This window comes from Zootoca vivipara, chromosome 10 (assembly GCF_965207765.1).
Source record: "Zootoca vivipara chromosome 10, rZooViv2.hap1.1, whole genome shotgun sequence".
Classification (NCBI taxonomy): Eukaryota; Metazoa; Chordata; class Lepidosauria; order Squamata; family Lacertidae; genus Zootoca; species Zootoca vivipara.
The window spans coordinates 43,336,903-43,481,081 of record NC_142593.1 but is presented as its reverse complement, the minus strand read 5'-3'; the positions used below and the strand labels follow the sequence as shown (position 1 = coordinate 43,481,081).

The window sequence follows — 144,179 nt, the reverse complement described above, 5'->3', positions numbered from 1 at the left end:
TTCAAGATGTCTCCCTGAGGTTAAAATGTTGCTCAGTCGCACGGTATCGATGGGGTTAATTGGTGCTCTTGCCCTGTTCAACTGAGCGATTGGCCATGACTTTTGTCAAATTGCTGGTTGGTTCTTTCTGGGTTTAAATCACACTCAATCATTTAATGCCACAGACTGGGTTAAATTAAAAACTTTGTATCAGTAAATGGCTTTAACGGGTCATCAGCTTGCCCAGAAAAATCTAACATTAAAGCCAGAAATTATTTTCAAGTTTCCAAGACACAAATATCTGGTATTTAAGGTTTAATTTAATAAGAAACTATTAGCATACATGAAAGCCGAAACTCATCACATCTATGGTCCCACTCCAGCCTTTGTGGGAGATTGGGGGGTTTTTTTGCACCAAAAAACATCATTAGTTATAATCTCTAATTAAGGATTTGCCTCTATTACTGTGCTTCCTATCTCCCAGAAAACAGTGAACCACAGACAGAAAATGGGGAACCAATTTGAAAAATGCCAAAAAAAAGACATCTAACTTTGCCCACAGGAATGATGGAAACATTGTGGAGGGTAAACAAAGTAAGGTAACCATTATTCCATCTAGAGGCAGGCGCTATTCAGTGACCACTGAAAAGTCCTAATGTTTGAGAAAAGTCTTCATGGTGAAGGCAAATATTTAGCACAGTTTGCTGAAACTTTACAAAACTATGATGGTTTCAGTTGGATGGATGCTGGAATAAGGGTGGGGCAGACACAACAAACAAACTGAAACTGAGCTAGCCTTCAAAGTTCACACTTTTTTGAATTTTGCAATACAGTTTTCCAACCAAAAATAAAGTCCATAAAGATGCCCATAAAAACATCATTTGAAACAATAACAAAACTGATTGGATTTCTTTTTCTAAATTCATATGACAAATGAATTTTCATATGACAAAGGCCTGTCTTAAACAAAAAAAAGTTTTCAAAAGGTGTCTGAAAGAGAGAAGCATAACAAAATTGAAGATGTATATTATTCTAGTTTCCCCTTCATGGATCAATGCCTTGTCGTGGCGAAGGGGCTTGAATAACTCAGAGAAGCTATGAGCTATGCCATGCAGGGCCACCCAAGATGGACAGGTCATAGTGGAGAGTTTTGACTAAACGTGATCCACCTGGAGAAGGAACTGGCAAGCCACTCCAGTATCCCTGCCAAGAAAACTCCATGGACAAAGACAACAGGCATATAAAAGTTATGACGCTGGAAGATGAGCCCCTCAGGTCGGAAGGCGTCCAACATGCTACTGAGGAAGAGCGGAGGACAAGTACAAGTAGATTCAGAGCTGATGAAGCGGCTGGGCCAAAGCCGAAAGGACGCTCAGTTGCGGATATGCCTGGAAGCGAAAGGAAAGTCCGATGCTGTAAAGAAAAATATTGCATAGGAACCTGGAATGTAAGAACCATGAGTGGAGGTAAGCTGGATGTGGTCAAAAATGAGATGACAAGAATAAATATCGACATCCTGGGCATCAGTGAACTAAAATGGAAGGGAATGGGCGAATTCCGTTCGGGTGACTATCATATCTACTACTGTGGGCAAAAATCCTGTAGTAGAAATGGAGTGGCCCTCATAGTCAACAAAAGAGTGGCAAAAGCTGTAATGGGATGCAATCTCAAAAATGACAGAATGATCTCGATACGAATCCAAGGCAGACCTTTTAACATCACAGTAATCCAAGTTTATGCACCAACTACTGGAGCTGAAGAAAGTGAAATTGACCAATTCTATGAAGACCTACAACACCTTCTAGAAATGACACCAAAGAAGGATGTTCTTCTCATTACAGGGGATTGGAATGCTAAAGTAGGGAATCAAGAGATAAAAGGAACAACTGGCAAGTTTGGCCTTGGAGTTCAAAATGAAGCAGGGCAAAGGCTAATAGAGTTCTGTCAAGAGAACAAGCTGGTCATCACAAACACTCTCTTCCAACAACACAAGAGACGACTCTACACATGGATATCACCAAATGGGCAGCATCGAAATCAGATTGATTATATTCTCTGCAGCCAAAGATGGAGAAGCTCTATACAATCAGCAAAAACAAGACCTGGAGCTGACTGTAACTCAGATCATCAGCTTCTTATAGCAAAATTCCAGCTTAAACTGAAGAAAGTAGGAAAAACCACTGGGCCAGTAAGATACAATCTGAATCAAATCCCTTATGAATACACAGTGGAAGTGAGGAACAGGTTTAAGGATTTAGATTTGGTGGACAGAGTGCCTGAAGAACTATGGATGGAGGCTCGTAACATTATACAGGAGGCAGCAACGAAAACCATCCCAAGGAAAAGGAAATGCAAGAAAGCAAAATGGCTGTCCAACGAGGCCTTACAAATAGCGGAGGAGAGGAGGCAAGCAAAATGCAAGGGAGATAGGGAAAGATACAGGAAACTGAATGCAGATTTCCAAAAAACAGCAAGGAGAGACAAGAGGGTCTTCTTAAATGAGCAATGCAAAGAAATAGAGGAAAACAATAGAATGGGGAAAACCAGAGATCTGTTCAAGAAAATTGGAGATATGAAAGGAACATTTCGTACAAAGATTACCATAATCAAGGACAAAACTGGTAAGGACCTAACAGAAGCAGAAGACATCAAGAAGAGGTGGCAAGAATACACAGAGGAATTATACCAGAAAGACATGGAGGTTTCGTACACCCCAGGTAGTGTGGTTGCTGACCTTGAGCCAGACATCTTGGAGCGTGAAGTCAAATGGGCCTTAGAAAGCACTGCTAATAACAAGGCCAGTGGAAGTGATGATATTCCAGCTGAACTATTTAAAATTTTAAAAGATGATGCTGTTAAGGTGCTACACCCAATATGCCAGCAAGTTTGGAAAACTCAGCAATGGCCAGAGGATTGGAGAAGATCAGTCTACATCCCAATTCTAAAGAAGGGCAGTGCCAAAGAATGCTCCAACTACCGCACTATTGCGCTCATTTCACACGCTAGCAAGGTTATGCTTAAAATTCTACAAGGCAGGCTTAGGCAGTATGTGGACCGAGAACTCCCAGAAGTGCAAGCTGGATTTCGAAAGGGCAGAGGAACCAGAGACCAAATAGCAAACATGCGCTGGATTATGGAGAAAGCTAGAGAGTTCCAGAAAAACATCTACTTCTGCTTCATTGACTATGCAAAAGCCTTTGACTGTGTCGACCACAGCAAACTATGGCAAGTTCTTAAAGAAATGGGAGTGCCTGATCACCTCATCTGTCTCCTGAGAAATCTCTATGTGGGACAAGAAGCTACAGTTAGAACTGGATATGGAACAACTGATTGGTTCAAAATTGGGAAAGGAGTACGACAAGGTTGTATATTGTCTCCCTGCTTATTTAACTTATATGCAGAATTCATCATGCGAAAGGCTGGACTAGATGAATCCCAAGCCGGAATTAAGATTGCCGGAAGAAATATCAACAACCTCAGATATGCAGATGACACAACCTTGATGGCAGAAAGCGAGGAGGAATTAAAGAACCTTTTAATGAGGGTGAAAGAGGAGAGCGCAAAATATGGTCTGAAGCTCAACATCAAAAAAACCAAGATCATGGCCACTGGTCCCATCACCTCCTGGCAAATAGAAGGGGAAGAAATGGAGGCAGTGAGAGATTTTACTTTCTTGGGCTCCTTGATTACTGCAGATGGTGACAGCAGTCACGAAATTAAAAGACGCCTGCTTCTTGGGAGAAAAGCAATGACAAACCTAGACAGCATCTTAAAAAGCAGAGACATCACCTTGCCGACAAAGGTCCGTATAGTTAAAGCTATGGTTTTCCCAGTAGTGATGTATGGAAGTGAGAGCTGGACCATAAAGAAGGCTGATCGCCGAAGAATTGATGCTTTTGAATTATGGTGCTGGAGGAGACTCTTGAGAGTCCCATGGACTGCAAGAAGATCAAACCTATCCATTCTTAAGGAAATCAGCCCTGAGTGCTCCCTGGAAGGACAGATCGTGAAGCTGAGGCTCCAATACTTTGGCCACCTCATGAGAAGAGAAGAATCCTTGGAAAAGACCCTGATGTTGGGAAAGATGGAGGGCACTAGGAGAAGGGGACGTCAGAGGACAAGATGGTTGGACAGTGTTCTCGAAGCTACGAACATGAGTTTGACCAAACTGCGGGAGGCAGTGCAAGACAGGAGTGCCTGGCGTGCTATGGTCCATGGGGTCACGAAGAGTCGGACACGACTAAACGACTAAACAACAACAAATTATTCTAGTTACAGGTAGGTAGCAGTGTTGGTCTGACGTAGTCGAAACAAAATAAAAAAAAATTCCTTCCAGCAGCACCTTAAAGACCAACTAAGTTTTTTATTTTGTATGAGCTTTTGTGTGCATGCACACTTCTTCAGATACACTGAACTAGAAGTCTCCAGATGCTTATATGTAGAGAAAGGGTGGGCATAGCTGCCAAGTTTTCCCTTTTCTCGCGAGGAAGCCTATTCAGCATAAGGGAATTTCCCTTTAAAAAAGGGAGAACTTGGCAGCTATGAGGGTGGGGAGGGGTATGGGTGATTGACTGACTGATAGCTGTTGATAGTCATTTACAGTCATCAACAGCTATCAGTCAGTCAATCACCCATACCCCTCCCCACCCTTTCTCTACATATAAGCGTCTGGGGACTTCTATTTCAGTGTATATTATCCTGTTTATTTTCATATTTCTCTTTTCCTCTCTCTGTTGCCTTCACTGTGCAGAAGGTACTAGATTGTAAGATCCTTCTGTCTGCAAAGTACCACATATAATAAAGACACTATATTCATCATCACCACCATCATCAAAAATTGTCCCTGACTCCAGTCTGTGTAGAATGCCATGTACAGTGGTACCTCTGGTTAAGAACTCAATTCGTTCCGGAGGTCCGTTCTTAACTTGAAACTGTTCTTAACCTGAGGCACCACTTTAGCTAATGGGGCCTCCCGCTGCCGCCACGCCACTGCCGCACGATTTCTGTTCTTATCCTGAAGCAAAGTTCTTAACCTGAGGTACAATTTCTGGGTTAGAAGAGTCTGTAACCTGAAGCGTCTGTAACCCGAGGTACCACTGTAACTGAAAAATTTACAGGAATGAATTCCACAGTCCCAAATATTCCGAAGGAAATTAGTGAAATGTGTTACGAAATGAAGTTTCAACTAAACTCTAGTGAATTCTAGGTACTCAGTGTCTCTGGTTAGTCATGAACACACTTACTGGATTCAAAATCCCATAGAAATCAGGAGAATTTATTCCCGAGTAAGGATTTTGTTGCATGGCCTCAAGGTGCTAATGTGCAGTAGTTATACTGAAGCCTGCTGGGTTACTTTGGAATAAATCATTTGAGTATCAGAGCCACGCTCTCTGGTAGCATAACTGAAACCAAAATGGAAGCCAATCCCATAATGGCTGCAGTCTAAGCTTTCAGTGGGGGGGGGGAAACATCCACAAAAAGTGACTTGTTGACTTGTTTGTGGATATACACTAACCTAGACAGCATCTTAAAAAGCAGAGACACCACCTTGCCGACAAAGGTCCGTATAGTTAAAGCAATGGTTTTCCCAGTAGTGATGTATGGAAGTGAGAGCTGGACCATAAAGAAGGCTGATCGCCGAAGAATTGATGCTTTTGAATTATGGTGCTGGAGGAGACTCTTGAGAGTCCCATGGACTGCAAGAAGATCAAACCTATCCATTCTTAAGGAAATCAGCCCTGAGTGCTCCCTGGAAGGACAGATCATGAAGCTGAGGCTCCAATACTTTGGCCACCTCATGAGAAGAGAAGAATCCTTGGAAAAGACCCTGATGTTGGGAAAGATTGAGGGCACTAGATGAAGGGGACGTCAGAGGACAAGATGGTTGGACAGTGTTCTCGAAGCTACGAACATGAGTTTGACCAAACTGCGGGAGGCAGTGCAAGACAGGAGTGCCTGGCGTGCTCTGGTCCATGGGGTCACGAAGAGTCGGACACGACTAAACGACTAAACAACAACAACAACATACACTAACAATAAAATCACGCTTTAATGTATTTTGGAACATGTTGTAAAAAGGTGGTTTTTCTATGATGGAGTAGAGAGTGATCCTTCTGCAATTACAGTGGAACCTCGGTTTATGAACACCTCGGTTTATGAATTTTCAGTTTATGAACACCGCGGACCCATCTGGAACGGATTAATTCTCTTTCCATTACTTTTAATGGGAAAGTTCACTTCAGTTTATGAACGCTTCAGTTTATGAACAGACTTCCGGAACCAATTACACCCATGTTTCAGTTTATGAACGCTTCAGTTTAAGTACTTCGCGGACCCGTCTGGAACGGATTAATCCACTTTCCATTACTTTCAATGGAAAAGTTCGCTTCAGTTTATGAACGGTTACTCCGCGGACCGTCTGGAACGGATTAATCCACTTTCCATTAATTTCAATGGGAAAGTTCGCTTCAGTTTATGAACGCTTCAGTTTATGAACAGACTTCCGGAACCAATTGTGTTCATAAACCGAGGTACCACTGTATACAAAATTGTGTGCCAAAAGAAAAAGATGCTGTTGGGTGAGATGGTATGAAAGTATTTCTTCCTGTTTCACCAGACCTAGATATATTTAGTCTGGACCTTTAAAGTTAGATCTCCCTTGACATGTTTTCCCTTAAGCTGAATCCTCCCTCATATGCCTTCCTTTGCCATATCTGACCCAAGGCTCTTATTTGGGTTACCTATGCATCAAGAATAAAATGTGTTCCTTATTTTTGGAGCTGGACTAGCCAGTACGGAATTGTTGTTGCTACAACAACTGTCGACTCGTGGGGAGTGAACTGGATGACGCACTTGTAAAAATGCAGTCAAGAGGCTGACGTTATGAACAGAAGCATTTACCCCGACAGTATATTTATTTTCATAAAAGTTTGAGAAGAGGAACCCATTTCGTCAAATGTGTGTGTCTATTTTTAAATTATAGGCGTGTAAGAAAGCAAACAAAATTGATAGGGGGTGGGGGGTAGAGGAAGTTACTACTTGCAGATGTCCCTCCACACTTCCATAACTCAAACATTGCTTTGTTTGCTCACGCTGAAATCTTGCAGACACCCTTTTTCATAACATGGAACTTGTAGACTGGTACTTTTGAGAAATAAACATCTACCATAGCTGAGCATATTTGTGGGGAACAGCCATGAAGTGACCCGTTTTTGCACTTGGTTGCTTTGCTGATGATCAGTGGATGTTTCTTCCCTAGGCATCTGGAAGATGGTTATTTAGATGGCCCATTAAAGTTGGAGGTTACTCCCAACAAGGGCAGACTTCCCAGCCCGGGTAGGATGGAGAATGATCAATGTTCTGAAGGTTTGTATGCGTGTGTGCAAAGAATGAAAAATAAAAAGATTGGTTTTGGAGATGCAATTTCACCAAAAAGACACACAGATTTGAGATTTGCAGCTGGCTAGAAGACACAGTCTTGGGTGAAGCAACAGGGGTGATATCAGGTGGATGCTGTTTGCAATTGAGGGAAGGGAGGTTTTTGTTTTTTAACAGACTAGTGTATCCTGTCTGCTCCCCCTTGCTCAACTGGTGTATTGTACACACACACCTCATAAAAAGGAGACAGATTTTGGGACTAAAATAGCTACACATTTTTTTACACTTAAAAGATCTGCCAGCAGGTAACAACTTCTATGTGAACTGAATCCAAACATATCTGAAGAAGTGTGCATGCACACGAAAGCTCATACCAATGACAAACTTAGTTGGTCTCTAAGGTGCTACTGGAAGGAATTTTTTTATTTTGTTTCGACTACGGCAGACCAACACGGCTACCTACCTGTAACTGAATCCAAACAGTGCTGGATCTTATAAATCCGAAACATGCAAACATTTTACCCATGCTTCAAGTTTTTGGGTGAACACCCTTGGCTCAGAGTGCCCAGGTAATTTCTGCTCCCTACTTTCCCCTGAAAGAGGCCTAACTGACTGACTGAAACATTGGACCAGAGCACTCCATGCTGCAAATTTTTGTTGCTACTCCCATTTTTGTCTATTGGATTAAACCATTATTTTAAACCAGAAACCAGCAGAGTTGAATTGATGTCAGAAAGTAGTAAATTGATGTGGTTAGAAAAAAATAGCCACGGCAGTCAAAATGGTATCAAAGTGATACATGTCTGTAGTATAGGAATGTTCTAAGGGCTGTGTTATTCTTCCGAATGTAAGGGCATCACTTAAGAAAGGAATGTAATTTGTATTATCAATATAGTTTAATATAATAAAATACATAGCCACTATGTCCATGACTCAGAAGGTACAATTCCATGCTCTGTTCTAATGAAAGGCCCACATAAGAAGATCTATTATTTCTTGGATATATAAAGCTCTTGTTAATTGCTTTCAATTTCCCCTCTTTGTTGAAAAGTTTTATTCTGCTGAGAAAGTATTAGTCTCTCTAGAAAAAGCTGGAAAATATGTATGCCTTTAAAATTCTTTTAAAAACCCACAGAGCCAAGTAATGGAAGATTCGTCTCAACCACAAATTATAGTTAGATTCCTTACTCAGCATATTCTGATTGTTTCATGGGGTCAGTGAATATTTGGAGACTGCGATTCATTGTTAGAACACGTGCATACACAAACAGATCTTAGGCCACTTGGCCTGAGGGAATAATTGTACAACCGCTTTAGGATGTATTGGTCTAGACACACTCTGAGTACAGCGGCATCTCAGTTTATGAACTTAATCCATTCCGGAAGTCCGTTCTTAAACCAAATCCATTCTTAAACTGAGGTGCGCATTCCCTAATGAGGCCTCCTGCCGCCAGTGCCCTTCCACCGTTCATTTTCCATTCGTAGACTGAGGTAAAGTTCACAAACCGGAGCACTACTTCCAGTTTTGCGGAGTTCGTAAACTGAATAGTTTGTAAGCAGGACTGTTCGTAAACCGGGGTACCACTGTATAGGCGGTCATGTAATTGTGCTGAAATCCAATACTGTATCACATTCTATTGATCGGAGAAGCAATACAGTGTTGTGTAGTGGTTAGAATGTTGGACTAGGACCTGGGAGACCAGGGTTCAAATCCTGTGACCTTGGGCCTGTTGCTGCGTCTCAGACTAACTCGTCTCACAGGGTTGCTGTGGGGATTAAACGAGGGGGGAGGTAACCATCGCATTGGACTCCTCGAAAAGAAGGTAAGGTAGAAAAATAATGTAGGTTATGTAAATGCATATGAAGTGTTGAAAATATAAGGGGGCAAGGTTTCCTAATACCACAGAAGCAGCTGAACAGATAATTTCAGTTTAGTCCCCAAAATGGGACCTGGAACAAAAAAAGTTGCAGTGCATCCTCCCTCCAGCAGGAGTGCTGTTCTAGTTTGCCATTCCATCCATCCCCACCCACCCCAACTGATGCTCAACATTCTATGGCTACTTAGCATGCTCCGTGCTCATTGGGTTGTTTGCCTTCAGTTCCATCAGAACTCGCCACCTGAGTTTGCTCTTGGAAGGAGTGACTAATGGTCAAACAACCTGTTACATTAAAATATACCGCCATGCTTCACCCACCATCACTCTGCAGACCCACTGCCACCAGTCACATGAATGAAGCTCACGAAGCACTGATTTTTAGCATTTCTAGCCTTGCTCTTCAGCTGAAAAGGCTACCGATAACAGGTTAAATGGTGGCACTTCTTTGCAAGTTTGTTTGCATTTCAGTTGGCTAAATATATTTTTGTTAAAGCTCAAAGTACTTTAAAATTTAAACCAGGGTTGCCAGAGGTAAGTCCCACTCAGTTCAATGGTGCTTACTTCCAGGAAACTATGAAAAGAGTTTTTCAGTCATGCTGACACCAGTAAAATAGATGTTGTGCTATGTACTTGCTGCTCTTTGATGTGAGATGGATCAACACAGTAGTTTGCATGTTGGGTTTCTACTTATGGGTGTGGCCACGGGGACTCTCATGAGCTCCGGCCGCACTAGGGAGTGGAGGAACCAAGAACAGCTAATCTCCCAACATGGCAGATGGATTTCCCTTCTTCCAATCTCTCCTTCTTCTGCAGCCGGATGGAATGGCTCCTTCCCTCCCCTTTAAATCATACTTACCAGGCCCTACTCCACCTCCTGTGATCATAACCGCTCACAGTATTGCTCCATAAATCACCTTAAAGCCAACTATCTGAACTCAGCTGGCTTGTGGATTGAAGTGGCAGTTTATATTGGCAATGAATCTGGGTTATTTCCCCCAGTTCCATTTATATAGCTGTTCAAAATAAAGCAGAGTTATTGTAAGAGATTGCATTGTATTGAGAAAATAAACTAGCTAAAAATGTCAGGAGTTGTGGTCTTTCAACACTGCAAATTTTGAACTATTTTTTAACCTTGGGGGCAAACCCAAATCACTGTCAACTGAATAATGTTCACTGAAACTTTGTTGTAAGGATCTGAAAAGTGTCTGGTAATTATGATGATGATGTCCAATGCTTCATCTTATCCCCCCAAGCCTAAATGCTGAATGGAATAATATTGTTATCCACAAATGCTGTTAAGTGTGTCAGTTTGTTATACAGTATATGGTTCCAGAATAATATCAATATTTCAGCACTGTATTTTACAGATTAATAAATTAATGTGTCTGCGTCATTGTCCATTCCCAATAGTCCCTTTGTCACCTTGACTAAGGCTGTTGTCCTACATGCAGTTACTGGATGCAAGCCCCAATGAACTCAGTAGGGCTTACCTCTGAGTAGAAATGCATAGGATTATGGTGTTGGGCTACACAACCATGGGAGTAAGCCTCACTGAATTCAATGGGACTTATTTTTGTGCAAATGTTGATAGGATTTGCCTGTACAAAGTAGAATCCCGACAGGTCTCTGAAGGTAGGCGTGACCTTGGTTGTTTGTTGCCTCTTATGGAGTTCTACGGTATATGACAAAATAAGCTGAGCGCAATTGGCAACATAGTTGGGGGAGGGCCTAAATGTTCCCTCCTCAAATTGGGGGCGATAGGGACAGGAAGTTGGTAACATCAGGAGGGATGGATGAATCGTGTCAACTGCAGTTTCTGTCTCTATTCTTTCATTTTTAATAAGTTCAGTTCTCCACGTTTCGACACCAGTTTGCAATACTGATCTGGCCCACTGAACCACCCCCCCCCTCAAGCAAATGTTTCTGCTCATCCTTCAAGACTCCAACAATTTAGACAGGGATGGCAAAAAGAAAATAAAGAAGACACAGTGCTGGGGTGAGCACTTCTCTATTCAACCCAGCACCCTGACTGGGGGAAGCAAATTGCCGCATCTCTGATAATCAGATCAATGATTCAATGAGCTGTGAGGAGACAATAATATTAGCATGGATCAGCTGAGGGTGGAGGGAGGTGTGTGGGGGACTTAAGAGTGAGCTTTCATGGGAAGGTGGGCTTCCATGCCCACTCCTGGCACACACACACCCCAAGGATTATCCAAGCAATTATCCCGAAGGCTAATAAAATTAACCACTCCTGGTTCTGGATAGTATGATAGTTCTGCAGTATTCTCAGCGATGTTTCACTCAAGCCATTCTGCCACTAGATGAAACGCCGTCTTGTCAACATCCCTGCCATTTCACTTCCACACTTCCATGGCTCCTTCCCAGCCCTGTTTTGGTTTTCAGATCTAGATGTTCTGCTGTCCAGCAGGAAATTCTCCAACTATGGTGTTGTTTAAAACTCACAAGCCCAAAATCAACATGGTAAATAAACTGGAATTACATCTGTCTGGAATTATAGTTCTTTTTTTTTCCTTTTTCCTTTTGTAATGTGTCTCACATGAAACTACTTTTCAATCCAATTAATAATTGAGAAGGATTTAACATAAACGGAGAAGATAAACAAAGACGGATAATTCTATTAGTGATCGCAAAATACAAACCTGATAGGAGAACTTGGGATCTTCTTGGGGAAGAGGGAGGTAGCTTGTCCCCTGATTCCAGAACTAGCATGACCCTGGTCCCAGCCCTAGTAAGACGTTGCCCAGAACACATCAGCCGTTATGGCTGTGATGGAGAACTTGTAACACTCCAGATGTTTTTGGGCTCCAACTTTGATCAGTCCCAGCCAACCTGGCCAAACATCAGGGATAATGGTAGTTGTAGTCCAACAACATCTGGGGAGGAGTGCAAGTTTCCCTCCCCATCTCTACTGTAAATGGCAAGGAGAGTATACTGTAAGCGGCATGTTTTGCATGCAGAAGATTCCAGGTTCAGTCCTCAGCATTTCCAGGAAGGAATCGGAAATACTTCTGTCTGAAAGCTTGGGTACTTGCTACCAGTCAGAGTAGACCAGGCATGTCCAAAGTCTGTTTCGGGGGCCTAATCCGGTCGGTTTATTTCCTGGAGTAAAATCCTTAAAAAACCCTCAACCAATCCTAAAAAAAGCTCAACAACTTCAGATCTGGCCCTCTTTGAAAAAAGTTTGGACACCACTGGAGTAGACAACAGCAGTGGCCTGGCTTCTATATGGCAGCTTCATCTGTTCACAGCGAATCTGCATATTTGTGGAAGCTGCCTAATGCTACATTATACCAATGGTCCCATCCAGCTTAGTATTGTCTAAGCCAGGGTTTCCCAAACTTGGGTCTCCAGCTGTTTTTGGAATATAACTCCCACCATCCCTATCTAGCAGGACCAGTGGTTGGGGATGATGGGAATTGTAGTCCAAAAACGGCTGGAGATCCAAGTTTGGGAAACCCCGGTCTAAGCTGGTCTTTCTGGGGAAAGTTTGCTTCTCTTTAAAAAAAGGGGCACACTCTCCCTGAAAATCAGCTTGAGAGTGGAGTACCTCCACTTGTGTTCTGTCACCAGCTATCCACAGATCACATCTTCCAGAGACACACTTACATAACAGAGAATATATATATATCACTGCATCCAGACTTAACAGAGCACCATCTACTTGAGTCATTGGATAAAAAGGGGAACATTGGTCCTTTACATTTAGTAATTGTGTCAAAGAAGTCATTTCAACAGCTGCAGTTTTCCATGTGCCTCTTTGCCAAATTTGTGCACGCCAAATACTCCTCCATTACAGAAGCCTCTGTCTAAGGAGGATGAATTTGTCCATCACAGTTTTTCCTTAGTTTCTCATTTCCCCCCATTCTGAAGCTGAATTCTCCACATTTCCATATGAGTTAGTGATTTTTTTTAAAAAAAATGCGGCAGTTTACCAGCATTTTATTGTCTATTTCTTCTAATATATACATTTTTGAAAAGCATTCCCCCCTTATATAATGAATTTCTACACCATTTTCATCCACACTTTACACCAGTATATACATTTTTGCACCCACTACTTGGCTGGGGAACCGTATTGAAAAATTCAGAGAAGTGCGAATTTTGAAACAGGACTGTGTTTCAGTTCATATATTGTAGAGCCTGCCTGCCCATGAAGCTGGGTGAGGGAGCTGCCGCAAGTGGCATCCCCCCCCCACAAGGGATGTCACCTTTGTCCCACTGGGCATTTCACCTCAGGTGCCAAAATGCCTCAGACTGCTCTTAACGTATTGCTTCAGAAAATTTGAATGGGATAAAGGTAAAGGTAAAGGGACCCCTATCCATTAGGTCCAGTCGCAGGTGACTCTGGGGTTGTGGCACTCATCTGGCGTTATTGGCCGAGGGAGCCGACGTACAGCTTGCAGGTCATGTGGCCAGCATGACAAAGCCGCTTCTGGCAAACCAGAGCAGCACACGGAAACGCTGTTTACCTTCCCGCTGTAGCGGTACCTATTTATCTACTTGCACTTTGACATGCTTTCGAACTCCTAGGTTGGCAGGAGCTGGGACCGAGCAACGGGAGTTCACCCCGCCGCGGGGATTCGAACCGCTGACCTTCTGATCAGCAAGCCCTAGGCTCAGTGGTTTAACCCACAGCGCCACCCACATTCCGCATCGTGAACTGGATAGAGTCTCCTTTAAATGCAAACTACCGAATTCCTCTCCCGGTCCTACCCCTGTGCTCTTTACACCATCTTCCACAGGTTCCCTTTGCAGCTAGTGTGCAGTTCTTTCCTCACATCCCCTGCCTTTGTGCTGCTCCTCAGGGATTGGTGCTCTTCCAGAAGGGTGTTTAATATGGAATCAGTGTGCCTTGCGTTTCTGATAGGGTCCATGCAACATCATTGCTGTCAATTTTTCCCTTTTTAAAAGGGGAATTCTCTTAATCCAAATAGGGTTCCATGCGAGAAAAGGGAAAAGTTGACAGCTATGTGCAACATTGTTGACATCAAAATGCCAGTAGATACCCCCAGGGCCGGATTTAGGTTTGGTGAGGCCCTAAGCTACTGAAGGTAATGGGGCCCTTTATATGTCCAGCTGTCCTTTGTCAACAACAAATTGTTGCTGTTTTTTGTGTTGAATATATGTTATATGGTAATTGATGGACTTAATAGGTATCTAAAGCCATTTGCACATAACAAAGTATGTATTTTATCAAAGTAATTGTTACAACCAGTCCATGCAGAATGTAGGCACCCTATATATAGAAACGAGGAAACCAGTGATATTTTAGGGAGCAGGCTAGCAGACGGGGCCCATTACTTACATCATAGGAGCCTACACAACACAAAACACTGTTGCTGTGTGTAGGTTTTATCTTATTTGTTTTTTATCTTATATTTTGGAAATATACATCAAGTTGTTGCTTTTTCCTTTAATTTTTTTGGGGCCCCCCAAGAGAGTGGGGCCATAGGCTTATATGTAAATCCGGCACTGGCTATCTCCTTTGTTCCAAATGTAATTAAGATCTACCCTTTTGGATAAGTTAAAAACACACACACACAAAAACACCCATTTATGATAGTGTCCTGTTTGCAAATTAAGCTCTTTCCATCTTGAAGCAACCAGGACTGATCAGCTTTGAGCAAAGCTGAGCCGAGAAGCAATGCCTTGAAACTTTGACATCCCGCTTCTAAAAGAACCTCAAGAAATAAGCCATGACTCAATTTGTCTTCTTGAAAATGTGGTTGAAAAACCAAGGGTGCCATAATTAAGTGCTACTTGCCAATGTTTTCCAGTTTGGGGTAGTTAAATGCACATATAAAACATATTGTCCCCTGTTGTTGGCTTTTTACTTTTTATGATCCTCCATCTATAGTAAACCCTAGACTTCAGGATGTAATTTTGTTCAGGAAACCACAATAAGGTCTTGGAATAATTGAAACGAAACACAAAGATTGAAAGTTAGATTTTGGGGTGGGTGAAGGATGAAAATTCTATGTAAAAATAACTTGTTAAGGGCAGTCATCGTAATGACCCATTTCTTTATGAAGACAAATTCTAGCAAGCAAATGGGCATTTATGGTACACACACACACACACACACACACACACACACACACACACACACACACGACTGCATACAATTTGACTTAGGCATGGATTCTCCCCACAGCAGGCTTAATTCTCAACCAGAAAAAGAAAACATTTTGCTATGATAGTTTACAATCTCTTGCAGCGGCAAACAGTCCAACTTGAAAAGAAGATTGAGTTTAGTTCCCTCTTCCACCTCCTATGTTAAAGCACCCCCTAAACAAAACAGCCAGCTCAAAGACAATATTGGACACTGCTGAAAATATTAAATACTAAATATATTAAGTATATTAAATACTTAGAATTAGAGTTGATTTTGTTCTGATACATAAAGGCAAGGGAATGCTGGAGGAGAACAGAGGCAGTTTGCTCAGTGGGCTTTATGGCTAGGATTTGGAATGTTATGCAGAATCTTGTACTTTGGTGCTTTCCATGATATTTCATTATAAAGACCTCCCTTAATTTGAGTGTTTATTTTTGCTGGACTGTTCCAGATGACCTGTTTACTGAACATGTGTCCTGATTTGCTTGCACAAATCTCACACAGAGGTTAAATCATGTCTGGTCTTCATTGAGCATTTGTTCCAATTTGTTTTCAGGGAGGTTACACAGCAATGAAGATTTGTGCTAATTTGCTCGTGGGGTGTTTACACATCTTCTCATTAGTCATTCACCCCACATCTTTAAATGCCAATTTAAAACCCTGTCACTTTCAAAACCTCAAAATATCTGGGCTTTTTAAAAAGTGGATTTGTTGGACAAGTGTGACACAGAGCAGGAGAGGCTGTGCATGATGTGGACTGTTGTCTGGGTGCAATGGTGGAGTAGATAAAGGCCAAGAACCTGAGCTGTAACCCTGGAGGAACTGTGGGTTGGTGATCCTCATATCAGGAAGGAAGGTTGGTTAGTTGCCTGTTCAGGATGGGGTTGCCCTGCCTCTGAAGGAACAGGTTCAGAGTTTGGGGGTGCTCCTGGATCCATCTTGTTGCTATAGGCTCAGGTGACCTCAATGGCTATGCATCTTGGGTAAACTGGTCAAAGTTTTCTACAGTCAATATTGAGATAGAAGAAGAAGAAGAAGAAGAAGAAGAAGAAGAAGAAGAAGAAGAAGAAGAAGAAGAAGAAGAAGAAGAGACTTCTGTTGTTTCAGTGTATCTGAAGAAGTGGGCATGCACACGAAAGCTCATACCAATGAAAAACTTAGTTGGTCTCTAAGGTGCTACTCTGGGGACCCAGGTGACACTGTGGGTTAAACCACAGAGTCTAGGGCTTGCTGATCAGAAGGTCGGCCATTCGAATCCCTGCAACGGGGTGAGCTCCCGTTGCTCGGTCCCAGCTCCTGCCCACCTAGCAGTTCGAAAGCATATCAAAGTGCAAGTAGATAAATAGGGACCGCTCCAGCGGGAAGGTAAACGGCGTTTCTGTGCGCTTCTCTGGTTTGCCAGAAGCAGCTTTGTCATGCTGGCCACATGACCTGGAAGCTGTCTGCGGACAAACACTGGCTGCCTCGGCCTATAGAGCGAGATGAGCGCTGCAACCCCAGAGTCAGACACGACTGGACCTGATGGTCAGGGGCCCCTTTACCTTTACCTTTAAGGTGCTACTGGAAGGAATTCCCCCCCCCCCCCGACTACGTCAGACCAACACGGCTACCTATCTGTAAGAAGAGGAAGAGTTTGGATTTGATATCCTGCTTTATCACTACCCAAAGGTGTCTCAAAGCTGCTAACATTCTCCTTTCCCTCAAACCATGGCACCTATTAGCTCTTTTATTTTGATTTAGTGCAATACACACCTATCTGTCACTCCTTAAGTTGGGGAAGGGCCATATCACACCTGCTTTGCATGCAGAAGGTCCCTGGTCCAATCCCTGGCATGTCAAGGTAGGGCTGAAAGAGAACTTGTGCTGGAGAACTGCTGCCAGTCAGTGTAGACAGCACTGTGCTAGATGGACCAAGGATCTGACTGCATATAAACCAGCTTCCTGTGTTACACCCCATTCACCACCCCTTCTGGCCACACTGAGTTTGTTTTCGCAGACCAGGTTAGGGTTCAACTAAGGTTGGAAAACTCTTGGGTGCCATTTCCCCCTCTAGAAACATAGCTGAGTTCAAAGCAGCAGCAGCTTAGCAGTACAAACATTATGACAGATTATGCAAAATATGTCAATTATTGGAAAAATAATTGACTTGATGATAATAATCCCGGTTTGGGAATGGAGCAAACCGAATACTCTGAGGTTGTCCTTTCCAGTTAGAAGAGGTTTCTATGACTGAGCTAGATCCAATGGATGCTAAAATATTCTCTGTGCTTGAATGTTGAAAGAAGGAATCTTCTATATTGTGGGGAGCTTTTCAGATCCTATTTGTTCATGATAGTAACATGGTGAGGTGTAAGAGCTGCCTAGGGCTGAAAACTATGAGCCTTGCAGTATCTGGTTCAAATCTCACCTGACTAAGCCACCATTTCCCTTGCCTCAGTCTGCCATCTGTAGTATGGGCTTAATAAAGCTAGCTTCCCCTACAGGGATCTTACTAAGGCCTGATTTGAATATAAGTTTTATCATACCACAGGGGTGTGGAGCCTTTTTCTGTATGAACCCCATAACACCCTGTGGGCAAATGTCTGGGGGCTGTTATGCCATGTGGTGGGCAGGGCCAAACCAAATATTTCTGCAGTCAAATAATAATAATGATAAGAATTTTATTATTTGTATCATGCCCATTTGACTTGGTTGTCCCAGACACTCTGGATGGCTTCCAACAAATATAAAAACAAGACAATGCATCAAACATTTTAAACTTCCCTATACAGAGTTGCCTTCAGATGTCTTCTAAATGCTGTTGTTTAGTCGTTTAGTCATGTCCGACTCTTCGTGACCCCATGGACCAGAGCACGCCAGGCACTCCTGTCTTCCACTGCCTCCCGCAGCTTGGTCAAACTCATGTTGGTAGCTTCGAGAACACTGTCCAACCATCTCGTCCTCTGTCATCCCCTTCTCCTTGTGCCCTCAATCTTTCCCAACATCAGGTGCTATATGGTCCTGGCTGCTGTTCCCAGTCACCAGTGTAGCTGCTGCATTCTGGATTAGTTGTAGTTTCCGAGTCACCTTCAAAGGTAGCCCCATGTAGAGCACATTGCAGTAGTCCAAGATTTCTACATGCTATAGTTTTGCAAGGAAGGCAATTCAGTCCTATGAATCCCCACCTAAAGTCTAAAATGGTACAGATGAGACATATGTTTAGCACCTCATTGAGGGCTAGGCCTGATAACACCATGTAGAGAGGCAACTGCTCCTGGAAAACAAAAGTAAGGATGGCTTACAAAGTGCTACAAAGCCATGTCCCAAGAGCCTCTAACATTATGCAACGTGTGAGCGCTGGTTCTGAGTCTATGGGAACAATGAGATACAGAAGCATCCAAGAAATGATGTCATTGATGGTGACCTTTCAACAGACACAAGGCATTTCATAAGTGTTGATACATGCCATATGCACCAGTACACAGAGAGTGAGTGTTTGGAGGGGGGGCTCCTATTATTGTTTTCCTAATTGGAATTAAGCCTGAAATCCCAAGCACAGTTACAAGAGAGAAAGTCCCACTGAACTATGTAGGGCTTACATCTGAGTAAACACGCTTTGGACCATTCTCTAAACTAAATACACAGCCGTTCTAGAGTTTCCCATGCAGCTTCAATTCCTACAAGTAAAACAAGGCCTCCTTTTGAAATCTTTTGTTTAATTAAGAAAACAACTAAGGCATCACGGAGCAGTGGAAATGCAATGACTTCACCGAGTTAAAAAAAGAGGAAGAAGCAACCGTTGCTAATATATTATAACTTCTTGGGGCTGCCCCTGCCCTGTTCGGTTCCCATAAAACATGTACCAATACGTGTAACTACAAAGGGTTTTGCTCAAAGTACAGATGTGATCCATCCGGCACAGCACAGGTGCAGGGAACTACTGGGAAGCAAAACAGAGAACTTGATCCTCCACTCATGGAGGAGGCTGGGGAGGGGGATGAGACGACCCAACAACAAACTGCTGTTCAGCCACCGACTTTCTCATAATTACTCAGACAAAGGCAGAACAAAGGAAGAGAACGCATTTGTAGTGGGTAAGACTCATCTGTGGCTGTTCAGAAATTGATGGCCGAGCTGCCAGAGTTAGTGTCCACAAAGAGGGGTTTTTCAGTTTCTTCTGTGTTTGGGAGCATAGCAACCCATTTTGCCCCTCCGCAGGACCCGTGCAAATAAAAATCTAGATATGAAGATCATCCTGCATAATCTAAAAACTGATAGACTCTACAGCCCAACAATTAGGGGTGGGGGAGAAATTTGATTCAGTTCGGATCTAAAGATGAACCTACTTAATTCACACTTTTTAATATATATATATATAAAACAATATCCAATTCCAAACACAACTATTCTTCAAAATTTGTACTTTTCTGAATTTTTCAGTGCATTCATCCAGCCAAGTTATGGGTAGCACATTTTAAAGGCAAATCATCACTTTTCGGTGAAGTGTAAGGACAATTTTGCACTCATACTGCAGCCAATGAGGCCCACTTGAAACGGCTCAACCAACAAATCATAAGACAATTTGTATCTTTGGCCATTTTTTTTCTTCGTTGGCCAAATATGTTGTGTTCATGGGCTATGTCTCTCCAAACCCCAACATAGCTACTTATCCAGATAGTGTGAGAAGAAATAAATAAAACAAACATTTGGGCTACCACTATTCTGGAAGTACTACCACAGCCACTGTAAGATTAAACATTGCATTAAAGAAATGGAGAGTGTTGTAGTTTCTTTACTAGCACACCTGCTTCAAAAGCCAACACGGGACAGGTTATTGCAGGGTAAATGAATGCAGGCGGTAGAGGGGGGCATTTAGCATTGTGGAGAGAGATTAGGCAGTGGTTCTTGGTGTGAGGCTTGAGGTATTACAAATACACCATCCTGTCACATTGTTCACATGTAAAACATTGGACAATGGTGGTGGATTGTATTATTGCCTCATATATGAGAAGAAGGCAGAGTGCTAGAATGTACGGAGGTACCATTGATCAACGGTAGAGCCCATACTTTGAACTGATGAGGTCTCCAGTTCAGACCTCTTTATCTCCAGTTAAAGGGTCCCATATGTGATATGAATGGCACATGTAGGATTGCTCACCTCCTCTCTGCCGACCATAGCTGAATTAAATTTCAAAATAATTTTGAAAGACACTTTATGTTTGGATTCCACATAATGGGGGTCGAAAATATGCTAATGATCCTTAGTGATGCCACCAGGGCAGGACTTGGGGGGGGGCTGAAGTCCAGGGCCTCATCTAGCAGAATGAACAAGAGGACACCCCCAAAAAACACACACACCAAGGTTGGCTCACCATATTTTAAAGTAAGTGTGGTAATGCACATGAACTATTTAAATAGCCCCTCCCCACTTATGACCATTAAGTCCTCCCTGCACCTCTGATGACCCTGCTGTTTTGTGACATCCTGCAGAGGTTGCTTAGTAGAGCTGGGCATTTACATTTTGCTACATAAAAGCACAAGTGACAATAGTGTCCAATACATGGAAATTCCAGCAGGATGGAATTATTTGCGGCCCTTGATCTGAATTTATCACCCGCCATCTTTATTAGATGAAAGTGATTTCCTGGGAGCTCCTGCATATCAAGCAACACTTCTGTATAAAATGTGAGAACAGCTGCATTTAAGTTATCCTTTTCCTAAGGCACTGGGGGTGGGGGTGGGGGTGGGGAGAACAATAATTTACAAGCTCTCCTGGTTCTGAATTATGTTAACCAGCTGCATAACTTTTATGGACGTTACAGCCTCCCCCTACTTCAGCTCATGTAATATTTGTGGGTAATTATCAGGAAAAAGGCCATTACTGAAGACATCTAAGGCAGTTATTTCCAGCCCCAAACAATATAACTTTTGGTTCATGGGATCCTACTTAATTGCTAGAGCAATAGGGAGCTGCTTGTTTGGATTGTTGCAATGCTTTGTGTGTGTGTGATTGCCTTAGAAAATGGCCTGGGAACTTTGGTTGGTCCTGAATAGACTTAAGTGCAGAACTGTTAGATTGGAGCAGGCAGTTCAACCATATTATGCCAGGACTTCGCTGGATGTCTTTAAAAGAGCATTAGACACATCAATGGCCATCAATGGCTACTAGCCACAATGGCTTTATGCCCCCTCCAGTACTGGCTTCAAGTCTGTTTCCAGAGCTGTGTGGTTCATTTGGCTTCCCATGTGCTCCCTAAGCTATCCTGCCACCCTTTGGTGCAGGATGCTGTCCCATTGCCAGTGTTGAAGTAAGACTCAACTGCCAACCTGGTTGACTTCTGGATGGGGGGTACCATCTTTTCCTTTGCCTCTTAGAAGCCTTTGAAGAGGGATTGTGCAAATTCATGGAGGACAGAGCCATGAATGGATTTGAGCCATGGAGCTCACATCTCAAGAGGCTATATATACCCTTGAATACCGAACGCTGGGGGCAAAGGAGGAGTGTTTGTGGACCTTCTAGAAACATCTCCTGGCCTCTGTAGAAAACAGAATGCTGGATTAGATTGGGACCCCCCCCCCCCGCAACCTTCCCTTGATCCAGTATGGCTCATCTTCATAGTCTTAAACGCATTGTAGTTTGCAAATCTACATCTTCAGCATGTGATTTTTTGGAATTACAGTAGCTTTCCCTGGTGTCATATCTTTCCCTGGTGACACATCTCAGAGGCAAGACATAATCTGCTTTTCTTCTCTTTCGTCTTGCCTCTGAGATGTGTCACTAAGGAAAGAGATGACACCAGGGAAAGCTACTGTAATACAAAAATCACATGCAGAAGATGTCTCTGCAGTTAGTTTCATGGGGAAGCTTCTGAGAAATGTGTCAGACTGACCTATCATCCTGGGACAAAAGACACCAATTGTTTAGTCAGAATTTAAATCATTTGTGGAGTCTGCAACCACGAGTGTATCAAAATCTGGCACCCGTGTTCATCCAGCAAAGCAGGAAAAAAAAATGAAGAGTGAAATAAATCTTGAAAGCTCACTCTGAAGGGACACCTATGTTACACATCTTAAAACTTTTGAGACATAGCATATGGTAGACAGTATTCCCTTGCTTCTCCCATCATTGTTGCTGCACCATGAATGAGCTAACTGTTCAGTGGAACATCCATGATGTCACAGCCATGGAAAGCAGCATAAGAAGCTGCCTTACACTGACAGAACATTGGTCCTTCTGGTTCAGTTTTGTCTACACTGCCTAGGTTTCGGAAAGGTAATCTCTCCTATCCCCACCTGGAGATGCCAGGGATTCAGTCTGAGTAGTTTAGTCATCAGTTGCTCTTCACAGGGAACTCTGAGAACTGTAGCTCTGTGAGGGGATTAGTGGCCTCCTAATACCTCTGAGCACCTTTCACATACTGCAATTCCCATAATTCTTTGGGCAAAGCCATAGAATCATAGAATCATAGAGTGAAGAGACCACAAGGGCCATCCAGTCCAACCCCCTGCCAAGCAGGAAACACCATCAAAGCATTCCTGACATATGCCTGTCAAGCCTCTGCTTAAAGACCTCCAAAGAAGGAGACTCCACCACACTCCTTGGTAGCAAATTCCACTGCCGAACAGCTCTTACTGTCAGGAAGTTCTTCCTAATGTTTAGGTGGAATCTTCTTTCTTGTAGTTTGAATCCGTTGCTCCGTGTCCGCTTCTCTGGAGCAGCAGAAAACAACCTTTCTCCCTCCTTTATATGACATCCTTTTATATATTTGAACATGGTTATCATATCACCCCTTAACCTTCTCTTCTCCAGGCTAAACATACCCAGCTCCCTAAGCCGTTCCTCATAAGGCATCGTTTCCAGGCCTTTGACCATTTTGGTTGCCCTCTTCTGGACACGTTCCAGCTTATCAGTATCCTTCTTGAACTGTGGTGCCCAGAACTGGACACAATACTCCAGGTGAGGTCTGACCAGAGCAGAATACAGTGGTACTATTACTTCCCTTGATCTAGATGCTATACTCCTATTGATGCAGCCCAGAATTGCATTGGCTTTTTTAGCTGCTGCATCACACTGCTGACTCATGTCAAGTTTGTGGTCAACCAAAACTCCTAGATCCTTTTCACATGTACTGCTCTCAAGCCAGGTGTCTCCCATCCTGTATTTGTGCCTTTCATTTTTTTTGCCCAAGTGTAGTACTTTACATTTCTCCTTGTTAAAATTCATCTTGTTTGCTTTGGCCCAGTTGTCTAATCTGTTAAGGTCATTCTGAAGTGTGATCCTGTCCTCTGGGGTGTTAGCCACCCCTCCCAATTTGGTGTCATCTGCAAACTTGCTCAGGATTCCCTCAAGCCATGGCTCTTTAAAATGGTGACCATAGCACTTTAAGTGTATGGTGTGAATGTGGCCCTCTACTTAAAAGCAGGCCTCCACAACCGCTCTAGAGCAGCTTCTCTCTTCCCGTGCCAGCCTAGATTGCTGGAAAGTTAATAAAATATTGATTCGTTGAGGAATCTGACAACACTTACTAGCAAAAAATAAATATTTCACCACCATATTGACTTCACTATTAAGACCCCATATTAACTCCATCAGAAAATACCCTTAACCACTCCTAAAACAATTAACTTCCTTTTGTTGTCTTAAAAAGGACCTCTAGTTGATGCTTTGATCTCAGGTAAAGGTAAAGGGAACCCTGACCATTAGGCCCAGTCGTGACCGACTCTGGGGTTGTGGTTCTCATCTCGCGTTATTGGTCGAGGGAGCCAGCGTGCAGCTTCCAGGTCATGTGTCCAGCATGACAAAGCTGCTTCTGGCGAACCAGAGCAGCACACGGAAACGTGTTGATCTCAGGACATACCTGCAACAGTGGACATATAAATTAGCAAAATTCCCAACACCCGAACAGCTGCTTCTCTTTTTTGGGGTCAGCCTGGATTTCTGGAATCTTCTCAATGTAGTCAATCACTTCTCCAAATGCTACTTACTGAGCATGTTCAAACAGGTCTAGTAAGAGAAGTGGGGTGGGGAGGACAATTCTGCTATACTGCATGTATGGATTCCTTGTGAAGGGGCCCCAATGGGCATTGTTTCCAAAGAGTGGAGGAGATGCTCTGTCTTACAACCTTTGCCCCGCCTAATACCTTGATTTTTCTATTTCTTTGCTCACTGCTCTCAAAGAACTTGGACTTTTCAAGTGTTTGCTCCAAAAGCCTTGAAAGCGCAATTTTTAAATTTATTTTTGCTCAGCGGGTTTCCAAAAGACTCTACAAACGTGAAAGGGAAGAAGGAAGTTGTATCTCGTTCAATTCTACCTAGGTGGCAAGAAATCTGTTATGTATTTCATGCTCAATAAAAAAAGAGCAAACCTCACAAGATTTCTGTGTATTATATGAGGACCGCCATCTGTCCTCTATTTAATTAGGGCTGCACTAGTTATACGGTGAAGTATTAAAGGCGATCTGGCTCGACTTAAGAAAATTCTTTGTATTTACATGAGGCACAGCAATGTTACTGGAGAAATGTTAACAACACAGAGAAACTGGGAAGGCCTCAAACAAACAAAGACAACATCAATAATTAAAACCAAAAAGTGGCTGCATGTTGCAGACAGGAGAAGCCGTTGGGATAAAATGTAGTTTGGGTCCATTCTGAAACTTTGCTGAACCTTAAAAAGGTATGGCATGGGATATTTAAGCAACGAGAAAGTTTACTCTTAAACACTCCCCCAGTACTGAGTCTCAGCCAAGAGTTTGGGGAGGGGGAGGAAGGAAGCAACCTACTACTTGTGATGGTCTGTAAACTCCAATTATCACTATTTACTCCAGGCCATTTTTTATTTTTATTTTGTCAAAGTCCCTGGTAAATCGCTGTCCCTAATTTGTCTCCACTTTTGCCTTTCGAGAATGCCTTGTTAAAGTTTTATTAGTTGCGAGTTATAACTTGGTCAGACTTTCCTCCAAAGATTCTCTAGAATAAAATCTCAGAATGAGGAGTGATCTTGTCTCCTGTGTAAACAGCATGCTTTCCCCTACCTTTGGGGCAAATTGAATCCTTCCCAAACACAGAATATAAGGGTTCATCTTGACAGCCTGTCAGAATGGAGAAGAGGACCCCAGTTAATGCTGCCATATGAACTTAGGAGCAAATGGATCTTCTGTTGCTCCAGAACAGGCTCTCTTAACTTAGTGCCCTCCAGATGTTTTAAGACCATAACACCCATCAGCTTAGCATGGCCAATGGTCAGCAGTGTTTCAAAATATCTGGAAGGAACCAAGTTGGGGAAGGCAGCTCCAGAGGGCAAAAGTCATAACACCAGGTTCAAATGCGAGGAAAGTGGATTTTGAAGAAACGTTAGGAAGAACCTAAATGTTGTGTGACAGTGGAACAGACTGCCTTGGAAGGTAATAAACTCTCCTTCATCAGAGTTTTGTTTTGTTTTCTTTTGTTTTGTTTCTTTAAAGCAGAGGCTGGATAGTCACCTTGCAGGCTGGCAGGCTGCATGGACAAGGGTTGGACATGATGGCCTTTGAGGGACCTTTCAACTCCATGATTCTATGGAGGCAGGTCCCAAACACTGCAAAGCACTCCCATTCTTGCTTGAATTGTCCCACCCTTTCACATGCACAGCCCTATCTTAGGTTCTGTTTCTTGGGCACACTTCCTATTTTCATGTTTCATGTCCAATAACATCTGGGTGGCACTACATTGGCCACCCCAATTCAGGAACTATGGAGTCCTCTCTGTGACCCCTCTCACTTCTAGGCTTCCTGTTCCTTGATCAGCCATCTCATGGACAAGTCATCTCATGATTGTCAGCAATAATCAAGAGAGATCTGGACAAAAAGCACTGGTGGGCCAGATATAGCTGCCTTGCATACTTTACCTACCATAACGTGGTTGGTCTTGTTGTTCTCAAATTGTACCAGACATACATTTCACCACTTAGTCAGCAAAACAAAGAAACAAACACAAAACTGCCCCCAGAGTTGGGTTGGCTTCCATATCTTTTAAGTTGCTAAGGCTTTAGCTGCTTAGGTTTCCCAGTCTGTTCAACACTCTAAGCACACTTGTTCACTTAATTCTGGGAGACTGGATGGCTCAGGGGATTTGTAATAGGATATGGCGCACTTCCTTTCTAAGTTGCTGCCTTGCATTTGACCTCAGGTTGTTAATGATGGAAAACTATTACCAGTAATGGCTGTGTAGTGTTTTTACATAGGAGCACATGCCTGGTGGTCTAAGTCTTGTTCCCTGTGGACAGGTAAATGCACATTACATCACATAACAGCCACAACCACTGAAATTAACTAGCAGTCTTAACAGGCACTGAAGGCTAAATGAGAATTTGAAACACCTGCTCATCTATCCATCTGATGGCCAACTATGTCCCCAAAACTTGTATAGATCAAGGAGCAAAAAAGAAATGCAGACAACTTCACAAATGATAAAGCCACAAATACCTCCGGAATACTGGTTTGCCCTCCATTTGCATGTATAATAAGCTTCTGGAAGCAGTGGTCACAACAGAGTCTCAATGTAATGTAATGTAATGTAATGTAAATTAATGTAGATAACAACTCTCCAGAGGGCTGCAAGGTACACGGTATAGAAAATATATTGCTATCTCCATAGGTAAATATGGAAACCCATATTTTCCTGCATTCGGGTAAGCCCTTGGACCACCTTATTAAAAAGGTAAAGGTAAAGGACCCCTGACAGTTAAGTCCAGCCGCAGACGACTCTGGGGTTGCAGCGCTCATCTCCCTTTACAAGCCGAGGGAGCCGGCGTTTGTCTGCAGACAGTTTTTCCAGAACATGTGGCCAGCATGACTAAGCCACTTCTGGCGAAGCCAGAGCAGCGCACGGAAACTCCATTTACCTTCCCGCCGCAGCGGTACCTTATTTATCTACTTGCACTTCGTGCTTTCGAACTGCTAGGTTGGCAGGAGCAGGGACCGAGCAACGGGAGCTCACCCCGTCGCGGGGATTCGAACCGCCGACCTTCTGATCGGCAAGCCCAAGAGGCTCAGTGGTTTAGACCACAGCACCACCCACACCCTGGACCATCTCATTAACAACTTCTAAAAAGTGTTTTGAAAGTGTGCAGTTTTTTTTAATGTATTGGGATGGAATGAAGTTGCTGATCTACTAATGTATAAAGGACATATGCCAGATCAATACTGTTTTGTTCACTGCTATGTGCCATACTCCTGAAAATAGGTGCAACCATCCTGTCACTTTCATAGTAATAGTCAAACAGGAAGAAGTACATATGCTCACTCCATACCCTAGGAACCAATAGCAAAAACAGCAACCAATGCCGCTCCGATGGAACTGGACAGCCCTCTGCCTCCATAGAATTAACACATCACTTACCATCCCTCTACTGGAGAGGGGGCCTGAAATTGGCACTACCCTTCATATGTGGTGGACCTGTACAAAGATGACCAGCCTCTGGAGGGATATATTTGCCACCCAGTTCTCCATCTCTGGACACGATACACCGCTCAGCCCAGTCACAGCCCTCCTGTCAAGAAGAGTAGTAGAAGAAGAGTTTGGATTTGATATCCCGCTTTATCACTACCCAAAGGAGTCTCAAAGTGGCTATCCCACACAACAGACACCCTGTGAGGTAGGTGGGGCTGAGAGACTTCAGAGAAGTGTGACTAGCCCAAGGTCACCCAGCAGCTGCATGTGGAGGAGCGGAGACGCGAACCCGGTTCCCCAGATTAGGAGTCTACCGCTCTTAACCACTACACCACACTGGCTCTCAATCACTGAAATAGACAATATACCCACCCATATTAAAATGCTCCTCTCTGAGCAATTGGTGGCAGCCAGATCAGAATGAGCATCACATTGAAAGGATGCAGCAGGCCTCCCATATGGCAAGTAGCTAAATAGAGTCTGGCAGGCAGCCCTGATAGAAAAACTAACTCACTATGCCTGGCTTGGAAGGGGCACCACAAAAAAAAAACCTTGGTCCCATGCTGTATGCAGGGCTGTAGCTAGGGGGTGGTGAGGTGGGCCCCCGCCAGGGGCGCAGGTGATGAAGGGGCATAAAATCAGCTAAAAATATATCCATAAATATAAATATTGATTATTGCGTCATAAGAAATGTTTTTAAATAGAGGGCGGATTGAATGGGTGGAAGGGCGGGGGGTTGGAGGAGATGCAGAAAGAAGAGCTAATTTGTTTGTGGCTAGGGGGCGCAATCTGGATGGTTCTGCCAGGGGCGCAAGATCACCTAGCTCTGGCTATATGGCAGCCATTTATTGATTTTATCAATCACCAACAAGACTTAGGCCCCACCCCCACCCCATGCAACTTTTTGGCGAGGTCTCATCCTCGGAAGAGGGCTGAAAAAGGCTACATGACAAGCTCACTGCAAATGTTATGTAACTATTTTTATGCTAAAAGTTTATTAACAATATTTTAACCCACCCACAACAAGAGCAACCAATTACAATAAAGATTGCAATGCACTTTGCAGATTAAAAAGCTTTGTCTAAAAAATGGCCAGTACCTTTATTTTTTTTTTGCAAGTCTGAAGGCTGTGGCATGTGGTGTAAAGTAAAACAAGAAAGGGTGATGAGATTCATTTTGGAAGTGGCAGGGAAGCCAGCAAAGAGAACTGAGAGACTGTAATGGCAAAGACTCTGTACTTTTATTTTCAATCCAATATGCTGATCTCAAGGCAAAGGATGCCAAAGGAGTCCTAAGAGCCTGGGAGGAAGAAAAAAAAAAAAGCCAAATCAGCAAGAAGAGCTGAAAGAAATGTATGACAAAAATCACAGAAAATTGGCAGCGTTCAGAAACAATAAATTGGTTTGTGTGTTAGTGATTGTATTTGCCTTGAGTCTTTAAAAGGAGCTGTCAGATATGAGTCATACTCCGTAGGCATGCCAAAGTCCTCCTCTCAGTCGGGAGACAGCTGAGCAAATGATTTAACAGCCTATCTTCCACTGCATTAGTTCCTCTCCCCCCCCCTGCTAACATCTGGTTGCATTAATAGGTCGTAGCATCCAACCCCATTGCATGACATTTTCACATGCAACAATGGGCTCCTTTACTACCTGTGGGATTCAAAGTTAAGAGATTCAACAAGAGTCCATTTCCAATGCAATAATAAAGGTATGAGCTAGATAATGGCATCTGACTGAACGTAAAGCCAAGATACTCTTGGAAATAGGTTTGCAAAGGAGAAGGGGTAACCTATGAAAAAGGCATCCCTGTTTCCTCATGAGTAACATCAACTTGTACATGGAACAAAGTACAATATCAAAAGACATCAAAAATAAAATACATGTAGACACCACATAAAGTGTACAATTTATATATCCATATACAAGTATACAATCCATATATCAGTATACAATTTTGCATTTGCTTTTGCTAAATCAACTAGAATTTAAAACATTAAAAGTGAAATAGGGGAGGTGCATGCCCAATAGAATCTATATCCTTAGAACAAGATTCTCTCTCACAATGGTCTAAAATGGATTCCAACTGGTTTTTCCTATAACTGGAGATCCTTTACCACAAAAGATAGCACCTTTGGGCTAAGATCAAGGGTACCAGCAGCCTTTACATGCATGCATGGGTACATAAGGCGATCTATAGGGTGCTTGTACGTTTGCCACCCTGGGCTCCTTCAGGAAGATATAAATTCTATAAATAGTAAAAAATAAGAAGTTGTCGCAGCAGTATGGGACAAGGTCACCTAGAAGAACACCCCTCTCTGCTTGTCCTGAACACCTGGCCTACTTGGCAGCAAGGCAGTATGCCCAGTCCAAAGTCCAAAGTCCAGGGGTCAATCCACACAAGCAAAGTCCAAAGGTCAAGAGACGCAGTACAGCAGGCACCCCCAAATTTGGCCCTCCAGATGTTTTGGGACTAGAATTCCCATCCTCCCTGACCACTGGTCCTGCTAGCTAGTAGGGTTGCCAGACTCAATAGAGGACAGGACTTCTGTGCCTTCAATTGCCCTGCTCTCTTTTGAGTCTGGAAACCTTAAAGAGAAACCAGCAGAGCCTTTGTTTAATTTCCAAGCAAAGGGTCTGCTGGTTTCTCTTTAAGGTTTCCAGACTCAAAAGAGAGCAGGGCAATTGAAGGCACAGAAGTCCTGTCCTCTATTGAGTCTGGCAACCCTACTAGCTAGGGATGATAGGAGTTGTAGTCCCCAAACATCTGGAGGGCCGAGTTTGGGGATGTCTGCAGTACAGGGTCAACCCAAGAAGCCAAGTTTGAAGTCCAGCAGTCAGGATACAGTCCAGAGTCAAACACAAAGCACAATCCCATAGAGGTCCAGGAGCATCCAAGCCAAGATCCATCAACGTGGGCAGTTGAGCAGAAACAGCATCTCATCGCTGCTTCCCTTTTTCTACTTTGCATGCTGATTGCAGCTTCTGGACTTGATGAGGCATGCGTGCCCCACCTGTCGTGAGCCTACACCAGCTGAGGAATCACACACCTCCTCCCAGAGCTAGCAAGCCTCACCTGGCCAGCTAGGGAGCTGGGCTGTGGGTCCTTACTTGCCTCAGCCTCCTTGCTCCCTCAGAGTCTGCTGTGTTTGTGGAAACAGCGACCCCTCTGGCTCTGGTGATGGGTCCTGCTGCTCTGGTTCTTGTGCAGTGACCCCGCATCCCCTTGCCATCCTCCGTCACCCTGTGAGTACTTCCTTCCCCATCCCCTGCTTGCCCCAGTGTGTCCCAGTCCCGTCTATACCCTTCGCCGGGATCCTCTTCCTCCTTCCCGCTATCCTGCCAGTTCACAACATCACTCCAGTAATGTACAAAATGGGCTTCTATCTGTTGGCTTTCCCACATCCTAAAAACCCATGGAAGGATGTTCCTTCTTTGCTTTGGTGCAGCACTGGTGCAAATTCTGGCAAAGCGGAACTGACTTTGATCCTGCTTCAAACCATCTCTTTGTGGGACTGGTGGGGACACTTTAGCAGAGAGAGAGAAATAAGTTGGTTCGTGCTCCAGGATGAGAGTCTGCTGTTGTGGATATTGTTCCTCCCACCCCCTGGCTTGTAGGATTTCCTCCCTCTTTTTTACCTCCAGGCTCTGGTTATTACAATGTGGGGTTAATTGAGCGTGTTGTTTTCTGGCTGGTAGGTTGTGGTGGGAGAGAGGAGGAGTTTCTGCCGCAGGGAGAGAACCTGTTGGTGGAACAGAAGGGCAGTTTGTACCTGCTGGCTTGTTGGGTGGTTTCTCTGTTTCTTGCCAGAGGGTTAAGTGGCATTCCTAAGGTATATTCAGTGTGCTTGATGGGTTGTTTGGGGCTTTGCTATTGTTTCGATTGGTTGGTTGTGCTTTTATTGCATATTTTTCTTGCATTAATATGCTGTTGACCATGGGGGTGAGACTTTGGTATATAAATAAACCCTTGAAGTTGATGGTTCTTGCACATTTGGGATCGTATTACTAGTGTTACCTGGAGGAGCACTCTTGTGCTATAGTACAGCAAAAGTGGACACCCCAACCACGCCAGGAACATTAGTGGTATAAAAAGTTACAGGAATTCAGCGGGTAGTTGTGGGACATGTGGTAGATGGAAATGAAGCCAAATGTCCACCCCGGAACTTTTGCAGGCACTACCGGTAGCAATAAACCCTGATACTGCCATGAACAAAAATCATACTGATTACATAATAAAAAGGACCCTTGGAGGACCCCTACTGCAGTTCATCTTCCATGAAAAGTGATGTTTTTCATCCCACCGTCCACTGTGGTGAAATTACAGCATTACATTGTTAAAGGTAAAGGTAAAGGGACCCCTGACCATTAGGTCCAGTCGTGACCGACTCTGGGGTTGCACGCTCACCTCGCATTATTGGCCGAGGGAGCAGGCGTACAGCTTCCAGGTCATGTGGCCAGCATGATAAAGCCGCTTCTGGCGAACCAGAGCAGCGCACGGAAACGCCGTTTACCTTCCCGCTGTAGCGGTACCTATTTATCTACTTGCACTTTGACGTGCTTTCGAACTGCTAGGTGGGCAGGAGCTGGGACCGAGCAACGGGCGCTCACCTTGTCGCAGGGATTCGAACCGCCGACCTTCTGATCAGCAAGCCCTAGGCTCTGTGGTTTAACCCACAGCGCCACCTGCGTTACCACCCCATTAATTTCAATGGAAAGAAAACACAATGCAAAAGGGGGAGAAACGTAATCAGTTACAGTGGTGCCTCGACTTACAAATTTAATCCGTTCCGAAGGCACCTTCGTAAGTTGAAAAATTCACAAGTCGAAAAACGCCGTTGGAAACGCGATTTTCCATAGGAATGCATTGGAAACGGAAAAATTTGTAAGTCGAAGCAACCCTATCTAAAAATTCGTAAGTCAAAAAATCCCTATCTAAAACCGCTGTGGTTTTTCCCCAGTTGTCGAGACATTCGTAAGCGCGCGGCCATTATCCCCATTCGCAAGTCGAAAAATTCGGTTGTCGAGTCGTTCGTAAGTCGAGGTACCACTGTACCTATCATCTATGGACTGAAAGCAGCAACAGCAAATACCGACTGTATTCCTTGGTAATTTCTACTCCCGTTTCAATTTTTATCAAAATTCTCTGTACCCATCAGTGGCCATGGACTATGGCACTTCTTCCATGAAATCCAGCTACTTATTATTATTATTTTGAGTGTAAAGAAATCAGTCAAGGTGACTGTTCCAACCTGTATTAAATGAGTATGTTTTTTATTTGATTTTCCCCTTACCCAGTGTTCGTATGGAGGCTCTCAGACCCCACCCTTCATTGCACAATGCCCCTTTCTTCCTTTGCATTTATCGGTTACAGTTCATGCTGCTTCAAAGCAGTAAAACAAAAACACACACAAACAAAAACATCCTCTATTCCCAGAATTTTATTAATTTTTTTATTATTTAAATATACTATACATGTTCAATCTTTTTTTTAATAAAAAAACACCATACAATAACCTTCTTTTCATCTTGTCTCATATTTATGACGGAGACAGAAAAATACTTAGAGCACGTCTACCTGGGAACTTTTCCGGCACAAGCCTCTTTGAAATGAATGAGAATCCCACCGGTGCTCAGATTCATTTCAATGAGGTTTGTGCACAAGAAGTTCCTTTGCGGATCATGCCGGTGTTCTGGTGGAATGGTATTACTCTGGGAAACCCAGCTGCAGCAGAGTCCTGCAACAGAGGGCACCAAAGCACGTCAGCTGAACAAAGGCTTTCGGCAGCTTTGGGGGCGGGGGAGAAAAAATTCCCCAGGAACCAGCAAAAGTGGTTAAAAGCTTCCACTGAAAGAGGTATTCCCAAAATTTTGCTTAAAGCAAAATGCGAAGTGCATTTGGTGGGTCTTCCTCAAGTGAACGCTACCCGGAGGATTTCAAAGAAAACCCCAGAGGAATTTCAATAAGAATAAGCAGAATTTATCAGGGAGTGAATTTTACTTTCAGCGCACCCCAGGATTCTCTGAAAGCAAACTAAAAATCAAATATGGATGTTTGCTCCTCAGGTGAAACACCAGCGGGATTTCGAGGTGGGAGGGGTAGAACAAATAAATTTCTATAAGGCTATGAAAACAACAACAACAACCAGCTACTCCCACCCCAAATAATACACATATCCATACTCTTGTCTTTCTGCGTGGTGGGGTGGGGACTATTGCTCCCAAGCTTCTGCAAGCAGCAGTATATCTTTTTTCTTTCCGAAATGCTATAATTATGAATGTTTACACATACCCCTCCCCCCCAGACCCCAAAGCAACGTTAATGGTTCTGTGACATGAGAACCTTGTTTGTACCCTAGATGCTGTTCAGAAGAGTGGTCATTCAATCCTTTATTTGCCAAACAAACATTTAATTTTTGTTGTGGGTGGTCCACGGTGCCTTGTCAGATGCAATTATCACTTTGAAAACAAAACAAAAGCAAATGTAACGCAAGGGAAGTGCTCTCCTGATATGACAGCGAGCATTTCGTTATTCACTCTGAGGTTACCAGATATTTACCTCCAGCATCTCAAAAACCCCACTGCCGGTAGCTTCACATATTTTTAAATTTTCCATCCACAAACGAAATTAAGGGTGTGCATTAGCCCCCAGGGTAGTCAATGTGGTGCCCTGCATAAGTTGGTGGACCTCAGCATCAGCAAGGCCCAGTGGCGATGTGAGCTGTAGTCCAGCAAGATATGGAGCACACCATGTTAGCCGCATGTCCAAAGGCTGCATCGTTGGCTCAGGCCACATCAGACTGGGATTGCCATGTGTTTCACTGGGGGGGGGTTGTGTAGAAGAACTCCCTAGTGCAGGCATCCCCAAACTGCGGCCCTACAGATGTTTTGGCCTACAGCTCCCATGATCCCTAGCTAACAGGACCGGTGTTTGGGGAAGATGGGAATTGTAGTCCAAAACACCTGGAGGGCCGAAGTTTGGGGATGCCTGCCCTAGTGTATCCCATGTATAAGGGAAGTGCTTTTTAAAAGGGGGACTTCAGGAAATACAGCCTGAACATTTCATACTTCGAGGAGAACGCTGTAGGCACATTCCATGCTAGCACACGTCTACGGTCCAAAAAGGAAGGAACTGGCATTGGGCTCAATTGAATGTTCTGGGCCTTTTGGCCAAAGGATTCTGAGTAACTCGCAACCAGGTGCAAGGGAAAGCCGGATGAGGATACGTTTGATGCACTCTCCTTCCATGGCCCATATTGCATGGCTCAAGTGACGCATTGCACATATGCCAAAAATGGGGTGAAGGGCAGCCAGGCAGTGTTTTCCCTATACCAATCCCTTCCACACTATAATGGATTGTGCATATAGGTTTCCCCCTCATGGCGGTTTAACAGGGACTCGGGTAAGTAGCTAATAGATAACAACAGATTGCAAAATCATCAGCCTTTGTAGAGGTTATACATTAGTTTGTTTGTTTTTTTAAAAGGGACACAATTAACAAATCTCTGTATCAAAATCTATTTCCAAACAAAATGAGAAACCAAACTGACTTCTTTCGTGACAAGAAATATCAAAGTCACAGCATCGACATAGTCCCTTAAAGCATTTTGAACAAAATCAAAGTATTAACAAAACTACTTCTGTTTCCCGCTACAGACACTGCAAAGAAGACATACGCATTTATTCATTTATTTAGTGGAATACAATGTGAAGAGAGTGGTACATGTTGGCTTGATGTACAGTATTCTACTTAACTTGCTCTAACAAAATGAATCTCTTTATGGTTATAGTGATGAACTATCCACAGCTTTCTAACGTTAAAGGAAAAAAAAAAGTAAAACAAAAAAAATCATATAGGTGTTTTTTCCCCAGATTGAACAAAGTTGATAATTATGTTTAACTGAAGATCGCATTTACTCAGTGTAAGCTGTGAAAATAGGAGCACTTCATTTTAAAAATGTGCCCAATATTGCATTTCAGAGCCATTGTATATAATGCGATAAATGAAGAACATTTAAGATGTTGCTTTTAGACTGGCTCTTCAGAAGTTATATACACATATGAATAATAGTGGCTGCAATCCTCAAGTCACTTACTTCAGAGTAGATCTGTTCACTTTAGTGTAATTATTCTAGTCAGTGTTAAAGTGGGCGAGAATGGCAGTGAGGGGTTATGAAACGTCTACCACAAGAGGGCAAACAGCTTTATTCAGAATCATAGAGTTGGAAGGGAACTTGTAGGCCACACAGCCCATTCCCTGCTAAATGCAGGAAATCCTGGGCTCTAGAGTTAGAATCATAGAGTTGGAGGGGACCTTGTATGCCATGTTGCCCAATCCGGAGCTGAAGCATCCCCAACAGCTTAAAGACCTCCAGTCTCACGTCTAGTCTACACAAACAGCAGATCACATGGTCAAACTGTTTCCAGGCTATACTGCCTCAGCCCACTCTTTGAATGGAAAAGTCCCTACACATTTAAACAAAAAAACCATCGGGAAGAATGCTAGAAAGGAATCTGGTATCTCCCTGGTATCTTCATTTCTCTACACTGAGTATATACAGTATATGTTGATGCCCTCCCTAAGGGCAAAGTCCAGGAATAGTTTTATCACATGGTCTGCTCTTTGTATAAGCTATCAGTGAGTCAGAGGCACTTTGCAGGGAGGGGGTTCCAGATATCACTATTTCTCCAAGTTGGTTTGAGAAAGGACTATGCAGTTCTTCTGTGTTAGGTTCCAGTCAGATAAAAGACACAAGGGCCTGTCACCGGCTCTCGGCACATTGCCATGTGCATGGTGAGCAAAGCAAAGCTGGCTTGGGGTGCCTTATATGTTATTGGTTCTTTTCAGTGAAACAAAGAAAGGGATAAAATTAAAATGGCATAAAGCTGACAGAATGCTCTCGCCCGCTCCTATCTCAGAGGTACAGCTAACTCTCCAAACTATCACAGTGTTGACACGAGAGAGGCAAGGGGCAACTACTCGGTCTTGCTGATCAGTCCCTGGTGTTTCTAGGGCCCGCTGCTGCCCGTTTTGCACAAAAAGTTGACCGCCCCACTTACATGTTCCGTCATTTTGCACTCAGCCATTGTTCCTCAGGTTTTCAAAAGCAAGGGGATGAGATCACAAGAGTTGATGCACAATGCTCTCATCAGATAGCAAATGAACATCCAACCCAACCCCATATATCTCCAGCTAAGGACATATTCCCTGTTGTTTCCAAATGACTGTAATAGGGGCTACCACTAACTTTTGCTATTTCACACCAGTGGTATGTATGCTGTATCCAAAGCCAGTATGAGGATGAAGAGCTGTAGGCCAGCTTCCAAATGTTACATAGGAGCAGTATGGGCCCACTCCTTGTTGGAATGTTAGTATCTTTCCCACAGAGAGAGATATGAAGCACCTGCATCTCTCCAGAGGACCACAGGCAAGTTTTCATTACACTAGCAGAGCCATTCACTCTTACATCATCTCCCTCAGGTCCTATGTAACATCTGAAGCTGCCCTATGTTAAAAAAGGGAAGATTATTCAGATTGAGGCTGCATTTTTTTCAACACCACTTCCACCCGGGCTTTTCTGAAATGGTTTGACTGCAGTCAAAAGATTTGGCTCTTTTCTGTCTTACTTTTTTTTCCAGGGGGAGGAGGAGAAGGCAAATTTGTTCTGTCAGATGTTAGCAGCTCCATAGACTTAATTCAGCTTTAGTCTGAAAACATATGATCACACCAATATATGATGCAGTTGGATGCATTTACGGTCTGTTCCGCAAAACCTGCTGAAGAGCTCTGCTTAAATTTCAGCATCTTTGGGAGCAGGCATTTAACTGAAATAAGTTGGAGAGAAATGCACACCTGGGTACCAGTTCAACTCAGCCCATTTCAAAACAGCAGCAAGACACATCAGATGATGCAGGATGAGAACCTTTGTTCCTGTGGCAGGGAAAGACTCAGTGATGCTGACAAAAACCACACACACAAACACACAGGTCACGTTGCAGTTCCTATGCATATCTGATCCTATTGATTTTAAGTGCAAAATTAAAAAAAGAAAAAAAGAAACCCAGTTTCAAGAGGAAAAACAAACAAACAAACAAACAAACAAACAAGATCAAACAAAAACCACAGCCCTAGCCTTATCTATTCTCTGCTATTGGACACTTGTGTGAGCTTTTTGACATCTGACTTGGTCAATCTTGTACAAAACACAGGGAAGGAAAAAGGACAACGCAACTGAGAAAATCCTTCAAACGAACAAACAAAAAAGAGAGAAGAAAGATATTTAACATCCTATTAAATAAATAACTTAGGGAGAAGTACAAAAGCATGGCATAAGCATACAAGGCGGGGGAACCATACTATTTATTTTGTTAGAACAGTTTTACTCTAATGTGCTTATATTTCTTAATCCTATTCATTTCTTTCACAAGACCATTCCAGAATCTTCTTTATCACTGCATATGAGGATCCACGAATTTCCAGTAAATGCTTCTGTGCCTAACTGTCCATGGGATCATTAGGCCTGAATGAGCAATGAAGGTCTTTGATATGAGTTAGTATTCCATAAATAACTTTCCCCCAACATCATTCCATACATTGTCTCATGTCCTTCAAGTTCTATCGCGGAGAAAAATAATAATATTAATAATAATAATAATTTTGTTCACACTGGAAAGAGCTCCCATCCCATTTGATTCAGCTTGTGTCTTGATTATAAGATATGACACAGAACTAATTAGAAGTACTTCACGTGCCAGCAGAGAGCACAAAACCTTCAAAGGCTTCCCCCCTCTTTTCAATCAAGCAGACGTCTGCACTGTTTCTGCCTTTCCTCTTCAAGAGGATTACCAAGTATTCCTGACAAATGATCTTTGGTTCAACTGCTATCAATAGAACAGGCCCTTCATCTGTTGCTCGACAACCATGGGGAGAAAATGAGCGGTTGTATTTTTCCTCCTGGTTCTCTGTCCTTTCCTCGTGGCTCCCTTTCCGTTCAAGGCCACAAACATTTGCCTTCCGTTGTTTCTCCAAAACAGAGATGCGTACGTATTGTATCCGTTTTCTTCTATTCTCTCCTTTAGTTTGCAGTCATTGTTAAACTCCCTCTGTTTCACACGGAAGAAAGAAACACATGTACAGAGAGAAGGTTAGAATGCAAAGTGATGCAAGAAAGAAAGAATTGGTAAACTTTGGGCACATCTGCACTGTACATTCAAAGCACTATTATACCACTTTAACAATCATAGAAAATCATGTAAACTGTAGATTGTGCAGGGCAGGCTTCCTCAACCTCGGCTCTCCAGATGTTTTTGGCCTACAACTCCCATGATCCCTAGCTAGCAGGACCAGTGGTCAGGGATGATGGGAATTGTAGTCTCAAAACGTCTGGAGGGCCGAGGTTGAGGAAGCCTGGTGTAGGGTCAAAGAGCTGCAGTTCCTAGCACTCTTGCCAAACTGCAATTCCCAGGTTTCTCCATAACTGTTAATGCTTTAAATGCTTGATGTGGATATGAACTTGCATATACTTTTTGGGGTGTGTGTGTGTGTGTTAATTTTTACACGACTTCTTTCACAGGGTTGTGCCCCACACTGCAGCATTCATGCCTAGAAGGGAAAAAACTTCAGATTGCAGCTGGGCTCATGTGGGAAGCAATTGCACCATTCATTCACCCAGCCACCTACCCAGTTGATTTCTTCCCATGTCAAATATTAGAGGAGTGTGGCATGGGATCTGATCACGCTGAAGCAGTACCCAACCCATCAAAGAGAGTGTGATGAGCACAAACTCTTAGGATAGTAGAGAAGATTCAGGCCACATTTGCATTGGGCACATTCAGGCATCTATCAGAACAGCCAAATTCCACAAGCCACACCACACTTGGTGTCTAGCTCGACTCACACGTTCTTAGCTCCACTGCTGTTCTTAAAGGAGAGGGGCTGTAGCTCTGGGGTATAGCACTGGCTTTGCTTACAGGTCCCAGGTCCAATCCCAGCATTTCCAGGTAGGGCTGAGGGAGCCTCCTCTCTGAAATCCCGGAAAGCCACAGCCAGTCAGAGCAGACAATACTGAGCTAATGATCTGAATACGGACCAATGATATGACTCTGTATAAGGCAGTCAGTATGAGGTAGTTTCCTGTGTGGTGGGTATTTCTTTCTTTCTTTTTTTGAAAAAGAAAGAAGCATAGGAAAGTAAATTTAATCTAATTCATTTAAAATGCCTTCCTCCTGCTTTCCAAGGAAACTAAAATAATAATAATAATAATAATAATAATAATAATAATAATAATAATAATAATTGTAATGGTGCTGTTGCGCCTTGAGTAAAGACGCCTGAGTCTGCTCTGTCTTTAAGAGTTTTACAGTGCAGAGATAGCAGAAAATATGACCTCTCAGTCACTCGCAGAATCCGGGAGTGGACGTTTCCTGTTGCGTGCCTTGCATAAGAGTTTGGGCACCCCGAAACGCCTCCTCCCGACCTTATGTTTGGTGGCATGCCTTAATTCGGGCGCCGGAAGGGGCGGCCTGTTCCCCTCCACCTGTGGGTCAGGGCGTTGCAATGGCTCTCTAGCATAGCTGGGCCCCGATGCCTCCAACTCACTAACTTCCTGATTTCCCCCACCTGACCCGCTGCTGCTGCTCTCACTGGGCGAAGTGCTAGTCAACAGGAGAGGCGGAGGCTCCCTGTACAGAGCTCCCCTGATGATGATGATGATGATAATAATAATAATAATAATAATAATAATATATTATTATTATTATTATTATTATTATTATTATTATTATTATTATTATTATTATTATTATTTATACCCCACCCATCTGACTGGGTTTCCCCAGCCACTCTGGGTGGCTTCCAACAGAAAAATAAAATAAAATAATCGATTAAACATTAAAAGCCTCCCTAAACAGGGCTGCCTTCAGATGTCTTCTAAAAATCTGCTAGCTGTTTTTCTCTCTGACCTCTGATGGGAGGGCATTCCACAGGGCGGGCGCCACTACCGAGAAGGCCCTCTGCCTGGTTCCCTGTAACTTGGCTTCTCACATGAGGGAACCACCAGAAGGCCCTCGGTATTGGACCTCAGTGTCCGGGCAGAATGATGGGGGTGGAGACGCTCTTTCAGGTGTACTGGACCGAGGCTGTTTAGGGCTTTTAGGGCCTAATCAGTGATACATACTGTGGTACCTCAGTTTACGAACTTAATCCATTCCTGAAGTCCGTTCTTAAACCAAATCCGTTCTTAAACTGAGGTGTGCTTTCCCTCCCGCCACCAGTGCCCTTCCACCATTCGGATTTCATTCGTAGACAGAGGTAAAGTTCGCAAACCGGAACACTACTTCTAGTTTTGCGGAGTTTGTACACACCAAACTTTGTAAACAGGACTTCGTAAGCAGGACTGTTCGTAAACCGAGGTAACACTGTATGTGACTCAAACAAGAGGATAGGGATTGGCAAATTAGAGAATTTTGGTTTCTCTTTGTTTTCATTTTCCCACTCTTAAATTCTCCACATCAGTTTGTGATTTTGTTTTTTAAAAAGTTCTCGTAACAGTTCATCAGATTTATAGTGTGAATTTCTCCTAATATGCACACATTTGTATGCATTTTTTGCCTAATACACATTTTTTGAATATTATTTCCCCCTTATAGAATGCATTTTTGCATGCTATTTGCACTAATATGTGCACTTTTATGCAAGCTTTACCCAAGTGTGTGTATATTTTCATAGATGCTACTTGCCAAGAGAACTGCATTGCAAAATTCAGGGAAATGCAAATTTCAAAGTGTGGCTGTATATGTGTGAAGTGAATAGTCTCTCTTCCCCATCCCTGCATGAGCATAGCTCCATGGAGTTTCTGTTGAGCATCAAGTCTATGAACTGATTTCGCCTTTGCTCTGCACTAGCACATGTTCTGCACATGCCTCATATCTTATTGGAAAAACTAGGCTGGAAATTTTTGAGAGCTTTTAGGAAAAATTTATTGAGGCTATTTTTCATATCCATCTGCTTATAAAAGCAAAACTTCTATGCCAGTCTGAATCCAGGCATAGGAGGTCTTGTTGGGAATAAAAGTTCTAACTAGAACGTTTTGGAAAAGTTATAAAATAACCTGTTAATCATGGGTTTGGTGCAAAGGTACAAAACGTTCTGCGTACCAGAGCCAATAGGGAACTTTCACTCTCTACCCACTGGTATTTTGATCTCAATTCCAGACAACCAAATCTGGATCATGAGCATGTGGGTCCCATTGTTCTGATTATATGGCGGCCTCTGGAAAAATATGCAATTTTAAAATACCTATTTTGCAGGCAGGCATTCCTTCTTTGACTTAACGGGAGGAGGAAAGATCAATCTCGAACAACTTAATTTTAAAAAAATTAACATTGAATATTTTGTGAATTTTAGATGTTTGGAGTTGAGACTGCAATCCTAATCACATTTACCTGGGAGTAAGCCTCCATGAACTGAGTAAGATTTACTTCTGATGAGACATTGTCAGGATTGCGCTGTGACATAGGAAGTCAACAGGTGGGCATGAATATGTTATGGATCAACGTCTAGCTTGGAGAACTGCGGCTTGATTAAACCAATCCATTAAATCATTTTTAACAAGCCGAAAAGGCACACCTGATTTGTTGGGCAACAATAGAAATTATTTTTAAAATAGAAGTATTTTTAGAAATTGCAAGCAGCAGGCATTGTCTCCCCCCCCTTTTTTTTGCAAACTGAGCGAGCTGATCTCAAATCCCACTTCTCTAATTAACTGCTGCAGTTCTGCTTTCACATTACGCGATGTTACAACACTGTTGCGAGAGACATATCATGGCAAGTTTGTTTGGCAAAAATGGTGAAAAGAAAACGGAACACACACCTGAAAATTACTTAAAAGCTTTTGATTTTTTTATTTAAAAAAATAATGCAGCTGGGCTTCAGTTTTATTCAAGATTTCATAACATGGCTTTCAAACTGTGTAGCTACTGAATGGCAGGTGTTTATTTTCATAGGCAGCAATGAAGTTTAAATAGCATGATATTTCAGGGGCTATTTAATCCAGGAAGCAAATATAAGCATTTCTTGAAATAATTAACACCCAGCTTCCTAGGCGAAACGAGCTGATGAGAGAATTCTCTAGCTGCTTGTTTGAGTCATGAGTGGAGCATTGCCGACCCAAGACTGAAGAGGTAGTTTTACCTTGAAAGGAGGGACAATAGCTCAGTGGTAGAACACATGATTGGCAGGCAGACGTTTCCAGGTTCTATCCCTGGCATCACCAGTTAAAGGGATCAAATAATAATAATAATAATAATAATAATAATAATAATAATAATAATTTATACCCCACGCATATGGCTGGGTTGCCCCAGCCACCATGGGTGGCTTCCGACATACATAATAACATAACAAAACTTCCTGACACAGGGCTGCCTTCAGATGTCTTCTAAAAGGTATATAGTTATTTATCTCCTTGACATCTGATGGGGGGATATTCCACAGGGAGGGCGCCACTGCTGAGAAGAAAAATAGTTTGACCTGGTAGGAGGTGGCTTCATAATTAGGGAAAGAGCCATAGCTCAGTAGAAGGGCCCATGTTTTGGATGCCAAAGGGCCCCTTTCCACTCCCTGCCATCAACAAAGACTTAATGCATTTTCCATTAGTTCCCTGGGAAGAAGGATTGACGGTTAAGCCCTTAGCTGCCAAGTATCCCGTTTTTCGCGGGAAACCCCCGGATTTTAATCCGTTTCCCGCTGTTCTCCCAAATGGAGAAAAATCCCAGAAATCCCCCGGATTTCCTACCTGCCAGGGAGCCTCCATTTTGGGTGCCGTTCTTCCCATGTGTGGGCACCGGAAATTGGGCAGAGCGGCACCGGAAGTTGCTTCTACACATACCCTGCTCAATTTCTGGTGCCCACACATGGGAAGAGCGGCCCCAGAAGTTGCTTCTACGCAACTTCCGGTGCTGCACCACTGCTGATCTGGGAGGGGAGCAGGATTCTCCTATCAACTCTCAGCACCCTTAACAAATCACAGCTTCCATAAGTCTTTTGGGTAAGCCATGATGGTTTAAAGCGGTTTCAAAGAGCTTTAGAATGTATGGTGTGAAGTGATAAAGCAGCTTCCTATAGTTCAGGAATTAGGCAGAGTGAATATGGAATATCAAAAACTGCCTTAAACCATTGCTCTATGTAGCTCAGTAATGTCTACACTGACTGGCAGTGGCCCTCTAGGGTTTCAGGCAGGGGAAATCTCCCGGTCTTACATTGAGATTGAACCTGGGACCTTCTTCATGCAAAGCAGTTGCTCTACCATTGAGCTATGGTCCTGTATCATTTAGCATCTGGCACAACCTAGCAATGTTCGTTGCATTAAAGCATTAAAGAGGCAATATGGTTAAAACAGTTGGGCATGAGAGAAAAGTGGAAGAAACCAGATGGGGATTCCAACAAATTATGGGGCTTGGCCAGAAAGCCACAAATATCTATTTATGACATCTTCTTGGGCTGAGTTGTAGATCATCAGAAAATGATAGATCTAATGATCCTGGAAAAGGGGAGGAACTCTCAAACCACTCACTATGTTTGAAACTATTTCAATGGTGGCTAAAAATAGAGCAAAAGGGTTGCTTTCAAAACTATACAGAGGATTAATAGATGGGGGGAATTTAATAGGACTGCAAAAGGTTTGGGAAGAAGATTGAGGTGAGATGCTAAGAGGATCAAGGCTGGATATTTATATTTTTTAAAACCAATATTCTTCAACCTTGAGTGTCCAGATGTTTTGTGACCACAACTTCCAACTTCCCTGACCATTGGTACATTGGCTTAGGTTGATGGGAATTGTAGTCCAATAATATCTGGAGACCAAAGGTTGAAGAACAGTGCTCTAAACCTTCAGTTAACATGGCCTCGAATCAAATGCCATAATCTATGCTAAAACTTGTTCATAGATGATATATTACTCCTGTATATATATATATATCTAGAAGTAAAAATCAACTGCTTCTGAGAACTAGTTAGCAGACTCTCTTTCAGCCCAATTCCAAAAACATGCGTGTTCAACAGTCCTGCTCAGCACAATGGGACCAGCGTAGGAACAGTATACAACAGATTAAATAAATAAAGGCAGAGAAAACATACTTACCGAACCATAGACTTTTCCATTCTTGTTCATGGCTAGATAATAGTTGCTGCTAATGGATTTAACTGCTACAACTCCAATTTCTACTGATGTTATCTCCAATATGCCTACAATCCAAGGAGAAAAGGAAAACGAGAATGGTTCAGGTCTAGGATTTGGAATCTCATCATTAAAGCAGGGAGAGAGAGGTTGGGGGGGGAGGGCGGATGTTTTGGATAACTATGATAAAGAGCTAGAATTAAAATGGATCTTTTCAAACCTCACTCAAATCCTGTTAATATCCAGAGCGACTGACAAACCCGCTTCAGAAACTTTCACGGCAAGAATATACACAAATGTTGTTTCAATTACCGTGTTTCCTTTCCTATTCCTCTATTTGAAACTCCATAAATATTGAAATAGCTCAACCCTTCTTAGTGTAGATTTTCACTGAAATTTATCAAAAGAGACATAGGAACCACAGCATTAAATTAAATCTATAGCATATGGCAATAGAACGGCAGAGTCATCCCAAAACACAGAAACAGTGGTAAGCACTTTATTCCTTTTAGGACATTAAGATAAAACTAAATCTCCCAGCCATATAAAGCTGATCCATCCACTCTTGGCAAGCGTGTTTGACATTCTGGGGTATAGTTAGGCTAACTCTGATGCCACACATTGTCTTGCTCAGTCAGATAACAGAAAAACCACTCCAGTCTGTTCATAATAAAATATGTTTAGCTTCCCTCACTCGCCCCAAACCACTATGGGCAGAGCTTCACAGGGATGGGCTGTATGTACATGTCCAGCGCTTCCAAATACACACTTTAAAAAGCAGATTAGCTTTATTGGCCATATACACACATACACAAAACATATCAACACTAATCTACATACCTCTTTGGTCTTATAGTAGCTGTCTGAAATCTTGCATATTCATTTATTTTTAAAACGTTTATACTACTTGATATAACCAAAATCTCTAAATGCTGGCGGCATTTTTAAAAAGAGATGCATGGGTACAGATTTCAGAGACCTTTGTGCTGTCCTAGACACTGTGTGTGAATTAGGACAAGCACAGTGGCATGTCATATACGAGACCCTTCCTAAATCAGATTGTGCCCTTGCATCAATTTCAAAGCCAAGTTCCCTATATAGTCAAGTCTTTTGTTAAGGGTGGAGGAAGGGCGGAGTGCGAATGCGAGGGTGAAAATAAATCCGATCAGTGCTGACTTCTCCAGTTAGAATCAAATGGAACTCAATCTTCAGACATGGACTCCAGAGCCACCATTTGTTGGAAACGCTACAGTTATGTGGTTCAATGGTCATGGGGTGTGGAGCCCATCACATGTTAAACGCCGTACAGACAGACTGGTGCCGCCTGGTAGCTGACTCATGGAGATCACAGATGGCATGGCAGTCTCAAAAAGAAAGGGGCAAAAAAATTTCTGTCCATCTTAATCTATTTTTGTTAAATAGGAAGGAGAAAATGGTCAGCCTGATTATGTGCACTCTGCTGCAATCCGCCGTTGGCAAATGGTAGGGACGGCCTAGCTGTTTCCCACTGTCGCTTCAGCTGGCATCTTTTCCCTGTCGTGATTGATATGCTTTTGGTCCTTCGCTTGTTAGACAGAAATGGGGAAGAACACAAGCTATTATTTCATAAGGACATATTTGTTTGTTGTGGGTTCTGTTGCAATGCTAGGTTGGATTAATTCCTCACAGCATTAGCATTTTCAAGGAATTTTATTAGTTTATGCTCAAATGGTTTCAAATTGAATTATATATTTTTATCATATTATAGTTGTAAGGATTGCAACACATTAAAACAAACTGCAGTTGGATCGACTAATAAAGTATCATTTTTCAAATGTTTGTGAAACTTCTGGGTGCCGTAGAGTGGGAAAGCAGATTGTTTAAATCTGAAACTGGCAAGTGTTGAGGATTGGAATGGTCCAGCCATGTATTTTGCTTTGATACAGCCGCTTGGCCCATGCAGTGCATTTTAGTACAATATATCATAATGCAACACTTTTCTAGAAACACTTGGTCACATCTTCACATTTATCCTTTCTACCCATATTTAGGTAACCTAGAAGAATCTCATCAGAAGTGAAGTTATCACATTTACACTGTAAGCCACAGGAATGGAATTTGAATGTGTTCCACTATGCTTGTTTAAAGCAAACCAGTAATGATGCTGTCATAGTCTTGGTGCACCAGCAACACTGCAAACCCTTTATGGCCTGAGTTCACAATTCCCCAGAGTAAACAAAACAAAACAAAAGGTAAAGGGACCCCTGACCATTCGGTCCAGTCGCGGACGACCCTGGGGTTGCGGTGCTCATCTCGCTTTACTGGCCGAGGGAGCCAGCGTACAGCTTCCAGGTCATGTATGCCGAACCAGAGCAGCGCACGGAAACGCCGTTTACCTTCCCACCAAAGCGGTACCTATTTATCTACTTGCACTTCGTGCTTTCGAACTGCTAGGTTGGCAGGAGTAGGGACTGAGCAACGGGAGCTCACCCCATCGCGGGGATTCGAACTGCCGACCTTCTGATCGGCAAGCCCTAGGCTCTGTGGTTTAACCCACAGCGCCACCCGCGTCCCTTTAGAGTAAATAAAAGGCAGAGTTTTAATGAGCTATGAAAACAAATCCACAGTAAACTGAAATCTTGGGTGAATGCAATTAGGACTAGCAATCTACTAAACCAGGAATGGAGAACCTGAAGGCCAGCGGGTGTTGTTGGACTACAACTCAAACCATTGACCAGGTTGACTGGGGCTAATAGGAGCTGAAATCCAACAACACCCAGAAGACCACAGGTCTAAACTCACCTGCACCCAGCTAGTCCCCTCTACCTGCCACTGTCTTCCTTTTCCAACTGTCCATTGACAAACTCCCTCCACACTCCCTTCAAATTTCTCCTCCTGCTTACCTTAACACTCCAAGTTATCTCCACCCTGTTCTACTCCAAACACAAGCCCCGACCTTGGGGGTTTCATTGCATTAACTGTGTTGGTTTGTGGTCTAGACCTGCAAGGTGCACACTATTTACTGTTCAGCTACACTGCATTTCTAGCTTAATTGGCAAAAAGTGAGATGGATCAGGATTGTGGGCACTGTGGCTTCTGAGGCCAACTCTCAAGGAGTGGTAAAATTCAAAGGTTAGGTATTAGCATGGGAGAGCTGGACTCAAATCCCTGCCTATAACCCCGTAGGTTGCATTAGCCCGGTCAATATTCTTGGGAGTAACTGGAAAAGGTTGTTGCGAAGGTAGCAGAGATAAAAGTAGAGTGAACAGAAGCGTGGCTCCATTTCCCTTTTGTAATGCCATACCTTCAACAAACAGGCATAACAAAGGCTTACAGAATGTGGCAAACACTTTCTAACTGAAGAGCCATGCTTCGAAGCTCTTCACTTACCGTGGTACCTCGACTTACGAATGACTCGACGTACGAATGTTTCGAGTTACGAACAAAGTTCCGTCCGCCATTTTGGATGCAGTTTGGATGCATTTTGGATGCAGATTTTTTTCGACTTACGATTTTTTTAAATTCTCCCCCCCCCATTGGCTTCGACTTACGAATTTTTCGACTTACGAAGGTCCGTTTGGAACGGATTAAATTAGTAAGTCGAGGTACCACTGTACTCTCCTGAAGAGTGCGCACTCTCAGTCTTACAGTCTTCACTGGTTCTTAGAACCTTCACTAGAATTTCTGGGCTTACGTGAGTGACATCTATATGGCTCAACCTGACAACCGTTGATATTTTCTGTTCAGTTTTACAATACCGCAACATACATGAAATCCTAAAGCCTCTAGAATCTGTTAGTCAAATCACTCTTCCCGGAGAACTTGTAATTCTTCGCTAAGGCAGACCATACCTTAAACAGAACATCAATATTCTTTCAAGAGGTTATAAAACTTGCTTTCCTATTTAGGATGCTAGTTGGATCTGTAAAGGAACCATCAGTCTATCTAGCATAATGCAGATACGACTCAAGAAAGAAAGAAAGATTCCAAGCAACAGTTGCCCTGGGACTGCAAAACCAAAGAAAGGAAAGCTGTATTCATCAGCCAGAGATGTAAGGCCTGCTGCCCTGTGTATGTATGTGCAAATCTTGGCTGTTGATTTTTTGTACTATTGCAACTTGTTGCAAGCCACCATAAAAAGGCATTAGAATGAAAGACAGGATATAAATCATGAAAAGCAGCAAACAACTACATGCCTGTCATGCCTGAGTGTTTGAGCCATTTGCCTGCATGTTAAAGGAAAGTCAGGATCTGGGCCTTATCTTGTCAGTTTCCAAGCCTGGAGGGCTGGGTTGAAGAAGCATGTCTAAAAAAAGCACAAACTATAACAGAAAGCATGTGAGGACACTGTTCTGTAAAAATGGAACATAAAAGCACATCATTAGACTGCAACAATGTTGTATAAGCTGTGGGCTTGGAAGACAGCTCTTAAATAGTTTCACAATTTCCCACAAAGTTCCTTATTGATTTTTTAAGTTGCCAGATTACTATTTCTCTAATAGCGCTGGAGATATTGATGCCTGAAGTAACGATATCCACTTAAAACTTTCTCTCTCTTAGTAATAAGGCTGCAAAAGCAGGTGTGGGGAACTTCAGGGCTCCCAAATGATGTTGAACTACAACATCTATCAGCCTCAGCAATCACAGCCAATGGGTAGGGATTATGGGAGTTGTAGTTCAGCAACATCTAGTTTCCCCAAACCCACAATAAAAGCTCCTTTTATTACATTTGTCCTTCAGTTTTTCTTTCACAAGATCAGAACCCTGATGTGGGTGATAGGGGGCATTAACCCTTTGTAGCCTCCTCCCGACCCCGTCAATTCAAATGGCAGATGCAGGAGTGAACCTACCTCCTAAGTCATGGCCCTGATCCAGATTGCCATTTTCCGAAGGAAAAAGCTTGCACTCAAGAGAAAACCACGCAATTAATGTCACATATAGTTTGGTCCCAAATAGCTCTCTGAAAATAGCACAAAATATCAGATGTACAAGGCATTTCTGCTTCTTGCCTCTCGGCAGATCCAGAGCTCAGCTGTTCTACATATTGTGCAGAATAAAGTACTTGCCAGAGGTGATGAAATTCTGGGATCTACCATTTTAGGTTGCATGTGTGTCTGTCTGTCTTATTCTTTTCATAAAAACACACTTCCTGCACACAATAAACTCGCAGATTGGGCAGAGCGCTATGCTGTCAGTCTGGTTTGTTAGCTGGCTACATATGGATAATTTTGTTGTTGGAGAATAATAATTAGGGTCATAATTGAAAAGTGTGTGATGTAGTGGTATACCCAAACATTCTCCTACCATAGGATCTCCCATCTCATTCTGTGTAATTTATAAACTGGCTCTCAATGGGAATAATAGGACCCAATGCAAAATATTAAAAATACTGGCTGGAATTCAATGTAGCACAAAGTGTGGTATGCACACAGGGAACAAGGTCTCCGTGTGCAACAAGGCTGCCTCCTTGCATGCACCCTGTGACCCCCTAAACCTTTTCTGTTCTGCCTTTAAGGGGGTTGGAAGTGCCGCTGTGTGAATGGACCTCGTTCTGCACATGCAACAACTGAGTTGAATCCCATGCATAGTTGTTCAAAACAACACTGTGCTTGCTTAACCCAAACAACAAAACATTTGAAAAGTTTCACTTCTGGAAAATATTCAAGCCAAGTGAAAGTAACAGTGCAGAGTACAAATCCAGGGGCACTTGGGTTCAAACCCCCTTTCAGCCATGAATCTTAGTCACTAGATCTCTGTCCAGCTATTTGCCAGAATTCTTGCTTGCTGGGAGGTTTCTCAGAGCATTCCATTGGACTTGCCTTAAAAAAACAACACCTTTGTGAAAGGGCCTTCCCGCACTTATCATTTATAGTGGTATAGCTGCTGGGCTTTTAAAAAGAGCCTCATGATTTTCTGGCATGCTGCCGCACGACGTCACCATTATTCAACTAATATTTAGGAATGACATACCGTATATTCCGGCGTACAAGACGACTGGGCGTATAAGACGACCCCCAACTTTTCCAGTTAAAATATAGAGTTTGGGATATACTCACTGTATAAGAAATACGACCCAGCGTATAAGATGACCCCCGACTTTTGAGAAGATTTTCCTGGGTTAAAAAGTAGTATTATACACAGGAATATACTGTACTACTCCCACCTCCACTTTTTCTTTATTTGTAAAATTTTTTTACAGCTTTTGTGAAAGATCAGTAAGGTCTGCCTAATATTTTCATTCGTGTGGCATGTGTGCAAGCATCATCCCAGCTTCTGAGTGAAGGGGCTGAGGCTGGTGGGTGTGTCATGGGAGACACCATTTCCCTCTGACCGGTGCAAGCTGACACTTTGTGAGCTCAGTTCAGAGGAGAGATTTGGTAGATAAGAGACAGTGGTACTGGGCCAAAGTGCTTCCCCGTGACAGCAGTCATTAGCTACAGACAAAATGTCATCACAATAAGGTAGTTCACCATAGCTGAGGTGTACACAGAGTTTCCCTTCTAATCTACAGGATTAGAATTTGAGAATGCTAGGCATCATTCACACACACACACACACACACACACACACCACAAATGCCCTCTTGCATGTTCTCATTCTCTGACATTTGCTGGCTGGAGGAATACGAGGGTAAATTGGCTCCCAGTACGTTTCCGAGCACAATTCAAAGTGTTGGTGCGGAGCTTTAAAGCCCTAAACGGCCTCGGTCCAGTATACCTGAAGGAGCATCTCCTCCCCCATCGTGCTGCTCGGACACTGAGGTCCAGCGCTGAGGGCCTTCTGACGGTTCCCTCGCTACGAGAAGCCAAGTTACAGGGAACCAGGCAGAGGGCCTTCTCGGTAGTGGCACCCACCCTGTGGAATGCCCTCCCACCAGAGGTCAAAGAGAACAACAATTACCAGACCTTTAGAAGGTATCTCAAGGCAGCCCTGTTTAGGGAAGCTTTTAATGTTTGATGGATTTCTGTATTTTAATATTTTGTTTGAAGCTGCCCAGAGTGGCTGGGGGAACCCGGCCAGATGGGCGGGGTATAAATAAATTATTATTATTATTATTATTATTATTATTATTATTATTATTATTATTATTATTATTAAATAAGGGGTGTGACTACAGCCTATTCACTTTCCTCGGTTTAGGAACAACTTGCTTCTAGTATGGAAATGAAAGCCCTTTACTCACTCTGTAATCACAGTGACATGTGACCAAAGGAACAGACCATCAGCTACAATCCGGGTTCAACAGCAACTGTATATGGTAAGTGCAGAAAGGTCCCTAGTTGCGTGAAGATCTGATACACAACCCAGCGTCAGATTTGGGGCCTTGCATGTGTACCCCTGCCCTGAATTTAACCTTTCAACTCTTACCTTAACATATCATCATAATTATTATTATTATCATTATTTACTGGGGTGTATGGGGTGTTAGGGGAGGGGTAGTGGGGGCCGCATCATGCTCCTTCTGAGGTGGTTTGCTTAACTTTGGTCCTACCCTGCGCTCAGTTTTCACCCGTGGTTCCTAGAAACTGCCAGCATGCAACAGCGGCCACATCCTGGGAAATGGCTTCGACTGGCTGCCTAAATGAAGCAAGAGTCGCCAATTGTTCTCAAATCCTCAGTGACTTAGCAACTTCCCCTGTAGGCTCTGGTGGATTGAGCAGGCTAATAGGGGTTGCTCCACCTTCTTAGTTTTCCTACATCTGTGAAGCTGCAACCAAGGAAGAAGGAGGGGGGTTATCTTGCCATTTGACCCGTGCAAGTGTGGTTGCATTAAGCTGGTGTTCCTGATTGATTTTAGTGATTGTGAAGGCTCACAGTCTCTAAGGCTCTGAGGTTCCCCAGGAAGGTTCAGATAATGAAAGCTGGAAACAACCGTTTTAATGATAAAAAGCATTTACCTCTGCTAGATGTGTAAAACAGAAGACGACATCGGCAACAAGCAAAAAAGCCATAAAACAATGTTACCGATTCTCGTCAGTAGTTGCTCAATTCGTGTTTGCTCCCTCTGGAATTTTGGGAACACACACTTGTGGTCTCTCTATAATTGTTTTAAGACAGATAGCACACTGATGGTTTTTCTTTTGCAGTCGGAACTCTGTAAACTGCAACAATTATGGTAAATCTCACTTGACCACATCCACTGTAAAAGCATGGTTCTCAGTGCCCGAATCATTCCCAACTCATTATAATTAGAAACATTCCAAATATCAACATGAGATATGCCCTGTGGACATTGCATGTGCTCGCTTTATAGGTCCCTGAAGTCTGGAGCATGTTCCCCAGAGGAGCCAAATATACTTACCTTAAAATCAACTGCCCTTTTATAGTTAAAGCAAGTACTCATTACACAAAATGACAAGGGAGAAAAAGAATGGCTGGTCATCTTGCCCCACAAGGGGGGATCATTAGCAAGAGCCCTATGTGGTTGTGAACATTGTTTCCTAACTTCTTTGCACTCACATTCTTTTAAAAAATAGTGACAAGCAAACTGAATGCATTCAAAGAAAATCACAGGCAACTGTGGAAAGAGTCAAAGGTTGGTGATGAAACAGCAATTTGCTATAACAGGAAATTACTACATAGGCTAGGACTACTGGTCTATCAACTGAATGTTCAGGAAATCTACATATTATAGCATTCAAGGAAGATCAGTTCCCAGATCCAGGAACAATTTGTTCATGGGTGGTACCAGGACCCTGGGAGCCCTTTGGTAAGAGTCCCTCAACTGGGAGTGGGGGGTTCAAAAAGAGCTTTACAGGTCCTTGGTGGGTCCACATACCCCGGTCTACCTAGGTCCTTCTCCTAATACATCCTCTTCTTAAAGGGTAAAGGGACCCCTGACCATTAGGTCCAGTCGTGACCGACTCTGGGATTGCGGCACTCATCTCGCGTTATTGGCCAAGGGAACCAGCGTACAGCTTCCAGGTCATGTGGCCAGCATGACAAAGCCGCTTTTGATGAACCAGAGCAGCACAAGGAAACACCGTTTACCTTCCCGCTGTTTATCCACTTGCATTTTGACGTGCTTTTGAACTGCTAGGTTGGCAGGAGCTGGGACCGAACAACGGGAGCTCACCCCGTCACGGGGATTCGAACCGCTGACCTTCTGAGTGACATTAAAAAAGAACCACAGTTCCAGAACCTCTCCAGTCCTGCTTAGAATCCAGGTTCTTAATCCCAGACTGATTATGTGATTGGCCATGCTATCTGGGGCTTCAACTTCTGGAAAGTACCCCGTTGATGAATCCTGATCTCTATAAAACAATGTGTCACACTGCATTTTAATAATTTTGTCTGACAGGCAGAAGTAATTAAAATACATTTGCTATTTTTCTCCTTACTAATACCGGTTGGACAGGATGCCCTTCCAAAATCACGAGTGCTTGGAGGATGTTATTCAGCAGATCCTAGATTTATCCATGACAAGAACGGGAACCAAGTTCACATAAAAAAATCCAGTTTTGTGTGGTGACATATTCCCCCCCCCCCCGCTAAACAGATTTTCCTATAAAAAAAGAAAACAAACAACTATCAAACAACTATCGATTGTGGATAGAATAAATGTTCTCTTGGAATATTTTGAAAGCATGAACAATTTCTCAACTTTTTAGTAGATCACATTATTAACAGTTTGTTTTCATAGGTGATCCCACTTCCTAATTTAAACCAATATTTGAAAATGTTACAGAGCCCAAGGGAAAATGGTTATGCATTCATAATTCGAATACTGGTGAAACTTGCAAATAACTGGTTTCATTTTTAGCTCAGTTCCCATTTCAGATATTTGCAAAATTGGGAATGCATTAGATATTATGGAACAGGCTTTCTACTCTGCAGCATCAATTGAATACCATCAGGTTATGAAATGAGCTTGGAAACTTGTCCTAAAATGAACCAAGAATTGTCCTTTGTGCCCCACTTTGGCACTGCTAACACAGCAGTTCAACTTCACCCCTGAAGGAACACTCCATTGTCTCTTGAGACAGATGGATGCAAACAACATTAAAGGAAATTCAGAACTTACCCAAAGAAGAGAGGATGATTGATCAGAGTGCTTGTTTAGGTTTATATTGGAAAGAAAACACAGTGTTGTCTGGCATGTAGCAAAAGATACACTTGTTTCCAACAGGATCGTGCACAGTAGTTATGCCAGTAAGTGACTTTTGACTTCTAAAGAGTCATAATTACGCCCACTAGTCTGCCCACTGAGGATTGCAAGAGTGTGGAGAAATTTATCCACAGCTATCCTTAATGCTCTGCTAGATCAGGGATAGTAGCCCTCCAGAAGTTGTTAGACTCCAAATCCCATCAGCCATAGTCAGCAAAGCCAATGGTCAGGGATGATGTGAGCTGCAGTCTAGGAACATCTGGAGGACCAGAGGTTAGAGGCCGCCCATCCTTGCTCTAGAGACTTCAGACCAAAGTTTGCATGTCAGGATAGCCTGAAAGCACTGTGTTCTTCTGTTTGTTGGCTTTTGGTAGCTGAGGTTAAGCTAGTATTCAATATATGTGTTAAGTATTACTCTCTCCCTTGCAAGTGGCTTGCTTTGTAGTTTTTAAATGCATCGTTAGCTTTTGGGTATGAAGCAAAAGGGAGCTTCAAAAGCAAATAAGAAACAGAACCAAAGATACTTGACGGATATATTTGTTTTGTTCGCCTTCACAGCAGGAAAGTAGCAGGAGCATATTCTGGGCCCAAAATTAGATGCACCCTTTTCTCAATAGTGTTGCTGCATACTCTTCACAGTCACTCTCATGGGTGGGCTCGTTTGAGTAAGCAAGTGAATATTTCTTAAGTGACTCGGTCCAGTAGCGTTAGTCATTCCAGCATGGAATGACTGTCGGATGAAGAAGAATGAGCACTGCTTCCAGCTGAAACAAATCGACAAATCTGCATCGGTTTACTTTTCAACTAATTCTCCATGCCATGTTTGGTACTTCTTGTTTGCTTTCTTCAGCAATAAATACTAAGACCTGCCACTGCACTTTAGGGCAAGTAAGATCAGACCATGTTAAATTAGGCAGCCAGTAGCTTTGCCACCTCATGAGTTTATGGGTCATGAATACACAACGGCACATCTGCACTACAACTGGTATATATTGTCATAGCCTCCCCACGGTGCAATAAGCTTAGGAATTATAGTCTGACGAGGATGCGGGGAATTCTCTCTTGAAGGTCCCCAACTCCTTCACAGAACTACTTTCCTTGGTTTAGCAGTAGACAGCCCTTTTTTGGTGTATGCTGGGAGGTGTCCCATTAAGTCTAGTCAAAAGCACAAGAATGTGCCATCTAGTCTGACCTGCTGGGAGCCCGAGGGCCCCGTTCCTGCCTCTCTCCACCTGGCTCAGGGTGGGGCCTGACAGGCTTCATAAGAATTGCTACTGCTGCTGCTGTCACCGAGCAAGGACTGGGGTATTTTGGGGGGAAATTTGTCGGGAGTTTTTGCCGTTATTGAAATTACTTTTTCCTATCTTTATTTTTATGTGGAAATTGTTCAGTTTGGTTATGTAGTTTTTTATGTGTTTTATTTATTTTTATGAGTACTTTGCTATGTTTATAACTAGGTAAATCTTTTCATATTGTAAGCCGCCTTGAGCATTGTTTTAACTGTGGAAAGGTGGCATACAAATAAAATGATGATGATGATGATGATGATGATGATGATGATCTAGTGTACAGGACTGCATGTATGCAGTCCCAAATTGCCTGGGTATGCTCCAAGTCTTCTGAGCCAGGAATCAGCACAGAATGGGACAGCCAGTTCCCAGGTGTGTGGTTCTTATCCAGATGTGACGCATACTCCTGCCATGTATGCTGCACTCATACTACATGTATGCTGCTTTGTTCCTTATCGGCAGCTCTGAGTTTGAGAGTTCAATAAGATGGAAAGTGATTTACATCTATAGACATGTCCCCCGCAATCTACTTATGGATTTTTGAATTTTTCCCTATGGAGCAACATTCACAAATTGTTCCAACTTTCAATGGTTCTCCTTCCTTTTTTATCAGCTCACTTAAAACCCCTAGGGATTGCAAACATAAACATGCCTAACCCCAATGTATATTTTATTTGCATCACTGGCTGTAAAATTCCTGAAGCCCCTTCTATGAACCATTTGGTCGGTGAGCTAGGCCAACTTAATGGTAATCCAAATAGGAGTCTGACTAGAAACCCACTTCCCCTCCCTTCCCTTTGGAGCAACTGGGTGACAAGCACCACTGATAAAGCAGCTGTTGTGTTAAGAAGTCAAAAGACAGGCACAGGTTTGAGAGGGTGCAGGTTCCCTGTAGCAGAGCTAATTCAGGGAGGGCTTCTTATCAGTTCTCTTAGATCGCTACATACTTAGTCAAAACTATGTTATCTTACCAGATGGTCACCTACCAGTTAAATATTTCAGGAGCTCAAGGCAACGCTAAAAACTGAGGTCTTTGGGTTATTGGAACTTGCATTATTAATCCTCCGGCTGCGCCCCACTTAAAAGTTAACGATGCAAAATCATTCCAGTCCTCTGAATCACTTTTAGTGTATCCTTTGTCTATTGCTGCCTGTTGCTGCAAGACAGCCCTCTTTGCTGCCTTCTTTCCCTTGACCCACACAAGGCGCAGATCTCTCCCACCACTTATATTAGATTGTGTTCTAGCATTTACAAGGCCTGGATTATCACTCAGTATTGCCCAATTTGCTATCACTTTCTCAAAATGATGCCAAGTGTCCGGTTATGAAGTCAGTCCACTACTCTCTTTTGCCTCTCTCTGTCCAAATTCATCTGCTTGACTGACTGGTCATCCAAAAAATGGTGATCAGACATGAAACCATTTAGAAATGACTGAACTGAAACACTCCATTTTTGTTGAGATGGGGTTTCATCCCCTGGTGCACTATTGATACCTTCTTGAAACTGCTAGGAAGTGTGGCTGTATGAGAATGACTTTAGCTCAGAGGTACAGCACCTGCTTTTCACACAAAAGGCCCCATATTCAATCCTTAGGATCTCCAGCTAGAGCTGGAAATGCTTTCTGTCTGAAACCCTGGCAAACCACTGTCAGTTAGTGAGATAATACGAAGCAAGATGGAGTGTAAGGCAGGTAGCTTCCTAGGGTCTTATGTCTTGGGGGAAGGGCTGCAGTTCAATGGCTGTCAGGCTTCAGGAAATCAGCTCCCCCCCCCCCCCGGCAGTAGATAAGCAGAACAAAGGGAAAGGAGTATTCTTACCAGTTAGAAACTTTAATGATCACAGCAAGAGAACAAAGAATCTATTCATAGGAATGAAGGTGCTCCCAGTTAAGGGTTTCACACACTTCCTCCCTAGTCACCCAGGTCACTACTGCGTCTTGTAACCTGATCTCATAACCACTCTGCTTTCTGTGCTGCGACCTTATCTGCTCTTTTACCTTGGGCTGAGCAGATGAACACTTTCCAGAGACAGTGAGCCTGTTAACCCTCTCTCTTCTAGTGTTTCTTCTCCTAGCTGTTCCCCATCCAGTACTTCCCAGCTTCTGCCTTCTGAACTATGTCCCTCTGCAAACCACTGTTCCAAATCTATACTGTCCTCCTCCTCCTGGGAAGATTCAGGATCCCTCAACACGGTCCCCGATAGTGGCAGAGCATCTGCTTTGCTGGTCCAACGTCCCAGTATCTCCAGGTAGGCCTGCAAGAGAACCATTTCTGAAATCCTGGAAAGTCTCTGCCTGTCACTGCAGACAACACTAAATTAGATGCACCAAGGCTGTGGCTCAGTAGAAGGCAGCTTCCTTTATTTGGATAGGACACACCTTCCAATAAAGTAAATATCCTTTATCTCAGTCAGAATAAGAGCGTAATGATTTTCTACATGTCATGGAGACATAGTGGACTTGGTTGTAGTTTTTATTGACTTCCTCTTCACCTTTGATGAGAACTCTGCACCCCAATGGCAACTTGCTGTGGTTCAAAAAAAAAACTGCTCGTTGCTACGCTTTGGTTAACAAGGTGCCTTTCCGAGCTCCCTATGCAATTGTAATAAAAACAACCCAAGACCGCTGACTCTTGGACACATATGTAAACAATTGTGCACTATACTGCATGCACCTGACATATGTCTTTCTCAGTATTTTCATCTTTTATACCCGACCGCTTGCCTGGATCATGTGGCTTGTCTCCCCGGAGCAAATGCTTTAACATTCACTCTGATGTAATAACAATAAGTACCATTCCCCTAAACATTCTTTCAACACATTATTAAAAAAAAAACACACCAAAAAAACCAGAACCGAAAACAGGACGGCAAAGTTTCAAGTCTTGTTGGGAAATCTGGAAGGCCTGTCTGAAGAGCACAATTGTTTTGTGCCCCCTTCAGATCTTATTATGCACTAGTCTACTTTACCAGCTTGCTTTCCAATAGCCTCATATGATAGGCAGTCATTGCGTTCTCATGATCTGATTGCGCAAGCCTGTTGCCGCATGTCTTTTATTATTATTATTATTAAATTTTTATTCAATTTTCTTTTTCTATCATTACATACATCTCATATCCATAACATTTATATTACATTCCCTCTCCCCTCCCCTCCTGGGCTTCCCCCAACTTCCACTTCTGATTTGTTTTCCCCTTATTACACACTGCTGTTTCTTAAAAGATGCACTATATTATTTCACTATATAGTAAAATGCGGGCTAGACAATGCTACCATTCAGTGGATTTGTAACTGGCTTACTGACCGAACCCAAAGGGTGTTCATCAATGGCTCCTCTTCATCCTGGAGAGAAGTGACTAGTGGGGTGCCACAGGGTTCTGTCTTGGGCCCAGTCTTATTCAACATCTTTATAATCGACTTGGATGATGGGCTTGAGGGCATCCGGAGCAAGTTTGCAGATGACACCAAATTGGGAGGGGTGGCTAATACCCCAGAGGACAGGATCACACTTCAAAATGACCTTAAACAGATTGGAGAACTGGGCCAAGTCAAACAAGATGAATTTTAACAAAAAAAAATGAAAGGCACAAATACAGGATGGGTGACACCTGGCTTGAGAGCAGTACATGTGAAAAGGATCTAGGAGTCTTGGTAGACCACAAACTTGACATGAGTCAGCAGTGTGATGCAGCAGCTAAAAAAGCCAATGCAATTCTGGGCTGCATCAATAGGAGTATAGCATCTAGATCAAGGGAAGTAATAGTACCACTGTATTCTGCTCTGGTCAGACCTCACCTGGAGTACTGTGTCCAGTTCTGGGCACCACAGTTCAAGAGGGAAACTGACAAGCTGGAATGTGTCCAGAAGAGGGCAACCAAAATGGTCAAAGGCCTGGAAACGATGCCTTATGAGGAATGGCTTAGGGAGCTGGGCATGTTTAGCCTGGAGAAGAGAAGGTTAAGGGGTGATATGATAGCCATGTTCAAATATATAAAAGTAATGTCATATAGAGGAGGGAGAAATGTTGTTTTCTGCTGCTCCAGAGAAGCGGACACGGAGCAATGGATTCAAACTACAAGAAAGAAGATTTCACCTAAACATTAGGAAGAACTTCCTGACAGTAATAGCTGTTTGACAGTGGAATTTGCTGCCAAGGAGTGTGGTGGAGTCTCCTTCTTTGGACGTCTTTAAGCAGAGGCTTGATGGCCATATGTAAGGAATGCTTTGATGGTGTTTCCTGCTTGGCAGGGGGTTGGACTGGATGGCCCTTGTGGTCTCTTCCAACTCTATGATTTTGTGATTCTGTGATTCTTTATCTTCTACATATTTTTTGTTAGTAAAGGTTTGAACGTTTATTTAAATCCTGCCATCAAGTCAATAGTCTTCCTTTGTTTCTGCAAGCATACTATAAATGGTTCCCATTCTCTTTCCAAGTCACTGCTGTCTTTTTGCCAATTCTGCACAGTTCATCAGTATTTCTTGCCATTGCTCTTTAGTTGGCATTTCTCCAGTCTTCCAATTTTGTGTTATCAAAATTTTCGCCGCTGTAGTAGCTTACAGGAATAGGGTCCTCTTCTCTTTCGGTAGATCTTGGCCTAAAATACCTAGCAAGAAAGCTTCTGGTTGTTTAGCAAATGTTATTTTCTTCAATTTTCTTCAATTCATTATATATCATTTCCCAGTACATTTTTACCTTTTTGCAATCCCACCACATATGATAAAACGTACCTTCTGCCTCACATCTCCAACACTCTTTCTTTTCATTTTCATACATTTTTGCCAATTTAACCAGTGATATATACCATCTATACATCATTTTCATATAATTCTCTCTCAGTAATATACAATCCGTGAATTTCAAATTTACTTTCCACAGTTTTATCCAATCTTCAAATTGTATATTGTGACCTATGTCTTATGCCCATTTGATCATTACCGATTTTACTTCTTCATCTTTAGATTCCCGTTCCAAAAGGATATGATATGCCTTTTTTAATAGTTTCAGATTTTCTTCTATCACTTACCATAGAATATTGTGATTGTAATAATTTTATCGCCTGTTTTGCTGTTTCTTTATTTGGTGCTCTTATTAATTCTTTTTCCTTTTCTGCCATTTTATTTAAGATTTCTTTCTTTTTCTTCTCTCTTATCTTCTTTTTAATTGAATTTATTTGGTGAATAGGCCTCTCATCACCGCCTTGCTTGCGTCCCAGACTATTTGGAGTTTCATTATTTGGTTTCATTATTCACATTTTGTTCAAAATATTCTCTTATTGTCTTTTTTTATGTCTTTTCCAGAAAAAAACTTTGTCATCCAATATTTCTTTCAGTGGAGACTGAATGAAGAAATGTTGCCGCATGTCTTGGCTATCCACAATAATTCTACTTCCTCCTTTCATAAATAAGGTGAAGATCTTCTTCCTAATATGGAACCTTTTCACACAGATGTAAAGCATTTACATGGAAAACAGAGCCCAGTTCTATCCATGCTTACTTTGAGTAGCATAGAACTTAACTATGAACTTAATTTAGCTTAGTTGTATAGACTCAGTGAAAAAATGTAATCCAACGTGCTTTACCAAATGTAGCTCTCCCCAAATTCTGCTTTTCTTTCAGCAGTCGGTAGCAGTAATGCTTCTGAATACTAGTTGCTGGAAACTGCAGTAGAAGACTATTGACTCTTGTGTTTGGGTCCTGCCTTGAGGGTTTCCCACAGGCATCTGGCTGGCTATGGAGAGAACAGGATGCTGGACCAGATGGGCTTGGAGCCTGATACAGAAGAGTTTTTCTTCTGTTCATTATCAGCTATGATGGGACACTGCCATACTGGAATCTCTGAGTCAAAATATCTCCATTGAATACTTCAGAGTAAACATTATCTTCTTGGATACAGAAGTGAGTGGTTTCACCCCAAGTCACTTTAAATCTATTTCAGCGCAAGATCCCTATTATGTCAACACTATGATTTGGAGAATATGATTTGTACGGAACGGATTTGGCTCTCCAGCAAATTTAGGGTGAACAATACATTTTGTGCTGAAAGTCCCTGGCTAATGCCACGGGGACATTTTCAGTTCCAAACTCAAGTTCTGTTTACTTATTTAGGTTTTTAGCCTGCTGTATGCTAGCAGGCTTTACAGAAGTGTTTGGAACAGAACAGAAAAAGTCCAACTGCACACAATGAACCAGGCTTCTAATTTCAAACTTTAAAAACATTTCTATATGTGTGGTTTCATAGTGTTTCTGCCATTCTGGTGAAAGGTGGTAAAAAAGTGATTTTAAATAAATATGAATGGTGGGTGGGTGCCTGGTTGGCACTGACCCGTGACAGGTCCTTTTCAGTGATGGCCCCCCATTCATGGAACTTTCTTTTTGGTGAAGTGTGTCTGTCTCCCACATTACTGACTTTCAGGAGGAAAATCAAAACATTCCTGTTTACTGAGGCAATTGATGGCCGAAAAATACAGTTCCTGGCAACCCTGGAAACATCAGTTGAGAAAATATTTGAAATGGTTTTTATAATGCTTTTTTTTTAAAAAAAATTGCACTGATGTATTTGCTGCCCTGGGCTCCTTCAGGAGCAAGAGCAGGATATAAATTGAATAAATAATACAACCTATTTACTGCAAACAAAATTGTCCTCATTCATAAATCTTTGCCATGCAGTTGAAAACAAGCCTTTTGTTTGTCCTCTGCTATATACCTTAAATTTTTAGTTACTTTCTCCAGAAATAGCTATTGTTCAGAACTGACTGGGTTTTGGCCGGCCCTCTGAGTTCAGTGGGATTTACTTCTAGGTAAGCTTGCTTAGGACTGGGTAATTTGGACATTTATTGAAAGATACTGAGCTGAGTATATTCCAGAATCACACAAGATCACGGAAGTTAATAGGTTCTTTGCAAGCCACTTTAGTGAGAGGAAGGAAAGGCCCTAAATCCAATAATATATGTGCATAGTTTAGCTCTCCCAAGACAACTTAGCTTGGACAAGAGACTGGTTAAGGGGGCGCTATAAACCATGCAGACTGTGACAGCTGGTTCCTACATGTGGATTATGTTACCATGCACACAATCTTGAACCTTTCATCTCAAGCCATTGCAAAAGGTGAAAGCTTGTCGGGGCTCATTCTTTAATTAAGCCTGACTTAAAATTCACCTAAGTTAGACTAACATAGATAGGAAGTCAGGTTCTGTTAGGTGTGCCACCTTTCACTTTACCACACATCTGGGAAATATTCAGTTCAAGATCATAACCTTGAAGTTTGGCATTAACTGCCTAAAACGAACAAAACATTAAGATATCACCAACAACTTGCCTTTGACTGGGAAAATTAGAAGCATATTTAGGATGTAAACACTGGTGTGCCACTAATATTGCTGGTAATGATTAAAGGCTGTGAACTTTTATTATAGGAGAATAGAGCAAAGCTGACATTCTTAGTTTCTTTCTTTTTGTTAAAGCAAGATAAGGAAATCCTAAAAGTGTGGGGGGCGGGGGCTTAATAATGAAATGCTCATGGGGGGGGATGCAGTTATGAGGAGTTACGAGGAGTTCTTGAACAGAAGGGCATTAAAAAAGAAAAACATATATTCCAGTTATAAAAAATGAGTGAAAGTGGAGTGGCGTAACCAATCTGTGGTGGAAAAAAAAAGAAATGGAAGAAAAAACGACTTAGGTTTATAGAATTACGAAAGTTGATAAAATTATACTTGACCTGGTTCACATATTATGCTAAGCCAAACCTTGGCTTAGTTTTAATAAGGAACATGCAGGTTTCTGGAGCATAAGATTGTGATTCTGGCTAATATCTTTTTGGTCCTGCTGCTGCTGTACCACCTGTGCATAGCTGCCAAGTCTCCTGTTTTTCGTGGGTAACCCCCGTATTTAAACCCATTCCCCGCTGTTATCCCGAATAGAAAAAAATCCCGTAAATCTCCCGGATTTCCTACCTGCCAGGGAGGCTCCTTCTGCGCATGTCTGGACATGCGTAGAAGCGACTTCCGGTGCCGCGCCGCTGCTGATCACGGATTTTTCTTACCTGTGGCTGAGTCACGAGTTGGCTTTGTGTCACATCTGAACCCAGGCTCGTGGTTTGTCTTGCTCCAGAAAAAACCCACAAGCTGTAGCCAAGGTTTGCTGTTGGTTTACTGCTCCTGGTTTGTCTGTGGGAGGCAAACCACGAGGCTAGGCTCTGACATAATGCTAAGCCAAAACCATGGAACAGCTTTGGGTACTGCGGCAGCAGCATGGCCATGGGAGGAGTGCAGCACTTGTGATCTTCACTCTGCATAACCGCCATGTTTGCTCATTCCTGTTAACCCATGGTGTGTGAACTGAGAGAAAAGATATTTTGAAATCTTCTTTTCACATTCCTAGAGGGCATACCTGCCAAGTTGCTGTCAGAGAAATAAGGGACCGGGCCAGAAATAGCAGACCGGAAGTAGCACTGCTGCCATTTTGGAACTGGGCGGAGCATGCTCAGAAGTGACTTTTGATGCTGCTTTGCCCAGTTCCAAAATGGCTGCCGCGCCAGAAGTCGCACTGCAGCCATTTTGGAACTGGGCAGAGCAGCATCAAAAGTCGCTTCTGAGCATGCTCCGCCCAGTTCCAAAATGGCCGCCGCGCCAGAATAAACAGGGAAAAAACAAAACAATCAGTTTTTCCAGCTAGGAACAGGGGAGTTTGCACAGGTTGAAAATATGTGTGAGAGGGATACACGGATCGTCCCCAACCCTGCCAGTGCTGCCTATGCTGACTGTGGCTGCTTCTGGCCATCCATTTGGCAACAACATGAAAGGGCCCTATGCTCTTAGGGGTAGTGTGCACATGAAGCTTTGTACAGTAGGCCAGTTTCTACGTGCACTCACACACCGCTTTCTGTCCTTACCACTGGGACTAGCAAGAAGCGTGATCAGAGTGCAAGGAATGAGTCAACTAAGGCATCGTCAAAGGGGTGTGGTCTGGCGAGAGCCCCAAAGGGCCAGAAGGAGAGCCTCCAATTCCCAGAGTGGTTTGATAACCAATCCTTCTTCACAGAGATGTCTGGGCATGCCACTCTGTGAGGGGGATAGGATCCTTTGTGGGGAATCGCAACTGTTTAGAGCAGTATGATACGTACGGCTTTAAATGTATGGTGCAGATGGGACCTTAGCTAGGTCCATTAATTTCAGTGAGTCTGCTTTGAGTAAAACCTAGCTGAATACCACCCTTTGTTTTAATTTAAACCCAGTGCTCTCCATACAGCTGACCCAATGGTGACATTTCAAAGTAGTCATCAAGCAGCAGTTCTTTTCAGAGACTGGATGCCCTTACGTACCCTGGTCTCGAAAAGTTTACGATTCAGAAGGGAGAGACTCTTGAGTTTTTAACTGCCTGGATTTGACAGCGCTGTGTTCATCCCCCAGTACATATGCATTTTATATTTGTTTCCACATAAAAAGAACCTCATGGACCTCCTGGCTTCTCTCCTCTGGAAGAGGGCAATCGAGGCCCTGCTTGCGGAAAATAAGAGGTATTTGGGATGGTACTTTTAAAAGTTATTTATGAACTGCCCGTGTGTGGAAGTTTGGCAACAGGGAGAAGACAGTATTATATTCTACAGATGAGCAATTCCAAAAGAAAGTAATTTTTCAGTCTCCTCGTTGTTCCCACAGACATGCCTCAGACAGATACTTTCAGTGCAAATGGTCTATTTCAGTGGAGCCTCTTGGTGAATAAAAGCAAGGATTTCTACTTTTGAATAGGGATGTGCCATACAGTCCTGTTCTTTAAATCAAGGCCGGATCCACACGGAAGACTCTCCAGCCTGCAAGTCAGCACCGTACTGGTATATCTTGCAAATACAATCACCACAACTGGTTCCCATTCATACTGTAGAACGCAGCAATGCACCTCCTGCATTTAGAATGTGATTCCATGTTCTGAGGCAACTGGAAGTGCAATAAAAAGTGGGAGGGTGTTCGTTTGTTCTTTTTTTAATGCCAGCTCGTGCTAATAAAAGAGTTGCACACACTTACACGCACGGTTTTATGTTTCTGCTTATGTACAGTGGTACCTCGGTTTAAGTACACAATTGGTTCCGGAAAATATAGAAAATATATATGTGGAAGCCTGACATGAGTCTTTCAGAAAATCCTATCCCTGGTACATGCTCAGCACCACATATAAAGCGTTTTAATAAATAATAATAATAATAATAATAATAATAATAATAATAATTTATACCCCGCCCATCTGGCTGGGTTTCCCCAGCCACTCTGGGCGGCTTCCAACAGAAGTATTAAAATACAATAATCTATTAAACATTAAAAGCTTCCCTAAACAGGGCTGCCTTCAGATGTAAAAATGAATTTACACAATCAAATGAGGAAAACCAATTTTCCTGTGAGATGAAACTTAAAAACACACGGTTAAAACTCTGCTGGATGAAACGAAAACCTATTTAGTCCAGCGTCTCGCTCCTCACATAGATCAATGAGGTGCTCATTGGAAGCCCACGGTATTCAGAGGCACGATGCCTTTGATCCTGAATGTAGCATACAGCCATTCCTGGGAGCATCAGAGCAAGAAGCACCAGCAAGCAGGTACCCCTTTATCATCATGCCTGAAGACAGCTCCATCAGAAAGCTCCCCATCCTGCTAGCTAGCAGCTGCCATTACTGAGGCTGCCAGAGGGAGAATAAGAAGCAGCCCTTCTTCCACTGCATTTGGATCCAGTTCCATGACCTGCTCAATTTCTGCCTGTCACGCGGATGTGAAGGGCTTTGGAGATGAAGCCAAGACGGTCTAAACCATGCCTGACGGTCTAACCATGCTGTTCAAATTCCAAAATCTTCCCAGCGTTAGAACAACAACAACAACAACAAAATCCACAGACTGGGGCACTGGTCCATCTGAGGTGGGGACTGGAGCCAAAATGGGAAGGTATAATAAGGGTTTGGAACAACTTTGGTGGATGGACACAGAAGCGTGCATCACAAGTGGATGTAGGAAAGGAAGATACGTAACTGAGGGGTCTGGACCAGAAGCATTGCAAGTGAAATTTAAGGGGAATCATTTGGAAACACAATGTTTCTGCTATTAATTTGAAGCATATTTATCCTACTATGAAAATTGTTTTCTTTTGTTAGCTGTCTTGGGGGGGGGGAGGTTGTCCTGAAAACTCTACAATTTTATGATTCCATAGTTAAGTATTTAAGTACTTACAGTATGTACATTAATATAATGGCTGATGACCAGCGATAGCTTTACCCTCTGAGAGTTTGTCTGATCCTTTTTTTAAAGCCATCTAAATTGATGGCATTCGCCACATCTTGCATAGTTTAACTATGCATTGTGTGGATAGTCTAACACTCAGCTTCATCGGATGAGCTAATTCTAGCATCCTGAAAAAGAGAAACTTCTTTCTACCCACTTTCACCACACCCTGCATAAGTTTACGCACCCATTTCATGTTCCCCATTTGCTCACCTTTTTTTTTTAAATGAAAAAGCCCCAAACTTAATCTTGGATGTTATTATTAAAAAGACAATGTATTTCATCATGGCTATCAAAAGGTTTAACTATGCAGCCATTCATGTTAGCTCCCAAATAGTTTCGCCAAGACAACTCACAAGCATCAGAAACTAGATATACTTCTTTGGCTGGTGCCCTGTTCCATGGCAAAATATACAAGCTATGCATCCTCTTAACTTGGAAGAGTGCCAATAATGTGATGTCATTGCGCCGTTCCAAGTTCATTTCTCCTATGAGATCATTGGATGCACCCACACAATCCATTGGAGAATGCCTGTTTTGTCAGAGTTTTGTCAAAAGGTCCTTGCAGTGACAATGCAGGGCTTAGCATGAGAAACAAACAAAGCAATGCTATATATAAGCTCTTCCTCTGCCCATGTTAAATCCTGCATTGGGCTCAATGCCTACATACAGAAACTGCCAAATCACAAGCAGAATGTGTGTTTTTTTGGGGGGGGGGTTGTGGTTGAGGACCACTTTATACATTGCTCATCAGATGAGTTGCCACGTGAAAAACAAAATAAAAGCAGAAGTATCCATGTTTTGGTAGTCTAAGGAAATGGCCAAGGTTTACCGGACACAGAACAACTGATACACCTGTTCCTTGAAATGAGGTGAGCCAAAGCCTCGTTTCCCAGAAATAACAAATTCCCAGCCTGCCCACCCTCCAGCTTTGGCCAGAAGCTTAAAACACATTCCATATGCCTCTCTGATCATGTTGTTTTGCTCTAGGGCTGCAGAGACAGGAAAGGAGAGTGCAAGATGTTGAAGCTGTGGAACAGAGGGCCAGCACTGTCGCATGGAGGTAAAGTTCAGCCACAACCTCCTCTTCTCACCCTTGTTTCAGCAGTTTCTGTGGGGTATCATCACTTGAACTGCCAGATGCCACGATGGATATTGACTGAGGCCCTGTATTATTATCCTGCTGTTACGCTAGCACTCCCCTTTCTTATTGGTAGGAAACGGGAACGACTGTGCTGTGGAAGATGGGAAGAGGAGATATTTGCCAGGTCGACAAAAGCATCTGTCCAACGTGTTTAGTTTCTTAATCCTTTGATGTGCTTAGAATTTCAGGAAAACCCTTTCCCCCTCGTTGAGGTACAAGTTCAAAGAACTACAAGGAGGTTAAATGTAACCAAAGCTTCCTAGTCGCTTTGAACTGCTGCAACACCAAAGAAGCGTCAGTATAACTTTATTTATCAGAAATGCCTCCACATCTGAGTCAAAGCCATGTAGCCTATTAATTTTAGTGAGCGGTGTCATGATTAGTATATTCCGTTTCATCTAGGACACTCTGAAAGAGCTGCTTGGACCTCCTCTCCCTCCTTCAGGTGCGGAGACAGAGATAATATAAAAAAAGTTTGATGTGCATGTGGGAGGTGTTTGAACCCAGGATATGCCCCCCCATTCACTTTTTAAGTCCAATAAGATGTTTCCAAAGATTATAGCTGGAATGTTGTGAATAAAGGGAATCCAGTGATTCCCCCCTATTGATTATTAAAACTGAAATTTAAAATATAAGGGAGGGGGGAAAGCAAGTTGTAAGATAGGGTGGGAATTCCCTACAGCCTTCCAATCCCTGTGGCCTATCTGGCCTTCAGGAGTCCCTCTAAAGGCCACCCTTATTCTCCAGACACACACCTGCCCAGCTTCACACCCTCCCAGAGTGTTTTTACCTGGCTGCAACGTGCCAAATCCTGATAGTGAAGTTATTACAGTCTTACTCAAAGCAGGGGACAAAGTCCCCATGGAAAATATTAGAGGGTCATGGGTTAGTTAACCAACCATACTTGCACTGGGCACTCACACCTTTCCCAGCCAAGCAAATACCACAGCCTATTCCATTCAAGTCCAATTTCAGCAGCAGCAGGAAAGCTTTTAAGTCCAACAGTGGGATATAAATGCTTTGTTTTTAATAATAATAATAATAATAATAATAATAATAATAATAATAATAATAATATAACTGGGATATAAGCGGCAGTTCCCAGCTCCATCAACTTTTGCATACAGAAGCCGGCTGTAGAACTGAATGCCAAGACTCACTCTTGAGACTGGGTACACAATTACTTCTGGTGGTCCCACCCCTGGACACCTACACATTGCAGTCTGCATGAAGGACTATGCATGAGACACAACACGTCAGTTGCATGTTTGTAGCTGAAGGACAACTTAGGAATTCAAGAGTTGGTCAATAAAGGCCATCGTTTAACTTGTGCTGAACTCTGTCAATAGTAGCAATGTAATTTTAAGAACTAAATGTAAGTCAGAGATGAAGCTCAGCTACGGTCCAAACACATTGGGCCAGATCAAACTAAATAAATGCGCTAGTGGGAGCCACTAGCGCAACAAGATATTCTCCCCTCCCCTCCCCACACTTGCACCCCCCAACAGCTTGGTAGGGGCAGGAGAACTCCCAGAATAGTGCATGGGGTGGGGAGGAGGGGGGGGTATTGTTCTGTCTGGCAAGCAGGAATGCTTCCACTGATGGAACAATAAGTTTCATCCAAGCAATGCCGAATTCCTCCCAGCTTCTCATTTGCAATTAATGGGAGGTATTCAACCAAGTTTTGCTCAGAGTAGACCTACGGTACTGAAATTAATGAACATGACTGAATTAGGGCCATTAATTTAAGTTGGGTCTACTCGGAGTAAAACTTGGTTGACTCTATCAATAATTTGGGGGGGGGGGAGAGAGAGATTTTTCAGTATGGGTACCCAAGGACAAAAACCTCTGCTTTGGATCTTGAACTTGAGTCACAGTTTCTGCTTGTTGCAAAACAATATTCTGAGCTCCCTGCACAAATTATAAATGGCTGTCCACAGGCCAGACAACTAACTCTAAGGCAAGGGCTGTGATCACAAGTATGTCGCACACCATAAGCATAATGATCACCCGCTGACAGATTAAAGTGCCTCTGCTCTCAAGTGCTTTTGAGCATTTGACACCTTCTCTATCTGTCAGAGTTATGTGAGCTGCCAGGTACTACATCAACTGAAAAGGTTAACTCTAATGCAATAGATTTTTGTGTGTGTCTAAGCGGGGAAGGAGAAGGGGAAGGAGAAATTTATGATGATAGGAGTCACGGTGTGTGGGGCCACACTACCCAGCACAGGATTATGACAAGCTCTCCTGGCAACTTCCTCTTCAGCAGCGGGGGGGGGGGGGTGAGGAGGGGGGGAGCTGGGAAAAATAACTTCTACAGTTTCATGGAATTCAGTAGGGAAGTGGGTGATGGGACATCTTTCTTCACAAAATCCAACTGCTCTAAAAGACAGCTGTTTCTTGAGCTCCAACTGATTAATGTGTTCCTAAATATTTTCCTAGAGTGTGGCAAAAGCAAGGCAAGATCATATATTTTTTTTAAAAAAATAAAATAAAAGTACTGCAAGAAATAGGATAACATGAATTTTTCGCAATCCTTGCATGCCGCAGCACCACTTTTACACCTCGTAGAAGACAGTGTTGCAAAGTCATGTTATAAATGCAAAGAAAGATTTGAAGGATTGTATCCAGTGTTAGTCTGACTCAGAGTGGACTCACTGAATTTAATGGATGTGGCCAATTTCAGTGGGTCCACTCAGAGTGCAACTTAAAGGTAAAGGTAAAGGGACCCCTGACCATTAGGTCCAGTCGTGACCGACTCTGGGTTTGCACGCTCATCTCGCATTATTGGCCGAGGGAGCCGGCGTACAGCTTCCAGGTCATGTGGCCAGCATGGCAAAGCCGCTTCTGGCAAACCAGAGCAGCACATGGAAATGCTGTTTACCTTCCCGCTGTAGCGGTTCCTATTTATCTACTTGCATTTTGACATGCTTTCGAACTGCTAGGTTGGCAGGAGCTGGGACCGAGCAACAGGAGCTCACCCCGTTGCAGGGATTCGAACCGCCGACCTTCTGATTAGCAAGCCCTAGGCTCAGTGGTTTAACCACAGCGCCACCTGGGTCCTGTGCAACTTAGTTTGATACAAAAGGCAAGAGGCACACCAGTTGCTTCACCCACTCTTGCCCCTGGCCCTGCCCCACTACTAGCATGTGGGGCGCAGAAGGTTGCCCACAAAGGAATGTGGCCCCTTGGCTGGAAAAAGTTCCTCACCTTTGTATGCAACGAATAAGCTGCTTGCAGCAGAGCAAACACAGTAAATCGCCTTGTACTGAGCTGGATTTGCTGGAGCTAGAATTATTTGCTCCAACTGGCAGAGGCACACCACAACTCAACTCAAGGCAGAGGTATTTTCTAGTCGCTGTATCTGAGATCCATTCAACTGGAGATACAAGGGATTGGATCTGGGACTTCCTGCAATAAGGAAACTTGCTGCATATCTGTGGCCTTCATGGTAATTAAAACGAACTCTCTTTTTACTAACCTTTTGGAACTTGGTCCTTTTGGAACAAATGTGCTGGGAGCTAATTGTACGTGATAAAACCTGGTCAATAGTGTGTGTTCTGCAGAATATGCACTCTGCTGGCACTCCGGCTGCATTCAGATGGCACTTTATTCCATCTTCATGGAATATCTGTTCATTTTCACATTTTATGTGATTTTTCACATTGTGTAAAAGCCACTTCTGGAAACCTAGTGAAATCTAGTCGAAACTTAGCTCTCATTTTCCTGTTGTTTCCAGGAAAAAAAATGTTTGCAACTCATCTTAACTTAGAAAAGCAGTATTCTTTTCTGTCATTTAAAATGTAGCACGGTCTGACAATATATAGGTGGAAAAGCCACAGGTCATAGCTGCCAAGTTCTCCCTTTTTTAAAGGGAAATTCCCTTATGCTGAATAGGCTTCCTCGCGAGAAAAGGGAAAACTTGGCAGCTATGCCACAGGTCCATAATGCAAACAGCTACTGTGGTGTAAAATGAAGCTTGGAAACCAAGACAGATGCCCTATTGTTATAACCAGCAAAACCAATGCAATAAACCCATGTCTGAATGCAGTCTCAGTCGGAACTCTGTTGGGCATGGAGAATGTGTGTAAGCAAAGTTGACTCATCCCCCAAGCCCTGGAAAATTCCAGCCTAGAGGAATTATTGCAACTTTAGATTGCTATCAATAACTCAGGTGAGATAGTATAATACTTGGGGAGGGACCACATCTTAGTGCCTAAGCACTAAGATTCCATGTTCAGCCCTCTTACTCTTCTAACTAAAAGCATAATGCAGCAGCACATGAGACTCTGGAGAGCAACCACAGGACTTGCCACACATACAGGTGAAACTCCGAAAATTAGAATATCATCGAAAAGTGCATTAATTTCAGTAATGCAACTTATTATTTTTTTATTTTTATTTTTATTTTTACAAATGCTTCCTTTTGGAAATTCCACAGTAATAAAACAAATAGTTACAATAATACAAAAGCAAAAACAAACATCACTATTACATTTAATTAATTACATTCCATTTATAATTGACCCGCCTAACAACAAATAATTACAATTACAACAAATAAAGGCTTGACATATCTTGCTTTGCATGTCATGCATCTATCTCATATATTGGTTTCACCTTTTAAATTGTGCTACTGAAATAAATGCACTTTTCAATGATATTCTAATTTTCCAAGTTTCACCTGTAGTCTGACCTAGCAGCAGACAGCTTCCTATGTTCTTACACTCTTTGAATGGATTCGACAATTACTTTTTAATCCCAACAGGATTTCTGGGATGATTGAGACTGTGCTCAGGTGCAAACTATGTCGTTGATTACTGAGACAGGGTCATGTGAAGTCTTTGAATGTTCAAATGCAGAACACTCATGCTGCAATGAAGGTGGCAATGAATAAGACTTCAGTAGTCATTTTTGGTGAGCATTGCTACACACTTTTTGAAGGTCAAAAGGAAGAACCTCTCCACTTTGTCACTCCCATCCAAAATTCTTTGATTTCATATTCCAACCCCCCCACCAATTAATCCAATTTTTGCCCCCCTCCCCCATGCTGATAAAAGTCTGGTCTGCATACTTTGGCCCAGCACTAATTATCTTAGTGATGGATCAATATAAGATAAGCACTTAAATTGTTGACAGATTTGCTCTAATGACCTGAATGATTTCAGTATTTATCGTGTGGAGTTGAGTTAAATAATAGGTGGATTATGACCAAGAAATTCTGTGTCAAGGTTGATCCTGCTTTATCTATCCATCTATCACTTTGAGATACAATTCATTATAGAGATTGGAGTGAGAAAGACCCAAGAAATGTGTGATATATGAGTAAAAAAGGGGTTTTTCTAGTGACCAGGTCTCAATATATCAGCAAAACCTACATAATCCAAGTGGGGTCCAAGAGGAAAGTAACAGCTTTTGCTGAGATAAGGAAACAAACATTTCTGATTTGTCAAGGGCAAGTTGAGGGTCATGTTGAAAATACTACCCAAAATGGAATGCTTTGAGTCTTACACGTTATCTGCACTATACATTTTAAGCAGTATCATCCCACTTTAAACCATCATGGCTTCTCCCAAAGAATCACAGCTAAGGGCTCCCCCAGGTGACATGTTTATTGAGCATTCATCTTGCTTGCAGAAGGCTTACATGGTGGTTAAACTAAGACCCCATCTGCACCATACATTTAAATCAGTTATCATGCCACATTAAACAATCATAGCTCCCCCATGTTGCCAACAGTCAGCCGCTCTTCCCAGGGAACTCGGGGAATTGTAGGTCTCTGGGAGGAATATAAGTCTCCTAACAATGATCAGCACCTTTACAAACTACAGTTCCCAATATTCTTTGTGGGACTATGGTATTTAAAGTGATATGATGCTGCTTTAAATGTATAGTGCAGATGGGTCCTGATACAGTGGACCCTCTAGTTATGTACTGCTCTGGATACATAACTTTTGGGTTACGAACGCGGCAAACCCGGAAGTGTATACTTCCGGGTTTCACTGCACGCGCATGCGCAGAAGTGCTCCACATGCCGCGTGTGTGCGCAGAAGCGGTGCCTCTGACTAAGGACTTTTCAGGTTGTGGACGGACAAATTTAATTTGTATCCGGAGGGTCAACTGTATTTGTATTTTGTGGGTCTGGACTACTTGTGATCAGCTAAGGTCTACTCACCAATCATGGGCTCGAGGACTGTGTTTTTCATACCTGCTTGGGACTGCCCTCTAGTTTTTGTTGGACTACAACTCCCATAATCCCTGGCCAATAATTATGCTGGGTGAGGCTGAAGGAGTTGGAAGTCTACCAGCATTTGGAAGGCTGCAGGTTCACAATCCCAGATCTAAATCAACAAGCAGCAACTGCAGGTTGTCAGGCAGTAGTTGTGTAAGTGCAAAACTAAAAATGTAAAACATGAATGTGACAAACATGTATTATACTTTTGGGGAAACTGGATCGGGTGATGCTCCCTGTTGAATGTGCACGCAGTGGCAAATTTGGCTTGCCTTGCATAATGTGTGAAACAGCTCTTTTGAAGTTATTGAGTGTAGCAAATATATTTTTCAGCATTCAACAGCAGGATTAGAATTAGCAGCAGATCCCAACCACGGAGCCCTGTTAAAAAAAACAAACCCTGAATCCTTAGCTGAAAAAATTCCCATCTGCTGAAACATTTGTTTTTTATTTGGGCACCTCCCTATTTTGAATTGCACTTGGCACAATAATTTATCAGCAACTGTCTCACTCAGCAGCTCTCACTCATTCTTTTGGGACCTAAATACTTACGAAGAGAGCAGGGGAACGTTTAGCAAGCAGTGAAGTTGGCAAAAGCTGACTGACAAGTACATACCACCTACTTTGAAACACTCCAAATCTAGCAATGGAATGCCCTCCTGCAACTAGCTCTTGCAGACCTCTGCTTCACCACATGATGCATTTAAAACACATTTAAAATGACAGTTCCTCAGTTTCTTGGGGAAGAGGTGTCATGCACTTTGATTGTTTGGTGTGGATGTGACCCAGGATTAGTATTTCTGTAAAATGCATGTGCTGTATGTGAGATTCTCAGTTGAAACGAGAACACATCGCCAGGGGCATAGCAGGGGGGCTTTGGGGGTGGTCTGCCCCGGGTGTCACCCTGGAGGGGGGTGACACTCGGGGTGACACTCGTGCGGCAGCCCATATGCCCGCCGTGCGTGAGCGGCAGCCCGTAAGGCCACTGTGCGCCAGCGCCAGCCCATACGTACAGTGCATGTGCCGGCAGCCCGTACACACGGCAGCTGTAAGTTTCCTCCACCCCTGCACATCGCCAGGCCAGGCCAAAGTTACTAAGTCTACATGAAAACAAATAATATCTGCTTGACGGATGGAACCATCTCCCCTTTCCCTCCTCTGTTCTGGGATGACGTGGTGGTGGAAACGGGGTTCTTCTAACCTCCCTGAACCAATGGGGTGGGGTGCATAAAAAGGTAAGTGGGGAAAGTCCCATTGCACAAGCTTCTGGTAGCGGTACTTGTTAGTGGATTACAGACTCATATGTCCAATAAGCAATAAGGTAGAAATAAAGTTTATTTGCCCCTATGAGGAAATTCTTTCGTAAAATGAAGAGCTGTCATTGACTAGAAGATATATTTAGCTGGCACATAAAACATTCCTCTAATGAGGGGTGTGTGTGATGGAAATCATACAAATTTGAAAAAGTTAAAAACTTTCTGGAAACAGTAGAGAAGATACTTGAAATGCTTAAAACAAATCAATTCATGTTCCATAAACAAACGTTCCGGCATATAGCTGTTTGTCAACCTTCTTCAGCACGGGTGTACTTGTCAAATCCAAAGTATGAAACAGTGGCATCCTAGTGTTCAGTACACAGAGTACACTTACAGTCACCTTCGCCCTGAGTTGAGTCCAGGCAAACAGCTTCTTTCAAGCTGCCATGATTTCAGAAATCGTGCCAGTCACATGCCCAACTTGTAAGTTCCATGCAAACTGCTCCTCTACACATGCAATGAGAGCCAACAAGCAGCCACCCTTGCTCCCAACTTGTGGGGGGGCTGCCAAGTTTATAAACCCATTTGCTTAAACTGGCTGTGCTCCCTCACCCCCACAAACGTGATCCCAATTTATATGCCTTTTTCCTTAATAAATAAGTATGTTCTTATATTGGGATGCAGGTGGCGCTGTGATCTAAACCACTGGGCCTCTTGGGCTTGCTGATCAGAAGGTTGGCGGTTCGAATCCCTGTGATGGGGTGAGCTCCTGTTGCTCGGTCCCAGCTCCTGCCAACCTAGCAGTTCGAAAGCACGCCAAAAAAAGAAAAGAAAAAGAAAAAAGGGTGCAAGTAGATAAATAGGTACCACTCTGGTAGGAAGGTAAATGGTGTTTCCATGCAATACTCTGGTTTCAGTGTTCCGTTGTGCCAGAAGCGGCTTAGTCATGCTGGCCACATGACCCGGAAAAACTGTCTGCGGACAAATGCCGGCTCCCTTGGCCTGTAAAGCGAGATGAGCGCTGCAACCCCAGAGTCGTCTGCGACTGGACGTAACTGTCAGGGGTCCTTTACCTTTTTATGTTCTTATATAATAAAGTGAAGTAGTAAGCTTGTGGTTTTGAGTGTTGCTATTCTTTACCTATTTATCTGGGAATTGGAACACATGAAGCTGCCATAATAGTCAAGTTATTGGTGCATCTAGCTCAATATTGTCTACACTGACTGGCAACAGTGGGTCTTACCCAGTCTTACTCAGAGACACCAGGGATAACTCAATGGGACTTCAATTCCTAGTAGATTTGTATAGGACTGAGACACTGCTCTGTGAATATATTACTTTGTGGACGTCCTAAGGCTAAACATGTCGATTGGACACCTGAAAAAGCCAGGGCATATTTCTGGGGGAAAGAAGAACCCATAAAGGACTGGTGCACATAGCCAAGACTTCCAATTAGTTTTTGCTTCGGACACTGAGCTCCAACTAGCCCAATACCAGGGTGTTCAGCTGAGCCAATTTCCCGCTTAGTCCAACAGACTGATTGAAGCTGCCCTGCTCCATTCCATGCTAAGCCCTACTAAAACTTTATTGCTTCCTGTGCTTCTGGAACATTAATTAGTTTACATTTTCAAAGCTTTTTGCAAATGTAAAGTGCACATGTTTGATATAATTAGCCTGTTGAATGGATGTGCCTTGTCAGAAAGTCACACATTCTTAAGCACTTGACAGTGAGATCTTCCAAAGAAGGTTATAAATTGAGAGACGTTAGAAAAAAAAATATTACAGTGCAAGGGAAAGGTGTTTTTTTTTTTTTTTTTTGCACAGATGAGCAAATGATGACAAGGTCCCCTCCTTTAACGTGCATATTTTGAGTCATTATAAAGTTTGCATATCCATTCCCCCATACCACTGCTGAACTATCAACACACAACTTTGAAATAACAATCTGAATCTTTTAAAAAAGCATTAGAAATGTATGGAGAAACATTGGGAAAGATCTTTCACTGATTCCAAATCCTCACAGGTTGTACAGAGGCTAATTCCCCAAATTGCGCATCATGAAAAGAGTCACTAGGGGCATATGGTCTATTCAGAGCAGGAACTGCCCTAGGCGCAAAGAGAGAAATGCTTCAATTTCCTGAGATTTGCAGTTTAGATAACGCTCTTATGATTTGTTTAAAAAATCAGTTTGGCTCCAAAAGTTCAGCCCTTTGAGAATATGATGCGCTGTGCGCCAAGGAGTGTACAGAGAAGGACCCTGAATTTTCTGGAAGTGTAGTAAGAAGACCTTCCACTTTTGACTGTCTTTCAGTGGCTGTATGAAGCATATATGCTTATATATGTTTTCTGAGTTGAGTTTTTATTCAGTGTTTTGAATTGTTTTCTGAGTTTTTATCCAGTGGCTTGCATGAATCATAAATCAAAATGCTGAAAATTAAATTTAATATGTCACATAAAACATATTAGTTTTTAACTCGTTATAGGCATTGTTTATTCTCAAAAGTGATAAGATTGAAAAAAAGAACAAGGTTTGAGGGAGCCAGGAAAAAGAAATATGGCGTAAGGAGAACAAGAAATAAGATAAGGCGGTGTAGCTCAATTGTTGCTTTCAAATGTGTACCTCCTTTGACACTCTTTTACACCTGGTTCTTTCCTTTAAAAAAAATTGCCCTGGTATAAGCATGGCCAAGGACTGCAGAAGCCTTTGTGTGGGTGTTGGTATTCAGCAGCTTACATGTTGTTTATTAGCAGAATCAGCTCTTAAAATGCTGATCTGGAGTATTTTAAACTGCAGCAATCGCCAAGCCTATTTCAATTACTTCGGAAGAAATGCTTTTTCCAGGAATAGCCTGAGATGTACACTCGGTTTAAATCCATGCAAGCCCAGGACAGTAAGATTAATTATTCAATCAGCTTAACTACCTAGTTCTTTTCTTACACAACACATTAAAATGTTATAAACATCACTTTTGGCACAGAGGATTTCAGAATGAGAACCAAGTTGGACAGCACAGCACAACATTTGGCGACTGACCATCTTGGATTTTGCATGCAGTATTAATGTATAAACAAATGCAGACATTTACTGGCACCTGACATTAGCAAAACGTGTAGCTTTTCCCCCCTCCCCAACCCCCTGCAACATCCTGCTGGCCTCTGCTATACATTTCTAAGCACATTTTGACAGCAAGAAATGTCTTGCTTTGTATCTTCACACTTTAACATGCATTTTAGTTTCTAACTTTAAAATGAAATCCATTATTATTATTATTATTATTATCATTATTATTATTATTATTTTGTCAAGAAATGCTTTGGGGGAAAGATTTTAATTGCATGTGCCTTGGCACTCTTGGCCCACAAGCTATTTCAGGAAATCTACTAGGGCCCCCTCTGTACTAGAAATGCAAAGCAGTCTCAAACCATAGCCAGGGCCTTCCTCAAGGAACCCTGGGAGCTGTAGCTTGGTAAAGGTGCTGAGAGTTATTAGGAAAATGCTGTTCACCTCACAGAGCTACAATTCCTAGAAGGTTCTGGGAAGAGGGACTGATGGTTAAAACACTGTAGCTTTGTGGGGAGAATTATAATTCCCAGGATTCTTTGGGGAAAGACATGGTGGTTTAAAGTGGTATGATACTGCTTTAAATGCAGAGTGAAGATGGGACCGATGCAAAATTGCATAATAACTATATCCGCTGTTTCCAGACAGTAACAACTGCACAGTGGCAGCCATGGCAGTATCTTTAGGAGATGAGAGTTTATCCCATGTGGCAACAGGACACACACACACACCCGCCAAGGTAGGTGACCTCTGAGGCTTGGGATTTCTTTAGTAATTAGTTAAATTTATTTAAGAACATATAATATAGGCAGAGTTGGGTTGAGTGGAAGAAAAGAACTTGCAGGTGCACAGGCAACTCCAAGCTAGCTAAGGATGTAAGGACTTAGGCATAAGGATGGGGGAAGCATTTGCTGCAGTTTGCATTTATAGGTGAACCTTCTTAACTGGCATGTTCCAAAGCAACATGTGAACCGAAACAGGGCCATCCTTTGAAATGGACACTTTTCTGAATTTTGCTATGCGAAATAACATAGAAAAACACATACGGAAAAAGGCATACGAAAAAACATAATGTAAGATAAAATTGCTTCGCAGAAATGTTTAGATTGAACAAAACTGCATACAAAGATGCGTCTATTGGGAGAAATTCACACTAAAGAGCTGTTGAATTTTCACGAGGCCTTAAAAATATCACAAGCTGATGTGGAAATGTAGAGAACTGTATTTAAGATTGGGGGGGAAATGAAAAACCAAGGGAAACCAGAATGAACAGATTCACCCGCCCCTACATAGGATGTTGTCTTACAGTAGGTTACACTATTTGACTGTCTAGTCCGGTGGTTCCCAACAGGTGGTCCGAGGACCCCCAGGGGTCCGCGAGCTATGCCAGAGGGGTCCGCAAGATGCTATTAGAATAAAAAATATATAATATATATATTAAATATATTTTGTATGATAACAGATTTTTTGTTTTGGCCTCTTCCTGCATGAGCAGAGTCTAGCGCAAAACTAGAATTAGATAGAGGCAGTAGTTCTGCTGTATGCCATTAGGTGGCGCTTTACAAACACTACTGTTTTGCAAAGAGGCAGCGCGCGCATTCTAAACGCTCACCTCCCCAAGATGCTTTGCGCGCGTCGGCTTCATTTGTGTGCTACTGCACAGGTACCCTGTCTTCTCCATTCCCCTCCCTCCTCCCTGGCGCGCGCTCACTTTTTAATTTTAGGATTAGGAATTAATGGGGGTCCTTGTCACAATAGTGGCTCAATGAGGGGTCCTCGAGAAAATTTTGTTGGGAACCCCTGGTCTAGTCTAGAGCTATCTGCTGTGACTTACAATGAACCCTAGGCCTTAGGCCAGTGATGGGCAACCCTTTGAGCTTGGTGTGTCAAAATTCGCCAAAGAACCGAGCATAACTCAGGTGGTGTGTCACTTCAAGGAAAAAACCATAATTTCACGATATTTATAGTTTAAATAACAGAAATGTATAATTGTAATATATAACTGTATTTAATAAACCAAAAACTAATTATGTAACCAAACCGAACCAAAAACCCCTTAGTTATCACAAAGTGCCCAGAGTTGTTGAGCTTTTGGGGGGGGGGAGCTGCTGACCAAAGTTTTGGAGGGTTTTTGGGTGTGTGTGTGTGTGCAAAAGTTGCTTTGCTTTTTTGGGGGGGGGGATGCCCCAAAGCTGCTTTGCTTTTTTGGGGGGAAGAGAACAGAAATAAATGACGAATAATACATTCACTGGAACTAACACACAGCACCGACATAGTCTGCCAAAGCGCCAAAAAAACCAGCACAGAATGGGTTAAAGAATGAACGCTGTTACACCCAATCAAAGTCTGCCAAAGCGCAAAAAAAACCCAGCACAGAAAGGGTTAAAAACCAATCTCTGGCTACCAGCACCACCAACAAAAAAGGATCCTGGTTTTAACAGTGGAGACAAGCTGTAGTCTGGCCCCCCACATGGTCTGAGGGATGGTGGACTGGCCCACGGCTGGAAAAGGTTGCTGACCCCTGATCTAAACCAATAGCTAAAGGGGGCATTACAAAGGGGAGGAAGGGCACCCCCACCCTGTAATTTGCACACTGCCCATCACCCATATTGCTTTGTTGAAGATGGCATGGAGGTTTGTTCTTATTCATGCCCAAAGTGACGTAAAGAGTAATCCATATTCCTAGAGGTACCATGTAATCATCCTGAGCAGTAGCTCACTTCCCGTAAGAGTCCTTAGTTTACTTTAATTGTTGGTACATGTGCAAAGCAGAGTAACTTTCTTTTCAGTGTTGTCAAATCAGTGGATTCTGATCCTGTAGCTAAGCTATTTAAACATGTAAAGAGTATTGGCACAATGCACTCATTGGGCTAGTGTTAAGACAGAAAGAAAAGCAGAAGGGTGCCTTTCCCAACCTGGGGTTGGACCACAACCTTATCCAGCATGGCCAATGGTCAGGGGTGATGGCAGTTGCAGTGCAAAATATCTGGAGGGCATCAGGTTTAGGAAGCCTGCATTACATCAATAAGAAAGGGAAAGGGAATCCTTCAGTGTCTGAACGTTTCAGAAGAGCTCTAATTTTTCAAGCATCTGCCAAAGTGGTTTGAAACAGCTGCACTAATACGCTCAGCTCGTCGATGTATATATACTAGTCTAGGGAACCTTTCTTCATCCATTCCTCATAGCAGGCTGAAAAAAATGAATGTTTCAAATTCCTAAGGGCTATCCCTCAAGTTTGAAGAGATAGCAACACTTCCCCACCCCCAGCCCCTCTCCCCACTATAAATGTTCGTTTCCCCAAGTAGCAGCATCAAGCGGCTGGGTTAGAGTTTTCAGTTTTCTTCCTTCATACACGTCTTTCCTGGCTGAATGCAAATGGAGGAGAAAGTATAGGCCAGCCATAGGCAACCTTGGCTCTCCAGATGTTTTGGAACTACAACTCCCATGATCCCTGACCACTTGCCCTATTAGCTAGGGATCATGGGAATTGTAGTTCCAAAACATCTGGAGAGCCAAGGTTGCCTATGCCTGGTATAGGCCAAAGAGGAAAGAAACAGAATAATGGGATGAATGATAAGGTGGAGGGGGCAGGAATACATAGAAAAAAATACCAAAGGGTAGAGATGAAAGTGGTGGGTTTGGGGTGGATGTGGGGATAATGGCAAGCTGATAAACACATAGTTATTTAATTGGGCAATGGCCAGGTCTGGATTCTCAAATATTATCTAATGTATTTGGATAGTTTAGATATTTTATAGCATTTCTTATGTAATTAATCCCATACTTTGCTGATAGAGAGGACCTGAGTATATCTACTGTACATGACATGACTTTATCCTTGCCTCCCTCAAAGAGACCAGGAGGGTTTCCCTTCACTTTTTGAATGGAGCTGTACATGGAGTCTTGAAGCTGAGCTGGTGAAACTTGGGTTCAAATTCCCATCTCTCCATGAGGCTCACAGGGAGGCCTTGGATTTTTATCCTAACCAACTTCACATGGCTGTTGTGAAGGCAAAATAGGGTGGGTTATCTATGTTGTCTTCAGTTCCTAGGCTGAAGGGTCTATGTTCCTCTTAAAATCACAAGTATATGTCCTTAACTTCCTTAAACACAATTTACCATTTGACAGGGAGGAAAGACTGATAAACTTTTTAAATTCCCAATCTCAGCAAGTGAGATTGCAGAGAATCTCAGCCACATCTCTCTCTAAGGAATCTGAAGTGGTAGTTAGTATATCGTTTTGGTTTTTTACATACGCCTTAGTCATTCACCTGTGATCAGTTCAGATGCAGCCTAAGAAAATTATCAATCCTGCCTCTTTCAGGCTAGGTTCCCCAACAAGGGCAGGGTGGGGAGACATTGCTGAGGTAATATGTAGCGAATCATTTGTTAAAGTCTTTAAGTTTACATTTACTGTTTCACACTACACAATGAATTTATGTTTACTATTGTGTCGACAGCCTTCTATGAGAGTTATCATGAAGACCTCCAACTGTAATAAAGTCCACTAAGGAAACAGCATACCCTTCAACAAGACATGGCCCAAATCGGAAACACCATCTTCCAGGTAAATGTGGACTGGGAAAAGTGCTTTTTTAGGGTGAGAGCTCGGCCCCCAATCACATGAGAGCAAGGTGCCCAAAATGGCAGCCATGTTCCCACAGGAAAAAACCAATATGTCCCTTATTTTTGCAGGGCAGTTGATGTGTATGAAGCACATCACATGATGACATTAGCATGATGCCACATTATTTCCTCTCTAGATGACGCACAAAGAGGATGAAGGAGATGCATAACTGCCATTGATGGTACCTTAAATCAGGCATAGGCAACCTTGGCTCTCCAGATGTTTTGGAACTACAACTCCCATGATCCCTGACCACTGGCTCTGTTAGCTAGGGATCATGGGAGTTGTAGTTCCAAAACTTCTGGAGAGCCAAGGTTGCCTATGCCTGCCTTAAATCGACCTTTATGCTTGAGTTTCTTAACAAGTGTGAATTGGCCAGAAAAGAAGGCTGACATCTTCTCTTCTTTCAAATCCTAATAGCTTCAGCAGTAAAGGAAGGTACATGGCTCAGGGATAGAGTCAATGTTTTGCATACCGAAGGTCCCAGGTTCAGCCTCCAGTACTTCCTGTTGGGGGATGGGAAAGACCCCTCTCAGAAACCCTGAAGAACTGCAGCCTGTTTGTAGAAAATCTCAGGCCTGGAGGCCAGATGTGGTCCTCCAGACCTCTCCACCTGGTATTTGGAACACTCCCTGGTCCACACCCCTCATTTTCCCTGCTTTGAAACCTGATAATTACTATTGTTCATCCAGGTGGAGGACACAGAGTGGAGTACTTGAGTATGCTGAAACTAGCTAACTGTACAAAGGTAAAAAATTACAATGGTTGCTCAGTCCACATTTGTCTCTGGCATGTGGCTCCATCCCCTATTCTAGGCAATACTAAGCTAGGTGGACCAGTGGTCTGATTCCTCTTCCTTATATTCCTAGCTGTAGTTTATTTATTTTTTCACATATAGAAATTTACATTTTCTACAGTTTGGCCTGACGACCTGGCCCCTGAGAATACTCCTTCCAAGAAAGGAAAGGGAGAGAGAGAGAAAGGAGGAAGACAGAGGGAGAAAAGGGGAAGGGGTTGTCGAAAGGGACATAATGAAAGAAACGGTGCCCAGCATTCCCCTTGCCAGGAAAAATGAGAAAAGCAGCAGCTCAGCGAGTCTCCCTTGTGGTCTCAGAGCCCCTGGAAAGCAACTGGCAAAGGGGATAACCAGGGGGATGGAAGACCTGTATGCCAGGAGGTGCAAAAGACAGTGGGGGAGGGCTTTGTACAGTCAGAGGCAGAACTTCAGCAGCTCCCCCCCCCCCGCCAAAGATATTGCTGCAGGTTAAGGAAAAGGCTGGCTGATTTCTCCTTCCACTAATAACACCTCCCCAATTGTTTATATAGCTTTCCGAGAGTGTCAGCTGATGCAGATAGCACTGGAAACCTTCAGGCATAATTAACTCCTGTAGTCTTTTAATGCAGCTTCACCTATAATCCACAGTTATATTCTACAGAAGAGTGTAACGGCTCTTCCAATCCAAGATTGCAACATTTCATGGATTAGTCAATGATTAAAGCCAGACGCGAAGATGGATTCTTAAAGGAAAAAAACAAAAAGCCCAACCAACCATGTGGTGTACATTATCTGCATACATCAGTTGTAATGGCGAACACTCTAGCCATGACATATTTTTAAAAGTCAGTTTGCTGAGAATATCCCCTGTTGATACATCTGTCAGGAAAAGTGATGAACAGATAAAACGGCACACACTGGCCCCAGGAAATATTATATTAGAAAGATCTGTCACAATAGGAAAACACATCTATCAAGGTTTCTATTCATTTGCCTATTTTAAACGCTCCTGAAACAGAGGTATTGATGGATCATAGGTAGAAGGTGTTTATAGAAAGAATGCTTTTATTAAATTTTGCTAAAATGTGTTCTTTGTGCTTTACATACTCAAAGAGCCACATCACATACTAAAACAAAGATACGTTTTGATATTGAATAAGATTCTGGATCATTCATATCTCCCCTTTCAAAAAAAGGGAGAAAGAAATGGCACTCTTTAATGGATACGTTGCTATCGGTGATTAAAAGTTAATTCATGCAAGTGCCAGATATTAAATGCATTATGCTACTGTTTTTGAGTGGAGTAACAGTATAGAGCATGGAATATACTTGCACAACAAAATTAGTACAATATTACCGTATATCTGTCCTCTCCTGGAATAAAAATCTGTCTGTTGCTCATTTCCATACATTTAAGTAGTGCAGATAATTGTAAATACTGTTATTTGCTTAAAATGTGGTTGTTGCTTTTTAAGAGTGATGGTGGTTTGTAAATTCCAGGAGCTTTATCATGACCTAAGGTGGATTTGTGTGGTACAAACAAGTTGTGCTTGGTGATTGCCCCAAACCCATGAGCATCTGGCTAAGGATCCACAGTAGCAATATTTGGGTTCCGATAGGTTAAATGCTTAGATTAGGGTTTCAGAACACCAGATTTAATATTTTGGTCTGACATCCTATTTCTGTTGCATAGTCCTGGATGGAAAACTTCTAAAGGTTTCTGAGAACTTCTAGAGGTAAAACAATGAATGAAATACGTATACAATAATGCAAACTTTGTGATCAGAACACTGTGTAGCTCAGAGCTTCTGTCCATGTTTCACGAACTTCTAGATCTGTTTCTTTAAGATGTATTACACAGAGTTGGATCTCATGAGCATGCGTGAGGCTTGCATGTGAATATTATCCAATGTTTAAGATTTCAAATCCATAAAACATTATAAAATACAAAGAACTGCTCACAAAATATCAACAATCATAAAAGTAATACCGGTAGCAGACCCCAAACTTCTCTCCCTCCCTCCCTCCCACCATCATCTTAACAGCTCTTGAGTGATTAGCAAGCTAGGGATTTCTTGTACTGTGTATCCATTATTTTATATCTGTCTATCATCTATCTAGGGGACGCGGGTGGCACTGTGGTCTAAACCACTGAGCCTCTTGGGCTTGCCGATCAGAAGGTCATCGTTTCGAACCCCCGCGACGGGGTGAGCTCCCGTTGCTTGGTCCCAGCTCCTGCCAACCTAGCAATTCGAAGGCACGCCAAAAAATGCAAGTAGATAAATAGGTACCACTTTGGCAGGAAGGTAAACTGCATTTCCGTGTGCTGCTCTGGTTCCGCCAGAAGCAGCTTAGTCATGCTGGCCACATGACCCAGAAAAACTGTCTGCGGACGAATGCCGGCTCCTTCGGCCTGTAAAGAGAGATGAGCGGCACAACCCCAGAGTCGTTTGCGACTGGACTTAACTGTCAGGGGTCCTTTACCTTTACCATCTATCTACTGGTGTTGCAGATAGGGGTCCCAAATATGAAGCAAAGTTACAAAAACATTTGAAGTTGTTGCAACCCTATACCAACTTTCTTGGCAGTGATTCCTACTGAACTCAGTGAGGCCTGCTTTTAAATCAGGCATAGGCAACCTTGGCTCTCCAGATGTTTTGGAAATACAACTCCCATGATCCCTGACCACTGGGCCCTGTTAGCTAGGGATCATGGGAGTTGTAGTCCCAAAACATCTGGAGAGCCAAGGATGCCTATGCCTGTTTTAAATCATCTGCTTGGTAAGCTGTTCCAAAATTGCATATCATTCCTGGAGCATTAAATGGTGAACTGTATGATTGTACAGTGGTACCTCTGGTTAAGAACTTAATTGGTTCCGGAGGTCCGTTCTTAACCTAAAACTGTTCTTAACCTGAGGTACCACTCCCGCTGCTGCCGCGCTGCCACCATGTGATTTCTGTTCTCATCCTGAAGCAAAGTTCTTAACCCGAGGTACTATTTCTGGGTTAGCGGAGTCTGTAACCTGAAGCGTCTGTAACCTGAAGCGTCTTTAACCCGAGGTACCACTGTAACTGAAAATTTACAGGAATGAATTCCACAGTCCCAAATATTCCAAAGGAAACTAGTGGAATGTGTTACGAAATGAAGTTTCAACTAAACCTGAGGTTTCAACTAACCTGAGGTACTATTTCTGGGTTAGCGGCGTTTGTAACCCGAGGTACCACTGTATGTTTGAAGAAGCTATCACTGATGGTATGATTACCCCACATCAACTCATCCAGTTTATTGTGAATGACACTAGTTCACACATTCAGCTGTAAATCAAGAGAGAGGCAATGAAGATGCAGGTCAGTGCTGTGAAAATGCAGCAGCCAAGCTAATATGGTACCTCCTGCTGGTTTGTTTGCACAGTGCCAATGTGCTCACTGCCTCACCCCCCCCCATCGTCCTCCTCCTGCCCCGGTAAGCAGAAGTGACTCAGCTGTTGGGACATCACTCCATCTGCCACTGCCACCAATTGCCCTCTGAGGAAAATCACAGCGGCTTGTTATGATTTGATATAGCTTACCATGATTTGATTAAACCGCCTCGACAAGATTTGGCCCTGAAACTTGGGATATAATAAATAACTAAAATAAATGAGTAATAAATAAATAAATCAAAAAGCATTGAACAATGAGGTGTGAGAGCCAGCCATCTCACAGACTGTCTCATAAATGACAACAGTCTAGGGTACATCTGCACCTCATAGAATCTAGGGACAAGTGAAAACCGCCTCCCAAAATTCTCCATGCTCTTTGTGGTCAGCAAGAGCGGGAAGAGGAATCTGCCAACTGTTTTTTCTCAGAAAATTGTCATTTGAAAGATTTTGGCTCACTCAATATACGAAGGAGGTTTCGGTGCTGATGTTTGCTTTAGGGTGTTAGGATATTTCTATAGTTCGGTTTTTCTCTTCATTGGTATCATGGAAATGGGGCTCATCCACCTGGGAAGGTAACACATCTAGGAGAAGGAAAACTTTGACACTAAACCTCTGCTGCCTTGCGGGATATCCTCAGGAGAAGAAAAGGAAGGAAACCCGACACAAATCTGGAGTCGAGTCCCCAAGACAGTTGGATGGTGCTTTGTATGCGTCGTTTTGGCAACTTCTGCAACCAAGCTGTGCCAAACATACTGCTGTGATTTCCTTTGCCCCACATAAGTGAGGCCAAGAGTGGGGGGGGGGTCTTGTGTCTAGGCAGCCCAGGACCTCCATATATACTGCCCAGGCTTATGCCCCAGAGAGATCACTTCAATGCTGCTAACTTCACCCCCGAGGTGCACTCCACTGTCTTTCGAGACAGACAGATGCCAAAAAGAAACCATTCTTGAGTTAGACTAGTTCATTCTAGTGAATGAAGGATGCAATGAACAAGGAGAGGAGGGCGGGTCGGATTTGGGGGCAAGACCATTGCTTCCTTCAATACTATTAAAGTAACATTAATCAATATTACACCTGAATACAAAATTAATGGATGGTGAAATTGGGGAGGCGCTGAATATTGTCCAGGAAGGACTGAAGTTCCGAAGGAGTTTGAAAAAAGAAAAACCGAGGAAAGTTTAATTTTTTTTGCTAAGAACCAAACGTTAAGAGCAGCTAAAAGGAATGACATATCTTACACTTCTGCACGTATCATTTTAGGTTATTTGTGTAGATCTTCTGATCTTATCGCTTGCCATTTCCTCCTTTCACTCTGCCCAAACCCTTTCTTTTGCTGGACTCAAAAGCTTAAGAAAAATATATATCCATAATTGGGTTTCAGGTTTGATTTTAGAACAGAAGAATGTTTCCAAACTCAGCGTCAGATGCTTGGAGGGGGTGTAGAAGAGACGAGGCAGAGAGGGAAGGGATGATTTTACGATGCCTGAGAAACTGCTTGAACATATATTAGCAATCAATCTTTCTACAGAATATGTGCAGAGGCACAATATGTGGAGATGTTCCATTAAATCAATGATTTCCTGCCATGGATTCCATGCAGATCTCAGGAGATCTGTTATATTTGGGAAGAGATAATAAATTCCATCCTGTACCACCACTGCCACCAGTATGGGGTGTGCCAGAAAGTATTCCTTGTTCCTTGTTGATGCATTGCACATTTCAGATATAATATGTTCAGCAGACTGTCAAAGCAATTGCAGATGGAGGCAACGAGGCAAAAGGCATGGAACAACAAAGAAATGTATTCAATGGGCGCTCCATAGAGTTTGCTGCTTTTAATGCTGGACTTTAAAACTTTATGCAAACAATGTGTGTGTGGCTGCAGAAACACTGAATGTTCTGTCCAGGCATTCCCAAAAAACACCTTAAGAAGATAAGAAGATAAGAAGAACCTACTGATCAGGACAAAGGCTCATCTAGTCCAGCACTTTGTTCTCACAGTGGCCAACCAGGTGCCCATAGGGTCAAGCACACCGACTCCATGGGGACACGGTGCCCCCTGAATGTTGGACTTCCTGACAATTTCAAAGAGAAATGCCAGGGCGAGGCACCTTCACCCTGCAGGTCCCTTTGAAGATTGGGAAGGTGTGCTGATGATCTCAAAGGGATGCACCAGGGCAGGTGCATCCTTGGGGCCTTTTCACATCAGGAAGTACAGGCAGCCAGGGAGGCTGCAGAGTGCAGGAAAAACATTTAATGGAAACATGAAGTGGTGGTGGTGAGCAACCCACCCAATGCACCAAAATTCTAAAGAAATTCTAAGGTGCCCTGTGAATGACATAGAAAACCGAAAGCATAAGGAAACTTTATGGAAATTGCAAAACCGGTTTGGGCACAGCACTAATTAGTAATAACCACTGCAGGATAAAAGTTTATATACATCATTAATAAATCACTGGGATGCGGGTGGCGCTGTGATCTAATCCACTGAGCCTAGGGCTTGCCGATCAGAAGGTCGGCGGTTTGAATCCCTGCAACGGGGTGAGCTCCCATTGCTCTATCCCAGCTCTTGCCAACCTAGGAGTTCAAAAGTACATCAAAGTGCAAGTAGATAAATAGGTACCGCTCTGGCAGGAAGGTAAACGGTGTTTCCATGCGCTGCTCTGGTTCACCTGAAGCAGCTTAGTCATGCTGGCCACATGACCCAGAAGCTGTCTGTGGACAAACACCAGCTCCCTCGGCCTATAGAGCGAGATAAGCGCCGCAACCCCAGAGTGGTCCGCGACTGGACCTAATGGTCAGGGGTACCTTTACCTTTACCTTTAATAAATCACCAAAGACTCTTTGGAAAACACAACAAGCTTAAAATTCAAACATACAGCATAGCTTTCAGTAGTGTTTAAACCTACACATTCATTTTCTAGTGCATTGCCTGGTACCCTCTTGATGTTCTTGGTTACAGCTCCAACCAGCCCTAGCCAGTAGAGTGAAGGCTTTTCTAGAAATGATCATTGTTAAAACTTCAGCCCTTTCCCAGACAGGATTATACATGGCATATGTTAAGTATTTTTGGAGTGTTTTGCTTTTCTCTCATGGCCTGCCGCAACTCATAGAATCATAGAATCATAGAATCATAGAATCATAGAATCATAGAATCATAGAATCATAGAATCATAGAATCATAGAGTTGGAAGAGACCACAAGGGCCATCCAGTCCAACCCCCTGCCAAGCAGGAAACACCATCAAAGCATTCCTGACAGATGGCTGTCAAGCCTCTGCTTAAAGACCTCCAAAGAAGGAGACTCCACCACACTCCTTGGCAGCAAATTCCACTGCCGAACAGCTCTTACTGTCAGGAAGTTCTTCCTAATGTTTAGGTGGAATTTTCTTTCTTGTAGTTTGAATCCATTGCTCCGTGTCCGCTTCTCTGGAGCAGCAGAAAACAACCTTTCTCCCTCCTCTATATGACATCCTTTTATATATTTGAACATGGTTATCATATCACCCCTTAACCTTCTCTTCTCCAGGCTAAACATACCCAGCTCCCTAAGCCGTTCCTCATAAGGCATCGTTTCCAGGCCTTTGACCATTTTGGTTGCCCTCTTCTGGACACGTTCCAGCTTATCAGTATCCTTCTTGAACTGTGGTGCCCAGAACTGGACACAGTACTCCAGGTGAGGTCTGACCAGAGCAGAATACAGTGGTACTATTACTTCCCTTGATCTAGATGCTATACTCCTATTGATGCAGCCCAGAATTGCATTGGCTTTTTTAGCTGCTGCATCACACTGCTGACTCATGTCAAGTTTGTGGTCTACCAAGACTCCTAGATCCTTTTCACATGTACTGCTCTCAAGCCAGGTGTCTCCCATCCTGTATTTGTGCCTTTCCTTTTTTTTGCCCAAGTGTAGTACTTTACATTTCTCCTTGTTAAAATTCATCTTGTTTGCTTTGGCCCAGTTGTCTAATCTGTTAAGGTCATTCTGAAGTGTGATCCTGTCCTCTGGGGTGTTAGCCACCCCTCCCAATTTGGTGTCATCTGCAAACTTGCTCAGGATGCCCTCAAGCCCATCATCCAAGTCATTGATAAAGACGTTGAACAAGACTGGGCCCAAGACAGAACCCTGTGGCACCCCAACTCATCATCATCATCACCACAATATTTATACCCCACCTAACTTGGATATCTTCTATGAAACCATGCACACTGTTGTACGTATGAGTTCAATTCACGACCAGAAGATTAGCAGCACCATGCAGCACCACTAACATAATGTCCCTGAACTCTGAAAAGCGGCCTGGAATCCCTCCACCTGGAAAACTTAATTTGCTTTTTTTAGGAAAGGAAGCAGCTGAAGTGATTTGGCTGAGCAGCTAGCAAAGCCTGTGCCAGGGAAGCCATTTTCAGAGATCTCTGGAAGGGTCTTCCAATAGCATTGGTACAAACTGCAAGAGATCTCCAAGTGGGTGATTAGCTTTGCATCTCTCACAAGATTTCCGCCATTTTCTGGCTCTGTCCTTTGCCCAAGTTTTTCTGCCTTGGCTAGATCCCTTTGATCTGGGAGGAGGGCAAGGGGGAAGAGGATGACCGTGTTGCAGTTGTCAGGCAACCACCAAGCAACGGTGTCACCTCCATTCTCCTGGCCCTGGCAGAGTAACTATCCTGGAATTGATGGTGCTGGTGCTTGAATAGGCAGAGGGCACTGCTATTATTATAGCCAACTTCATGCCGGTATGAAGACTATTCATGGAATCAGGGGTTGAGGAGAAGAAGGAAGAAAATCAGGCTGTCTATCAAGGAAGATCATTTGCGGCCTCTAGGTTATGCACACACTCCAACGTATCTCCGATAGAAATAGGGATGCCCTGTTCCGTAACAACAACAGCAACAGCAACAACAACAGCAACAGCAACAGCAACAGCAGCAGCAGCAGCAACAACAACAACAACAACAACTTTATTATTTATACCCCACAATATAAATAACCAGCCATTCTGGGTAACTTCCAACATATATAAAAACAAAATAAATCATTAAACACTTAAACTTCCCTATACAAGGCTGCCTTCTAGAAGACAAAGATGTCTTCTAAAAGCTGTATAGTTACTTATCTCCTTGGCTCAGGGGCTGCATAACTCCATAACCTCCAACATTTCTCTCACGAAAATAGGGACATCCTACCATAACCTCCAAGATTTCTCTCATGGAAATAGAGATGTCCTAAGGAAAAGCAGGGCATTCTTGAATCAAATCAGAAACTGGGGCAGCTTCTGTAAATCTTGGACTTTCCCCTGGAAAATAGGGACACTTGGATGGTCTGGATTAGCTATGAAGTACCCAGTTCTCTACTTCCTCTTTCTTGAATGTAATTCCATGCCAACATGAAACTGGCTCAAACATTATAGAAATTATGGCTATACAACAAAGAGCGGGGGAGCACAGGGACACAGAGGAGGACATTTTTAAAGGCCACAATTGGCTTGGAGCTGCCAGATGTTGACCACGCCTGGACATTTTTGGGAAATACACATAAATATGATAGGCTGCTCCAAAGTACAGAACATTCCAGGGGCAGATAATTTGCAATACGGCATATCCCTTCTGGTCTTCCTTCCTTTCCCCTATGTTGCCACATTGCAACATGCCGTGCCGTTACCCTTATTGCTGGCCACTCTGTTCTGTTACTCTTGGGATTTCAGAATGTTTTCCCCACCCATGTGTCAAATAGGGCCAAAGTATATTAACTTTCTTCCTAGAGCTTTATGAAAATATGTTGGGTAGATGCTAGACTCACAGCATGAGCACTTTAGTTCCCTGGGTTTGCCAAGTGTAAAGTACAAAGGAATGATTTTTATTTATTTATTTGTTTTTTTCTTTTTCATTTCTTGAAAAAAGAAAGAAAGATTGAGATTTTGGCTTGCAACACTGAAATTTAGGGCCAAGCCCACCCTCTCAGTTCAAAGCTGGAGGAATATTTAAGATTTTTTTTTTTAACCTGAACATACCACACAGCCCAGTTTTTGTTTTCTACCCCTGGGGTCCTTTTATACCTGTTTTAATCCATCACTGGCGAAAACAGGAAATGCCATAAAGAATCATCAAACTAATACAGCATCTACGTTGTCAGTGTAACAGCCTAAGGTTTTGGAGTTCAGCATCCATAACCAAAAAAGATGTTAAGTAGAGAGAGATGGAATGCCCTGTATGCATGGAAAATTCCCCCTCTCCCTGACTTCTAATTTAGGAGCCATTTTGGAGTCTAAACATGAAGGAATTAATTCCTTCCAAATGTTTGATTTTGAAAAACGAGCACTAGCATATTATTCTATTTCTGAAAGTGTACTAGGCATGTGCCTTCTTTATTCCTTCACACAATTCACTGAAACAAGATGAGGCGATGGTTACTAGCCAACAAAGCATCTCAACCTCCCTTTATGGCAGGCTCATGGGGCTGGGATGGGTGGAAATGCCCCTGTCTCCTGCCCTGCCAGCCTTCGTTGGCATTCCATTGGCTGTTGCCTATGGAGTGACACAAGATCATTCTGCCCACTGGACTTGTGGGCAGCCAGAACTGCAGTTGGTAGGATCCAAGTCAATGACAGCTAGCCATTGGATCCCTTGCTGGCTTAGCTGCTGTCATGTGACAGAATTTAGCCCAATCACTGTGGTAGCTCCAAGCTGGCACAGCAATCTGCTTGCCTGCCCCCGCTCCCCCCCACCCTGGTGGGATTTAATCACATACCAACAAATCAGGTTGCCCAATTAAAACTGTTTGGAGAAAAACTGCTTCCCTGAAAAAAAAAATCAAACTTTTTGCAATAAGGAAAGTGACAGGGAAATGTGCTGGAGAGTGTAGGATGACAACCTGCCTTGACATCATATAGCAAACAAATCAGAATGAATGCTCATTAAATAGCCAATATTGTCGAATCTACATGCAAACAAATCAGGCTGAATGCTTGGTAAACACATCACCTGGAGGCACCCATAGATAGAGAAAGAGATAGGCAAACAGAAGTGATTCTATTGCAAAGGAATATAGCTCTGTAGAAGCAAGACCTGCCCAATTCTCTTAACTGTATATATGGAACATTCCCCACACTGAAAGAGATGTGCATAGAGCCACATGGAGCTCAGGATCTCAGCCAATGGGTCTGTAGCACTGGCCACATAAATTAGAATCAGTAATTCCCAAGGCATACCTAGGAAATTCTGAATAATGATCAAAGATAATTGCTTTGCAACATATGCCATCTATGGAACAGGGTAATAAATGACAAAATAGCTTAAATATTTAAAACAGATCAAACTGATTAGCCATCCGAAACTGAAAGCAGAGTGTAAGGAACCTGTTGACTGACGGATGACAGACGCCTTAAAGATTTCAAGTTTGATGTCTACACCTTTGCAGCACAGTGGTGTCAGAATGAGCTACTGTAAAACAGAAGTTAAGTAACTGATCTGAAGTGATGTCAGGGACAGGCAGGAGTCCGAAGGGTGGGCAGAGGAGGCGGCAGAGGTGGCAGGAGGAGGATACAGGGGAAGGGGCCAGTGATTTGGGGTTTGTGTGCCACCCATGAGGCAGGGGGGAAAGGAATTGGTCGGGCAATCAGAGAAGGGAGAAGAGGAGGGAGGTGCAGAGGTGGAAGATACAGTCCCAGAGAGAGTCGGACCATTAAAATCTTCCCCCTCCCACACTGTCCCCAAGGACATGGATGGGTTTGAAGTGGCAGGGGCACCTGGAGCTGATGCATGGGAGAAGTTGCTGGTTGCTTGTGGGGTTTTTAACTGTGGTTGTTGTGCTGTTTCTCCAACTGTCTGGGTTGGGGCACAGGTCTGAAGAAGGTGATGCCTAACTAGCTATTTAGCAGGAGCGGTGCCTGCGGTTTTTGCACCTTGGAGGAGCTGATGTGCTTTGCCAATAAAGAACTAAACTTCCAATTGTATTGTCATCATTGGGTGTGTGTGTGAATAGATTTGGGATGGGTCCCCAGTTCAAATCTCCTCTTTACCATGAATATACTGGGTGGCCTTAGGTAAATATTTTCCTATTGGATTTTCCTTTTTGGGTTTTCCTAACTGCCCAGACTGCATTTAGGATTATTCTTTTTACATGCTGCAGATAATAGTTTAGAAGATAGCAGGAGGGTGAGGGTGGAAGGAAACCAGTTACAGAATGCCTATCTTTTTTTTGTATATGAACCACACCCTCTTCCAATAACTACAGGTTCAATTTTTCCGCATGTGTGACATCTAAGAGACCACAGGCAGAAAAACATCATAGTTCATGTTGAAATGGTTGAAGCCAGAAAAGGAGGAGGTGAAAAAAGAAGGCAGGACTTGTAAACGTTGACGCTCTTTAGAGGTTTCACCATTGAGGGCATGGCTTTCATTATATTTAAGTGAATTAGGCTGTTTCCTTGAAAGGAGAAGATATTAACAAGCCACCAAAAGCCTGCTGTGGGATTCTGACACTTTTAGTGGCTTCTGACATACGATTTGTGAGTACCAGCCGCCGCCCCCCTCCCATCCGCCCACTCAACACACGCCAGAAAAAACAAATCTACCATTTGTACACAGAATGCTAACATTCAGTTGCAAATTACTGAAAACTGATATAAAGAGGGACGGTCATTAACAAGGCGTTTGCTGAAACAGGAAAAGACTTTATCTGAATGAAATTTGGGGCTAGTTTTAGACATCCTGTGAATCTGGGGAATATCTGTCAAACATGAAGCAATTCTACCAAGAGGGAGGGGAAACTCTACGTCAAAAGGGTGAACAAAGCTTCTCTCACCACAGAAGACATTTAGCCTCAAGGTGCAGCCATTTTTCAACCTTCTCCCAGTTGGTCCTGGTCAGGAGTGGTTTTACTTCATGCCAGACCAGTTTTGCAAATGTGAGGTCCGATTTGGGATAGTAAGGCTGGGATTACATTCAGTGTATGGCTGATATGTGCAAAGTATTTGTTTTGTGGGGAACCTTCTGCCAATTTACAATTGTCCCAGAGAAAGAGATTTGTGAATTGGTGATGAAACTTAGGAGTCCGGTACTTAGGGAATTCAGATGCAAACAGAAGTGGGAGCAGAAATTGCCAGTGTTCATTTATTTGTCCCATGTCTGGAACGGAAATCAATCCAGCAAATACAACCGCTATTGCTTTCAGTCTGCAAACAATATGCAACTGATTATGGCTTTTCCACATTTGCATTGCGTTTTTTCTGCATTGAAATCAAAGGGGTGGAATAACATAATGACAACGTAATTTACACAAATTACTTAAATTGTGTATTTTCACCAACGGCAGACAGCAAGAACCAATCATGTACCTTTTGGCAGAAGATGGATTGCAGCGGAACAGAAACAGAGCTGCATGGGACAAACACAGGATGGAATAAAAAACAATGCATACTTACATCCTTATATGTAGGAAAAGCTGTCAGACTTATAGGAGTAGTTGCTACAGACAAGGCTGTGTCTTGGTTGCGCACACAGCTCTGTGAACTGAATACAACACACACACACACACACGAATTTTCCTCCTTCATGAACTCTTTTTGAATTGTTGGAAAACTTCAGTCCTTGTCTGGAGAATTATTATTTTTTGCAAAACAGCCTTCTGACTTTCGCCACCCATGAATTTTGGGTGTAACTGTAGGTCCAGTTTTAATATTGTTTATTTTAATATTATTGAAGGAAGCAATATGATTGTCTCCTAATCCTCCCAGTCCTCCACCAATTAATTCCATTATTCATCAATATGAATTAGCAACAGAGTTTTAAACAGCATTAACTGAGCCAAAATCTCTCAGAGATTATTTCTTTCTTTGGGGGAAAAAAGTCTTAGAAAATTCACCCCACAAATGCTTGTTCCACGTTTAGCACTCACAAATAGCATTTTTATTTATTTATTGCTGTTTACCCTTTGCATCACTCTCTGTACATGTACAGAGTGTGGTCAATAAGGGGTTCCATGAACAAAAGAGACTGCTTCCAAATGCAGCTTGCTGTTGCTGGATTGTGCCAAACTGTGGTGGAAAAAAAAAATCTCCTGCTTTTTGTCAATTTTATGAATTGGCTGCTAGGAAGTAACCCAAAATGGCATCATAGAGAGGCACTGTGCCAATTATAGCATTAGATGTAACTTCACAGGATATAACAAATTGTCTTCCCAAGCTCCATAACAAAAAACAAAAACACACACCAAAGAAAACTTTTAACATTCATGTGCCCAGCCACATTTAGTTTATTAGATTGATCACCCCACCACATCCCTTAATACTCTGCAGATTGCAGTTAATAGCAAGTGCTGTAAACAGCCAAAGGCCCTTAAGCATATCTGATTAATTTTATTGCGTAACTGGAGCTGTACAAAACAATATTTGCAAAAGAAAATTTCAACCTGCCTTCAAAGGGGTAATAATATTGCACAGCAAACAGGAATTATATATTAACATTCTTATGGCTCACCTTTTGCATTAAAAGCATAACATGAACAATTTTTTCGTGCACAATCAATCCGGTCTTGAAGAATTTTGGAGAGGATCACCTGCACCTGCTCAACAACACCTTCTGTCTAACCCCAGATTATTTGACCACTGTTAGTCCAACACAAATTTAAGTTCCCAGGTGGCCTCTTCACAAGTGGCCCTGCAGCTGCTCAAAATCATTGGCCAACTCAAGTTCCTGGATAGCCACTTTGCTGAGATCAACTGAACCAGGATTGCAAAACTCTCCTTCAAGCAAGACATCCTTCAGGCAACAGTAAGGATCTGGCTGGCTGTGAGGCAAGCATGTCTGGTTTTCTTATATCCAATGTAGTCTTACAAAGTGAGCATGATTACTTGGCAGGAATATTTTGATACAAGCAAGGGGGAAAACACATTAGGGCTGGTAGTGACCATGTTTCGGGCAGTTTCACAAGCAGTGTATTTTCTGGTGTTGTGGTTTAAGTCAGGGTTGTGGCCCTCGGATTTTGTAGGGTGCCAACTCCCATCAACCCCCCCCCCCCCAGCATAGCCATTGGTCAGAGATTATGGGAACTGAAAGCCAGAAACATCTGAAAGGCCACAAGTTCCCAACTCTGGTCAACATGATATTATATTTCAAATTCATTCCATGCACATGCATTTTGCTTCCCCTATAAACATACACACATTTGCTCCTACTTGCTGCCAATTCTAGATCATATACCCATTTAAAGGCTGAACAGGCATGCCTTGTTCTTTCTCTGGTGTATCCCTGCCCTCATTCATGTTGTGTTTTTAGTACGAAGGTTTGCTCAGAAGACAACTGCCATCAATACTGGATTATTGCAAGAAATGTGGTGAGAGGTCATTTATGTCACCATCATGGTGTGGGGGTGGGGGTCCTGGAGACTGACTTCTATAAAGTATGCCTGGATATGTCTAGCCTGAATAAGGCTCAATTACAGCTTGATATGATGGCCATGTTCAAATATCTGAAGATCTGTCATAAAAAAAGATGCAGCAAATTTGTCTTCTGTGCTGAGCAAAGGTTGAAATTGTGAGAGATTAGGAGGAATGTCCTGACAATAGAACAGATTGCCTTGGAAGATGATGCGCTATCCTCCTTTGGAGGCTGTTAAGCAGAGCCCAGGTGGCCACCAATCAGATATGCTGTAGCAGTAGATACACTATATCAGCAGGACGGTTGGACTAGATGAGCTCTGAGGTTGCTTCCAGCTCCAGGATTCACCATTGTGTATTGCTGTAATGCAGTGAACGAATGATGAATATGCTGAATTCTCATGTCAACAGCACGGCCTATGGCTTAGTATGATTCTTAAGGTGCACTGGAAATAGTTTGGAAACACATTCATCTTCAAACCCCTTTGCCACATCAGAGTATCTTTTTATTATTATTACCCCAAGCACAGGCCATCCTGTCTGAGCCTTATTCACTGCCATAACACATGCATAGAACCAGTGGCGAAGGGAACATTGCCTTTTTCAAAATATTCTCTTTGTAGAAGCCCTCGTTCTCTTTCCCACTCCTCCTCCCTTTGTGAACCTTTTGCCATTGCAAAACACTTTCTGTTCCATAAGCAGAATCAGCTGTGAGCTCTGTCTGCAAGTGTATATGTGGCAAAATGCGGGAAGCAAAGCCAATACGGTAAATTTTGAGCAAAAATCTGGATGCTTCTTTCTGGGTGTGTGGTCTGAGGCGCAAAGCCACAGAATACCGTTTGCTAACTGAAATGAATTTCACATATTCCCTTAAGTCAGGTCATGGAGAAGTGACCATACAGATAGGAGGGGCTCGTTACATATCTAATACCAGACTAGATCAATTCCTTTCTGAATTTTTGAACACTTCCAGATGCTGTTTTATTATATAATCAGGACTTCAGGATGGTGCCGTTGGTAATGGAATAAGCCAGTGTTTCCCAACCAGTGTGCCTCCAGATGTTTTGGGACTACAACTCCCATCATCCCTAGCTAGCAAGACCAGTGGTCAGGAGTGATGGGAGTTGTAGTCCCAAAACATCTGGAGGCACACTGGTTGGGAAACACTGGAATAAGCAACCTGGTCCCCTCCATTGGCCATGCTGACTGGGGCCGAAGAGAGAAGTAATCTGGAATATTTGTAGGTCATCCCAATGTCTATCCTTTGAATAACCCAACTTCTCTCCAGGTTGGGAGAGGGAGGGGAAAACCTGTCCCCCATAGGAGGGGTGATGGGAAAGTTGCCGAAAAAGCACTGAAGCTGTGTTATTTATTCCTTCAGGCATTATCAGGCAAAACTGTTTAGTAAGCAATAGTTCTGTTATAAGGAGAGACCACTTTGGTAGATAGTTTCAAACTCATGGCTGGCTAGATTACAAAATCAACCTAAAAAAATCAACCTAAGCCAGCCTTCCTCAACCCGGTGCCCTCCAGCGATGCTGGGCTACAACTACCATTCTACCTGACCACTGGCTGTGTTGGTTGATGCAAACTTGGGGGTGGCTAATCAAAGTTGTTGCTTGATGCAGAAATCTTTTTAGGGGTGCCAACGAAGGCATCACATGATCTTAGATGTATGCCTCCCTCAGGATCCCCTGTAAAAGCTTCAGCTTAAAGCTGCACCCCCAGAATCCAAAGCTACATCGGAGAGCAAGCTATCCTGGGCTGCACCTGTCCAAATTGGCAGATCCCTTGCGAAGGTATGCTGTGGAGGTTAATCCAGTTTGCAGCTTGACTGCTAACTAGCCTGTGGGATGACGAATGAGAACCTGCAAGGGAACATAGCACCATCCTCCTGCTTACATTCTTTATTCTACCCTAGTGTTGATTTGATTTTGCTTTACTTTCTCTGATTTATGTGGGCACACGATAAAAAAAAAATGCTGGTCCTGGTATATGTCCGTTCGGCATATAAATGACCTTCAAGAAGTTTTACGCAGTTCCATTCTCAAACTAATGAGGTTCTTTGGCTTGCAGCGCTGTTCTACGCAAACGATTCAGCTTTTATTTGATCTCCAAGTTAGATTTATTAATGAACCTTATATAACCTTACCATAGGGGCCTCACTGGTGAGTGAAATTTCTCCACTATGTTCTGTTGTATTCCTTGAGGTAATTATCCAATATAGATTACATCTCCACCCTTCACTCTCAGAGGTCTTTCGTTTTTCCTTTCCCCTCGTTGAACACACTTTTTTTTTTTTACATTCTTGAAATGCTTGTGCAGAAAAACAAATTGTAGCATTAAAAAAAATCAAAACCAGAACTATTATTCTTCTGATCAGTAAAGTGGGCCAAGTGTGAGTTAGCATTTATAGGAGGGATAGGGGACCTGTGGTGGTCCAGATGTCGATGGACTCCTCCAACTCCTATCAGTCCTGATCACTGGCCATGTTGGCTGAGGCTGATGTGATTTGGAGTTCAACAACATCTGGAGAGGCACAGGCTCTTCCCATCCCTGAATCATAGTGTCAGACTCGAACTGGGGAGTCCCAGATTCAAATCCCCACTCAGCCATGAAGGTTTTGGGCACAGTCACTATCTCTCAGCTTAACCTAGTTTACAAGGCTGTTTATGAGGAGGCAATGATCGTAACTATGTATGCTACCTTGAGCTGCTTGCAGGCAGGGCAGGGCAAAAGTGAAATTTAATAAATAAAAGTGCAGTATCGATGGGTGCCAAAACAGGCCTCGAGTGAAGGGGAATTGGAAGAAGAAAGACAGAAAACCGAAGGACAGGAATGTGTGCTCAAAAATAATAAAAAGTAACTCCAAGTACAACATGGACTCAAGCTGGACCTCAGCTATTGAACTATGCCATCTTCGAACCCCTTAAATACATTTAAAACCCCACAAGTGCAAAAAATACATGCAATTGTGTTGCTGCAGGTGAAAAAGGCAACTGAGTGTGTAGTCCCCCCCTTTCCAAATCTATTACACGAGGTAGTGTACACACATTCTGCTGTCTTCTCCAGAAAGGAGATGGGGTGAAAACAAGAAATAAAAGAAGAATAAAAAAAACATGTTTTTGAGAGGATGCATGGGAAAGGAGGAAAATCAGGGACAGAGTTCTCCATGGGACAAGTGGTGAAAACCTATATTCAGATGTTAAATGCAGATGTTATTTGATATGTTTCCCTCCTTCCTGCCAGAGAGAGAGACAGAGAGACAGGGCTTTTAGGGCCAAGATAGGCTTTCCAAAGTACCACAATCAACTGCTGTTTATCTTGCAATTGCTGGTTTTGTGTGAAACCATATTCACAGAGGATTGCATCTGCAGGAGAGAGAAACAATTATGATAATTTTCAAGGTTACAAATAGTGCCAAATATCAAACCACATTAACTCAAATCATACTGGAAATCTACCACTAGAAGCACCCGGTTTCCAACTGGTGCTTTTACTATGAAATGATTGATTTTCCTGTATTGTGCCAGAGTATATTGGGATCTTTTAATTTTGTGCGACAGGTATTGATTTGTGTATGATACAGATACTAACTAAGATGCTTTAAGCAGGGAGGTGAATTTCTTTCAGTCCATGTTTTTAAGGAAGTAACCTAATTCACAAGTCCCAGTCTAATGCATAGATGAAGATGCTATTATCCTTCAGATTTCACACTTATCTGAACTTTGCAACACAGTTTTCAGCTCAAAGAAATGCATACATTGAGATGATATACTTATTTCAACATTATTGAGGTGTGTATCTAAATATTACTTTTCATGGTTTTGTTTGGGTTTTTTTTTAAATGCAGGTTTATGCAGAAATGGGACAGAGTGGATTTATGAATGAACGTATGGTAAAATTGACATGGAGCACAAAGAGACAAATCCACCCATCCATAAGAGGCATAGATTCTCAGTGCTTCAAGGGCTGCCTAATTCTGACAATGAAATGTTGCCTAAAGAGAGCCAGCGTGGTGTAGCTCCACAGGCAGCTGCTGGGTGACCTTGGGCTAGTCACACTTCTCTGAAGTCTCTCAGCCTCACTCACCTCACAGAGTGTTTGTTGTGGGTGAGGAAGGGAAAGGAGATTGTTAGTCACTTTGAGACTCCTTAAGGGGAGTGAAAGGCGGGATATCAAATCCAAACTACTCCTCCTCCTCCTCCTTCTGACTTAGTACCCAGTGCCTTGATGGTGGCATACAGGGGTGCAGGTGGGTCGCACATTACTCCCAATAAGATAAGGCACTGCATGATCAGATTGGTGCACTGCTACAGTCCACTCCCAGTCCTTTAACTATGGTTAACAGGGAGCCTACACTACTTGGCAGCTGGTCCAATACGTTGCATCTGGCTGCAGGGCGAAACAATTTCTACCACATACACACCATACACACATACACACTCTCATACTGCATTACGGTGTGGTATGCTGGTTTGACAGCCATGGATAGAGAGTCCCTGTGGAGGGTGGTGAAGACAGCATGCGATATTGTGGGCTGTTCCCTGAGTCCGCTAGATGTTATCGCGGGAGACAGTTGCCTCAGAAGAGCGAGAAACATTCTCAGGGATGACTCACACCCTGGCCAGTACCTTTTTAATCTCCTGCCCTCGGGCATAAGATATAGAAACATGATAAGCCACACCAACAGGTTAAAAAACAGTTTCTACCCATGGGCCGTGAGGCTGCTGAATGGAAGACAGCAACATTGCAGCTGACGTTCGGGGTTGGTGGTCATGCGACAGCACACAGAGTGTAACAAGGACTGAGAGATTGTGGGGGTGGGTGGGTGGGGCTCGTTTAATCTCACTGTAAAAAAGTGGTACAGTAACAATAAAGTATTTCTATTTCTATTTCTTTTTCTATTCTGATCAGAACCCGATCAGAAAAGGTTGTGATAGGATCAAGTCCACCATACCATATGGCCACAGATGACTGGCTCTCCAGATAAATGCATGTATGCAGTGACTGCCAAACCTCCAAAAACATTTGGCTAAATGCATGCGTACATGCCTAGAAAGATGCTTCCACATCACAACCAAAAAAATATACTGGGCAGAACTGAATTTTATTTTATATCTTTCTGATGACACAACATGACTTTGCAATATTCTCTCTGGAAAGCATAAAGAGAAAACAACAGCTGCCCAAGGGAAGGTAACTGACCAGGAAGATGTTATTAATTCATTCCTTTTCTTGCATACCACACATTTTTGAACTGAAAACTCATGTGGAATAGGTACCTTAAAGGGCAGCACTTCACTTCTACAAGCATTTGGAAAGGGGGGCGGATTGTAAAGTTATCCAGGCACGTTTGTCAGATTGTTCAGCCCAGTAGTTGAGGATAAGTCTATATGACAGTTCTTCACGGAAGGGGCACAGAAATTGCTGGTCGTTGGAGCAGATGACCCTTGGGGTCCCTTCCAACCCTATACTTGAATCTCATCTCAATACTTTTCAACTGAGACAATTCACACATTAACCGAGAGTCATTGGGCACTGAAGAATCAAGTAAAGGAAGAGATGCATTTGTACACTAGCATTCTCTCTCTCTCTCTCTCTCTCTCTCTCTCTCTCTCTCTCTCTCTCTGTGTGTGTGTGTGTGTTAAAAGTTGTAACTTAAGGCATTCCTGATATCTTCAGTTGTGTCTTTATGTTTTACTTTGATTTTTGTAAGCTGTATTGAGAGCCAATGAAATAAGTAAGCCAACAGATTTTAAGCCTGTGCAACTTCCCCTAGCATGCTGCCTAAGAAAGGATTTAGCTAGGGGCTGAACTGTGCCTGCCTTCCCCCTCAGCCCAGTTTCCAAACCAATCCCAACCTACGCCATGCTGAAATATCATCACTTAGTGCCAGAACTGGACAAGGCTATGTCAAACATTGTTATTTTGGCATCTCACAGGCTTCTGTGTTTGGCAGGATACACTGAGGTTTCTCTCTCTCAACTTGCCAATTTCTATGCACAACACAAAAGTTGTGAATACTACTTTTGAATGAGTGTATATATCTTAATATTAACTAAAAGGCATAAGGTAATATTTCACCTCAGTATTTGAAATGTCTGAGTTTAATTGCAGGGTAGCTCAGGGAAGCATATAACATGCTGAATTATCATAACATTTCTTTCGTTTGCTTTACTTAATTCGTTTCTATAAAGCAAAGGTAGTGAGCCTTAGAGTTCCAGATGTTCTTCGACTCCAACTCCAAGCATGGCCAATTGTCAGGGATGAAGAAAGCCATAGTCTAGCAACTTCAGAAGGGTCACAGGTTCCCCAGCCCCGTTACAAAGTCTCACCATTTTTTAAAAGGTAGCTTAACACATACACAAAGTATATATTTCAAGGCCAATTTGGACAATTTAACCAGAAGTAGCAACACATTCTGATGTTCTTCTCAGCCATTTAAAACGGCTATGAATTGTAGGGCTTCTTCACTAGCAATGGTTAGATCTGACAATTTCGATTTCTCTCAGTTTTTCATTTTTCTAACCTTAAATTCATTTATGTGGTATTTTTTAGTCCTCATGAAAATTAATCAGCATTTTACTGTACATTTCTCCTTACAGACACATTTTTGCCTAACATAGATAGGTTTGTAAAGCCGTTTTCCTGAATATAGTGCATTTTTTATATGTTAGTTTCACTAATATATGCCTTTATGTGATCACTTTAACCTATTACATGCATTTCAGTACATATTACTTGGCTGGAGAAACTCTGCCCTGCAAAATTTGGAGAAGTGTGAAGTTTGCATATTGTTGTGAAGAGTGTGACTTACATTAGGTTCACCTTTAAATGTGAACTGAATCAAAATTCTTCTTCCTTCCCACTCTTCACACATGTTTTCGAAGCATACACCTAAAAATGTAGCATTTGAATGTGAAAAATGCAAGTCATAACATAAATTCATTAGAGCACTGGTTTTCAACTTGTGGGTCAGGATCCACTAGTGGGTTGTGGTCTGATCCAATGTGGGTCACAAGAGGAGCATGAGCACCATGCAAATATATAGTAAATGATTAAGAAATGGATCACCAAGTGCATATTTGGGTAAAAAGTGGGTCCTGGATCTGAAAAGGTTGAAGATGCCTGCATCAGTGAGGTGGTGATGTTTGATGGCAACAGTCAATTATTCAGAATGGTTAAAAAAAAGGATTGTGAATAGCTCTAAAATGATTTCTTGAAACTGAGCATTTATCTATATCCAAAGTGTGCATAGGCTTCTGTTACTTAAACTGTCATGGCCCAAGGATCCTGGGAAATATAGTTTGAAGAGGTGCTGAAAATTCCCGTCCCCAATCCCTACAGAAACTTCTATTGAGATAAGTAAGTTGACTGTTAACAGTTTAATTATGTGATCCCCTGAAAAGGATGAAATAACGACTGCGCCAACCATCAGCCAAGGGTAAATGCCAGGAAACCTCAGAAAGAGAATTCAGGATAGGCTGAAGAAGAGAAGATAGATTAGAAAGTGAAGCGAAGAGGAAACAATATTTCCACCAGAAACCAGATGCATCTAAGATCTCAGCATGTGAACAGAACTCCTCTTTCCTATAACAAAAATTAAGTCCAAAAAGAAGCTCTCCTATACCCACTGTAGATTAAGTAAATATCCACAGCAACTCCGAAGGAATTCACAGGTTTATACGGAGACAATGTTCTGCCATCACTTATCATTAGAACACCTGGGAGGCGGGGATGTGAAAATAGGCTTCTTAACACCAACACCATGGCTACAACATGTAGTTTACTCAGGCATCGATAAGAGTCTTCTTGGCCTATAGCTACTCAATGAACCTATCCTAATCCATTGTCCCATGCTTTTGTTTCTGATTTACCACCCAACAGAGTGGTAAACAGAAAACGTTTCTGTTTGCTGCTGCATGAACAGGGCTGGCTTGGAAAGTCACTCAAGGCTATTGCAGCAAACATGTATCAATTTTACACCAGGGTACACACATATTTATTCATTACCTATTAAATGCATTTATAAACTGCTTCATAGCATAAAAACATCAAGGCAGTGTACAATATAGAAAATAAAAAAAACACAAGCCCTAAAATCAATGATATCAATCCAACACTAAAAAGAATAAACCCAGCCACACAAGCAACAAAAACATCTCACCAGCTTTAAAATTCATCTTCCATGAATGACTGGCTTACACCTTAGAGAAAGCCTTCCTAAGAAGAAATGTCTTCAGTAGGCACCTAAACAGCAACATGCTAGGTGTCTGCCTGATTTTGTCAGGTAACTAATTCCAGGGAGCTGCACCTCCGACATTGAAAGTCCGTTTTCTTTTATAGGCTAAGTCCACCTCTGGGTCTTGCACCGCAACATCTGGAATGTGAGGACAAATCTGCTCACATTTCAAAAGCCATTTGAGCAGCCTGATCTAAACGTGTATGCAGTCCTGTTACTTGATCAAATCTAATTTTCTAACCAAGCTATGTACGCTAGCTCCAGTAGTTGTATAGGGAGAAGAACCATCAAGTCCAACTAAGGTGTGCAGCTACCAATAATAATTGCCCATATTTAACAAGCTTTCAACTCTTGATTATGGAAAATACAGCTTTCCCAGGTGCAATCTGGAGCTGTTTCTACTTGGGGTGGGAGACAGAAGAAATACTCATTTATCTGTCCAGATGTGTACAGTCAAATCCAATGCAGAATTCAGTAACTCAAGTTGACTTTGATGTAACCTACTCCTAAATAGATGCACAGTAGATTAAGAGGACTTGAATAATCTCATGGATTGATGCAATAAAAGGGTAGGAATCAACACTACAAACTGAAAATAAATGGTCTTGAATAACATAGATTCAAATGGCTAAAAGTGGAAGCAGAACAATCAAAGGCTACTACTTTCCACCAGTGTGATTTGCCTATAAAGCAAACCCAGTTGATGAATGCACTCTGCCTCGGCCTGAATGCAAAACTCTGAGGTATGAACATGTTAGATATAGCTAGCTTCTGCACCGTTTACATACATCATGTTCGTATATTAGAGTAAGAACCAGAAGGATGTGAAGAATCTGGCTGTATTACAAATCTGCAATTCGCTTAGCTGAACCCCCCCCCCCGGCCGGGCTGGAAGAACTGAAAAGCTGGATAAAATTGAGATAGGATTAATAAACTACATTTAACAATGTAGTCCTATACATGCCTGCTCATTCATAAGCCCCACTGAGTTCAGTGAGAATTCTTCCCAGGTAAATAAGCATAGGACTGTGGTATAACAAAAGGAAATACATTTTCTGAATGAGGAACCCACAATGATACAGTGATCAATCAATGGAAGCGGAATAAAGAGAATCCTTTGCATGTATGTATGTATGGGATGGGTAAGTTATGACCTATGCAAAGGGATAAGAGAAAAATCTATTTGCTACTGGGCTTTGTTTTTTTGTTTTTTGTTTTGCTTTCGCAAATATCTAAGCTTTAGAACATAAATGCTTATCTGCAAGTGCGATATCTCTTGTGTCATCTATGACCCTGATTTAACATATCTTAAGCTATTCTGCCAGCAAAAGGCATGTAGAAGGTATGCCTCAATTCATTAATTAACGTCAAGTAAACGCAGGAGGAGATTGGCTTTAGCTGAACAATGAAACAAGGCAATGCTTTCATACTGACACCATGTCTCTTAACAGGCAATAACAGAATGCACTGCACATGTTAGGAGCAGTAATAAGGCACAGTCCAGTTGTCCACCTTAGAAGGGAATCTATTCTGCATATCGTCAATGATTTATTGTTCCAATTAGAACAGAGTGTTCAAAGAAAGAACACCAGTGACCTAATTTAAAAGCAAAGAATGCCTGTAAAGCTGTTATTTAAATGTGTGACCCAAGTCACATTTTAAAGGTCCTCATATCTCCCAGATCACATTTGAGTAAAAATAAAAATAAAAATCTGGATCAAATATAATTAACCTTGCTTTAATAACCCACCCACTGGAGAAGGAGAATACAGAATTCTGAGAAATGGTTTATACTTTCTTTTTTCGTGTGTGCTTTCGAATGTATCCTGATTTATTCCAAAGCAGACTGGAGCATGATAAGTTTTTAAAAAAGGGGGGGGGGTAAGTACAAAAAGGTTTAAGATTTTGTAGTAAAAGTTATCCCTAAACAAATTAGACCCCAAAACTGAGTAATCCAAGGCTCCCCTATCTATTTCACCATAGAGTGAGAAGCAGGGGTGGGTAGATGTCCAGTTCGTGTACATGTGTGCATTCACACACATTTTTGGGGGTTAATAATTATGTTATTCATATTACAGTGGGGTATGTGTACAAGCTCTCACCACCCAGCTCTACTGTAGATTGTTGTGCCTTAATGATAATAAATAATAATAATAATAATAATAATAATAATAATAATAATAAACATAGGGCTTTAAAGTACAAGAGTGAAGGTAGGCTATGGTCCCCACCAAACTTTTCACTGAAGCCAATGGAAAACTACACAGTATTTGTAGGGCTTGTAAAACTTGTTTCAAAGGTTTAAAAAACTGAATGCAGTCCCCTAACGTATTAACCCCGAGAATTCCCAAAGGCTTAAACAAGTCTCTAGTGCAAGTACTTTAGATGTGAGTGCTTTGCATACAAAAATATTTATTTCTAAGCTAAAGGTGCTATGTAAGACCGATACACACACAGAGAGAGAGAGACACGTGTACACTTGGCTTCTCAACCCATTCACCCATTCTCAACCCATTCACACAGCGGCTGAATGGGTGACTTGAAGTTCAGTGGCTGAATATGAAAGTTTTACCTGATGGCATTTTAATATCTGATGACTCAGATATGCAGGTCTTCATGAAATGTTGAAGATGTATTAACCACCCCTGATAATCGCAGTATCACTGAGAGTCCACCGAAACCACCTTTATCACTGAGCAGGTGGCACCATTTTTAAACCTTGTCAGAGCTCTTAGACCAGCTGTCAGTTTGTAGTTCTCCACTTTTTATAATCAATTTTCTTGAGGTTGAGAACTTGTTCCAACACGGTGACGATGAGATTAAGGGGGGGGGGGAGCTGACAGGTAGTGTCACCCACCCAACTGGTTGTAAGTACGAAGGAGCAAAGCTGCGGTAAATCGCACCAAGCAAGTGGAGTTAGCAAAAAACAGGATCTGCACAGGAGTGTCAGGCCTAATGAGTACAGCAACTCATCTTTGGTAAGTCTTTCCCCTATGAAGCAGTTGCTAAGACTGAAGGTTCCTGCCTCCCCACAGCTGCTCTCCAAGGTTTCCCCCAAGCAATCTGAGACTGTGGCCACATGAAACTACCTTCTCCTCTCACTAAGCCCTGTTACCTCTTCAGCCTCTGATACCCCCTCCTGCTCCCAGTCTTCTCCCTCTGACTGCTCATCGTCATCCCACCACCTCTCCCTGGGCTCTGAGCCTTCTTCCCTTGGGGGTTCCCCAGCTGGTTCCTCCTACCATTCCTCTGCGTCCAACCAGTTCCTGACAGCAGGTAAGGGGTCGTACTGGTGCTGGCTGAGGACAGATTAAGGTTGGTGGGGCCATGACCCAATTCTCCTACTTTATGGTCCTATGCCATGCTCCATCTCCCTGTGCAAAATCCCTACCAGAGCATGTGTTTTTTGCTTATGTAAGGGCCGTAAGATTAGCCCCGTTGAAATAGCGTGGGACACTCAAGCTCCTTTGGCCTTTGTGTTGTTCTCCTCTCAGGTTGTCAGGGTGATTCTTACCAAATGTTTTCACAGTCATCTTTAGCAGGTGGCTATAAATCAGATTTATGAAGACAAAGGCTCCTTACAACTGTATATTTTTAATAGATTTATGATAAAGCTTTGGTGATGTGTGTGGAGGGTCTACCCTATGGGAATGTGGTAAAGGTAACAGGAGAGTGTCATGTAGACACTAAAGAATACAATCCCTTCCGCATTCATAAATCCTAAATGCCCACCGTTGTAAGTCACTGGTTATAAATTATGTAACCAGGGTCCAGGCTTAAATGAGAAAGCAGTTGGTATAATAAAAAGCAACAACTTCCCTACCCAGGAAACAGCAGTATTTATTAGAAGGCTGTATATAATTTTCTATTTTCCTGATGTCATTTTTTTTAAAAAAAAATCTATCAGCATCATGAACTAACCTATATTAAAAAGTGAAAAACAGGAATATTGTGAAGACTTATTTCTAAGAAAAACCAATTTACTTGTTTAACATGCAAAATGATACTTTGAAGGAACATTTAATGTGATTTTACAGAAGCATTTTCATTCAGTATAAAGGTTTTAGCTCTAAATTTACCATGCCATTATCTCACTTATTTTATAAAATTGTTGAAATGATTTAATTACTCTTGACAATGGGTAAGATTTGTCTCTTAATGTGAAAGGTACTGAAAGAAAATAGCCAAATAGCAGTTTTGCCACATACATTTTTCAAAACATATGTATGTATGTATGTATGTATGTATGTATGTATGTATGTATGTATGTAGTCCTCCCTCCCCCAAAATGAAAGAAACTAAGCAGTTCCCCATTAAATTTCAAAACAATCAGAGCAAGACTGGAAACTGATACCCAAGATTGCCGACATGGACAAATTTACAGATTAGACCCAATCTCGAAATAAGACGAGCAGTGTTGATGGCAGAGAAATTTATCCCATTTGTATTTTTAGGACATATTTGAAAAAAGAGAGCAGCATACTTATGCAATGCTTTTAGTACAATGAAAACCAATTACTGCATTTCCATTCAAAGTCTCATGTGACTACAACAAAGGCTTATCCCAGGCACAGGCAAACTTGGCCCTCCAGATGTTTCGGGACTACAACTCCCATCATCCTGGCCCACTGGTCCTGTTATCTAGGGATGATGGGAGTTGTAGTCCCAAAACATCTGGAGGACCCAGTTTGCCTATGCCTGCCTTATCCCAAGCTGGGCACAATCTACAGCAATCAGTGATTTCTAAGTGACATGGTTAGAGTGAGACATATAACTGCATCACTTATAATGCTGTAGTCAGGGGAACATCCAAACACCAGTTATAGATAATAAAGGAGTCCTAATTGGAAGGAAGACTCAAGTAACAGTTATTTATTTAATAATTTTATCCCTCTCTTCATCCAAAGAAGGCTCCCGGAGCAGCTTAAAGATCAATGCAGGAAAAGATGGTCCCTGGCCTCAGGATTACAATCTAAAGATGCAACGCAAAGGGAAAGTGGACTGGAAGGCAGAAGGATATTGAATTGGACATGCGTACTTTTAAAAAACAAATAAATGCCTAATTTATTGCATCCAGGCTGCATTTAACATTTATTGCTAAGAGAATGTTAACTCGGGTCAACCCTAAATGATGCATCCCTGCGTCAGTGGTGTGTAATAACCTTCACAACGAATCCGGGAACAGAATGCTACTCTGATATAGGAAGCGCCGTAACAGTATTTCAGCAAGCGGATTGACCTGTCCACTTATCCTTCTCCCATAAAGCATCCAAGAACTGCTGTCTAATCTAAAAGATTCATTCCTTCTCATGGTCACCTGTTCTTCGTCACATTCCTATTTCCATTGTAACCTTTCCAACAGTCCTTCATGTTAATATAATGGCCAGCAAAGACTCAAGAGGAACCAACATTTTTATGTAACCAGGCACTGCAAAGCCTGTTCAGCAAGTGCAAACCAGCCATACTATTGTTTGATGGTTTAAAAACTGAGGCGCTGGACTCAGGCTACGTTGGGAATAAACCCCCTGTGACATGAATTAGGCTACATAGCAGTAGCTTTCAAACTAAATGCTAGGGATCTTCAGGAACCCATCGGAGTTTGTCAATGACAATAGCAATGGCAGACAAACTTCCCAGAAAGACAGCTTGTGAAGCCATTTGGAGAACAATGAGTGTGTTCTAGGGCGTAGGTGCAACAGAAGCCAACTTTGTTCAAAGCAGAAGAACAGGGATGAGGGACCGGTGGCCCTCCAGATGAGGTGGTACTTCCAATTCCCATCAGTCCCAACCAGCATGGCCAATAGTGAGGGATGATGGGAAGCGCAGTACCGCAGCACCTGGAGGGCCCAAGGTTTCTTAGCCCTAGCCTACAATATGTCCCAGAATCCTCCGCAAGTACACAGAGGGGTTCTACGGCAGGCAGGAAGCATCTCTTCAGTAAACAAGTTGAAGTTGAAAGTGGTTCTTTAAGGAGAAGTTTGGAAACCACTGTTCAATAGCCCATACCCCTGTGAATATGCAACCCCCTCTTTGTGAAATTATTTATTATTTATATTGTGTTTATAGGGGACCCAGGTGGCGCTGTGGGTTAAACCACTGAGCCTAGGGCTTGCTGATCAGAAGGTCAGCGGTTCGAATCCCTGTGACGGGGTGAGCTCCCGTTGCTTGGTCCCAGCTCCTGCCAACCTAGCAGTTCGAAAGCATGTCAAAATGCAAGTAGATAAATAGGAACCGCTACAGCGGGAAGGTAAACGGCGTTTCCATGTGCTGCTCTGGGTTGCCAGAAGCGGCTTTGTCATGCTGGCCACATGACCTGGAAGCTATACGCCGGCTCCCTCGGCCAATAATGCGAGATGAGCGCGCAACCCCAGAGTCGGTCACGACTGGACCTAATGGTCAGGGTCGCTTTACCTATTGTGTTTATATTCCACATTTCCCCATGAGATGCATGGCTGAGTGAGGATTTGGATCCTGGTCTTAAAGAACCTTGTTAACAGTTGCCACTGGTGAAGCCATAGTGTGTGCATGTGTGTGTTTAACCTTTTAGGTGGCTGTCATTTCTCCCACTGCAGCTCCCTCTCCCCTTGGTGCTTTTCTTCCTAGGGGTTACAATTTAACTGGAATTCACAAGGCTGGGTGCGTGTATCAGCTTGGGGAGGGATAGCTGCAGTACAAAAGTGGCAAGAGGAGAAATCACTGAAGAAGAGCGGCAGGAGAATGGGTTAGGCACCCATCCCCTGCACTTCTCTGCTTGAAACTGTCCCCTACCAAAATGGCCTTTCCCTAGGAAAAAAGCAGCTGTCAAGGTTTATGTGTAATGCATCCTTAGGCTATTGACTCGCTTTGCTCCCCAGTTTCAAATTACTTTGGACAACTTTTATTATTCAGTGCCTGAAGCCCCAAAAACTATTGCTTGAAAGATCAGCAGAACATATTCCTAATGCAACCCTAAGATTGCAACTACAAAAACAAGCACCTATCCCCCCCCCCCCGCATCATTAGCTTATCACTGTGAAATTCACATGGGTCTACATTTTCCATCTTTAGACCAATACTGGGGTTGCAATCCTATATGAGCTTATCCAGAATGGAAGTAAGACAGATTAAACTCTTTAGGGCTTAATTCTGAGTAATCATGTTTAGGACAGAATTGCAAACATCCCAAAATTTGGTCCTCTATTTTGCAATCTACTACAGATGAGACAGAGGGGGGGGGAGGAGGAGAGACAAACCCAATCCTCAAACTTTTCATGGGCCGCCTCTGGGGTGAAGCTGGAGTGCTTACTCCTAACTATTATTTCACACATGTTATAAGTCATCATCATCAGAGAGAGACTTACAGCTGCTTTATTCACTCCTGGAAATCAGCTTCTCAAGAGCAGCTTTTCAGGGGGACCTTTGCAGCTGCAACGTTGAGGTAAGAAGGAGTGCTGAGTGGTCAAGTTTCAGGGCAAAGCTCTAACTGCAAAGAAAATAAAACAAAAACCCAAGCCATCCTACGCGTATCTAGTGACAGATATACTCCAGCAATGCTAAATTATGCAAGCTGTCCCAGACTTTTGACAGAACCACCATAATTCACCCCCAATTCCCATTATCCTAAAGGTATAGAAAAGGCTGAGGTAATAGCTCTGTGTAATCAAGTTGGAAAACATCTGCCAAAGTAAACCTTTATTTAGTGCTTAATACACAGTATTTATAGAGCAAACCTGCTATGGAAATGAATCTTGTTGAAGCTACTTTAATCAGCGGGTGCTGGTTACTCTCCCCAACTTTCTGTTTATTCTCCCCTCTGAAATCCTAAGCATAACCTAGGGAATTAGGCCCAGTGAAGTCAGGACCCATTTCAATGCATGACTCCAGAATTGGCACGAAGAATTAGCCCAGGTTGCACGGCACATGCCCTATGCCTTGTCAAAACAGATACTTAGCCGCTATGTGCGCAAAAGCAGCAACTGACATAGTAAGCCTGCCCTGAACTCTGCTGTGCTAGTGCTGCATGCACAGGCAAGGAAAATCAGTTTAAATAAGGCTCCAAGTTATGTCCTCCACCCGGCGTCACTCTGAATTTTGCTCCCAAGCACCCATCTATGTTCATCCTCAGCATCTGCCCAAGATAATGGCACTTGCGGTAGAAAGCTCAGGTTGCAAACAAACGGACAGCTGGCAATTTGCTGCCATTAGGTGCAGCCATTACCTGCCACCTGAAGTGCTCTGCACCCCAGCTTACCCAGGCGGCAAACGTTCCATGTGAACGCTACTTGCAACAGGCCCCATGGGGCAAGAAATGCGGAAAAACAAACAAACTGAAGAGCACCCAAAATGAACCCCAAAACAAAAGAGAATGTGTCCCAAAGGGCTGAAAATAAAATGTGGGTTTTATTTTTGTGAATATCTGTTCAAAGGTCTTCTTCTGTGGTCACACTGATAAACCACCTGCAGGGTTCTCTGTTAGATACGTCTCCTGTTAACATAAAGTCACAAGTTAATTTTAGTTACAGGAAGGTAGCCGTGTTGGTCTGACGCAGTCGAAACAAAAAATAAATAAAAAATTCCTTCCAGTAGCACCTTCGAGACCAACTAAGTTTGTCATAGGTATGAGCTTTCGTGTGCATGTACACTTCTTCAGATACCAAGTATCGGAAGGTATCTGAATCAGTGTGCATGAACACGAAAGCTCATACCTATGACAAACTTAGTTGGTCTCGAAGGTGCTACTGGAAGGAAGTTAATTTTAATGGGAGATGTATCTAACAGATATCTTCCTGTGGGAAGCATAGACTGATGGTGCATTCAGACCATTTGCATCCACTTCTCTAGCACATTGGTCATCAACTCGTGAGTGGGGACCCACTCCTTCATCACAGCCTGATCTAAAGTGGGTTGCAATGGCAGCACTACCACCCTACACAACTGTGTGTCAAGTTGTGGGCCATGTTAAAAAGCTACAGAGGCAGAGAGGCAGAGAGCCAGGTGGCAACCCATGTCACTATGTTATTTTCCAAGGACAGAATTATGACCAAACAAAGTTCTATTTCCAACAGCAAAATGCATAGGAAGACAGAATGCACTGTGGCTGAGAGGGCAGCAGGTTCGGAATGGGAAAGAATGAGAACTGCCCTGTTGGATCTGACCCAAACACTATCCAGATGGCTCTGGGAAGCGAACAGGCAGGGCATGGAATCAATAGCCTTCTCTAGCATGTTTGTCCAGCACCTGGTACTAAGGGGTATACTCCACTTGTTTGTGGAGGTTCCATTAAGCTATCATGGCTAATAGCTGTTGACAGACCTCCATGAGTCTAATAATCCTTTTCAAAGCAGTTTAAGCTGTCATCCATCACTATATCTTGCAGCGGTTGAATTCTGCAAGTTACGCAAAGAAGCCTGCCTTGGAAAGGGCTGCCTGTCAGCTTCGTTTGGTAAATCTTAATTCTAGGGTTGTGAGACGGAGAAGGAGCAGAGGGGAACTTCCGATCAGAATACATGCAGCCTACTTCTAACATAAGGTGATGACAGATGGCAACATCTCTAGGATAAAACTAATATACCCTAGAGAAAATCCTGCAAAGGCAAAAAAAGAAAAGAAAAGCACAAGCCCTAAGAGCTGCACTTTCCGTAAACACAATGAGCCAGCTCTGTAAGAGGAGATGCCTACATGAATAAAGATAACAGCCAGTCGAAAACAAAGGTCTGCTTCATATGTCAACGCCGGCTCGACACAAGTACACAGTAAATATTTAGCATGCAGAATTTAATACTACCACCACATAAAAATGGGGCAACTGTATGTGCTCAGTTCCTCAAATGGCATACCCAGCACACACCTGGGGAGCAATTCTGGCACCCTGCAATGTGCTTTCATGAACACAGCAGGAAGGACGAATATGCAGAGCTAAGGCTGTCTTTAGAGAATAGAGACTCATGGCCTCAACCATATTGCATTCTCTCTGTGCACAAAGCTCTCAAGAAGGTTTGGCTGGCTGTTCATACAGATCTGTGAAAGGGGTTCATGCCACCAGCCACATTGCCCCTAAACACCAGCACTGGCCAGCCACCTGACAGTCCATGTTTGTTTGGCATGAGTGTATATGCAAGGCTCTGAGCAGGAACCCTGGCCAATCCCATTCTAACATTTGCACATTCACTGAGCACATGAAAACGGTTTGTTGTCTGGACAGCTCTGGTCAGAGGCAGTATAGGAAAACTCTGAGTTTGCTTGCTGCACATTTATCACAAGCATAACGCTTTGAGCGTGTTTGATATTATTATTATTATATATTTGAAAAATATATATATTAATAGTATCATTTCCATGGATCTCAAGGTGGATGTCCAATTTCTGTGTCACAACAGCCCTGCAAAGTAGGTGAAGCTTAGTGAAGATGACTGCTCTAGTCATTTGAACCCAGGTCTTCATGGTCTCAACTCCCAGTTCATCACTGCACCAATACAATATGCTGCACTGTACAATATTTAATATGTACCTGCTTCTCCTGGAACCCATGAAGCAGTCCTCAGACATCCCAGAATACTCTGTGTCATATGATTGCTTTCTGGCACTACTGCTTCACAAAGCCTGAACTTAACAATGTCTCTGGCATATACCGTGGCTCTTCAACGGAGCAAGCATTTCCCGCTGCACACATTGACACATGTGATAATAAATAACACAAGCCTGTGAAAGAAGACAGAGTGTCAAGTGTAGCCAGCCGGCAGGGGCCACAGCAGAGGAATGCAAGAGTTGTTAAAAGCACAGCTGCCTTAACCAACTAAGCACAAATAAATGGGTTGGTGAGAGTTATACGGTGGTTATCTTCTGCAAGATGCAACATTGTCCACACTTCTCAAACTTGCACATTGCCTTCTGTTTAAAGAAGCCTCCCCATTAGCTATGCTTCTTGTTTGGATAAAATTGGCACTGCTCTGTTCATCTATAACTGTGAGGCACAGAGTTAATTACACACTACACACTATTTATAGGTCATGTGTGTGTGTGTGTGTGTGTGTGTGTGTGTGTAGAGCAGTGTACTTAAAAAGAAAAGAAGTGTACCTGTTTCTCTCTTGACTGTCTCCTGAGGCTAGTGTGGTAGACTGATTTGGCCAGGAAAGATCAGTATTCACACCTTCACACACTCCCTGAAACAAACCGGATCAACCTGCTCACATTCACCATGTCATCATTAGGTCTAATCTACTTTGCAGGGTTGTTGTGAGGATAAACATGAGATGAGTGAGTGAGAAAGGGCCACGCGTGAACAAAACAATGAATAAAAGGAATTCGAGGATTCCCAACCAACATCAAGAGGCAATTTTTTTTAAAAAATCAGCTTATCTAGAGACATTTGTCTTGGCAGTTATTTATTTATTTATCCACCCACCAGGACAGAATCGCTTAAAACTATCATGAAACAGGCTGTGAGAAACAACTAAAGAAAGAGCTACTTTTATCCACTTCTATCTGGAAAGAGAGCTATACACATGACTTTCGAGATATATATGTGAGAATGACTTCTTTTTTAAAAAGGAAAAAAAATGACAGCGAAATGTGTGTGAGGTCTGGATGACTTGATGCAGCCCCAGATGTTTACAAGGCGCTCTCAGGGATGCAACATGAGACCGTTTAAAGCAGGGCGAGGGGGAGAAAGAAAGGACTGACAGGACGCCACCAAGCCACACATAGAGTTTGACAACACAACACACACACACACACACACACACACAAAACCCGTGAGTGTCACGGTACAAACTCCATAGGGTACCAGCTTTTCCAGCTAATGAAATTTAGGGGGGGAATTGAGAAGAGAAGGGGAACCCTCAAGCACCCACTGGCCATAATATAAAAGAGATCTTGCGCGTTTTATCTGCCAGTTACCCTCCCCTCCCTTTGAAGAGATCACCCCTCAATTTAAAAAGCACCGTCAAAAGGGAGCATTTGCTTCGGGGTCAGGATATTGCCAGAGCTCCCTCAGTCCCAGCCCCTTCCTTCACTTCGCCGAGCCTTTTGATCTGCAAGGTCTGAGTGTGAGCAGACACACTCGCGCACACCGGTTTTATTAATTCATTTTTGACACTCGTGCTCGGAACTCTCCTGGCTCTTCCCGCCTTTCCCGACGACCTCACACTTTCCTGCCCCGGCTAAGGCGCAGCAAAGGGCCGGTTGGTTATCCTAGTGACGAGGGAGAGACAGCGCTGACCTGAAGGGATGCTGAGAGAGGCAGGGGAGAGAGAGAGAGAAAGCTTCACGACGAAAGCTTCTGTCTTTCTTTTCCACAGTGATTCCACCTCTGCGAGAGATGGAAAGGACGGTAATAGTAACGCTCCAAGCCATTTCAACACTGCCTTGGGAAGGAGTTTGTGAAGAGAACTTCGCTCGAAGGAAGGCTTGGCTCTCCCTCTCTTCTCACACACACACATAAAACCAGGGCGCAATTACGCAATTCCTCTCGCGCGCTCGGTTCCAAAGGGCGAGGGCGCCTCTGAGCGCGCGCAGAGCGCCAACCTTCCTTGCGCGACGCCACCATCCCCGCGTTTAGAGGGAAAGGCGAGGGGGGGGGGGAGAAAAAAGAGAGAGAGAGACTTACTATAAGGGCAGTTCTCCCTCTTGGTGCCGCTGACGTTGCCGTTCTTCTCAATCCGGAGGAAGAACTTGTTGTAAGAGTAGAGCTTCCTCCAGCGCACGTCTCCTCGGAGGTGGTTGTAGCTCCGCACGTGTCTCCCCGCGCTGGCAGGCGAGGAGGAGGAAGAGGAGGAGGAGGATGGCGACGACGACGACGACGAAGAGTTGGTGGCCTTGAGGAGCAGCATGCCTTGGCCGTGCTCATGGCAGGGGGCAGCCAGGGACGACGACATCCAGAGCAGCAGCAGGAAGACGAAGCTGCGGCGGCGGCGGCGGGAGGAGGAGGAGGAGGAAGAGGAGGAGGAGGAAGGCAGGTGGGCGAAGGCTGAGGCACCCTGTATCAGTCTCCATTTGCACATTGTACTGAAGCTCTGGGCGCGGGGAGATGCCTCATGAAAAGAAACATACTGGAAGGGGGAACCCCGGGGAGAGGCGAGGGGACAGCTGATGGGGGGCCCTCCTGCTCACAGACCTCGGCGCGCTGATCTGGCCTGGAGGGAGGGCGCCGACTTCCATGCCTCAGGGGGCCAAGCGCTCCGCAGGAAACGGTGCCTTCGCTCCACTTTGGATTCGCCCCACTTCCACTCGCTCTCCTTGGTTCGGTTTCTTTCGCCCTCCTTTTATTAATCCTTCGAGTCCTTTCCAAAAAAACGCACGCACACTCGAAGTTGCCTTACAGTTTTCTGGGCGAGCTCAGGCGGTTGGTTGGCTTGCAGATTTCCTTGGCGCTCTTTATCTTTCTTTCTCCCTCTTTCTCTTCCCCCAGGCCTTTCAACCCCCCATCACCAGGCTCCTGGGGGTTGGTTTGCCGCTTTGCTGCCGCTGCGAGCGCGCGAGGCTATTTCGCCCTGCGCACCATCTCCCAGAGAGGCAAAGGAGGAAAGTCTGCAAAGAGAGAGAGAGAGATGACAAGGCGGGCGAGCGACGACACTTGCAGCGGTGGTGGTGGTGGTGGTGGACAAGGGGGGGAAAAATCCGAGAGAAAGCAAAAGCGAAACGGGAGGGGGGTCAGCGCCCCCGCACCCTGAACAACTTCTGCACCTTCCTCTCACCGAAGCCCAGAAATGCAGTCCTTCTCAGAAGCAGAAAACAGGGGCTTGCACCCCCCTCTCTTGAATCTTCCAGAAATAGATATCTGTATTTCAAATATATACTGTATATATATATATTTCCTGGAGAAAAAGAAAAGAAAAAAGATTGCAAAACAAGTCCTTTCCCCCTCTCTCTCCGCAGGGTTGCCAACAGGTTGGAAGCTGTATCCTAAATGCTAGAGATTAGGAAGGAGAGAGGTGGGATGTGCCTCTGGTGGTCAAGTTTTATTTGCAGGGGGTCAAGCAGCGGTGCTAGGACATCTGAAACCCTTTTGCAAGTTGCAATGAGCAAGCGCCTACTGGGAGCGGGAGAGAGAGAGAGAGAGAGACTCCAACAGAATCTGCCTCTTTTCCTTTTCCTTCCTTTCTTTTTTTTCCCTTTTTGCTTCTTCTCCTATAGCAGCAGCAGCAGCAGCAGCAAGCAGCAGCCTTCAGCTAATTGCTCCTCAAGCAGTCCTTCTGGCCACCAGCATGGCTTGAGAGACTCATGCTTTACTAATTTTCCTGTCTTCCACTCTCAGCCAATCCCCTCTAGGGAGCCCTCCTCCTTCTCCCCCTCTTTTTAAAACTTGTTTTCTAGAGAAGGATTTTTATTTTATTTTTTTGGCAGTGTGTAGTTGAGAGCCACCTGGTGCTTGTTGCTTTGCTGACGGACTCTCTCACTCCTCCCGCCCCCCCCCCCAGCGCCCCTTCTATAAAGAAAGGAGGCCGTGGGCAAGATTTGGAAGAAAGAATATGAGTGCAGACAGATTCTAAGAAAGCAGTTTATAAACTGGTCAGAGGGAAATACAGATATCTATATCTATCTATCTATATAGGCGAGTATAAAAGGGAAGCATAATTAGATGCCGTTGCTTCCCCTCCTGCTAACTTCCCTGGAGGTCTCCAGCTCTCTCTCTCTCTCTCCTTCTCTCGTTTTCTTTCTTTCTTTCTCTCTTACTCCCTCTCCCATTTATTTTAACGAATCAGTGATTTCTGGCTTCCGTTGCTGAAACAAAAAAAAGAGGGGGGGGAACTGCACTTTTAAAGCTTACTCTTCCTTTTGAGCGTCTCAAGATTTATCACCCCCCAACTCACCGTGAAATAAGCCCCCCTTAAATGAGCCAATTTCTAATTGCTAACATGACTCAACTTACCAAATCACGCCTTGGACTTCAAAAGAAAATAAGAGGGGGAAATGGGGGGGGGACTTTTATTGGCATTGCAAAGGTTTGCCCATAAAATCTGTCTGTTTTTTTATTATTATTAATGCAATTTCCTTTACCAGAAAGAAGCACATTTTCCATTTTGAAAACTTTTTTTTTGTAACCATCTATTGTTTATGAAGGGCAAGTAGTGATTTATTTCCCACAGAAGGTGCTGTTATTATCCACCCCTCCCAGGGAATTTGTCATGTTCCACAAGGGCTATCATGACAGATATAGTAGGCTTTTCCTGTGGTGAACTCTGTTGTTGCCAACACTTAACAGGCTTCCAGTGGGATGTGCCAAATTTGTATACCTTCCTCTATGTTAAGGAATCAGAGACACTCTCTCTCTCTCTCTCTCTCTCTCTCTCTCTCTCTCTCTCTCTCTCTCTCTCTCTCTCTCTCTCTCCCCCTCTCTCGTTCCTAAGGACCTGTGAGATTACTCTGCTGTTAGAGAGTTACATGGCATGACAGTGTTGTGCTGGCATACGCCAGCATAAAGTAATTATTGCAACATTAGCCTTCCAAATTAAAAGACAGAAAGAAAGAAATTATCTCATATGTAAACATACGGCTTACTTGGAAGAAAGCATGATCTGAATAAAATGCTGATCCATGGAATGCAATGGGAAAATAGCCAGGGCATTTGTATTATATGCATTTGGAATCAATTTTTCCTTGACTAGCAGAACATATGTACAGAACAAATAGTTCTCAGATTGGATTGATTCATTAGCTTGGGCTTTAGAGTGTACGATATTGGTAATGCTGCAGCAGAAAAATTAGGAATTATTTTCTTTAATTATGATGTGTACTTTGTTACCAAAGACTCATTCCTGAAATTTATGGGCTTTGATTCTGGGGGAAACATTTAAACAGCCTTCAAAATGAAAAAGAAAAAGAAAAGAAGTCTAGTTCTGGAATTCATGTGTTTTATTACGTTGTTTGTGCCATTCTGAAATAGCTGTTCTTAATGTTTGATCCACGCGCTAAATGCTTCGGAAAGTTGTGGGGTGGCATTGGATTTAGGGAATGGTTGAGGTCTTTATTTACAGAGAAAAGGGGGGAAGCTATTGGGAACATACAGAAGCATAGCCATGTCTGTCTGTAAAAACAACAAAGAATTATGTGGCAGCTTTTCAATTTTATTATGGCATAAGTTTTCATGGACTACTTCATCAGTTGCATAGTTCACAATTGGCAAGTTTATATAATAAAGGAGGGGGAATGTGAACATTGGACAATTACATAAAGGCCCCAGAAATTATGGGTATCTACTGCCATCCAGTTCACTCAATGATATAACTAGCTGCTTATTAGGGTTATGAATGAAACGTTTGATGATCAGGCCAATGGCCCATCTAGTTCAGCAGCATCCCGTTCTCACAGTGACCAGTGCCAGATTTACGTATAAGCTAAACAAGCTATAGCTTAGGGCCCCACTCTCTTGGGGGCCCTCAAAAAATTTAAAGGAAAAAATACCTGGATGTACATTTGCAAAATATAAGATAAAAAAACAAATAAAATAAAAATCATACAGCAACAGGGTTGTGTGTTGTGTAGGCTCCTATGATGTAGAAGAGTTTGGATCTGATATCCCACTTTATCACTACCCAAAGGAGTCTCAAAGCAGCTGACATTCTCCTTTCCCTTCCTCCCCCACAACAAACACTCTGTGAGGTGAGTGGGGCTGAGAGACTTCAGAGAAGTGTGACTAGCCCAAGGTCACCCAGCAGCTGCATGTGGAGGAGCGGAAACGCGAACCCGGTTCCCCAGATTACGAGTCTACCACTCTTAACCACTACAGCACACTGTAGTAATGGGCCCCGCCTGCTAGCCTGCTCCCTAAAATATCACTGGTTTGCTCATTTCTATAAATCGGGTGCCTACATTCTGCATGGAATGGGCTGGTTGCATGGCAACATGTGCAAATGGCTTTAGATACCTATTAGGTCCATAAATACCATATAGCATATATTCAACAAACAAAAACAGTGACAATTTGTTGTTGACAAAGGACAGCTGAACATATAAAGGGCACCATTACCTTTAGTAGCTTAGGGCCTCATCAAACCTAAATGTGGCCCTGACAGCGGCTAACCAGATATACCTGCTTGTGATACATTTTGCCCTTGTAGAGGTAAATTTCAGCTCAATGGATAGGTTGACCCCCTTTATAAAGATATAAATCCCTAATCTAGAAAGAGAGCCACGCAAGGGACGCATGCTTCAGTTTATGTGCATGTACATGGCATTCATCTAGGGACGCGGGTGACGCTGTGGGTTAAACCACCGAGCCTAGGGCTTGCCGATCAGAAGGTCGGCAGTTCGAATCCCTGCGACGGGGTGAGCTCCCGTTGTTCGGTCCCTGCTCCTGCCCACCTAGCAGTTCGAAAGCACATCAAGTGCAAGTAGATAGATAGGTACCACTACAGCCGGAAGGTAAACAGCGTTTCCGTGCGCTGCTCTGGTTCACCAGAAGTGGCCTTTGTCATGACCTGGAAGCTCCTTCGGCCAATAAAGTGAGATGAGCGCCACAACCCCAGAGTCATCCGTGACTGGACCTAATGGTCAGGGGTCCCTTTACCTTGTGGCATTTATCTATGCCCATCGAACTGCTTAAATGTGATCTTTGATACGGACAATTACATAAGACAAGTCCTGTTGGATAAGGCCAATGGGCCCATCTAGTCCAGTATCTTGTTCTTACAGTGGCCAACCAGGTGTCTATGGGAAGCCCACGAGAAGGACCTAAGTGCAACCGTACACTCCCCAGTTGTGATTTCGGCAAATGGTATTCAGAGGCATGCTGCCTCTGACTGTGGTGGTAGAACACACACATCAGAGTTAGTAGCTGCTGATAGATTCATCCCTCGTGATTTTGTCTAATCCAGGCTTCCTCAACCTCGGCCCTCCAGATGTTTTTGGCCTACAACTCCCATGATCCCTAGCTAGCACTGGCACGGCGATGATGGGAATTGTAGTCTCAAAACATCTGGAGGGCTGAGGTTGAGGAAGCCTGGTCTGATCCCTCTTAAAGCCATCTCATTTGAATGCTTATCCTGATTCAGGCAACTAGAGATGGTGTGTGTGACTAGTTGCCCATCAGTAGAGCTGGTCAGTGGCCTTTATCTAAACAAGATCTGTGATACAATAGTACTGAAAATTGCAAGCAGTGTTCCATTTTTCAGTAGTGCTAATTCATTAACTATTACTTCAGTGATTTTACAGACAAATCCTATTAATCTTTTTTTATTAAAAACAACAACAACTATGAAGCCCCATTGAGTTCAGTGAGGCTTACTCCCAATAAGTGCACATATAGGACTGCAGCCTTAATGTGCAACGTGCTTTCAGATTTTGTTTTTGTTTTTTTTGAGGGAGGGAGGGGAGTTATATTTTAAAGATATGTACTGTGTTCTTACATTTTTTAAAATAAAAAATATAGGCTTTATTATATGCAGCAGTTGGGGGCATTTCTAGGTACTCTAAGGGTCTGGGACACATGCCCATGGTGCAAGTATTTCATTGTGTTACATTGTATATAAATACCCTAATTTATCTGTATAGCTCCCTCTGGGAAATTAAGATGGGTGGCAGCAGCTGGCAACTCATGCACCCCCTTGGTTATTACATTGCCCAATCCCATTCCACCTGGTCTGGAAGCTACAGCTAGTGCAAAATGCTGTGATCGGACCATTGATGAGGTCAGACCAGGGTATTTGGGGCCATCGGCTTGCTGATGGTGTTCAGGTCTCTTCCTCCATAACATCTGAAGCAGGAGAGTCCCTGCAGGTCCTGGACTGGTGTCTAGATGAAGGAAAATAAACTGAGCTTGTATCCCAGCAAGATAAAGGCTCTGTGGGTGAGTGGATTTTGTGTGTGTCAGGCTTCAGCTGGTTAGACAACTGCGGTTGTTCCTGAACCGGGGCAGCTTGTCCACAGTGATTCCGGAACCAGTAACTTCACAACTGGACTACTGTACTCCAATGCATTCTGCATGGGGCTTCCCTTTTGCTTGATCAGGAAACTGCAGTTAGTGCAAAATTCTGCAGCATGATTGCTTACAGAAGCGAGAGTCTGTAAACGTGTTGCACCTGTGCTCAAACATCTGCTCTGGCTGCCAGTTCAATACCAGGTTGGGTTAGAAGTGTTACTACTGGTATATACACCCCTGAATGGCTTGGGACCAGTTTACTTGAGGGATTGTCTTACCCTATATGTGCTGCCTCAGTCTGCAGAACCTGACTTCTACAAGTGTGATGCAATGTGCATTCTGCAGTCATGGCCTTACTCTGGCAGCACTTGCAGTTTGGGCAGGTGCCATCTTTGTGTTCTTCTAAATGTCTGTTGAAAACATTTCTGGTTTGGGGGGTATTCGGACCCATGGTTAGTTACCTGTTTCATTGTTTTTAGATGTTTTAAAACAGTTATATATATATTAATTTTAATTGCATTTTTTATTACAGATATGTTTCCTGCCCTGGGCTGCTTTTTGGGTTGGGTTGGGTTGGGTTGGGTTGGGTTGGGTTGGGATAGTGGGGTATTTCTTTAATAAGGAACACCTGACCACTTACAGATCACAGAGAACTTTTGGGGGCTTTCTGTTGGTAGTCCCCCATGGTTTGGATGCATGGCTCATAACTCCTAGAAGCTGTGCTTTCAGTGTTGTGGGTCCAAGCCTGTGGAACCCACTTGCAGCTGAGATTAAACAGGCACCCTCCATGTTGAACTTCCAGTTGCATGACAAATGGTTTCTTCTTCCAGCAGGCATTTTCAGGTAGTGGTTCGGGTTTCTGTTCAGTTTTAGGATGACTCTTATTGTTCTATTATGTATGGTTATTTTTGGTTCAGCTCTTAGAAATGCTAGTGGGCAAGTGGTATACAGTGGAACCTCGGTTTACGAACACCTCGGTTTACGAGTTTTTGGTTTACGAACGCCGCGGACCCATCTGGAACAGATTAATTCACTTTCCATTACTTTCAATGGGAAAGTTCGCTTCAGTTTATGAACGCTTCAGTTTATGAACAGAATTCCGGAACCAATTACACCCATGCTTCGGGTTAAGTACGCTTCAGGTTGAGTACTCTGCGGACCTGTCTGGAATGGATTAATCCACTTTCCATTACTTTCAATGGGAAAGTTCGCTTCAGGTTAAGTACACTTCAGGTTAAGTACGGACTTCCAGAACCAATTACACTCATACTTTGGGTTAAGTATGCTTCAGGTTGAGTACTCTGCGGACCTGTCTGGAATGGATTAATCCACTTTCCATTACTTTCAATGGGAAAGTTCGCTTCAGTTTATGAACGCTTCAGTTTATGAACAGAATTCCGGAACCAATTACACCCATGCTTCGGGTTAAGTACGCTTCAGGTTGAGTACTCTGCGGACCTGTCTGGAATGGATTAATCCACTTTCCATTACTTTCAATGGGAAAGTTCGCTTCAGGTTAAGTACGCTTCAGGTTAAGTACGGACTTCCAGAACCAATTACACTCATACTTTGGGTTAAGTATGCTTCAGGTTGAGTACTCTGCGGACCTGTCTGGAATGGATTAATCCACTTTCCATTACTTTCAATGGGAAAGTTCGCTTCAGTTTAGGAACGCTTCAGTTTATGAACAGACTTCCGGAACCAATTGTGTTCATAAACCGAGGTACCACTGTATAAATGCTTTAAATAAATAAAGCGACAAATTTATAAAGTTTTTAAAAAGAGCAAAGGAAAGAGTAGGAGATCTAGGACCATTTGCAAAAGACCTGGGTGGAAAGCCCCTTGGGCCACCCCCATCCCCCAATAATGTTCCACCTGTGGCTTGATTTGTGAACAAAATGTTTTATTTAAAAATAATCTTAGAAACTATCCTATTAAATCCAGTTACAGCAGGTGCAATATTTGGTGAAGAAACACTCATGAGCTTCTTTTTTCTGTATACTGTGTGATGACAGGATGGGCACTTACAAAACAGAGGCCCAATGAAAAGCTGACATAGCTTTTTAGATTATATCTCACTCCTTTTTTCCTACTTTCTGTATAGCCTTTCTTTTATAGCACAGTGGAATCCCTAAGTACCCTACTACTTTGTATTGTTAGGCCCCCTCTTAGGTTAGCCTGAAAAAGCCTGAGAAAAGTTCCAGAGGAAAGATGCACTATTTAACGGAATTCAATCTGTCCCAATAGATCTGAATCACTAACATAAATGTATGAATGTAGATTATATCTCTGTAATGAGGCCTGAATCATTCTCAGTTACTTCAAAGGAGTGAAATTCAACCTTCCTTTTTAGCAGCAACAATCAGACCTTAATGGGTTCCTTTATTAATTGTTCCCCCTGCTAGGTTTGAAAGAGAGCTATCTTCAGTGCAGGTCCTAGGTTAGAAGAGGTACCTACTACCTCTAAAATTGTGTTTCATTCTGTTTGTCTCTCTCTCTCTCTCCCCTCCAGGACCTTTGCAAATTTGCAAATTATTCATCTTGATGTAGTCCTACAAACATTTGTGAACTCTGACACATCCGTGCTGCAACGGGCTCATAATACAATTCAGAAAACAGAAAAGAGGTGTCACAATTTCACTTTATCAACTCAGTGTTTTGTTTTGTTTTTCAGGGTGAAGAATAAACCCTGAGCTTTTCACATTGAAGCGATAGGCTACCCCAGCAGAGGATATATGCTCAATCCATTTTAAATGATTTTGTAACATGATGAAACATGATGAAACTGTATTCCTATTGTCTACTTTGTTTTTCACTTGGAAGTATTACCTTTACCCAAAGTTTTATAACAAAGCAGTAGCTAGCCCTTGCCATGTTATTTTAGCTATCAGACATAGGAAGCTGCCTTATACACACACACACACACACACACACACACAGAGAGAGAGAGAGAGAGAGAGAGAGAGAGAGAGAGAGAGAGAGAGAGGTATAAACAGAGTCATGGCACCAATTTTTGCATCACAGCAGGAATGAGGAAACTTTGGTCAGAGATTAGGGGAGTTTTAGTCCCACAACTTCTGCAGGGCCACAGGTTTTCCATCCCTGCATTAGAGAGTTCATTTGGTTTCTCTTATGTAAACCATTACACATAAGGGCTATCATTTAAAGACTAAGGGTTGTATATGACCCTAAGGTCACACACCTATGTCATGACATACCCATTAAAACCAATGGGCCAGATTCAGCTTCATAGTTCCATCAGCAAGGGCCCCTGCAAGGACTTCCAAAAGTGCAATGGGGCATTCCCTGCCGCTCCTCTCCCTGCAAAACCCCCTGTGCAAAATTGTCTTGGTGGAGTCAGGAGAGCCCCTGGAAAAGCATACAGGGTGCAGATTGCTTGGGGTGGACTTGGGTAATAAAGCACCCTGAGCAATGACAAAAATCGGTGCTCCCCCCCCCCACCCTAAATATTTATTATTTTCACAATAATTCATTTTGGTACAGTTGCTTGTTTATGGATCTTCTCAGTAGGTACCCGTATAAATATAAGTTTTACTATTGCTATTCTTTTTCTGACTGACGGTCGAATAAAGAATAATGATGGTGACTATTGCTATTACTATTATGCACCCCCTTGGTTCAGCATTCTGTGTGGGAGAACAGCCCACACCATGCTAAATCTGGCACTGGATCGTTCCATCAGGGAAGCACAAATGTTTGCACTGATGGAGTGATCTGCTTAGTGTTGTCATAGCAAGGTAAAAAATGTGGTGCACTAGGAAGGAAGGAAGGAAAGTTAGCATACAGAAAACTACAGTACAAAGGGAGGGCAGGTGGTGGTTCTTCAACAAACCACAGTCCCAAGATCAGGTACAGCTGGCCTTTATAGGCAGGGGGAAAACTCCACTTCAGTCCCCTCCCAGGCCACACCCACCCAGTCTGCCTGGATTGGTCAGTTTGGAATTCTGGATGGTGGGAAAACCCAACATTCCAAGCGGCCAGCCAGGGGAATTCCCAATTGCTGGCTGACCAGCATGGCACAGTGGTACCTCGCAAGACGAATGCCCTGCAAGACGAATTTTTCACAAGACGAATGCGTCTTGCGATTCTATGGGTGACTCACAAGACGAATTCATTTTGCGAAAAATTTGTCTTGCGAATCACGGTTTCCCAAAGGAATGCATTGAAATTTAATTAATGCATTCCTATGGGCAAAAATAGAAATTTCAACGCATTCCTATGGGAAACCGCGATTCGCAGGATGAATTTTTCACAAAACGAATTGACTCGCAGAACGAATTAAATTCGTCTTGCGAGGCACCACTGTATTGCTCTCCTGGGCAAGGGGCTTGCCACAAAGGGCTGCAACTGCCACCTACCCCAGGACTGGGTAAGTGGTTAAATCCCTCCCAATGGAATTAAATTAGACTACCTTAAATCTAGTATTTAAAGGAGTTGCTATGAATATTACTAAGTTGAATATAACCCATATTTATACAGCGAATGGAAAGCCTTTTCATTCTCTTTTTAATTTTTTTAAAAATATATATATTAAATCTTTATTAATTATTTTCTAATGTAAACAAAAATCAAACAGAAATCATAAAGAAGCAAATAAAACAAATAATTTTTCTCAAAATACAAAATAATCGCATTTAGAAACAAAATACAAATGGAAAAAAGAGGAAACACACATACAAAAAAATAAAATAAACACTTCCACCCCACCCCCACCCCCACCTCTATCTCCAGTGACTTCCAGCCTTCCCTATATTTCGGTTTATATATCTTTGTTACAATGCATACTCTTTAGTATGTTTTTCTTTTCCTTTGGAATTTTTTTGGGCCCTTCACACATCTGCTATGAGATTGGCTTTTTCTACCTGTTTCATTAAATATTGTTTAAACATTTTCCAATCTTTGTCCTCTCTCTCATCATTTAACCCCTTCATTTCTCCAGCTTTTGTTGCTAAATTTTGGTATGTTATCAATTTGAGTAGCCAATCCTCCTTGCTGGGTATTTTGTTGCTCTTCCAATTTTTCGCGATAAGAAGTCTACCAGTACCAGCTACCATTGCATACATAATCAAGCATCTATCTCTGGCCTTAATTTCTTCGCCTAACATTCCTAATAGAAATATTTCTGGTTCGTTCTTGAAAGAGTATTTCACTATTTTTTCAATTCTTTATAAACTTCTTCCCAAAAGCTCTTGATTTTTTTACAATGCCACCATACATGCAGATAGGTACCAACTTCTTCCTGACATCTCCAACATATACCCTGTTTCTCCGAAAATAAGACGTAGCCATAAAATAAGCCGTAGCAGGATTTTTAAGCATTCAAGGAATATAAGCCATACCCCAAAAATAAGACATAGTGATAGGCGCAGCAGCAAAGCCGGCTGCGGCCCGGCCGGAGGAGGAGGAAAAAATAAGACATCCCCTGAAAATAAGCCATAGTGTGTGTTTTTTGAGGAAAAATAAATATAAGATGGTGTCTTATTTTTGGAGAAACACGGTATTGCTACTACCTTTGTACATTTTCACCAATTTTCCCGGTGTTAGATGCCACCTATATTGCATTTTGAGCATGTTTTCTTTCCATTCATAATTTGAAATAAAATTTAAATCCCGTTTCTATAATTTCCCCCATTTTTCAAACATAATTGCTTTCCCCAAATCTTGTGCCCATTTAATCATAACTTCCTTTGTCTGTTCATCCTTTGTTTCCCACTCTAATAACAGCTCATATAAATTTTTTATATATTTATCTTTCCTCTAATAATATTTTATCTAATTTGGTGATTTCTTTTTCAAAGCCAATTTTATTATCCTTTCAAAATCTTTGATTAATTTGAAAATATTGTAACCAAACATTAAAATATTATTTGATTTCATTATATTCTTTTAATTTTAATTTCCCTTCTACCTTCTCTAATAATTCTTTATACATCGGCCAATTTCCTCCCATATTTACTCTCTTCACTGCTACTACTTCCATGAAAATCTTTTCATTCTCATGCCATTGTCTAAGGTTGAATTGAATGAAGTCCAGTTGCCTAGACTGTGTGACAAGTTGGACAGAATCCAGTACCCAAACTTACGAAATTTCATGGACTAAACACAGCAAAGTATGAGCTAAAATATTTTTCCCCTCCATGTGAAACACAGGGGCGGTGTTTATATCAGTTCTCTTAATTATCTTGGAAAGTAACACTTAAAGCACACATCAGATTTGGATATTCTCAGCATGTGCATGCCAAGGGTGAGCATAGCTACCATATTTTCTTAGCTAATGATGCGAAGAAGAAGAAGACGAAGAAGAGGAGGAGGAGGAGGAAGAGTTTGGATTTGATATCCCGCTTTATCACTACCTGAAGGAGTCTCAAAGCGGCTAACAATCTCCTTTCCCCTCCTCCCCCACAACAGACACCCTGTGAGGTGAGTGGGGCTGAGAGACTTCAAAGAAGTGTGACTAGCCCAAGGTCACCCAGCAGCTGCATGTGGAGGAGCGGAGACGCGAACCCGGTTCCCCAGATTATGAGTCTACCGCTCTTAACCACTACACCACACTGGCTAAGAGCTGCTTTCCCCCCTTGGGAATGAGGAAAGAAAGTAGAAAGCAAATGCCATCACACAATAATTTGGCCAGCATGACAAAGCCACTTCTGGTGAAACCAAAGCAGCACACGGAAACGCCAGGTACCTTCCTGCGGTACCTGTTTATCTATTTGCACTTTGACGTGCTTTCGAACTGCTAGGTTGGCAGGAGCTGGGACCCAACAACAGGAGCTCACCCTGTCGTGGGAATTCTAACTACCGACCTTCTGATCGGCAAACCCAAGGCTCAGTGGTTTAGACCACAGCGCCACCCGCGTATTAGCCAGCAGCATATTTGGCTTTTGTGCCTTAGGTAAAAGGCATATCCTTCAGACATTTTACACTAGGTTATCTATGAGAAGGAAACAATCGGGATTGTTTGCTTAAAAACTCATGTCTTTACCCAGGGGTGGACTTCAGTATTTCAAATTTAAGTAGTGCCCTGTGGGAAGCCAAAATTTGGCCCCCTCCCACCTCTCACCTTCTGCATGTGCACAATGACATAGTTGTGATGCCCTACAGTGCCCCTCCCCCCAACTTGGCACCCAGAGCGGGGAAACCAATCACGCTGTGGGCACCATAGATAGCCATCTAATTCTGATTTGATTAAAATAAACCAAAGGTGGAAAACAAAATGCTAATCTAGAATAGCCACATAACCAACTGAAAGATGCTAGACCCATTCACAGTTTTGGGCAACAATGTTATTCAGTAGCCATACTTCAGTTTATGAGTTTTTAATAACTTAATTTATTCTTCACAGTGTGTCTCAGTGTAATCTCAGATTCTGAGTTAAGAGTCGTTTTAGCTTCCTTTGAACCTTTAAATCTCAATGTTAAATTTTACCCACGGTTCATGTTGACTGTCCACCAGATCACTGTTACCCAACAATAGCACATAATCAACCCAGTAGCATTTGATTTCATTATTTGAAACTTATTTGAAGATTGATGTTGACAGGGTAGTTGACATGTAGTTGTGTTTCATATTTGACAGCTGTCAGCTTATGATATTTTATATTCGATGCCAAAAATCTGGAGAATTTCAACATACAAATGTTGGAAATTGGACTAATATCGAATAACTGCAATAACTAATTTCACTTTTACTATGTAGGCCAGCTTTATATGTCGGGGTATTCCCTCAGAGCTATCCCAATGGATGAGAGAGATCAGGAGGTTTTTTTTGGAGGGGCTGTAAGTTTTGGTATCTGTTCTATATCATTCATAGAGGAAGATTAGACCATGCCACAATGAGGAAAGGGAAAGAGAGAAAAACAGGTACTGGTATCTGTGCATAAGACACTCAGTCTGATGTTCCTCAGTTCTGCACATGTATTGCAAGGTCATAGGTAGATTGGCAATTGCATTCAGCAGTATTGAGACCATGCTGTTGCAGAATTGTGACCCATCTTGCTTCCTCAACAAGTGACCTCTGGAAATTGGCAACAGGTACCTGGTTGCTGGTTTGAGAAAAAATGTTGAAATATGGTGCCTCATTTCCTAAAAAAACTGCTGGAGGGCAACTGGTCAGTCGGGTTCAGTCTTTGTTTTATGGACTCCCAAGCCAGCTTCAATTTGAAGGGGAGAGCTAAGGTGTATATAAAGGCCATTGCTCATTCCCAGCATTGCTATTGTCATTATTTTATTTTATTTTATTTTATTGTATCTTTGTGAAGCTTAATTACCTGCCATTGCTGTAGGCCACATGGCTTGGGATGGACCGTACTTTTACAAGTTTGCTCTGGTTAGAATAATCTAATTAAATTGTGGGAAATGTCAGATTAAATCAGAACCTCTAAATACTGAAATGAATCAGGATTTAGAGCTATTAGCAAATTGCTTAGGCTTTCACAAACATCAGAGTGCATGAGCAAAAGCTTAATGATACGGTATCTTCTTTCGAGCATTATTTCAAATTCATCCAGCATGTTAGTTAGATTTAGTAAGCTGTCTGAAGTTTAGTCATTCTATCTTACAACCCTTTGAGAAATTGGCCACACAGAACCAAATCACCGCAGCCTCATGCTAAGCTCCCCCTAAACACGCCACTAGATTTGATGTGCACCTCATCCCATTGCAAACAATGGGATTTGCATTGCTTATGTTTCTATATTTGCATGTGAAAAATGGCATTTTCTTCTGAAAAATTGCAGCATATTAGAAAAGCCCAACGGGCGCTTTTCCAAAATCCAAAGAGCAGCTAGCCACAGACTGTCGTAGCAAACCTACTTTGCCCCCAGACATGGCATTTCTCCCATGTTTGTGAGCGTTGGAGCCACTTCTTACAAAAGTGGTCTCACTCTGGTCATTTCCCAGAAGCGAAGGGGTCGAACACATGACACCAAAACACATTGGGAAAAATAAAGAAAGGAAATATCTGTGTTTCCTTGTCTTTGCTAGAACACGCACTGCCCCTCCCTGCTCTGCTCTTTACTATTTGCACGCCACCCTTTTATTATTGAGATTGTTTTTATGAAAGATGATTCACCCAATGTATTACTTCAGTGTCCCATGTTTGATTGAGCTCCTGGTGTGTCTCTAAGAAGCCAGCATCCCTTCCCACCCAATCTCTGCCTCAGAAACTCTGAGGCTTCAATAGGGTGGCCATGTGGTACTGAGGACATTATTTGTGTTCTATAGACTGTCAGTGGGCATTCTTATATTTGGCGGTGTGTGTGTGTGGGGGGGGGAATCCCTGTTTGAAGAGCTGTCTATTCCAAGTGCAATTTAAAGACAAAATAATCATAAGAAAGGATAGCAGGGGTCTTCAGTTGCACACCCTGGATGAAAGTCTGAGCAGGCACACTCACCTGATCACCGTCTTGGGAATATAGGAAGCGTTTACTTTTATTTAAATTATAGTACTTGAAATTTGCATATATACATATAAATTAGTATTTGCAAATTTTATGCAAACCACAAATAATACATATGTGGCTACTTAGGTTTGAATTAGGAAACAGGCCATCATCTGTGTGCTGGCTAGAACTGAGGTATAGGGCTGGACAATGTATCAATATATTATCCAAAATCGGTTTGAAGTCCACACCATGATAACGGTTTCATCATATTTGCGAATCACAATGAGTGTGTGTGCTATGTAAAAAATTGTGATATGGGGAAAACAGTGAAACCGGTCATCACTTTTCTTGTGATTCTTGCTGCCCCTGTTCCTCTGTACTATGAAATAACAGTTGCAACAATATGTTAAAGGTAAGTAAAAATGTATTGCTTTTAGACCCCTAAGTAGTAGCCGTTGCCAGAACATTACTTCATTCTTCTCTACATAGTTCCATCCTTATTTCAGACATCATGATATATCGGTGTGTCGCAATGTTTAGCTGGTGATATAGTGTTTTAAATCTTTCCCTTTGCACGGCAGCGCCACCCCCAGACCCAAATTTCTTATCACAAACTGATGTTGAACCTCCCTTCCATTTCGAAAACAACTGGCTCCGTGGCACAGGGGCAATTGTTTGTGATAAGGGCCACACCAAATGTCAAGACCTCTTGGGCTCACAGAATTAGTTCGACAGCTCTTTGGAGTTGCGCCAGCATCAGGCGGCACTGTGCTGTGAGAGGCAGTGCCTTCCTGATCACAGGGGAAACCAGGGCCCTCCTGACCTCTGTAGTCTTGTTATGCAGAACACCTTCACATTTAGCCTGCCAAGATATCCTGGCCAGAACGAATATCTTCTCCACCTATATTTATGTTCCCTTTATTGTTCTTCCTTTGACTGGGCAGGTATTGGCCTCAGGGCCTTGTTCAAAGATGACTGGGAAAGAAGGCTGGCAGTAAGATTGTGCACATGTTTTGACTGTGCGCACCGAATGCACAGTGGTGGGAAGAAGAGAAGAAGAAGAAGAGAAGAGTTTGGATTTGATATCCCGCTTTATCACTACCCGAAGGAGTCTCAAAGCGGCTAACAATCTCCTTTTCCCTCCTCCCCCATAACAGACACCCTGTGAGGTGGGTGGGGCTGAGAGACTTCAGAGAAGTGTGACTAGCCCAAGGTCACCCAGCAGCTGCATGTGGAGGAGCAGAGACGCGAACCCGGTTCCCCAGATTACGAGTCTACCACTCTTAACCACTACACCACACTGGCTCTCCACTGGGAAGGTGGAGTCATGCCTGCCTGCTCTTGTTGCATGGTCAGCGCAACTTCTGAATGGGTCTACACTCATGCCAAAGCTGTGGGATCTTTCCAGAGTTATTCTAGAGACACATGGGGTGGGCCACGACAGGGGAACAATTCAGTTTTCACAATGACGACATGTACACAGTCCGGTTTTATTACAGCGACGCCACACATATACGCAGTCCAGGTTTCGTAATGTAAACAGCACATATATACAACAAAGTGTATGTATATCATGTATTAATACTTTTAAAATTATGCTGCAGAAATATAACATTATATCCAACTTAATCATTACATGCATGGGACAACTGCAGCAATTTGTTAATTCTGTAATTCATGAAAATTCTTTTGAATTTTAGTGCAAATTTCTACTAATAAACACCTCTGAGTATGCAGTTCTGATGAATGTATGCATTTTTGCAAGCATTTTCCCCTAATGTAATGCATTTTGATATGTTATTTTGGCTAATAGATGCATTTTTGTAAATGTTGGTTGGACAATTCCATTACAAAATTCAGGTAAGTTTGGATTTCAACAAATGGCTGTGTTTCAGTTCTTGTGCTGTTTTTGAAAAGTGCAGATTTGATAGATTTGCCTTCAAATACAAACTGAATCACCCCCCCCCCAGTTCCTAGATAGGACACATTCTGTTGCCTCCCCCCCCCAAAAAAAAACACAAAAACTTGAAATGCACCAGACTGCAGCAAACAACACTGAAATGAATCTACAATTATACTTTCATGAATCTTAATTTCATGAATCCAAAATCCTACTTTCCAAACATTTTAGATATACCGGTATCTGGATCAATAAACAAAGCTTTTCTGTGTATCCACACAATCGTTTCAATCAAGCAACCTGATTCTTTTGACATTTCATATTGCCAGACTAAAGGGAAATGTGTTACATTTTGTGCTACCAATAAGCCCACAGAAATCCATCCATTTCATTGTGGCTAAAGGGCTCACCACAATTATCTCCTCGCCGGAGCCCAGCCCAAACCCCATCCGCTATGCTCTGGATAATTTTAGAGCTGGAGAAGGAAACCAGACAGTTTTGCACCACAAATCCATATCTTCTTTAAGTGGCTTAAACTCTTCTTTCATTTGAGGTTAGTAAAAAAAAAATGAGTTTGTGGGATTTTGTGGTTGAGGCATTTGCCTTTATATGAAAACTTGAGGTTGATTTGGCTGCACATTAGCAGTGATGGGTAAATGAACCCTCTGTCTTCTAAGGCAGCATACTTCTGAATACTACAACAAGGGAGGGCTATTGTGCCTGTGTCGTCTTTATCAGCCAGCCCTACCATTGGGCAGAATGAGGAAGCCACATTAAGAAGCTGGTTTTGAGTCTCCTGAAAGTGAAGCAAATTGTTGATGTATTATTGTTGTATTCTTTCTGCCAGGGAAGGGAAGGTGTGCTTTGGGGGTTTTCTGCCGTAGGTGCTTAAAAACCTTGATCAGCCTTGGATACTATGGACCTTGACTTGAGTGGGGAGAGTTTGATACTCTGACTTAGGCAGCAAAATGCCAGACCAATGTGCCTCACCCAGTGGTGGAGCAAGCCGATTGGGTGCCTGGGGCGGCGCGCGTGCCCTGTGCCCAGGGGCGGGGCCAGCTGGGCAGGACGCTCCGTGGGGCCTCTGAGGAGTCTGCCTGCCTCCTCCCACTCAGCTGCCCTACAGTTGAGGGGGAGGCGGCGGGCAGACCGTTTGGGGCAGCGAGCCTGCAGGCGCCCAAGCTACCATGTCTCTCCCAGGAGAGATGTGTTGCTCAGGCGCACTGCAGGCCCTGCAGTGAGTACCACCCAGCATTTTGTCACCCCTCCACAGAGGTGACACCCGGGAGTCCTGTCCCCACTGCACCCCTTTTCCTCCGCCCCTGGTCTCATCATCACCACCATCTCTGCCTTTTTGCTGTTGCTTCAGTAGAAAAACTGCAGTCTCTCACCCCACAATGCCTCACTCTGAGGAAGGACCCTATGTCCAGGCAGCTCTTCCTCAGACTGAATCATTGGGGTGACCAGGGCGAAATGGCCTCAGGCGGCCCCATAAGAGCAGCACCAGCCAGATTGCTGCAACAGATTGTAAGATTGTAACAGTGTGAGCAGTGTGGGGCCATCTTGTCCCACAATACCTCAATCTAAAAATAACCCTTCCTAAAATTAAGGCATTGAGGTGGCAGGGAAGTGGAGATGAGCCATGGGTGTAGGCCATGGGGGCGCCACTCTGCCACCCCACCTGGTCCACCACCTGAGACAAATGTCTTAGGTTGCCTCAAGTTGCTTAATGGGAGGGCCGCTCTGATCATTGAGGAAAAAGTTCTTGACTAGATGGCACAGCAGTATTTTTCTTATGAGTAATAGGTGGTAGGATTGCAGCCTCTGTAATTCCGCAACTTTTCCTGCAATAGGAAAACACTTTTCATCAGTTTCACTGGCAGTGACAGCAAATTGATGCATCCCCAAATGACAAAGTTATTAGCTCAGTCTTCCTGCTCCATTGGCCTTAGAGTAACATAGCTTCCAGCTAAGAAAAGAAGGAAACACCTTTTGTTTATTCTATGGCACGTGAAAAAGACTTCTTCCTTTACAGCTCCAGTGGAAATACTGATTGCTTCATAAACTAAATTTTGGGTTATTAGAGTTGCAAAAAAAAAAAAAAAAAAAATGTCAGAGGTTGCCCAGACGAAGAGTGAAATTTCCCTGTAACAGGCATTCAGTTAGTCAGCACATATTTTTGCTTCCTTGTGCTGGGAGGGGAAAAAAAATTAAGAAACTTTAGAGTAAAAGTGGTATTGTGGTGCCACGTTCTTTCTGAAGGGATTGGGTTTCCGACAGTTGATTTTAACTATAAAAAGAAAGAAGAGATGCCTCAACGCCTTGTATGTTTTGGAGTCCAAAGCCTAAAAGCTTAATATAACATATTACTTTTGGAAGATGTAATTTTCTCCCACAAAGAACACACAAAAAAGCAAGGCCAAAAACATGTCTTAAGTGCTCATGGCCTATTAGGCAAAAGGGACAGAACCAAGTGCAAAAAGCCCAGGGCTTTGAAACACTAACCAGCTGGAATTTTACTGGTTTGAGCAGTAAACCTGCATTCTGCTTGTTTGCTAGTATTCAGGAGTGAAAACTCACACAGTCCAGGTTTTACCAGGTTGTAGGGCACCATATTCTTCCATGCCCTACCACGTTCTTCCATGCTTTGCCCATAAAACATCAAGTTCCCCCCTCTCTTAGCCTCCTAGCTCCACCTAGAGGTCCAGTATCTTTTAAAACTTAGAACTGGCAAGCTGGTTTCTACTAGTGCAACTTGGGTGAGTTGTGCTGCAGATGTATTTTGTACTGTGGCACAGTGCTTTGAAGTGTTGGATCGGGCCAGACAGTCACAAAAGTCCACAGTTTTCAGGCTTTGCTCATTGTAATTGTGTTTTCAGGGCTTCAGGCATCTAATCAGTTCCACAAGAGAGAATTTGTTGTGTGGAGGTGCCCCTCTTCCCTCCAGGGTTGCATACTTTAATTTTTTTTTAAAAAAGGTTTGCTTTCCACTGCTTATAAAAACACACAGAGAGACACACAGTTAAATGGCTTTTGGCAAATGCACCTTCCTATCATGCTGTACACTGTGTCCACCGTATGTGCTTGCTGATCTGTTCCTCTGATACGGTGAAGGCTGATAAAACTTCCCTCGGGACATCTACGCTTTGGGTTTCTTTTGGAGGGGTGGGATCTGCTCTGGATGCATTCCCAACACAGACCTGACTGCTGTGGTCCAATAAGAAGCATCCTTCTGAGCAGGGCACCCTTTTCCCTTCAGTATTGCCCAAACAACCACCACTGGTGATAAGTAGGATGGTGGGCACTCACTGCAGACTGGCAACAGGGGCAACATGCTTGCGGGCTTCTCCTGTGCCATATAGGGCAGGGGTGGCCAACTCCCAAGAGACTGCGCTCTACTCACAGAATTAAAAACTGGCAGTGATCTATCCCCATTTTGGGGGGGTTCAGGTCAAAATTGTTGAGCTTTTTTAAGGATGAGGGAAGCCCCGTTTTGGGGGAGCTCAAGGCTAAGCTGTTGGCCATTTTTAGGGAGAAAGGAAAGGGGAGCAGCCACTCACCAGCAGATCACTGGGGAAACAAACAACCTCACTGAGTAAACTCCATCTTCCATTCTACAAATCGTGCAACAATGGAGGGCGCGGCAAGGGGGCCGGATTCTACTTTGCTAATGCTAAGAAAAGGGACCCAGCAATCAACTGTGATCTACCAAAACCTCCCAGGGATCTACCAGTAGATCGCGATCAACCTGTTGGACATCCCTCATATAGGGACATAGGAAGCTGCATTCTACTGAGTCAGACCATTGGGTCCATCCGCCTGCAATAGCTGGCCGTGGTTCACCATGACTTCAGGCAGGGGTCTATTGCAACCCTGCCAGGAATGCTAGCGATTGAGCCTGTGACCTTCTCCTTCTGCTCTAACATTGAGCTACGGCCCTTCCTCTATGACCTGCCTCTATGTCAGGAACAGCTAGATCTGTATATTGTTTCCCTCATTTACTGAGCCTTTCAACAGCTTCACGGTGAAGCATTTTCAGGTCCTGAACGAACTCCGTCCATTCAGACACCTGTTGGACTGTGCCACTTATGGTTGAAAACAGGGGACTGTTTGAGTCTTCACCTTGTAAGAGCAAGTGCTTGGTTGCTGAGGAAGGAGCAATGGGAATAGGGGTAGAATTCTACTCTGGGCTCCACTGCTTATAAATTTGCAATCACTTCCCTCCAAAGTGGACCTAAGTTCAGGATCTGGTCTACAACATAAAAAAACAGTGCCTAATATGTACACAGATCATTTTTTATTTTATAATAAGAGTAAATTATGAGAAGTTAAATTGTGCAGCCATGGAAGGCTGATGTTTATTATTAATATGTTGGCATATTTTGGTGCTGCACTCCCCTGTGTCCATTTCACATTGGTTTGGGCCCTTTAAAACAAACCTGGGGGGGGGGACACCCTAAACACCTGGCTTCCCTACATTGCAATACAACCTGAAGCTGTTGAATGCAACCCTTTTCTTCTTTCCTATTTCTCTGCTCTCTTAAAGGATACATCAAACTCCAAGCTTTCTGACATATTAATTGTCGGTATGGTTTGTGTGTACAGATTTTGCACTGGGTAATTCACAGATTGTGAAAACAAGTCCTATTATGTATTCGAGGATGACAAATAACTCCATAAATGCATCCATTATACCAAATGGCCGGTTTCATAAATACTGAACCCACCCAATCTGAACACTGCAGCATTTTGTAAAATGCTAGATGGCACTGCTAGTCAGGGATTTCTTTGAAACAGCTGGATTTCATAAAGCTAATTCTGCAAGATACAAAAGGGCATGTAAGGCATTATTTCAGCCTGACAGCTAGTGCTACAATGCACTTGTGGAAATGTTTCTGCTATAGCATTAACAAATTTGGAATCCAGGACTTAGCAGTGCTCAGCAGAATTTGTCCGTATTGATTCTATCCCTTTTTTTGGAGGATAACCTGGTCCTGGTCCTCTCTCACTTGGTGTAGCATTGTAGTGGCTGTGACTCTGATACCTGTTTTATAAATATTGGGATGCAGCCAATACTAGTCCTACTCAGAGTAGACCCATTTATGTTAATAGGCATGACTAACTTGGATTCGTTAATATCAAAAGGTCTACTCTGAGTAGAATTTATTTGGCTACAACCTATTATGACTAAACTGAAAACCACAAAAAAAATCCCACAATGTTCAGGGGCAAATTTGGGTTCCTGAAACTAAGGGACCATTCTTTTTGTGGGGGTGGGGAAATATTTCAGTTGCAGGCAATAGGATAACTTATATGGCAACACAGGTAAGGGGTAGAGCAGGCATCCCCAAACTTTGGCCCTCCAGATGTTTTGGACTACAATTCCCATCATCCCTGACCACTGGTCCTGTTAGCTAGGGATCATGGGAGTTGTAGGCCAAAACATCTGGAGGGCCGCAGTTTGGGGATGCCTGGGGTAGAGGATTAGCTCTTGGCTCAATAATATCACCAAACACATTCTTTTCATTGTTGTGTGTTTAAATTTGATTCTACACAAATTAATGCTCTTCACTACTATAGGAATTGTCAAGCGCTGCCCCTTTGAACTGTGATTTGGTAGACGTGATTGTCATTTTGCGGGTGTTAATAAATGATGTAGTGAATTTGATGCTGAATTCTGATTTCCTGTTCAGTGGTTGTTTATCTGTAGCCAATGAACAAATAAGCACAGCTTTTCAGAAATTATATTTGTACATTGGTGTTTTGTGGACCTTTATTTTGAAGGCCTGTGCTTATTCTAAATGCAATAGATGCCTCTTGTTTCAGGACATGATCACTCAACATTGTCACTGATTTGCAGTTAATTTAAGGCAACCTGAGAGCAACTTTGCATGCTCACTACTGCAAATCATTATTATTTCAAATCATAAGGATGTGCTCAGCTGTCCATCCAAAGCTATATTTCATGAGCATGAGACATTAACTCAATGTCTGTTCTTTAAATCCATGAAGTTATATAAGTGTGGCTGTAATCAGTATATTTTGTGGATAATCATGAGCAAACAAATGTAATAATCTCAGACTGAATCGGTGTGACTCCATTAATTCATTTGTCTGTTGTCCTTTAATTCTGCATAATTTAGTTGCTATAAACTGGAGAGGTGCTCATTAATCATAAATAATGTAGTTGTGGATTAGTTTCATAGAAGAGCAAGCTGAGTACACAGAAATACTCAAAAGCATCCGCTCTATTATTAATTAGTGCAACAAAATAACTTATAAGGGACACACATCATCATAAAGTTCCAAAAGCTTAAGTTCTAGGACAAATGAAT

At 42.9% G+C, this 144,179-nt stretch overlaps 1 protein-coding gene and 1 long non-coding RNA gene across 2 annotated transcripts; one reads left to right on the top strand and one right to left on the bottom strand.

Moving 5' to 3' along the window:
- Positions 1-34,606: 34,606 nt before the first annotated feature.
- Positions 34,607-121,094, bottom strand: FGF10 (fibroblast growth factor 10). The gene is made up of 3 exons (XM_035100430.3): positions 120,293-121,094; positions 44,913-45,016; positions 34,607-38,877 (listed from the first exon to the last, which is right to left on the bottom strand). The coding sequence occupies exons 1-3, from the start codon at positions 120,684-120,686 to the stop codon at positions 38,659-38,661; spliced, it is 717 nt and encodes a 238-aa protein (XP_034956321.1). The 5' UTR covers positions 120,687-121,094; the 3' UTR covers positions 34,607-38,658.
- LOC148684458 (uncharacterized) lies at positions 120,504-123,518 on the top strand. The gene is made up of 2 exons (XR_015946237.1): positions 120,504-120,641; positions 121,094-123,518. It is a non-coding gene; the product is annotated as an uncharacterized LOC148684458 (long non-coding RNA).
- Positions 123,519-144,179: the final 20,661 nt, after the last annotated feature.

Bases quoted from the DNA above. Each gene is read 5' to 3' on its own strand.
- FGF10 (XM_035100430.3), bottom strand. From the start codon at position 120,686: ATGTGCAAATGGAGACTGATACAGGGTGCCTCAGCCTTCGCCCACCTG. The intron at 45,017-120,292 runs GTAAGTCTCTCT...CTTGGATTGTAG, and splicing joins GAGGGAGAACTGCCCTTATA to GCATATTGGAGATAACATCA. The intron at 38,878-44,912 runs GTAAGTATGTTT...CGTGTGAAACAG, and splicing joins ATGGAAAAGTCTATGGTTCG to AGGGAGTTTAACAATGACTG.